The sequence below is a fragment of the Ammodytes marinus genome (genome assembly GCF_949987685.1).
Source record: "Ammodytes marinus genome assembly, chromosome: 19".
Classification (NCBI taxonomy): Eukaryota; Metazoa; Chordata; class Actinopteri; order Uranoscopiformes; family Ammodytidae; genus Ammodytes; species Ammodytes marinus.
The window spans coordinates 5,806,080-5,944,158 of record NC_137223.1 but is presented as its reverse complement, the minus strand read 5'-3'; the positions used below and the strand labels follow the sequence as shown (position 1 = coordinate 5,944,158).

Below are 138,079 nucleotides of genomic sequence, written 5' to 3'. Positions count from 1 at the left end.
GTAGACCTCCCTGGCTGGATGTATGTCCCAGTGCTTTGAGCACTTTGTGAAGGCCAAGTGGAAAGCGTCATGTAGACTTTCAAGGACCACATTCCTCTCTCGAACACCCATCTTCCTCAGGAGCTCATCGGTCTTGGCACCAAAGCCACATGTTTTTGCCGTTCCATTTACTAGGTAAGAGCCTAGATCTTCCATGATGTTGTAAGCAGACACTGCTGTGGGACGGTGGGTTCCCTCCAGGACTGTCAGAGCTGTCATAATTTTTGAGCAGCCCTCTGAGATGAAGGTGAGCTTCACAGTGAGGGCCTGCACCTTCTCCTCTGTATCCACCTGGCTGAGGATGTTTGTGACTGCCATGGATGAGGATTTTTCTGCCAACAAAAACTCTCTGTACAGATGAACATGCTCTGCATGGTACTTCACTGCCTCAAACCAGATGTTCCATCTGCTGCTCACTGCTTCAGGGGGAGCTTTTGTCTGCACATGCTCCCTGTTAATGAGGAAGCTCACCCATCTTCTCTTTCTGGCAGGCTTCTTGAAGAAGACAGATCTCATCCATGTCACCAGTGATGCAGCTTCAGAGAAGTATTTGTAGTGCTGCCAGGTCTCACCCACCAGATTGATGACGTGGCAGAGACAGGTTACATGGACACTGTTGGGCATCAATCCTTTCAGGACCTCCCTGTATGCCTTCAGACAGTATGCAGCATTATCTGTGACCACTGCCCAGGCATCATTCGGGTCCAGGTTGTTGCTGTGGAGGGAGGCTAGTATAGCTTGGGAAAATGTTGAAAAGTTGCATCTGTCCATGAAAACAACATCCACCAGAAAGTACTGGTTTTCAACACCTGCAATGAAAGATAACATAAAGAAAATTACTATTAGTAATAGTTATTCAAACCTAAATTTATATTCTACTCTTTCGACTAACACGGATAATCCTCCGGTGGGCAATGCAGGTCCGGTGGTGGAATTCCTCCTCACGAGGCAGCAAACAGCGTCCATCCAATACGGCACTTAAGTGAAGTCTTTATCTCCCGGTGGAGCACTTTACTTTACTAAGTCAACACTACACATTATACACAAAGTTTATCCGTAACAGATATTCGGGCCCAATACTTGGTATTGCGTCTACAAATAATCAATCTTCTCGTTTAACTGAGTTTAAGTCCTGCTGGTCCGCTTGCTGAAAGTCTCTCTCCCGAATGCGCACATGTTACCGTCTTCACTTCCTCATTAAACTTGTACTCTCCAATAAGATGAGCTGTGATTCGCTAAGAACTCTTCATACAGGAATCTTATTGGCTTATAGGTACTCAGCTTAAAACACATTGAAAATAATGTATGTTACCCAAAAAAACAATGGATTATGGAAAATGCAGTTTCCATTCAGTTTACCCACTTATAAAATAAACACTTTATTTATTGAGCAATAATTACCCATATATTAAATAAATCGCTTTGTATTTATTTAACTATTTTAGTAGGTCCCTACACTCAACTTGTCGTTTTTGGAGGAGAAAGAAAGCTGAGTTGCATCCAAAGAACACCATAACTACTGTGAAGCATGGGGGTGGAAACATCATGCTTTGGGGCTGTTTTTCTGCAAAGGGACCAGGACGACTGATCCGTGAAAAGGAAAGAATGAATGGCCATGTATCGGGAGATTTTGAGTGAAAACCTCCTTCCATCAGCAAGGGCATTGAAGATGAAACGTGGCTGGGTCTTTCAGCATGACAATGATCCCAAACACACCGCCAGGGAAACTAAGGAGTGGCTTCGTAAGAAGCATTTCAAGGTCCTGGAGTGGTCTAGTCAGTCTCCAGATCTCAACCCCACAGAAAATCTTTGGAGGGAGTTGAAAGTCCGTGCTGCCCAGCGTCAGCCCCAAAACATCACTGCTCTAGAGGAGATCTGCATGGAGGAATGGGCCAAATTACCAGCAACAGTGTGTGAAAACCTTGTGAAGACTTACAGAAAACATTTGACCTCTGTCATTGCAAACAAAGGGTATATAACAAAGTATTGAGATGAACTTTTGTTACTGACCAAATACTTATTTTCCACCATAATTTGCAAATAAATTCTTTAAAAATCAGACAATATGGTTGGCTAGTGAGCGAGCATGGAGTAGGCAGCAAAACGACATGCTCTGCTGAAACTTGAATTTAAAAGTTTTATTTGGCACTTTATACCCTCAAAAGGCGACGAAATACTATTATAAGTGTATTGTTCTCATTTTAGTTAAGTTAAAACTTGAAAGCGTTACGCCAATGGCCAACAGTTTGCGTTTGAAATTCGACAAATACAAATTCCCCGGAGAATCCCCAGCAGCTGGGCCTGAAGCCCCGAGTACGAGTGTTTCAACATCCGCTAGCATCAGCGCTAACTCGCCTCGGCCAGCTAGCCAAATGGAGTCCGCGGACATGAAAGCTGAAATCCTCACAGCACTTAAGAAGGACATCGCTATCCTGCTTAGGACGGAGTTAAAGTCCGTCCTGTCTGAGGAATTTGAATCCGTCAAATCCGAGCTACATGCAGTGAAGGCGGAGGTGGCTAACAACACTTCTGCAATTCGCTCCGAGGTGGACACGATGAAAACAACTATATCCGACATGGAACGCGGGCTGTCTTCATGCTCCGATGACGTGACTTCACTTCTAACTAGGGTGGGAAGACTCGAGACAGAGGTTACCAACACACGGGAGAAATGCCTCGACATGGAGGGGCGAATGAGACGGGACAACATTCGGATACTAAACGTCCCAGAGACCCCACTCTCCAGCACACCTGCGGCGGTCTCTAAACTGCTAAAAGAAGCTTTGAAATTGGATAAAGACGTCTTGATAGACAGATCGCACAGAGGACTGCAGGCAAGGAAACCTGACGGCAAACCCCGAGTCATCGTGGCAAAATTACACTACCACCAAGACTGTTTTGACATTCTGCGCCGTGCCAGGGAATCCGGACCACTCAAGTTTAAAGGGACCGCCATCTCCATTTTCCCGGACTACCCCCCGAGTGTCGCACAGGCCAGATCCGCTTTCAACGAAGTGAAGAGGCTGCTCCGTGGGCAAGATGGTATCAGGTATGGCCTTTCCTATCCAGCACGACTCCGGATCACACATAATGGAACTGAGAGACAGTTTCAAAGCCCAGAAGATGCCATGACCTACGTGAAAACCAAAATCCTTCATGGATCTACATAAGGCTGGTAAACCATGGCTTTATTGACGTGACTTTATCCTCCATCACAGTAAAAGGTTGGTGCTGTGTTATTATCTGAACACATCGTTTTGATTGAAAGACTGTATAGCTCCGAATAATAATTACTTAGGCCATATGAATGAATACGTGTGGAGAGCACAGAACAACCAACATCTGTTTAAAAAAGGTCCCATTTAGTCATGTCTTGTGTTTACAATTGACGAGAGATATCAGTATGCTGAACAGGATATTGCAGATATTGTGTTCTAGTAGACCTATTCCTACATTTATTTGTTTTTTTATTTCATCTCTGATTCTATGTTAGGACCTTCTAAAATCACTCAGCTGTTTGTCATGTAAAAAAGGAGACACAAGGTGATTGCTGATACTCCTTTACAGCCATATTTTGCTTTCTTATTTACTTTTTCTCTCATGGTATTTAATCTGCCATGCAACGCTGTCTTCCCTTATTTATTTTTATTTCAACATTTTATTATACATTTATGAACCTGAGATCCTGATACTGAGATGGTAGACAGTGAACTTTTTTAATTTATTTTATCTCTATTTTATTATTCTATTTTTTTTAAATAGATATTCTATTTTTATTTTATTTTTTCTCCCTTTTTTATTTTATTTATTTCAATGATTATTTTACTGTTTATTTACTCTACGCCTTTGGGTTGAGAACATTTTGATATATGTAATGTTCAATGTGCCTTATGCTAATCTAAGTTCTATATAAGTTTTAGCAGAGTTCTGCCTTTCAAGTAAACTAGCGCATCCTTCTACAAGCACTTAAATGTGTAGATGCTTCTGCGAGGGGGTTGGGAGTCACCTTGTTCGGATAGGTGAGGGGTGGGGATTCACTGTACCTGACTCAGTCAACTGTATGTTTTTTCTTTATCTTACTGTTATTCCTCAGGGATATTTTCAGCACTTTGGGAAATGCAAAACTTTCATTACACCAATCTTCTCTTCTCTCAAATTTGATCATGGCTAACACAGACACTAGAGGATCAGCTAGTTGTGATGTTACCTTTATAAGTTGGAATGTAAAGTCTTTAAATCATCCAGTCAAACGAAAGAAAGTAATGTCTCATTTGAATAAATTAAACGTGGGGATAGCATACCTACAGGAGACACATCTTAAAACTTTTGATCATTTTCGACTTAGGGGGGGATGGGTCGGTCAATCATACCATTCTAATTTTCACTCAAAGTCCAGAGGAGCGGCCATCCTTATTAATAAGAACATTCCATTTGTTATGTCAAAGGTTGAAACAGATTCCTCAGGGCGTTATATAATTGTAGTAGGCAGACTATATAATACACCAGTTATCCTGGCTAATGTTTATGCCCCACATTGGGAAGACAGCTCTTTTTTCAAAACCTTTTTTGCTCTACTCCCTAACATGGATACGCACAATCTTATACTTGGAGGGGATATGAATTGCGCGCTATCACCTGCCCTAGACCGCAGTTCATCCAGAATTACAACCACATCCAATACAGCTCTACAAATACAATTATTTCTTGACACAAACGGTATATCTGATGCCTGGCGCTTTCAAAATCCCACATCTAGAGGTTACTCTTTCTTCTCACCAGTGCACGGGACGTACTCGCGCATAGATTACTTCTTCTTGGATAAGAAGCTCCTTCCATTAATGACTAAATGTGAATATGAAGCAATAGTTATCTCTGACCACGCCCCCCTGTTGATGACTCTACACATACCGGTCTCTCATGCCAACTATCGTCCCTGGCGTCTCAATTCGTTATTACTTTCAGACGAAGATTTTATTAAATTTATCTCCTCTGAAATAACTATATTCCTCGAGCATAATCAGACTCCAGGAATATCTGCTTCATTATTGTGGGAAACAATGAAGGCATACATCAGGGGACAGATAATATCATACAGTGCACGGCAAAGAAAATGTCGCAATGCAAGACTTGAACAACTAACGAATGAAATTCTTGATCTGGACGCAACAATAGCTCTTACCCCAACTAATGATTTACTTAAATTACGATTGGCGCTTCAAACAGAGTTCAATTTATTGTCAACCAGACACATTGAAAACCTTATTAATAAAACACAAAGTAGAACATACGAATTTGGCGAAAAGGCTGGAAAAATCCTCGCCCATCAGCTCCGTCAAAAAACTGCAGATCGAACTATACCTGAGATAAATGATGAATTGAGCACTAGGCATACAGATCATTCAGAAATTAACTCATGTTTTCGTAAATTTTACTCAAAGTTATATGCTACAGAAACCCTTGGGAACCACACTCTGTTTGACTCATTTTTTGGGAAAATAAATGTCCCTACAATTAATGATGAGACTGCATTCGATCTAGATGAATCATTTTCCATAGAGGAACTTACTAGTGCAATCAAGTCCATGCAAGATGGAAAATCCCCAGGACCTGATGGATTCCCGAGTGAATTTTTTAAGAAGTTTACCAACAAACTTGCCCCGGTCTTGCTATCTGTATTTGAAGAGTCACTTGCCACAGGCTCCCTTCCTCATTCTATGCGCCAAGCAGTAATTTCCCTCATTCCTAAAAAAGATAAAAATCCACTAGAATGTGGCTCATTTCGCCCTATCTCACTCTTAAATGTGGATAGTAAAATTCTTTCCAAAATGCTGGCCCGTCGTTTAGAAACAATCTTGCCCTCAATTGTGTCTGATGATCAAACAGGCTTTATTAAAGGACGGAATTCTTTCTTTAATATTAGACGCCTGTTCAATATACTTTATGATCCCGCTTCACCTGACATTCCAGAAATACTGATATCACTCGACGCCGAGAAGGCTTTCGATCGGGTGGAGTGGGATTACCTTTTTTACACCCTCAAACGATTTGGGTTTGGTGAGAAATTTGTCTCTTGGATAAGGTTGCTTTACTCCTCTCCATTAGCTGCTGTCCGAACAAACAATAATCTCTCCTCCTATTTTCCTCTCCACCGTGGCACCCGACAGGGTTGCCCCTTGTCACCCCTTTTGTTCGCTCTTGCAGTCGAGCCATTAGCAATCGCCCTTCGCAATGAAGCTGATATAAAGGGAATACAGAGAAACGGCTCGGAGAGCAAGGTGTCTCTTTATGCTGATGATATGCTTTTATATCTGACCCACCCTTTAACTAGCCTTCCAATAACACTTGATCTCCTCAAAGAATTCGGCAAAATATCAGGTTACAAAATAAACTTACAAAAAAGTGAGATAATGCCAGTGAATACTGCAGCTAAGCAAATTAATTTAGACTCATTTCCACTAAAAATAAGTGTGCAAAAATTTAAATATTTAGGAATCTGGATAACACACACAGTTAAAGACATCTTTAAAGCTAATTTCTCACCATTACTTTCTAATCTTAAATTAGATCTGGAACGCTGGAGTCTACTACCTTTGTCATTGGGAGGCAGGATTAATACAATCAAAATGAATGTGCTACCCAAATTTTTGTATGCATTTCAGTGTATTCCTATATTTATATCTAAATCATATTTTTTGTCAATTGACAAATTGATATCTGCATTTATTTGGAACAAGAAAAACCCTCGAATAAGGAAAAGCATGTTACAACGGCATCGTCAGCAAGGGGGATTATCTCTTCCTAATTTTCAGTTTTATTATTGGGCTGCCAACATTAGGACATTGTTATATTGGAAGCAATCCCCATCTAATGATAATGCCCCTGCGTGGTTACAATTGGAGAACTTATCTTGTTCAACTTCCTTGTACTCCCTGCTCTGTTCAAGACTCCCCCTACCAGATCCTATATCCAGATTTTCCTCAAACCCAATTGTGAAACACTCTTTAAAGATCTGGAAACAGTTTAGGAGATTCTTTTCTCTCAAACACTTCTCGATTTGTGCCCCTATTGCGAGAAATCACCTTTTTGTGCCATCAGTTATAGACGGAGCTTTCCATGAATGGGAGAGAAGAGGAGTAAATACAATAGAGGATCTTTTTGTAGATAATACTTTCATATCCTTTGGTCAGTTAATGCTAAAATATAATATTCCCCGCTCACATTTTTTTAGATTTTTACAGCTCCGTAGCTTCATATCGGCATCATACTCTCTTTTTCCATCACAACCACCCAACTCTCTTTTAGAATCCATTCTGAAACTTGACCCATGTTCCAAAGGGACCATTGGGACAGTTTACTCTTTATTAAACTCACAAAATCTGGAACCCTTGACATCAGTAAGGAATCGGTGGGAGGGAGATTTGGGGACAGTGCTTTCTGATGAAGTTTGGAAGAAGGCCATAGATAGGATACATTCTTCTTCTATTTGTTTACGTCACACAGTCATCCAGTTCAAGGTCTTACATCGCCTTCACTGGTCAAAAGTAAAGCTGGCAAAGTTCACACCTATCGATCCCATATGTGACCGATGCAAGCAAGTGCCGGCTACGCTTTCACACATGTTCTGGTCCTGTCCGAAACTTAATAATTTTTGGCAATTGATATTTAAAACCCTCTCAGATGTTTTAGAAGTACATATAGAACCCTCTGCTATCATCGCAGTATTTGGAGTTACTCCACAGGATATACATCTTACGTCCCAAGCAAGAAAAGTTATAGCTTTTGCATCTCTCTTGGCCAGACGACTTATACTCCTCAAGTGGAAAGAGAAGTTCTCCCCAACCTTTAAAATGTGGATTAAAGATATGATGCATCACTTAGTGTTAGAGAAGATTCGTTACTCCACTAGAGGGTGTGCTCAGAAATTTTATGCTATATGGAAACCTTTTTTGACCTATGTGGAGAGGATAGATTATGCTAGTATGGGAGTTTAGTGCTGCTGACCACATTTCCTTCTCTATTGTAGCTGATTTACTGAGGTGTAATTTTAATTTCAATCTGTATTTATTTTTTGTATTTTCCCCTTAGACTGTTATTTAACCGTTTGCATATTTCTGGTTTTGTTTTGATTTTGTCTTTTTACTTATGTGCATTTCAAATGTGATCCCTGAATGCTATTGTTATAGAATGGTACAGTGTTACTGTTAAAGGGGTGGGGCTCTGTTGGAGCAAGTTGGGGTGGGGGTGGGGGGGGAGGGTTATAATTGTATGAATCTAATTGTATCTGCATTGCATTCTGTAAAACGTCAAAAATACCAATAAATAAACCTTGAGAAAAAAAAAAAAAAAAATCAGACAATATGATTTTCTGGATTTTTTTCTCATTTTGTCTCTCATAGTTGAGGTAAACCTTTGATGAAAATAACAGGCCTCTCTCATCTTTTTAAGTGGGACAACTTGCACAATTGGGGGCAGACTAAATACTTTTTTGCCCCACTGTATATATTCTCGTAAGAAAGACAAAACCTCACTTTCTTTCTTAAACATTCAGGTTGAGGTTCATTAACATTTTGGATTGACCGAGAGCACTGTAGTTGTTGAATAATAAAATTAATTCTCAAAAATACAACTTGTGCACACAGTGTACAGGTGAAACTCGAAAAATTAGAATATCGTGCAAAAGTTCATTTATTTCAGTAATTCAACTTTATAGGTGAAAATAATATCTTATACAGAGTCATTACATGCAAAGTGAGATATGTGAAGCCCTTATTTTTATAATTGTGATTATTATGGCTTACAGTTTATAAAAACCCCAAATTCAAAATCTCAGAAAATTAGAATATTACATAAAATCAATAAAAAAAGGATTTTAAATACAGAAATGTCGGCCCTCTATAAAGCATAATCATGCATATGTACAAAGTACTTGGTTTGGGCCCCTTTTGCATGAATTATTGCCTAAATGCGGCGTGGCATGGATGCTATCAGCCTGTGGCACTGCTGAGGTGTTATGGAAGCCCAGGTTGCTTTGATGTGGCCTTCAGCTCGTCTGTATTGTTGGGTCTGGTGTGTATCATCTTCCTCTTGACAATAGTCCATAGTTTCTCTATGGAGTTCGTCAGGAGAGTTGTCTGGCCATTCATGCAGAGTAATACCATGGTCAGTCAACCAGTTACCAGTGGTTTATGGTACTGTGGGCAGGTGTTGAAATGTGTCTGAATTTTATTAAAAATTTCAGGGTTGCTAGGCAGCACAGGAGCGGCGAGTCGTCACGCAAGGTAACGGTTTGTTACGCAAACCAGAAATGCTCGTAAACCGAGACCTGCGGAGACCGTCTCAATTAACAACGCTCGTTTGGCCTTCGAATCGGTCTTCACTGGCTATGGCCTTCATAGACCGCATAGACCGCGTCCTTAGAAGGATGCGGCCCCTCGAATGGGATACGGCTCACGTGGAACGTTTGACCGGTTCAAGATGGCGGCCCCACGGCTCGTCACCGCCAATAGACAGTAGCGTTCGATGCGGCGTCTATTCTTTATTATGTCTATGGCCTTCACGGTCTATGGCCTTCATAGACCGCGTCGACCGTGTCCTTAGAAGGATGCAACCCCTGAATTGAGACACAGCTTATATACAGTGGCTTGCAAAAGTATTCATACCCCTTGGAATTTTCCACATTTTGTCACATTAAAACCACACACGTACATTTATTTTATTGGGATTTCATGTGATAGAGTAGACCAACACACAGTGGTGCATCATTGTGAAGTGGAATGAAAATGAAACATGGTTTTAAATTCTTTTTATAAATTGAAAACTGAAAAGTGTGGCGTGCATAAATATTCAGCCCCCTGAGTCAATATGTTGTAGAATCACCTATCGCTGTAATAACAGCTGCAAGTCTATTGGGGTATGTCTCCGCCAGCTTTGCCCATCTAAAGACTGATATTTTTGCCCATTCCTCTTTGCAAAATAGCTCAAGCTTCAGGTTCAGCATCAGATTGGATGGACAGCATCTGTCAACAGCAATTTTCAAGTCTTTCCAGATATTCTCAATTGTATTGAGGTCTGGACTTTGACTGGGCCATTCTAACACATGACTATGCTTTGATTTAAACCATTCCATAGTAGATCTGGCTGTATGTTTAGGCTATTTAACCTTCTGGAAGGTGAACCTCCACCCCAGTCTCAAGTCTTTTGCAGACCCTAACAGGTTTTTCTGCCCTGTATTTGGCTCGATCCTTCTTTCCATCAACTCTGACCAGCTTCCCTGTCCCTGCTGAAGAACAGGACCCCAACAGCATGATGCACCTTCCTCTAACACTTGCCACAAGCCATGCGGGGGAAACAGCATATTCAGATGAGACCAAATTGGAAGTTTTTGGCCTGAATGCAAAACTCAATGTGTGGCGGAAACTAACACTGCACATCACCCTATACACACCATCCTCACCGTGAAACATGGTGGTGGCAGCATCATGCTGTGGGGGTCCTGTTCTTCAGCAGGGACCGGGAAGCTGGTTAGAGTTGATGAGAAGATGGATGGAGCCAAATACAGGACATAAAACCTGTTAGAGTCTGCAAAAGACTTGAGACTGGGGTGGAGGTTCACCTTCCGGAGGGACAACTAGCCTAAACATACAACCAGATCTACTATGGAATGGTTTAAATCAAAGCATAGTCATGTGTTAGAATGGTCCAGTCAAAGTCCAGACCTAAATACAATTGAGAATCTCTGGAAAGACTTGGAAATTGCTGTTCACAGACGCTCTCCATCCAATCTGATGCTAAATCTGAAGCTCAAGCAATTTTTTAAAGAAGAATGGGCAAAAATGTCATTCTGTAGATGGGCAAAGCTGGTGGAGACATACGTACCCCAAACAGATTTGCAGCTGTAATTGCAGCGATAGGTGGTTCTACAAAGCATTGACTCAGGGGGGCTGAATACTTTTGCAGGCCACACTTTTCAGTTTTTTATTTATAAAAAAAATTTAAAACCATGTTTAATTTTCATTCCACTTCACAATAATGCGCCACTGTGTGTTGGTCTATCACATAAAATCCCAATAAAATAAATGTACGTGTGTGGTTCTTATAATGTGATTAAATGTGGAAAATTTCAAGGGATATGAATACTTTTGCAAGGCACTGAATGGGTGAATCTCAATACAGGGGTTGCGGTCTACGAAGGCTGCATTTGAAGACCGATTGCGTCATAGCGGCGCACAAAGGTTGTTCCATTTGCAAGGCTCCTTGCAAGGCTCCTCATATGCGGCCGAGAAATGCAGCCTTCGTTTCACGGTTTTGAAGGCTGCATGAGATGTATCCTTCGCGGCCCAACATATCCCAAGATTCATTGCGTTTTTTTCAGAGATGGCATAAAATAAAATTTAAAATAACAAAAAAGCAACGTGTTGCTCCATCTTCTTAACTTTTATCTTCCTTTCTTTTTTTCTTGTACTTTTTTTTCTTTTCGTCTGGTAGGCAACTTCTTTTTCTTTTTTCCTCCGTTGACAAGGCTGTCTCCGTTGGCAGCAATCAAGGTTGCTAGGCAGCACAGGAGCGGCGAGTCGTCACGCAAGGTAACGGCTTGTTACGCAAATCGGAAATGCTCGTAAACAGAGCGAAACGGAGACCTGCGGAGACCGTCTCGTTTAACAACGCTCGTTGGCCTTGGAATCGGCCTTGGAATCGGCCTTCACAGGCTATGGCCTTCGATGGCTGTGTCTTGATTCAGGGGTTGCACCCTACGTAGGCTGCATTTGAAGAGCGATTGCGTCATAGCGGCGCGCAAAGGCTGTCCCGTTTGCAAGGCTCCTTGCAAGGCTCCTCATATGCGGCCGAGAAATGCAGCCTTCGTTTCACGGTTTTGAAGGCTGCATCAGATGTATCCTTCGTGGCCCAACATATCCCAAGATTCATTGCGTTTTTTTCAGAGATGACATAAAATAAAATAAAAAATAACAAAACAGCAACGTGTTGCTCCATCTTCTTAAAGGTCACATATTATGCTAAATGCACTTTTTAAATGTGTTCCAACATATCCATGGGTCCACGGTGTGCCTAGAGACTGCCAAAATATAAAAAAAAATAACAATCTCTCCTTTTCTCACTCTCCCTGTTTCTGAAACCCCCACCCCTTCCCCCCAATATACTCCAGTCAGAATTCTGGCCGTCTATTACGTAATAGACGGCACAGCCACCTCCCCATATTTTCTTTATATGTCCATGCTTCCCCGCCACATTAGTAAAGTCCACCGTGCAGTTGTCTAAAAAAAAAAAAAAAAAAAAAAAAATGTCTGATAACCCCACCCCCCCATTTCTTATTGGTCCACGGCTCCGAGATCCGATGGATGGCTGCCATGTTGTTTTCCCCGCTAAGCGACAAGATCCCCATAGTGCAGCAAACCATGCAGAGTGTTGCATAAACCAACACAGAAGCATTCTGCTCATAATCCACTCATTTATCTTAATCACAGCAGTCTTAATAATGCTGCGTTTATAACGAGACAAAGCTTAGGGAACTACTTGTGTAGTAATTCCATCGGTGAAACTAAAAGGAATCTCCTCAATGGTTGTTTGCCTGTTATTTACCTAGTGTAGCATGTAGCTTCGGGAGTAGCATCCAACGTTTGCGCCTATTACACTAACTTAGGTTTCACATTGCAGTTTAATAATGCCTCGTTTTTAACACCACAAAGGGTGGGAAGTTATTCCTGTATAAATCAAACTGTGAGCCTACTGTTTTCACTGATTTTGAGGGGTATTTTTAGCCGTTAGCGCGCATGTAGCTTCGGATTTAGCATCCAACGTTTGCGCCTATTGCACTAACTTAGCTTTCCCATTGGAGTTTAATAATGACTCGTTTTTAACACCACAAAGGATGGGAAGTTATTCCTGTATAAATCAAACTGTGAGGCTACTGCTTTCATTGGTTTTAATCATGTCAAACTGTTATGTCAAAGTATGGCTTCGCTTCGGCCGGGTAGTCACGCAGTGTCTCTCTAGTATCGCAAGAGCACGGCAGAGACGGTGGGAGAGCCCATATAAAGAAAGCCCGGCAGAGACGGTGGGAGGGGCCAGCGAGATCGCACAAATATAGGTCATCCGGAGACCAGAGGAACATCAGGGTATAGAGCAGGGGTGTCCAAACTTTTTTCACTGAGGGCCACATACAGAAAAATCTACGAAGGGCCGGGCCACTTTGCAAAAATAACACATTTATCAGGACATGTAGCTGCTCTGATGTTTCATAGTGTTTTCATAAATTGTAATCCTTCTTCACGGCAACACTTTACTTGCACATTAAACAGATACATTTCCCCTGTTGTTAAATGCCATTGATACACCCAGTGTTTTCTGCTTTTACGTCCAATGTCCAGCTGGGTGAAAATAGTAGCCAGCTGAGATCCCGACCCTCCTAGGGGGGTCTGGGGGTATGCCCCCCCGGGAGAATTTTTTTAAGTTTTTAAAGTGAAATGCATGAATCTGGTGCACTTTGAGAGGGAAATTAAGAGGCTAAAGCTGAAGAATTTTGTATGAAAAAAATGGAGACACTGTGTCAGATGAATTAGAAGCTATTGGAGAAGGACACATGGATTTTCCATAATAATATTAATTTAAAATAAAATGTTATGCAGGGTCCTCTGGGATGGGCTTGGAGCTATTTTTCTTTTTTGGGACATATTTCTCTGTAATATAATGAGTGCATTTAAATTATTTAAAAATTAAAAGGGCCATATTACATTATATTTTTAAAATGTGCCACGGGCCAATCAATCAGTTTTGACAACCCTGCACTAGTGGGTTAACAAAGAAATGCAAAAAAAAAAAAAAAATTTTTTTTTTTCAAAGGGCCATATTACATTATATCTTTAAAATCGGCCGCGGGCCAATAAAAAGCGGGCCGCGGGCCGCAGTTGGCCCGCGGGCCGTAGTTTGGACACCCCTGGTATAGAGGCTTGCTACAATAAATGATCTGAATGGGTTTTTCAGCAAACATTAAAAAAAATAAGTATTAGGGACTACTTAGACCATATAAAATTGACAGCAAAGTGCATAATATGTGAGCTTTAACTTTTATCTTCCTTTTTTTTTTCTTGTACTTTTTTTTCTTTTCGTCTGGTAGGCAACTTCTTTTTCTTTTTTCCTCCATTGACAGGGCTGTCTCCGTTGGCAGCAATCAGGGTTGCTAGGCAGCACAGGAGCGGCGAGTCGTCACGCAAGGTAACGGCTTGTTACGTAAACCGGAAATGCTCGTAAACGGAGACCTGCGGAGACTGTCTCGTTTAACGAGGCTCGTTGGCCTTGTAATCGGCCTTAAAATCGGCCTTCATAGGCTATAGCCTTCATAGACCGCGAGACCGCGTCCTACCAAGTGCGTGGTCTCTGTAATGGGATACAGCTATAGACCGGGAGACCGCGTCCTTCCAAGGATGTGGTCTCTGTAATGGGATACAGCTTATATCTATGGTTGGACCCTTTAGATCCATGAAATGAAGGCTGCATTTCTCGGCCGCATATGAAGGAGCTGTCACTACACGATCTGAGGAGCCTGCACGATATGAGGTGCGCGTGCGCAAAATGGCCGCCATCGTTGACAGCCCGCTTAGCTCAAAGTGTTTTGGAGAGCCACAGACTGCACTAAAAACAGACTGTAACTCGCTCAATTCTGAACCGATTTTCATGAAATTTAGTTTGTTATGAAGATAGAACAATTAATCATGCTACTGATTACGTGTTGGAATTAAACTCAGTTAAGGGGCCGCTGACCCATGGACTTTGTGTGTGTGTGTTTGTGCTCACGGGGAACTTTAGGAGGGGGGGGGGGTGAGGACGCTGACGTGCGTTGCCTAGGCGACTGCGGGCTTTCCAAGATGGCGGCCACTGACACCCCAGAGAAGGAAAGAATAGAGCAGGAAAAGGCAGCTAGCAAGCAAAAGAAAAAAGGGCAACAAAATCAAAACAACCCAGTGCATCCCAAACTAGGCCAGCTGCCAAGGCTACAGAACGTTATGTAGGCCTATTTGTCAACTTGACAATGCAATTAAACATTCAAATTTGGTTCTGCCTCCTTGCCTTCTTTTTAAGATTTTTCCCATTAAGATAACATTGTGACAAACAACCCCATAGTGTGTGACAACCGACCCCTTGATGGGGTTGGTTGTCACAATGTGTCAGAGTGTCTTTGATGGTAAATTACTTCTTCATTACAATAAGTTGGAAAAAAAGAGACACATTTCTAGCCAACACCTTAAGCTTCAATTTAATGTAGGAATGGCTATTGACAGATGTTTTGGTGATGAGCAATTCTCACTAGAGTAAAAAGTGTGCCTACTTACCCCGTTCTCCCCTACTGTGTGGACAGGGACATCTGCCTACAGGCGCATGAAAATAAGCTCCACCCCTTACCATGCAATACCAATGGGTTGGCCACATGTCCATGCTGGCTGCTCGGAGAAGGCAGCATCCTGGGGGCCTGAGTGACAGGAGCCTTCGAAATGGGACAAGCCTTGACGCCCCGCTATGACGCAATCGGTCTTCAAATGCAGCCTGAAGGCTGCGACCTTTTATTATAGCCTACTATCTAGGCCTATGGCTGTGATCCCTGAATTGAGACACAGCAACAGACAGACAGACAGACAGACGTTTCTTGCTTTATAGATAGATAGATAGATCTAGCAGTCGGGTTTATTTTGTAAGTTGCAACCGGAAGTTGTTTTCCCATGCGCGTGCCTCGTTGACGTAGGTGGTTGTGATGTAGTTGGAATTGTAAAGCATCATTGCTGCTATCGACTAACGATTGCATTTCTTGATATGGTGTTAAACAGATTATTTTACCTATAAAACGTGTCGTCGAAATATATGGACGAGGTCCCAAACGAACCTTTCAACATTGAGTCAAGCTTTATATTATTGGTCACCAGGTAACGCTACCATAGCAAGTGACTTGATATTAGGCTAACGTGCTAGTGGTACGAGTGCCCCGTGCCTACGTTATTTAAATTTTCGTCAAGAGGCTGAAGTCATGTCGCTAGCAGCCAGGGATTCACACCAGGCCGGCGTGGTTGTTGACATGTGAAAGGGGCATTAGTGGAGTAACTGACGTTGTTGACGCTAGTTCTAGGCGACGTGCGGAAAATGAACACGCCACTCGGGAGGAACGGGTTGATCGGGCTGGCTGTCGGAGCCACTACTGGTTTGGGCTTAATCGCCTTCATCATTTACAGAGAGATCAGTCGGAGGAGAGAGCAAACACTGTTGCTTGAGACCCGACCAGCTCCCCTACTGCTGCTCGATGGGGCCGATGGAGCAGCGCCACTGCTGGGGGAGACGCTCCTGGATGCACACGGTGAGTTAGCGCTGCTCTGCCTGGCACTGACAGCAGCCTGTCTGAACCATGTACAGTCAAAACCGAAATTATTCATACCCCTGGCAAATTTTGACTTAAAGTAACTTTTATGAAACCAGCAAGCTTTTTCTTGATTGGAAATGACACAGGCTTCTCCCAAAAGATAATAAGACGATGTACAAGAGGCATCAATGTGGGAAAAACATATTTATCAGCTTTTATTAACATTTGAACAAAAATTGGCATGTCCAACATTATTCATACCCTTCTCAATAGTCAATAGAAAAGCCTTTATTGGCTATTACAGCAATCAAACGCTTCCTAGAATTGCTGGACCGCTTTTTGCATCTCTCCACTGGTATTTTTGTCCATTCATCTTTGGCAATGAGCTCCAACTCTTTCAGTTTGGAGGGTCTTCTTGCCATCACCCTGATCTTTAGCTCCCTCCACAGATTCTCAATTGGATTCATGTCAGGACTCAGGCTGGGCCACTGTAAAACGTTAATGTGTTTGTCCGCTAACCATTTCTTCACCATTTTTGCTGTGTGTTTTGGGTCGTTGTCCTGCTGAAATGTCCAATGGTGCCCAAGGCCAAGTTTCTCTAAAGACTTCCTGATGTTGTTGTTGAGAATCTTGATATTGCTCTTTTTTTCCATGATACCGTTTACTGTGATTAGGTTCCCTGGGGCCTATTGCATAAAAGTGGAATAAAGACATCCAGGATGATTGATAAAGCCAGCCTTGACAAAGTCTAGCCTGGGCACTTTGGATTAGTCAGTTGCATAAACGCCAATTTCTTTAATGTGTTGCTGTAAGTTGTTCCAGGAGTCAGGGGCACTGAAGCTAAAAGCTGACTTTCCAAGCTCAGACCGGGCTTGTGGAACATAAAGCATAAGCATGTCAGTGGAGCGGGCCTGATAAAGCCCGTCTCAAATTTGCAGCATTGCAGTTAAATAATGTGGTAGCTTCCCGGTCAGGGCTTTAAACAGTATATGAAAATCTACCAATGTGAGTCACGTCTTTCTTTAACCACCCAGCCTTTCCATATAAAACACAATGGTGTGTGTCATAAGCATCTCCTGTGATGAACCTTAAAGCAGAGTGAAAAACAGAGTCCAGGAGTTTAAGACATGAATGTGATGCGTGCCGGTAAACCACATCACCGTAATCAAGGACAGACATGAAAACTGCCTCAATAATCCTTTTCCTACTAATAAAAATATCTAATTTTTTTGTCGCAGACGACATACAGGATTTTTTATATGAAAATTAAAAGTGAGTTTATCATCTATTCAGATGCCGAGATATTTATATTCAGTGACTCTTTCAATTAAAAATAAATTTTTTGTAAAAATATTGAAATCATTAAAATGTGTAGATCTTGCTCTGGAGAAACACATATATTTTGTTTTGTCTGTATTAAGAACAAGCCTGAGGTCCACTAGACAGTCCTGCAGGGTGTTAAAAGAGCTTTGTAGGTTCTTTATAGATTGGTGCACCGAATCAGAAGTGCAATACAGTACTGTGTCGTCAGCGTACAAATGGGCGTGACACAGTTTTGTAGCGATGAAACAATGTTATTGATATAAATTGTGAATAGAACTGGACCCATGATTGAGAATTATAGAGAGAATGGAGCCTTGGGTCAGCCTGCCAGTGCCCATGTCTAGGGCCCTATGATTTCCGCGATAACGAAAACGCGGACGGAATCACGGAATCGGGCAATAAAAACGGAATCTGCTTGTTAACACGGAATGTCACGGAATTCGCCATTATTTTGGTGAAATTCAATTTCCAAGGCAAAGGGAAACAACACGGTTGAAATTAAAGCAGAACTAGGGAGGAATTATGGTTTGGCGACATCTAAAGACCAAACTACTGCCGTGAAAAGTAGAGCCTGGCTGCAGTAACGGTAATGTAACACACGGCGCCAAACCCCTTTCACAAATATGTCTATTCAATGTTTACTTATTAATTTATCCATATACGTAACTCTGGCATGTACATAACTTAACCTATTGTTAATAATATGGTCTGTTTATACATTCGGCATATGATTTAAAGCATCTAAAAGGCACGTAATCATGTTAAACGTTTACTTTTATAAGTTATTAATACCACTGGCTCCCGCAGATACACAGCACAGGGAGGTCTTATATTCAGCCATTGCTAAAGGGAGTGTTGTATTATGGAACGGCCGCTTCGGTACGAAATTCCAGTCTCAACAATGTTTCCTACACGCAATTATAACTAGCGTCTACAGCCCGTTGTTTTCATGTAGTGTAACATACCTGTAGTGTTACATTATTCAGCTGTTGCCGTGATGTCGGCTAACGCTGATGCAAATGATAACTAGCTCTCTGTCGCACAATAGACTGTAGGTTGGTGTTGCAGCCCGCTGTTGGGTGAAGGGCTGTCCCACAGGTAAAAGCCATGGACTTATAAAGCCTGTCCAATATTCACTCTAGTCCAGCTTCTTGAAAAGTTTATAAGGACTTTATTATTTATGTAAAAAAAAATATTTAATGCTTCACTTGAAGCACACAATTAATGGCTTTATTTTCTTATATAGCCTAGCTACCCAACAAATCTGTTTTTTAGTTTTTTTTTAAGCACTAAAAACAGTGCAATGTTGTGATGTATTTTAAATTTAGCCTTATATCTGATTAAATTGTTAGAATATTATTTGTTCGCAATAATTAGACACTCGTTCTGATGACGAAATGAGTGTTAATTGTAAAAAAACGGAAATCATGAGATTAAAACGGAAAAAACGGAATTTGTGAAAAAATAAAACGGAATTTGGAAAAAAATAAAACGGATTTCATAGGGCCCTACATGTCTTTTCCTGGATAAACAGTGAGAAATAAATGGATGGATGTACATGAAATGTGAGTGACTTTAAAAACTATTGACCTTGTTTGAGGCAAGTAGTGTAAGTCAAAGTAGTGTAAGTCAAAGTAGTGTAAGTCAAAGTAGTTCATTCATTTATTTGAAAAGGTTACGCACTATGGCTTTAAGATTTTCACTTGCCAGTTTGTCATATAGGAACAATGTGAAGAACAAAGGGTTGGAGAAGAGTTAGTTACAACACTAACAAATGCCAAAGCCAAATATGTCCCACGTTGTGTGTCCCTGTCCAGAGGAGGAGATCCAGCAGCAGGCTGTAGCTGCAGTAGAGGCTGTGGTGCAGGGCCTGTCTCCATCACAGCAGCTGGAGCTCAGGAAGCAGCTGGACCAGGTGCTGAACTGTGTGTCCTGTCTGCGCTGTGAGATGGCTGAGCTGAGGGGAGGTCTGCAGGACATCGCCTCTCAGATCATCCAGGATGTCAAGTGAGTGAGACTGGAGTCATCCCTAAACAACAGCTTAGATATCAGACTGACAACTCCCATCTACTACTACCCATCCAAATTCCATGTTCATTATTTTTTTAATTATTCAAATAATTTGAACCGTATAGCACATATTAAATGTACAATATGTAAAGATTTAGCATTAAAACTTCACACAATGACATGACAACATAACAGGCTTTCACATAGCCCGTTAGCATTCATAGCTTAGTGCTGCACTTGTATTGTTGTTTTCTTCATTGCATTGTTTTGTTTGGTGATGGACTATGATTATGCCTTGCCCTCCACTGCTGTACCCGTGACAAAGTGATTACCTTCAGTTATATGTGAGTGCAAGGGTGAGCTGTCTGCTGTCAAATTCGGGCTGAACTAAACGTGGTCGCTGATGAATGTTCATATCCATATTCTATTCACACATGTCAACATAAGCAAAGATAATCCTAAATTGTTTACAGTGTTTCCCCCAGGAAATGTCTTAGTCAAGGTGGTCTTTTCCCAGTGGTACAGGAGGCGCGGCGCAACACGCCTCGGCGAAAGTTTTGTCGGTATTTTGCTCAAAGACGCCAATGCGCAGTAAAGAAATAGACAACTGTTTATTTGAATACAAAAATACAACAGACACTGACCTTACAGTTGTGCAATTTTGTTTGCTATGTGCAGGTACACATTTTGTGCAAACAAGCAGACAGTACAAAGCACAATTAAAGAAAACTTCTACTATTTTGGTGCAATACTATGCAGACACACTAAATACAAATAATGGACCATACACTTAACATGTGTATGCACATCAAAGTGCAAATTCAACTTTTTAAAGTTCCTTTTTAAATGGGGGGCTGTTGTGCGATTATTGTGGACAATAGGCCTACTGTGATGCGATAGCCTATAATTCATTAATGGTTATTTTGAGTCTACTCAAAATTTACAAATAAAAATTTCCGACATGTAAAAAAAAAATCAGTGACCAATATAGCCACCCTTCTTTTCAATAACTGTCACAAGCCTTCCATTCATGGAGTCTGTCAGTTTCTTGATCTGTTGACGATCAACTTTTTGTGCAGCAGCAACCACAGCCCCCCAGACACTGTTCCGAGAGGTGTACTGATTTCCTTCACTGTAAATATCCTGTTTAAGCAGGGCCCACAGGTTCTCAATAGGGTTTAGGTCAGGTGAGGAAGGGGGTCATGTCATTATTTTTTCATCCTTAAGGCCTTTACTGGCTAGCCATGCAGTTGAGTACTTCGATGCATGTGATGGAGCATTGTCCTGCATAAAAATCATGGTCTTCTTGAAAGATGCAGACTTTTTCCTGTACCACTGCTTGAAGAAAGTATCTTCTAGAAACTGGCAGTAGGTTTGGGAGTTGATTTTGAGGCCATCTTCAACCCGAAAAGGTCCAACCAGCTCATCTTTGAAGGCAACTATTAGTATCTTTAAAGATGAGCTAGTTGGACCTTTTCGGGTCCAACTTTTCGACCTCAAAATCAACTCCCAAACCTACTGCCAGTTTCTAGAAGTGTTCAATAATAAAATGAATCCTCAAAAATACAACTTGCCTAAAAATTTTGCACACAGTGTACTTTTACTTGAGTATATTTTTAGACTAGTATTTTACTTTGACTTCAGTAAAATGTCGTCAAAGTAACTGTACTTTTACTTGAGTAGAATCATTTAGTACTCTTTCCACCTCTGGGTGAAATGAAGTTTGACTGTTGTGTATGTGTGTTCTCTTTCAGGAAGGGAGTGGAGGACAGTCAGCGTGTGCGTCGGCGGCGCCATGTTGTCCACAGAGATCGCCCTGAGTCCACCAGCTCCAGCTCTGTCTACTTCACTGCCAGCCAGGGACTCACCAGTAACAATGAAGAGACCAGCGAGGGAGGGTAGGGCCAAGCTTGGTGTTGTTCCCCAGGAACTTAGACCAACCGATACACGGCATTGGGACGGGAAAAGCCAATGTTTATTACAATACTAATCAACGTTGTCTTTGCTTCGCCATCATCGTATAACCATTCTTAATTTTACAAGGTCACATAAATAAAATAAATGAATGTGCCGCCGTCTTTAAAACACTACCACTTTTGTCCAAAGGGGGCACTATATTCAACTAAAACGGAAGCTACTTTAACACATCTCTAATCATTTGAATGTGTGTTCCAGGTACTCGACGGCCTACGCTGAGTCGGACTACACAGACAGAGAGGAGGGGGACAAGGAGCCTGAGGGGGAGTCTTCAGAGGAGGACAGGAGCTGTGCTACGGTCCTCACCCTCAGACAGGAAGAGGAGGAAGTCCTGGAGGAGGAGGAGGAGCACCAGGACGGAGGCCTGCAGCTGCTCACGTCTCCTTCCAGTGGAGAGCTGGCTCTGCTGCTGGCTCAGACTGACATCCTCCACACAGGAGACGCCAGCCTCAAGACTGAGGGCTTCACACTGCTGCTGGACAACAGAGCACAGGTCAGGGACTTTAGAACAACACTAATACATTTATTTGATGTATAGGTAGTTACTCAAAGACACTTACAATACAATAAGAACAGGTGTAGCAATAAAAACACAAAAGCAAAGACAAGCATATTCAAACTGAGAGAAACATTCAAATCAGCATTTAAAAGCAGGTGTTCAGTAAATATGGAATGTGAACATGGAAAAATGTAATATGTCAAATTGGCTGAAGGCTTTTCTGAAGAGGTGAGTTTTGATGAGTGATTTTCAATCATCAAAATGATTCTCAATCACTGCTCACATAATGCTCAACTACTTGATAATAACAATAAGAATCATAGAAGAAAGTTTATTTATACAGCACTTTTAATCCAATTGTAGTTATTGATTTCCTCAAAACCCAAGCTGTCAAATTGGAAACGTCCACACAAATATACTACATCATTGTCAGCAGTAGATAAGTCAATAACAGGCTCATCTAGTGAGTTTCATGACTTATGTGCTGTGATCACCTAATATGGGCGGGGAAAGTAACCTGCTCTTCTCCTGATGCTATGCCTGCAGTATGGAGACAGCAAGGAGTTTCTATGGCGACTGGCTCGGGCTTATAGAGATATGTACGAGTCCACTGAGGACAAACAAGAGAAGAAGACCTACGCCCAGCAAGGTAATAGACAACACTTTGAAAAGAATTGCTTCACATTTAGATGGAAACCTACTGCCTCAGTCATGAGCACCACAAGATATTCTGGTTCATGTGTGAAAAACAAACAGTGAAATATGACTGGTTCCACCTTCCACAATGCTTGTTTGGTCTTCTAGTGTATTCTACATGGTAGCTTTGGTCATTAAACTGTGGGCTGGCTTTGCAGGCCGAGAGGAGGCGGAGTTGGCCCTGAAGAAGAACGGCCTGAATGCCGATTGTCACAAATGGTAAGCTGGTGAGCAGGACACACACTGTGTCATTGTTGATATTGTGTCTGATGTTGCTCCCACCAGTGAGCTTTTGGTTGTATTGTGATTTCACCGTTAAGCATTGTCTTTGGCTGCAGGTTTGCTGTGCTGACAGGACTGATCTCCCATCATGAGAGCATGCATAGCAAACTGAAGAGCAGCCACATATTAAAGGTAAAAGAGTCAGGCTCACTTACTGTATGTTAAGCTTTTGGGTTTATAGCTAATGTTGTGTTCCCAGATCAGTTTGGGTGTATTTTAATCTGTAGAGTTGTGTACAGTTTATGACTTATTCTATATGGCATATATTCTTCTCATTATTTTCTTCTCGTGCTGGTCTCAGGAGCATCTGGACCGTGCGCTGGCCCTTAGAGACGATGACCCTATGTGTTTCTACCTGCTGGGCAGATGGTGCTACCAGGTCAGACAGGACCGGCTGGGTGAAAGCTGGACAATGTTTGTTGTCAAGATCAGTAAATACCTCCTCACGATCCGCTGAAAAAAACAAGTGTTAATACACAGCCTAGGCTCTGTAAACTGGTATGTAAACAAAGGGGCCCACCGTGGCAAGCAACATGCCCATTTACAGAGCTTAGACTGTGTATTTACACTGGATTTTTATTCAGCACACACACACACACACACACACAGTATGGACAGGTAGCGGATCGTGGGGAAACATCACTGGTTCTGACAACAAGACTTTCTCCAGAATCTCTGACTCCACCTTATGCTGTTATCTTATTGATTCTGCTCTGGTCACATGCAGACTCTCATCCAAACAGTTGGATTTCTTCATTCAAGACACAACTTGGGGAAGCTTCTGTGCTGATTGTGTGTGTGTGTGTGTGTACGTGTGCGCAGGTAGCCACTCTGGACTGGCTGGAGAAGAAGTCGGCTGCTGCCCTCTACCAGAGCCCCCCATCCTCCACACTGCATGAGGCTCTGGAGAACTTCCTCAAGGTAGCAGTCTGCTGGAGATCTGCTCCATATACAAAGAGTTTCCACCACTGATGTACAGTATCTCACTAAAGTGAGTACACCCCTCACATTTCTTCAAATATTTCATTATATCTTTTCATAAAGAAATGACACTTTGATACAATGTAAAGTAGTCAGTGTACAGCTTGTATAACAGTGTAAATGTACTGTTCCCTCAAAATAACTGAACACACAGCCATTAATGTCTACATTAATGGCTGTGTTCAGTTATTTTGAGGGAACAGTAAATTTACACTGTTATTCAAGCTGTACACTGACTACTTTACATTGTATCAAAGTGTCATTTCTTCAGTGTTATGGAAAGATATAATGAAATATTTGAAGAAATGTGAGGGGTGTACTCACTTTTGTGAGATACTTCATTGCTGTGGAAGTGTAAAGTCTTCTGGTTAGCAAACATTATGCTAAAAAAACTTTATTTTTTAAACTTTTAAATTTTTCCAACAATTTAAGTGACTTTTTGCCAAACAGCCTTTCATTATAAATAACGTTGTTACATAAGAGGAAGCAATGCAACCGATGTAATGTATCCATGTTGTCAAGCTAATACTCACTACTTGTCACTAGCTGTGCCACAATGGGGTTAAAAAAACCTCTAGTATTCCAATATGAAATGATAAGTATTGAAGTATTTCACCCATTAACCTGGGTGCCATTTTCCTATAATGCTTTGAGAAAAATGAATAGTTGGCAACTTGGTATTGCATTCTGTGGGCATTCACCTTAGCCTGGAAATCCAGACCCATATCTACAACGATAGAGGGTCTGGCCACGATCAATAGTAATTCCCAACTCTCGGGGCGGCTCCTACTTTTGCATTTCAAATGCCACTGCACGCAATTAGATAGCACTACAACCAATCAGAGCAATGAACAAGGTGACGTATTAAGCCCCATTCGTTTAGCGAACAGCGGGATTAACTGTTAACGCCTGAGCACCATACAAAGGGCTCTGGTCCGCCCGTATCAGATAGAACGATTTGATTGGTAGCTCAGGATTTCTTGACATATTTAAAGAGCTTCAATGGAGAGTGTCCAGACCAACAGGCGCAGCTAATTTAATTTGCCAGCGCCTAGTGGCAGGTCTGGATTTCCAGGCTACATTCAACTTTCATTTTCTATTCAATTTCCACATCAACTATTTTTGCTTTGTGTTTGTTTAAACCTCTAGGCAGAAGAACTCAGTCCAGGTTTCTCCAAGACCCTGAGGCTTTACATTGCAAAGGTAAACATTCACATCCACTCATTCCACAGTGTATATATCATCACATGCTCCCTCAATCACCAACATCAGAACATTCAATCTTACATAAAACATTATCTGCCATGCACAATAATATGTCATTCACACTATGATTACTGTTGTTTAACTTGTAGTGTCACAAGGAGCTGGGAAACATCTCCGAGGCCACAAACTGGACTGAGCTGGCTCTGAACATGCCCACAAACTCTAGTGATGTAAGAGCACACTTCCCTCTCCCCATTTTAACACTGCAGTAGCTGCATACAAACTGTATTTCATTTTGTACATTAAGAGCTCAATGTACAATGAAAAGTGAACTACTGGTGAATATTGTGTCTTGGAGCTGCGTGATCCTTTTGTCACCATGTACATACTTTAGACTGAATACATGTAACTCAAGTCTTTTTCACTTTTCCCAGAATGAAGAAAGTTCTAAACTTGAGGCTCAACTTATGGTGTTGAAGGACATAAACATCTGAAAAGAATATTTTCTTATTCATCCAATCAGATGGGGCTCTACAAACCATTTACTGGTGGATATCTTTGTCCAACTGTCACTGAATTGATATGGAGGTAATTGATGTATATTTATTTTTTTGATGACTTTAATAATGGCTTAATGAGTCAGTGTCACGGAGTAATATACACTCACCGGCCACTTTATTAGGTACACCTGTTCAATGGCTTATAAAAACAAAAAGCTTATCAGCCAATCACATGGCAGAATTGTAATGCATTTATGCATTTAGACGTGGTCAAGACAATGTACTGAAGTCAAACCGAGCATCAGAATGGGGAAGAAAGGGGGTTAAGGGGACTTTGAACATGGCATGGTTGATGGTCCACAGCAGGATGGATCCATACTTTCATGTTGTTTACACCAAATTCTGAACCTGCCATCTGAATGTCGCAACTGAAATCGAGACTCATCAGACCAGGCATGATTTTTCTATCTTCTATTGTCCAATATTGGTGATGCTGTCAGAATTGTAGCCTCATTTTCCTGTTTTTAGCTGACAGGAGTGGCACCCGGTGGGGTCTTCTGTTGCTGTAGCCCATCTGCTTCAAGGTTGGTCATGTTTTGCGTTCAGAGATGGTATTCTGCATACCCTGGTTGTAACGAGTGGCTATTTGAGTTACTTTTGCCTTTCTATCATCTCGAACCAGTATGCCCATCCTCCAATGACCTCTGACTTCAACAAGGCATTTTACGTCCACACAAATGCCGCTCACTGGATATTTTAAATTTTTCGGACCATTCTCTGTAAACCCTAGAGATGGTTTAGAGTGAAAATCCCAGTAGATCAGCAGTTTCTGAGATACTCTTACCAGCCCTCCTGGCACCCTCAACATTGCCATGTTCAAAGTCACTTAAAACCCCTTTCTTGCCCATTCTGTTTCAACCTCAATAAGTTGTCCCGTCCACGTCTTTATGCCTAAATGAATTGAGTTGCAGACATGTGATTGGCTGATTAGTTATGTGTTAACAAGAAAATGAACCAATGAACCGCTGTACCTAATAAAGTGGCCGGTGAGTGTATATTGTAATTCGTCTTTTTTTTTTTTTGCTTTCTTAAGTGATCAAACAGCCTTTTCTTATCTTTAACACCATACTCTTAATTCAACAGGCAGTTAAAGTATCAGTTCACCCACACGTGTGCTTATGATCAGCATAGCTAGATAGCTTTTTATTCTTAATAATTTGGGGTGTTAACATTGTTTAACTGAGGTGAGATAACAGAGCAGTGTGTACTAACAGGACCAAAGCGTGTTTACACAGGGTGCAGAGGGAAATGGAAAGTAAAACTGGTGTGGAAACAGCTGGGGATCCATTTCACACAGGGATGTTTGAAGAGCTTTAAGGGAAGGAGGGACTTTGGGAATCACTTCTATTCTTGTTTGTATTGTGCACCCATCTCAGTGGCACTTTGTTTTGTGAAGAAGAAAGACATTTCATTTATGTAGATGTAATACTACTGTAGTATTTGTTTAAGTTATACTCTGACTTTAACTATATTAACGCCCCTTAGTGCAATGACTAAATGCATGGAGCCTTTGTTTTGGTTGTCACTGTGAAAAAAGTATCCTAATATTTTTGTACCCGCCCCATTTTCCTTTGAAGGGGTTTGCTGCCTTTGACATGGTTTTCTGAAGTGAGTTTGTGATCTAAAATGAATGACTTGTTTTTTTAATTTATTCTTGTTGAGTTCATATTGCAGTCACTGCGTTGAGATCATGTTAAAACCAACAAGAAAGAGTTCTTGGCTAACGCTGAATAAAATTCTCTTTTCTATGTCTGACTTGTTCATTTGTAGTTAAATGTACGTAACCATCCATAAGACATACAAGATATGAATACACACAGTATGGTGATGCAAACAAATGAGACAACTCAATGTAATGGTAAAACATATTTAATTTAGCTATGAAGCTTATGTACAGAAGGTTCTGGTAAAGGTAAACAGAAAGGACAGATGTAGCTGGAAAGAGCATAAAACATTGCTTTTTAGAAATGTTCTAAATCACACACCGGTACTTTCACTGCAAAAATAATGCATTCCAGAGCATCCACAGAAAATACTTTACTGTCAGACATCCAAATAATGAGACAACACTCAACAGAAACATTAACCAACATATAGTTCACAGAAGGGAAAAAAAGATTTTTTAAATAGTTACAAACGTTTTCTTTTTGACAACTCCTTACATTAAACTACAGAGGTGCATTGCATTCAACAAAGAAACTAACAAATTATGGCTTAGGATCTCATCATATCTTATAGTTTATGAGAGGGGTATTACAGTTATGTTTTGAGTGAGCTTTTAAGCAAGTATGAGGTACAGACCTTGTATTTCAGACAGAAATATATCTTATTTTGAAGGTTAGGTTATGATCCTGTAATTATGGCCAAACTAAGTCATCTTTATCAAATAACTACCTTGTGATTGTGAAGTTGTATCTCGTGGTAGCGTCACACTCTAATGATCAGATACACTGTCACAATGACAGCCAAAGTGTTGCTTCTTAGTTGAGTGCAATGTGCTTCACTGAGTAAGGGCCCTCTGCTCTGTTTACAGAAAAATAAAGGCTCCATCTTGCTTTTGCACCACTGAGCTCCAGAAGGCCAAATGTGCAGCGTGTTTCACCTCATCAACTAAATCATACAAAGTCTGACCTTCCTCTGTAGACTAGCTACTAGTCTGAGGCTCTGTGTGAAGGCAGTAGTATGGTTCTAGATATCTCTCTCACACACAAACACACTTCAGTCCTTGGCGTCTCCCACTCCATCTGGGTTAATGGCGAACATGGCTTCACTCTCCGGTAGGCAGGGCGAGTCGTAGATTTTACAGATCCTCGTCTCTCCTCTGCCTTTCCTCAGGTACAGGCTGCAAAGACACAACCATCAAACGTATTGCTGGGCAACTTTACCCCAAATCAATATACACCATTGCAGCTAATTGAACATTTTGCCTCGATTATGATTAATGAGACCATTAACTATTAAAGCTTGGGAATTTGTTTTAAAGAAAGAATGCATTCTCATCTAAAAACAATTCCAGGAAACAAACTTGAGCTGGTGGTTATTTATTCAATATTTCTGACTGAAATCAAAGTGTAAAAAAAAAAATCTCAAACAGTAGAAAATAAATAACTTGCAAACAGATAATCTGTAATATTGCCATGTTCAAATTAGAAATAACTTGAATCTCTTGTAAACAAATATTGCCATGTGAAAAGGTTAGATTCATTTTAAATGAATTGCCCAGCCCTAATCAAACTGCCTCCCAGGAGCTGTTATGCGTGTTGCAACCTTATAATCAGTCTATGGTTCCTACTGACCTTTCACTTTAACCCATCTCATCTCCACTGCCATCAAGATACATTCAAAGTATCACAATGCTGTACACCACACACACACACACACACACACACACACAACTCACCGTGTGGTGGAGGCATGAGCCATTATGTTGCCTCCAATTGGTTTCTTGGGATCTGCAGAAAACATGGCCGCCCCATCCACCTGTGCTACCACCTGGTTGGTTATCACCACGGCAACGCCAAACTGTTGTGCCACCCGATTGAGACGAGAAAAATATCAATGTTAGAAACACCTCAGAGTTAACATACATCATATCTCCACCAAGTTCTGAGACCAGAGTTACTTTAAAAGGTAACCTATAAACGCAAAATGGTCTTTTCCATGTTTTTTTCACATTAATATGGGTCCCCCTGGTGTGACTAGACTCCCAGAGTTTGAGAAAAATCATCCCCGTCTCTTCCTCCACCTTTCTGTAAACCTGTGTTCAAAATCCCCAGTCAGATTTCTCTCCCCTTATGATGTCATATGTGGAGAAGCCACGCCCCCATTACTAACCTAACTTAGCACTATCTCCACATGTGAGCCACATCCCCAGATCCCCCTGAATCCAACTGTCAGTTAGATTCAGGGCCAATCAGAGCAGACTGGGCTTTATAGAGGCGGGGAAATAAAAAGTTTTTTTTTTTTTTTTTAAATTAAGATACTTTTTGGGCATTTTTATGCTTTATTGATAGTGTAGAGACAGAGTTGAAATGGGGCAGAGACGGGAGTGACATGCAGAGAACGACCGCGGGCTGGAATCGAACCCGGATCCGCTGCTGGCCGAGGACCATGGGGGGGACGCCCTACCAACTGAGCGCCCCATTAAATATAACGTTTTTTTTGTGGACACTACAACATGAAGACAGGATCCAGTAGAAACACAAATTACAATTTTCAACCTGAAAATACAGTCCCCTCCAAAAGTATTGGAACAGTGAGGCCAATTCCTTTATTTTTGCTGTAGACTGGAAACATTTGGGTTTGACACCAAAATATGAATATGAGACAATAGACATTTCAGCTTTAATTCCAGGTATTTACATCTGGATCTGATACACAACTGAGAAGAAAGCATCATTTGTAAAGGAACACCACATTTTTAGGTGAGCAAAAGTATTGGAACAGATAGACTTAAAATAAATTAAAGTAAATAAGACTTAATGTTTTGTTGCAAATCCCTTCCTTGCAATAACTGCATCAAGCCTGTGACCCATTGACATCACACAACTTTTGCATTCTTCTTTTGTGATGCTTTTCCAGGCTTTCACTGCAGCCTCATTCAGTTGTTGTTTGTATACTCCCTTCGGTCTCCTCTTTAGCAGGTAAAATGCTTGCTCTATAGCGTTTAACTCTGGAGATAGACTTGGCCAGTCTGAAACCTTCCATTTCCTGCCCCTGATTAACTCCTTTGTTGTGTTTTGTGTCATTATCTTGCTGCACGATGAAGGATTTTCCAATCAGTTTGGTTGCATCATTCTTTAAATTAGCAGACAGAATGTTTCTGTAAACTTTTTTTGAGTTAATTTTGCTGTTCATCATGTGTTACTACATCATCAATGAAGATTAATGAGCCCGTCCCAGAAGAAGCCATGCAAGCCCAAGCCATGACATTGCCTCCACCGTGTTTCACAGATGAGCTTGTATGTTTGGGATCATAAGCAGATCCTTTCTTTCGCCAAACTTTAGCCTTTCCATCACTTTGGTAAAGGTTCATCTTGACAACAACACAGTAACACATGATGGCAGTAGTAGCAACATTAATTTAGAAGTCTACAGAAACATTTTGTCTGCCAATTTAAAAAATGGTGCAACCAAACTGATTGGAAGATCCTTCATCATGCAGCAAGATAATGATCCAAAAAAACTGCAAAAAGAACAAAGGAGTTCGTCAGGGGCAAGAAGTGGAAGGTTTTAGACTGGCCAAGTCACTCTCCAGACTTAAACCCTATAAAGCATGCATTTTACCTGCTAAAGAGGAGACTGAAGAGAGTAACCCCCAAAACAAACAGCAACTGAATGAGGCTGCAGTGAAAGCCTGGAAAAGCATCAAAAAAGAAGAATGCAAAAGTTTTGTGATGTCAATGGGTCACAGGCTTGATGCAGTTATTGCAAGCGAAGGAGTTGCAACAAAACATTAAAGGTCACATATTATGCTAAATGCACTTTTTAAATGTGTTCTAACATATCCATGGGTCCACGGTGTGCCTAGCGACTGCAAAAATAAAAAAAAAATAACAATCTCTCCTTTTCTCACTCTCCCCCTTTCTGAAACCCCACCCCTCCCCCCCAATATACTCCAGTCAGAATTATTGCCGACTATTACGTAATAGACGGCACAGCCACATCCCCATATTTTCTTTATATGTCCATGCTTCCCCCCCAGAAACGTCCACCGTGCACTAGTCTATGATAACCCCATCCCCCCATTTCTTATTGGTCCACGGCCCCGAGATCCGATGGAAAATTTTCAGAGCGACAGCCATGTTGTTTTCCCCATTAAGCGACAAGATGCCCTTAGTACAGCCTGAATGTTACATACACCAACACAGAATGCTTTTGCTCATACTCCACTAATTTAGCTTAACCACAGCAGTCTATTAATGCCTCGTTTTTAATAACACAACGGATAGGAAGCTACCTGTGCTTTTTTTTTAAACGGTGAAACTAAAATAATAGTTTTTATTGGTAGTTTTGCCTGACTGGTGTATAGCTATTAGCTTTGGGACAAGCAACCAGCTTTTGCTCATAACACGCTGTTTATATTCCCCACAGCAGTCTGAAAATGACTTGTTTTTAACATGACAAAGGATGGGAAGATATTCCTGTAGAAATCACACTTTGAAGCTACTGTTTTCACTGGTTTAAATCATCTGAGTCTTATTTTTAGCGTTAGCGCCCATGTAGCTTCGGTTGTAGCACCAAGTTTTGCTCCTAATACACTAACTTAGCTTTCCCATTGCAGTCTAATAATGCCTCGTTTTTAATAACACAACGGATAGGAAGCTACCTGTGCTTTTTTTTTAAACGGTGAAACTAAAATAATAGTTTTTATTGGTAGTTTTGCCTGACTAGTGTATAGCTATTAGCTTTAGGACAAGCAACCAGCTATGGCTTAGCTCCGGGTAAACACTGTGTTCGCAGTCACGCAGTGTCTCTCTAGTATCGCGAGAGCACGGCAGAGACGGTGGGAGAGCCCCATGGACATATAAAGAAAGCCCGCCAGAGAGGTGGGAGGGGCCAGCCAGATCGCACAAATATAGGTCATCCTGAGACCAGAGGACAATCAGGGTATAGAGGCTTGCAACAATAAATGATCTGAACGGGTTTTTCAGCAAACATCTAAAAAAATAAGTATTAGGGACTACTTAGACTATATAAAATTGACAGCAAAGTGCATAATATGTGAGCTTTAAGTCTTATTCACTTAAATTGATTTTAAGTCTATCTGTTCCAATACTTTTGCTCACCTAAAAATGTGGTGTTCCTTTACAAATGATGCTTTCTTCTCAGTTGTGTATCAGATCCAGATGTAAATACCTGGAAATGAAAGCTGAAATGTTGATCTATTGTCTCATATTCATATTTTTGTGTCAAACCCAAATGTTTCCAGTCTACAGCAAAAATAAAAGAATTGGCCTCACTGTTCCAATACTTATGGAGGGGACTGTACACTCGTGAACAAAATCTAAAGACTCTCGCAACGCGTAATCCCTACAGAGGTTAGACGCAGTAAGACAGTCATTTCACATTTCTTAAAAGATCCTGAGGGACAGCAAAGTCAAGTGGTAGACCAAAACAAATGTGACCTGCGCTGAGCCGGAGGATCCGAGGTGCAGTCTGTGAAGACAGGCCAATCCTCGACCCAAATGAAGGCCCTAACTGATGCTGAGTGAGGCCCAATAACCATCAGATAGCATCTGTGAGAGAAGGGCTTTAAAGATCTCCTATTATACTACTTTTCTGGTCTTAATTTCTCATTAATGACTACTATAGAGCAACCTGACACGAATCACAGCACAAAAAACTATGTAGATTTTCGGGAAACTCTTCCTCTCATCTGGGCGCTCTCAGCATTCTCTGTCAACACTGGGCTTCGTCCTCCTTCGCCCCCTCCCTGCAAACCCCACTCCGTTGTGATTGGTTACCTTCCGGAAGACTTTCAGCGGCGCACGGGCAGATTTGAGCAGGCAGGTGGGGGCATGATGGCAGGAGCGTTCCTGAGCACGTTGCAGTATTACCGTACATGGAAAATCCGGATTGATCTACGTAGATAAATCCCAGAAATTTGAACCAGTGAATCGTGACCGGCGTTCCTTGTGTTTAGGGCTCTGCACAGCCACCCCAGACGGTCAGCAGGGAATACGTCTTAATGCATGTAAGTCATTATTTGACACTTTAGTATGGTTCAACATGACTATAAATCATTATAGCAACGTTTATAGGTCATAAAAGTTGAAAAACATAATAGCTGCTCTTTAAGAGAAAAAATTCTCTTCAAAAGACCACGTCTCCTCCCACGCCACAAACTTGCCTGTTTGGACTTTGCAAGGGAGCACCAAACATTGAAAGGTGGGAGAAAGTTTTATTCTGAGAGAAAAAAATTTAACCTGGACGGTCTTGATGGCTTCCAACACTACTGGCATGACAAGGAGCTCCCACTGGAGATGTTTTCTACGCCACACAGTGGAGGAGGCTCCATCATGACCTGGGGTGCTTTTGCCTTCAATGCAACAATGGAGCTTCAGGTTGTGCAGGGGCGTCAAACGGCTGCTGGCTATGTGGAGATGTTGCAGCAGCATCCCTCTTGACTGAGGGCCCTCGTCTGTGTGGTGATGGCTGGGTCTTTCAACAGCTGCAGTTCTCAACGCCCGCCTGACCAAGGCCTTCTTCCAGCAGAATAACGTTGCTCTTTTGGACCATCCTGCGTGTTCTCCTGATCTAAACCCATTGAGAATGTTTGGGGATTTTGAGTGGAAGTCCCTAAAGCCTCCCCTGTTTTCTTCTTGGTTGAGCGATGTTATGTTTTTTGTTAAACTTTAGAAAATTAAATATTCTTTGAAAGGTTGTTAGTATAAATTTGATTGTAGATGGCTCACTTTTATTTAATTTTTCAATAAGTTAAGTTCACTCCCAGATTGCTAACAAATAACACTATTGCATTGTCTTCTACTTTAAAAAAATATATATGTTTTGTGTTTTATTTTTGTCTCTTCGGAATGTCCAAGGATTGTTTGGGGTGTGGGGTGGGTGGGGGTTATAAATCTTAGATGTTTGTATGAAAAAATAATAATAATTAAATAAAAATTGTTTATGAGAATGTTTGGGGATGGATGGCAAGGGAAGTCTACACAAACAGACTCCAGTTTCCAGACCATGGATGCCATCTTCACCACATGGAGCAACGTTCCCAGCAGCCTCCTGGAAACACTTGCATCAGGCCTAAACTAACCCCTGTTGAGTTCTTTTTTGAAACTTTTTGTTTGTGTTGTTTGAGTTTTAAAGGCTATGGTCTTAAACTTTTCAGATGCTGAACTGTCCGTTTGAGTTTAAATTCAGTTTTCAATAAATTGTTATATATTTTTTGTCTCTTGCTCCTGATTGCATTTTGAAGCTCTACTTGGTTACGATCCACCACAGCGAAATGCAAATCCTCTGGTCTTAAGAGTTTGTTCAGGAGTGTATGTGACCTTTAAGTTTGTTGTTTTGCCCTAATACATCGAGTCCAGTGTCCCACCTCGTCTGCCAGCCTTAGCAGCATGCGGAGGAAGCGTCCTAGGTGTCCCTGTCTGGCTGACAGCTCTCCTCTGCCTGAGTAATCTGTTCTGTACAGAGCCATGGCACTGTCCACTATCAGCAGAGCATACCTGACACACACACACAGACAGTGACAGAGACAGAGAGAGCCATTAGTCATGGATCAAGAAAGGCTCTGTTATCATTACAGTTGGAAGGAAGTATAAAAACATATTCATTGGTTAATGCGGAAATGCCTTCTCGTCTCTTCTTGGAAATGTTAATTTATTAAAAAGATGATTATATGAAAAGTACATCATTCAGTGAAACCAAATGAGTTTCAAATACTTGTATGATCTCGCTGACCCAAAAATCTATGTAAATAATTTTGTTATTGTGACAAGCAGTGAAATGACATCAACTTCGTAGAACTCAAACAAGATTAAATTGAAGAATCAAACAATTTACTATTGACTGCATTTGTTGAAGATCAGGATTTCTCTGCATATAGGGGAGAGTGGGGTGAGATGTGCCACCTTTTACTCAAAGTAACTTTAAAGTGAGGCCTTGACAGTAAAGTCTCCAACTCAAATATGTACATATATTTCAGGGTGTTGTGCATCCCCGGCAACAATAACTTTGGATCTGAAATAAACTGTTTAAGAAATATCGCTTTCGGAAAAAAAGTTGTCTTGTGGCACAATTTGCCCCCAGTGTGGTGTAAGTTGTTACATTCCATTGGGTAAATTGTGCCATTGATATATATCTCATAAAGTGTAATGCAAGACAAATCCATAACACAATTACTTATTTAAGGTTTATTTAGAGTAAATATTTTACAAAGATTGAAGGACAATTTTCTTAAACAAGGCCTAGCAGATCTAATGGTTTTACCTGCAAAGCTCACAATGAGAAAGTCACCATCATCATCTTTCTGGCCATCTGAACTCTCATAGTGGTGTTGTTAAGTGGAATGGAGATGTCAGTCTCTTCTGAGCTACTGTAGACAATCACTTTCTTTTGGTGACCAGCATATACAGCCATGCCTCTGGCACAACTCTCAGAAATGTACTTTGCACTAGCTGCTCCGCCCTTGTAGAACCAACTGCCACCTGGCATATGCGATTCCCCCTCCATTTCTGCCTTTAAATCAAGGTTCAAAACCCATCCGTACAACCTGGTTTTTCCTCCCCATTAACTATCTTACATCTGCACTACTATCTTTGTTTATATGTGGATGACTGGGCTTTATGTCTTTTATTTTTGTTATTGTTATTTTACCTTCATTGTTTTACATACTGAATGCACTATGTTCAGTAATTAAGACAGTGCAAACTGTTATAAATGTGCTTTTACAAATACATTTTACTTACTTACTTATAACTCACCCCAGGCCCTCTGGCACAAATCACCCCAACCCCAGAATTTTGGATAATAAGCATGATGCAGCAGTTTAGGGCTGACATCGTGCTAACTATATAGACACAAAGTGTAGCATACTAAAGCACTAAAACATGTGTCAAATGTTTTCAAACATGTCTATAATTGTTCAGAAACAATAATAAAAAACCTTGATCATGGAAATTTTACTTTGAAAGGCAAAAAACTGTTTTTTGAGCTCAAATGTGCTTGTATCTTATTCCATGTTTCTCCCTTATTTACAGGATGAGTCAAATGGATGGCTCTTCTTAAATATGTGGTCACATTTTCAATTACTTCTATGGTTTTCTACAGTCTGTCACAAATTATTATGCAAATTGGAATTAAGTGTCATAAACATTACATTTTGGATGGTATTGTGTCTCAGGGCGCTTTGGATCATTGAAATCAATCTCAGACACCTGTGATAATCAGTTTGCTAAGTAAGCCCAATCAAAGGAAATCTACTTAACAAGGACGTTCCACATGATTAAGCAGGCCACAGGTTTCAAGCAATATGGGAAAGAAAAGGATCTCTTTGCTGCCTAAAAGCGTCAAATAGTGCAATACCTTGGACAAGGTATGAAAACATTAGATATTTCACGAAAACTTAAGTGTGATCATCGTACTGTGAAGAGATTTGTGGCTCATTCAGAGCACAGACGGGTTCGTTCGGATAAAGGTAATATGAGGAAGGTTTCTGCCAGACAAATTAATCAGAATAGGAGAGCAGCTGCTAAAATGCCATCACAAAGCAGCAGACAGGTATTTGAAGCTTCTGGTGCCTCTGGAGTCCCGCAAACCTCAAGGTGTAGGATCCAGAAGTTTGCAGTTGTGCATAAACCTATTATTCGGCCACCCCTAAACAATGATCACAAGCTGAAACAGTTGCAGTGGGCTCAGGAATACATGAAGACTCATCTTCAAACAGTCTTGTATACTGATGAGTGCCGTGCAACCCTGGATGGTCGGATGAATGGAGTAGTGGATGGTTGGTGAATGGCCACAATGTCCCAACAAGGCTGCGACGGCAAACAGGAGGTGGCGGAGTCATGTTTTGGGCCGGAATCATGGGGAGAGAGCTGGTAGGCCCCTTTAGGGTCCCTGACGGTGTGAAAATGACCTCGGCAAAGTATGAAGAGTTTCTGACTCACCATTTTCTTCCGTGTTACAAAAAGAAGGACAGTGCCTTCCGTAGTAAAATCATCTTCATGCATGACAATGCACCATCTCATGCTGCAAAGAATACCTCTGTGTCACTGGCTGCTTTGGGCATAAACATGAGAGAAACTCATGGTGTGGCCCCCATCTTCCCCTGACCTCAACCCTATTGAGAACCTTTGGAGCATCCTCAGGCAAAACATCTATGAGGTTGGGAGGCAGTTCACATCAAAACAGCAGCTATGGGAGGCTAGTCTGGCATCCTGCAAAGATATTCAAGCAGAAACTCTCCAAAAACTCACAAGTTCAATGGATGCAAGAATTGTGAAGGTGATATCAAAAAAGGGGTCCTATGTTAACATGTAACTTGGCCTGTTAAGATGTTTTTGATTGAATAGCTTTTGATTTCACTAAATATGACCTCCACATCCTGCAAATTCAACAACTTTAGTTATTTACAACCTATAAAATGTTTTGAAACTCTGTTGTGCATAATGATTTGGAACAGTGCATTTGGAGTTTTTTTATTTTTGAAAAAAATACTTTTATTATTGGGAGGTTTGTTCAATAAAATTCTAAATATACTCCAACGGTTGATGACTTGAAAATTATACTGACTGTGATTTGCATCGACTATTTAGGAAAATCTGGGAAAATCTAATTTGCCTTATAATTTGGAATGCAGTGTAGAAACAAGGGGTGGCACAACTTCTCCACTGGCACAACTCACACCACTCTCCCCTACTATTTTTTCAAATCCATTAGTTTTGATAGTTTGCACTCTAGCAGCAGGAAGGTGAGGTTGTGACTGACCTGGACTCAGCCATCATGGCGGAGGCTTGGTAGAGCAGCTGTGTCTGATGGTCTGTGTTGAAGGCCCGGGCGTATGCTACGTTGTCCAGGACGTCAGCTCCAACCAGCCCGTACCTGATAGCACAGAGAGAGGACACTCACAATCCAACATCAGGACATGCACTCACACTGCATGACTAGTACTAAACACTTTTACGTGTCCCAATTTCAATATGCCTTTTCACGTACCTTTTAACCCCAAAACTCTCTAAACTCTGTCACTTTGAGGTGTCCTTTTTTTGCATAATAACAGTAATTTGCCTTCACTGAACCATTTCAACAACAAAAACATGTTCCAAACAGTACAGATGGCTGTGCTGCTGTGTTGAGTGCTAATCTCTCAGGGCTGAACTGGGTGAATAGGAAAGCATATAGGTGTGTGTGTTGTCACCTCTCAGCGACAGCCAGGAGTCTCTCCGGTCTGAAGGTTCCCTCTGTGTCGATGTACATGGCTTTACCTTCTCCACCGCCCTGGTCTATGGGCAGCTGTGGAGACAACACAGTACAATACTGAACAATCCACTGAGCATTGAACAGGACATAAGGAATGTTCAGCCCCCACTCATGACCACAACATATACAGTGACTTACTCTATCCCGTATATACAGTACTGTGCAAAAGTGCTTTAAACTAAGAATGCTTTGAAATATTTGGCTGTAGCAGAAGGTAGGTACATACAGTATCTCACAAAAGTGAGTACACCCCTAACATTTCTTCAAATATTTCATTATATCTTTCCATGCGACAACACTGAATAAATGACACTTTGATACAATGTAAAGTAGTCAGTGTACAGCTTGTACAACAGTGTTAATTTACTGTCCCCTCAAAATAACTCGACACACAGCCATTAATGTCTAAACTGTTGGCAACAAAAGTGAGTACACCCCTAAGAAAAAATTTCCAAATTGGGCCCAAAGTGTAAATTTTTTGTTTTGCCATCATTATTTTCTAGCGCTGCCTTAACCCTCTTGGGCATGTAGTTCGCTAGAGCTTCAGAGGTTGCAACTGGAACCCTCTTCCACCCATTCATGACGACATCAAGGAGCTGGTGGATATTAGAGTCCTTGCGCTCCTCCATCTCCCGTTTGAGGATGCCCCAAAGATGCTCAATAGGGTTTAAGACTGGTGACATGTTTGGCCAGTCCATAACCTTTACCCTCAGCTTCTTTAGCAAGCCAGTGGTCGTTTGGAGGGGTGTTTGGGGTCGTTATCATGTTGCAGTACTGCCCTGCGGCCCAGTTTATGAAGGGAGGGGATCATGCTCTGCTTCAGTATGTCACAGTACATGTTAGAATTCAATGAACTGTAGATCCCCAGTGCTGGCAGCACTCATGCAGCCCCAGACCATGACACTCCAACCACCATGCTTGACTCTAGGCAAGACACACTTGTCTTTGTACTCCTCACCTGGTTGCCGCCCCACACTCTTAACACCATCTGAACCAAATAAATGTATTTTGGTCTCATCAGACCACAGGACATGGTTGCAGTAATCCATGTCCGTAGTCTGTTTGTCTTCAGCAAACTTTTTGTGGGGTTTCTTGTGCATCATCTTTAGAATAGGCTTCCTTCTGGGATGACAGCCATGCAGACCAGTATGATGCAGAGTGCGGCGTATGGTCTGAGCACTGACAGGCTGACCCCCCACCCCTTCAAGCCCTTCAGCAATGCTGGCAGCACTCATACGTCTATTTTCCAAAGCCAACCTCTGTGTACGACGCTGACCATGTGCACTCAACCTTCGTAAACTGGGCCGCAGGGTGGTATTGCAACATGATAACGACCCCAAACACACCTCCAAGACGACCAGTGGCTTGCTAAAAAAGCTGAGGGTAAAGGTTATGGCCTGTCCAAGCATGTCTCCAGACCTAACCCCTATTGAGCATCTTTGGGGCATCCTCAAACAGAAGGTGGAGGAGCGCAAGGTCTTTAATATCCACCAGCTCTGTGATGCTGTCATAAATGGGTGGAAGAGGGTTCCAGTTGCAACCTGTGAAGCTCTAGTGAACTACATACCCAAGAGGGTTAAGGCAGTGCTGGAAAATAATGGTGGCCACACAAAATATTTACACTTTGGGCCCAATTTGTAAATTTTTTCTAAGGGGTGTACTCACTTTTGTTGCCAGCAGTTTAGACATTAATGGCTGTGTGTTGAGTTATTTTGAGGGGACAGTAAATTTACACTGTTATACAAGCTGTACACTGACTACTTTACATTGTATCAAAGTGTCATTTCTTCAGTGTTGTCCCATGGAAAGATATAAAGAAAAATGTGAAGAAATGTGAGGGGTGTACTCACTTTTGTGAGATACTGTACATATACACTCACCGGCCACTTTATTAGGTACAGCGGTTCATTTTCTTGTTAACACATAACTAATCAGCCGATCACATGGCAGCAACTCAATGCATTTAGGCATGTAGACCTGGACAACCTATTGAGGTTGAAACCGAACAACAGAATGGGGAAGAAAGGGGTTTTAAGTGACTTTGAACATGGCAATGTTGAGGGTGCCAGGAGGGCTGGTATGAGTATTTCAGAAACTGCTGATCTACTGGGATTTTCACTCTAAACCATCTCTAGGGTTTACAGAGAATGGTCCGAAAAATAAAAAATATCCAGTGAGCGGCATTTGTCTGGAAGTAAAATGCCTTGTTGAAGTCAGAGGTCAGTGGAGGATGGGCATACTGGTTCAAGATGATAGAAAGGGAACAGTAACTCAAATAACCACTCGTTACAACCAGGGTATGCAGAATACCATCTCTGAACGCAAAACACGACCAATCTTGAAGCAGATGGGCTACAGCAACAGAAGACCCCACCGGGTGCCACTCCTGTCGGCTAAAAACAGGAAAATTAGGCTACAATTCTCACAGGATCACCAATATTGGACAATAGAAGATAGAAAAATCATGCCTGGTCTGATGAGTCTTGATTTCAGTTGCGACATTCAGATGGCAGGTTCAGAATTTGGTGTAAACAACATGAAAGTATGGATCCATCCTGCCATGCACCATCAACCATGCCATGTTCAAAGTCACTTAAACCCCCTTTCTTCCCCATTCTGATGCTCGGTTTGACTTCAGTACATTGTCTTGACCACGTTTAAATGCATTTAAATTGCTGCCATGTGATTGGCTGATTAGCTTTTTGGTTTTATAAGCCATTGAACAGGTGTACCTAATAAAGTGGCCGGTGAGTGTATATACTGTATATATAAAGGCTGTCAAAATGAACGTGTTAATGCAGGCTGATTGATTTATGGAATTAATGCACTAATTTTCTGATGTGCAGTGGCCACGTCTATGGTGGGGCGGCAGTTGCTCCAGGAAGCAACAGGAGTAGCATGGTTGTCTTCTTTGTTCAATGTACGGGAGGACTCAAATGTCTGCAGTTTTCAGAGGTGTGTGTGATTAATACGGGACATCAACATAACACACCGTGGACTGCAATCAAGTTGTATGCAGGAATGCAACTTGACCAGAAATGATTGTATTTAATGTCATGAACACGTAATAGAACACTAGGGATGTCCATTTAGAATGTTCTCTCTAATCGGTTAAACACACCTTAACCGGATATTAACTGTTAACAGACAAGACTAAATGAGCCCTGGCACGGCATTTCCACATTACAGACTATGTACAAATGGTTCACTGTAATGTGAATTCACTGTTATATGAAGGGGGAGAAGAGGGAGAGGGAAAAAAGGCGATGTTTTTTTTTGGACTTTTTCATGTAAATATTTGTGTTTCTCCAGAGCAAGAGCTGCACATTTGAATGATTTCAATATATTTCGACAAAATGGATTTCTAATTGAAAGAGTCACTGAATATAAATATCTCGGCATCTGAATAGATATTTTTATAGGAACAAAACCCCCTTCCCTTTATTTAGCAGGAAAAGGATTGTTGAGGCAGTTTTCATGTCTGTCCTTGATTAGGGTGCTGTGGTCTACCGGCATGCATCACATTCATGTCTTAACCTATTAGTACAGCGGATAAGCACAACAATTGTGCACTTTTTGAGAAAAGCATGTGGTGGCAGATATTGAATGTTGGAATGCTTATTAATGTAATAGGAAACATTGTGTTTGTCTTGTGTTGCTCCTGTATGTCTAAAGTTAAATTCCTCAAATGTGTATTAAAGAGTACTCAGACTGTACCTCCCCAACCCCCCCTCCCTTGGATACCCCCCCCTGCAACAGTAAACAGTCTGTCACTGAGCCCTTCTCCACCCCCTTACCTGACTGCCAATTGAAACACACAACACGAGTTTTGTTGCGGCTTTTTTTTTAAAGAACGGGTGAGCGAACTGAGATTTTTATCAAAGCTAAAGAAATTGGGTTAAAGAGGAACGTTTTGACCGCATCTCTGCGGGAACAATGTTTGAGAGAAATGGTAATATTGTGTATCTGGAATGAATTTTAGATCTTTAAGTCCATCTCATGAAAAATGGGAGCAAAAACAAAAGTGTTGCGTTTATATTTTTTTTGAGTGTACATACATACATCAGGGCTCAACGCTAAGGTTTTTTTTCACTTGCCCTGTCGGGCAAGTGGGTCTGAATTCTACTTGCCCGAAGTCAATTTTTACTGGCCCCTATACAGTCGTGTTCAAATAATTGTTATATTTGCTCTTTATTGACAATGTATAAACAAATCATGGACAGTATTATAGATGAGTTAAGTGTCATACTGAAAGAGGCTATTATTCAAATATTATTTGAGTTGGAACATTTGTAATTTGTTTCTAAACCTACAATAACTGCAAACGAGACATGTTTTATGACAAAAATCATGTAAAGAACTCTAACAGCACTTATTTTTATTTGTTTTATCTTATTCCTTTTACAACAGCAATTCTTTAAAACTTATTTCTGCAAAACATTTGTTTAGGCCTACAACAATCTGTTCAATCAAGTTTTTAATTTTTTTACTATAGGCTATTATTTTAATGTGTGTATGAGTGATTTTGATTTGATTCAAAATCTCAAAATTTGGCTCAGGACTGGCTGTTTTGAACACTTTTCCAGTAGCTTACTTTTAAGCTTCCACTGCCTCATGGTATGTGAAGTCAGACACCTCTGGGCCATTTATTGAGATCTATGCAGGCTGTAAAGATGTTCCTCTGATAACTGTTGCTGATGTTTGTGTTGAACTGCACATTAACTGGTAGTAGGCTACTAGCAGCAGAGCTAAATTTAGCATCCTCGCTACTACTAGATTCACGTTGGGTCCATAATGCATTTAAAAAACGCGGATATTTTCGCTGCTTTTCAGACGGTCGGGGTCGACTTCACTCCATTTATAATTTACTCGTTGGCTTTTGGACTTTCTGTCACATGAACCTACTGCGTGTAGTTCTCTTCTCTACCTCTCTAACTGGGTGTGTGTGCTCACCGGTGTTGTGCCGAGTCTGCGACTCTGCGTGTGTATCGGCGGTGGAGCCCCGCCCCCCTTCACAAAACGGAGCAGACACTACACGCACACAAATGAGCGTTAATGTATTAATTAGCACCAGTTAAATATGAAAATAAACCATAGATAGATTACTTTTATTTGGCGATTCAAAAAAATAAAATAAGAAATATGATTTTTTTTTTTATTATTCAAGAATTTCAGCGGAACCTCCCAGTTGCCCGGTCGGGCATGCCAGTTGTCATAGTTACTGGCCCGACATGGCATTTTACTTGCCCCGGGACGTCGGGCAATCCTTATTGTCGAGCCCTGATACATACATACACACTGAGAGAGAGTGAGAGAGAGAGATATATATATATATATATATATATATCTCAGTGTATATATATATATATGATGAGTTTCGACAGAAATCAGTGTATCTAATATTTATATATATTTATTTATATATATATATATATATATATATATATTAGTGGTGGGCCGTTATCGGCGTTAACGTGCTGCGTTAATGCAAGACTCTTATCGGCGATAAAAAAAATATCGCCGTTAATCTCTTATTCCACCTCCTGTTCGGCTCAGGGGAGATAATAATAGCCGGGGGCCGTTGTTGACACTTGAGGAGCCTTTATTCTCTCACACACCCGCCGCTCTCTCTCTCCATCACTTGCCCACGACACAATCGGGTATTGGAACGCAGGGTGGGTGTGTGTGGCCACCGGTCGCCACGTGACTATAAGTTTCCAAGTTTTAAACACTTCTATCTCTTCAACGTCAACGTCAGCGTACCCGAATCCTAAATATCCCCATAGCAGACGCTATATTTCATCGGGGGGGAAACTTTGTTTTGCGCCACAGTTCGGCCGTAATGCTGCTGCACACATACACACACACACAGACACAGAAGCACACACACACGCTGCATGACAGAGACGAGGGGCGCTACCAAAAAGACGAGAGGAGCGGTTGGAGCAGTTGGAGCGTTTAGAGACACATGCGTGCACATTTATTTACATAAAATCGCAATCGCAGTCATTTGTGCAGTTATGTAAAATGTTTCACTAAGGAAAATTACAGAAAAAGTAACGCACAGTGACTTTGATGAGTAATTTTAATCTGATTACTGGTTTGGAGATAGTAACGCGTTAGATTACTTGTTACTGAAAAAAGAGGTCCGATGCCGGTTACTCGTTACTAAGTAACATCTTGTTGAACATTATTTATTTTCATCACCAATTATCATAGTAGAACAGCTTCCTCAAGCAGTTTGTGATGCATGTTGGAAACAGGAGATGAGCCCCTGGTCTGATGCGCCACCTGGCTTGAGAAACACGTTCTCAAAGACTTACTTTGAGTCATTATTTAGGAGCACACACATATTATGAATGAATTCAAATGAGCCATTTTAATCTAGATTAATCTAGATTAATTCCAAAATTAATCTAGATTAATCTAGATTAAAAAAATTAATCTATGCCCACCTCTAATATATATATATATATATATATATATATATATATATATATATATATATATATATATATATATATATATATATATATATATTAGATACACTGATTTCTGTCGAAACTCATCATTAATTAAATTAACATTTTTCATGAAATGAGGTGTGGCTTATTTAAAGCAACTTGTCCCTACATGACTGTGTTAACAGAGTGGACTGTACCTGACAGGTGACAGCCAGGGTGTGGCACAGCTGGGTCTTCCCTGTCCTGAACTCTCCAAACATCTCGGTGATTGAGCCCGTCTCAATGCCACCTGCAGGAGAAACAACAAGTCCACTTTGTAGCACTTGTATTCAGACGTGGCCTTACTTTGGGTGGGTCAGAGAAGTGAACATTTTCTAAGGTTTATTCTCATAACTGAATAAACAAACTTTCCTCACAGGAAAATGTGATCCCTGGAACACGGTTTGAAGTTTAAAAAAAAAAAAGATTCCTGAAAAGTTACTGTTTCAATGTTGTTTCAAAGCAGCATGGCCCACAGTTTGGTTTACAAACATATCCTAGTCTTACGTTTGGTTCCAGGTTCCTCAAAATAACTTCAGAATTTTAAAAGTATTCAAAACTAATTAGTATGTTCTGTGAATTAACTGCAGGCTCTGCACCATAATCTAATACTCTTATCAGTATTAGATTATGGTGACCTCATTTATATGCATTCTTCCTCATCGCTATTAAACAAACTAGATGTAATTTACCATTCAGCCCTGCGCTTCATCACAGGTGCCCCAGCTAGAACTCACCACTGCATTCTGTATGAGGCTGTACAATGGCCCTCCCTCTCCCTTAGAAGGAAACTACATGCACTGATTTTTATTGCGAAAGCACTAATGGGTAAACTACCCCTTTACATTTCAAATTTGCTTTCCTTCCATAACAGTGTTTACAAAACAAGGTCATCAGAATATATGTTATTAACCACACCACTAACAAGAACAGAACTGGGTACAACAGCTTTCTCATCATATGCACCAAAGGTCTGGAATGAACTTCAAGCCACTCTAAAGCTGGAATCACTCCCACCACTCAGTACCTTTAAAAACATGTTAGAATCAGCTCTAAAAGAACACTGCAACTGTTTTTAACCTGATGCCTTTTATTTATTTTTAGTTTTTTTTTTTTTTGCTGTATGTATTAGCTTGTTTTTATATAGCCTGTTATGAAGTGTAATTTTAGCATTATAGTGTCAATTGTGGTGTACTTTGTGTGTGTGTGTGTGTGTGTGGCCTTGTGCAAATTCTGCAACTTCTTTTCTGCTGCCTGTCTTGGCCAGGACTCCCTGTGAGAAGAGTTACTGTAACTCAATGGGACCTTCCTGGTGAAATAAAGGTTAAATAAAATAAATAAAATAAAAATAAAAAGTAAACAAATCCCCCTCCACTGAATCTGCATAGTGCACCTTTAATGTTTTATTAGTGTGCATTGTCCCTGCTCAATAAACTTGAAATCAATGAAATACAGGAGGATGCACCAACCCTGCAGCAGTTTGTCTAGCTCCTTGGAGCCTGTAGAGACCTGGATGATCTCTGCTCTTCTCTGGTGGAACTCAGTGGCTGTGGTGAAACCCATGGGCACTAGTTTGGCTGCTTCAGCCTGAGAGAGAAGGGGGAGAGACAGTTCCCATAGAATGACAAATACAACCAAGTCCATATGCCAGACACATTCTAACAAAGCATTAGATATGTCCAGCTGAACAAATAGACTGCTCCAGTGACTATACATCAACAGTTAAACACAACAGCACAAAAATAAAGTCCAAAATGACAAGGTTTCTTTATCAAAAACCTTTGATATGAAATGATGATCATCTGCTGAAAAGTCATCAGATGATGTGACTCAAATGTTGATTTCATCCTCAAACCTCCAGCAGCAACCCAGATTGCAGATATATTATTCTGTGCCATACACCTGCCCTGCTCCTGCTGTATCTACTGACCATGTGCTCTCAAGCCTGAAGAGAAACCATATAGTCTCAATATATATATATATATATATATATATATATATATATACACACGACTATTCCACAGCTTCCATTATCATTAAGAAGTTCATCAACTTCAAACATGTCAAATTGCTTCCCAGTGAAATAAAGTTGCAGCCAAAAAAAATTAAATTTGAATATCATGTAAAAGTAAATTTTCTTCAGATTATAGTACAAGTTAAACGTTTAATTTATCCTAGATCCATTACACATAGTGAACTAATTCAAGCCTTTTTTTGTTTTAATTTTGAAATTTAAACATTCTGAAAAGTATGTTAAATACTTGTTTGGTCAGGGCTCCTTTGGCAGAAATGATTGCCTCCATGCAACATGGCATGGAGGCACTGCTGAGGTGGTATGGCCACATTTCTGTTAAATAAATTCTTTTTTTGATTGGTCTTCAGTAATATGCTTATATTTTCAGATACTGGATTTCTGATCGTCATGTGCTGAAAGCCGCAATCATCATCATCATAAACGAAAAGAAAAAGTTAAATATTTTACTTTATGTAATGAATCAAAAATATATATAAACGTTAGCCCGTCAGCACCAGGCAGTTTGATCTGGACATTACAGGCACAACTGTCATTTTGGTTCGGATCAAACTGAAAATTTGAAAAGACATCCAGACCCTGTTGAAGGAGAGGGACGCCGCCTTCAGGTCTGGAGAAATTCCACAACTCATAACTTGTCACAGTTTATTACAATACGTTTTCATTAATATTTGGCTGCTCCACCAGTCCAGGCAGGTCTGGATAGTTAAGTTTCAGTTTCGTTTTTCATCTCCGTGTCTGACAGCTGTTCGCTCAGCTGATGGGCTCGAGCCTCATGGAGCAGACAGCCCGACTCAGTCTAAAGTCAGCGATGATCACTCTCACAAATCAAAAAGCTAAATTATAAAATAAAGCTATCTCTTCCTCCCTCTATATCTGTCTGCATATATTTATCTCTCCACTGCACGCAGTTGGATAGCACTACAACCAATCAGAGCGATGCACAAGGTGACGTAAGCCCCTTTCGTTTAGCGAACAGCTGTTAAACTGTTAAATTAAACGTTTGCCGTTGTCGGTCGGCAAAACAGAACATTCCACTTACTTGCTAATGAAAGAGTTGAGTGCCGTCTTCCAAATCGTTAAGGGTCGAGGCCAAAGCAGTCTCAAATTCACACAACATATCCGCAGCCATCTTTGATGTTTACTATCACGGCTTCGACGTCGCATACACGTCACTGTCGTCATCCGGTTACGTCCTCCCCAGAGTACCATATAAAGGGCTCTGGCGCGCCCATATTAGATAGAACCAATTGAAACCATAGCAAGATTTCTGGTCTTCTTGATAAAGCTTCAACGGAGCGTGTCCAGACCAACACGCACAGCAAATTTAATTTGCCAGCGCCTAGTGGCAGGTCTGGGAATGCCAGGCTAGTTATTTCTCTAAATAATGCAGAATTAAAAATTCTTGCAATATCATACCAATCTGACCTCTACAATTGGCTGACATATATATATATATATATACACATTTTTTTTTTTAATTTTTACACATTATATATAGCTATTAGGGGTGTGAACGTTTACAAAAATGTCTAACCGTGTACACGACGGAATTTTTTTCGTGTACACGGTTAACCGTGACGTCATTGTCTTCGCGCGCCCGCCGTCCTGTAGGCGCGCGCACACACACACACACACACACACGCGTTCGTTCGCCTGTAAACACAGTTGAAATGAACTACGCTCGTTTACACACCTCTTATAATAGGTCCATGGCACAAACACAAACACACGTTCGCCTGACATGTGCGCCGTCATTATCGCGCTTCATTCATTTCCTGATTAATATAGCCTATCGCTTTCTACATGTCCACGTTCATGCAGGTTGAACAGGTGTTATAAAGTTCGGGCTACTTACGAGCTTAGTTCACGTCAACCGAGTAACTTTAATCTTTAGGTTATCTTTCATCACTCTTCCGTGGCTGTGAGTCGAGCACCGGCACGGCGACTCCCCGTGTGTGTGTGTGTGCGCCGATACACACACTCGCCGAGGGACAGACCGATTCGGCAGACTAGCTTTTATCATCCCCAATTAGTTTAGGCCTACTAGTGATGTAAAATCAATAGATGTGTGTCTCCAGAACATATTTAAAAAAAAGAAAATTTTAAATTTGAAGATTTTTTTTTAACGGTTTTCGTTTATTGATTTTTCCTAAACAGTTATGATTTACTAAACGGTTACACGTGTACACGTGCACACCCCTAATAGCTATATATATTTTTTAAACCTATTCTTATTTTTTTCAAGAACACTTATTTTGAGAGCCTCTACCCCAACTTCATTGCACTTGGTGCAATGACAAAGAGATACAAGCCCCTTTTACACAGCCAGTGAAAGCCGGGAATATGTCGGAATTTCGGCCCTCCGCCCTGCTGTATAAATGCGACCGTTGTGGAACGAGGGAATTTTACTACCTCGGGGGGTAGTAAGATCGCCGACTAGGGCTGGCCCGAATTAGTCGAATATCCGAGTATTCGTTTGTTAAATTAGTATTCGGAATATTCGTTTGAATTTTTTCAAAAAGATTTTTTTTTTTTTGCAAAGGTAGCTCAAACTGCAGTATATTTTGTCAGCAAATAATATTTGGATACACAAGTTATAAAACAATTGTAAAATACAAATTAGACGTTCATTTAAAATATATTATCGAATTATCTGAACTTTAACCTAGTTGGCCGCTGTGAGCGCAACCAGTGATATCAGCTGTAGTAGGCTACGTGATGTTTCCAGAGTAAGGCAAACTAAAAGCGGCACCAAGCGCAGGAGAGAGAGATGGAGGAAGAATAGATTGTGTTCCTAATAACTCTATAGGCTACTATAGGCTACCACAACATTAGCGCGATTTCGGAAGGAAATGTAATGCTTGGCATAATGCTAACGTTAGCTTAGCTCAGCTGTTTGTTTACATTCAGCGCTGCTATTCAGCCATCAACCGTGACTTGCTTGCATCATGGGAATAGGCGGTCAATAATGGATATAATATGGACACAAAAGACTATCAATATTGGATCTTTGTATGGATTTATAAATCGCCGAAAAGATGCACGTTCCTGGATGAATTGATAAGCTCCTGTACGGGTTACGATGGCGCCGAGGACAGCTGATTTGGAACGGAAAAACAGCTGTTCGCCTCCAAGGGGAAAAAGTAAGGACTCCGACTTTACTACGTTCTAAAGTTATTAAAGCATCAACAAACTACGCAGCTTGCTGTCTCGGCTCACACACTCGGTTTCATTTTGTACATTGGCATTACAGTGTTTTTCTGGAACGAATATCCGAATATTCGCTCGGAAAAACCAACGAATACCCGAAGCCTGAAAAATGGCATTCGGGCCAGCCCTATTGCCGACACAATCAGTTCCGCCTCTCTGTATAAATGCGGCCAGCTTGTTGTTGCGGAACAGGGGGGCGTTTGACGTTCTATAGCCTACGTTCTAAACATGCGACCATGTTAGCAGTTGAAGGACGTGTGTAACCACGGCGGCCTGATGTCCTGTAAAAATCACCAAATAAAAAGGAACGGCGTATAATCTAGCTGGTCATAAGGTCCGCTGCTCAATACAAACCTCCACGCTTCATTTTGCAGAGTGTATGAGTCTATTTCTGCCCGGGAGAAGTTGTACAATAAAGTGGGAAAGCTAGGCTAAGGTAGGCTGCGACCGGATCGCCGCCGCTATTATTATCCTAAGTCTGAGCGTATATCCACACTATATTTCTGTCTACAGTAACGTGACTTCACACACTGTGAAGCAGTGAGAGGAGTGATTTTTGTCAGTTTGGTTAACTGTCCCAGAGATGGACTCAGCGTGTAGCGAGATCAACCGGCACATCACAGGGACAGTAAAATACGGCTCTCTTGGTGCAAGCCCCAGCACTTCTGCTCTCAATTCACCGGCCAGTGTTGTTGTTGTAAAGCAGCTGACCGGCGCGGCGCTAAATGTTTACGTCACACCTAACACTGCTCACAAGCACCTCTTTCATTCCGGAACGCTGTGTAAAATGGCACACTGATGCGCCAGCAGGCCGGCATGTGTAAATGACACAGAAGCAAGCAAACTGTTGTTCCGTCAATATGCCGCAATCTCTGTGTAAAAGGGGCTTATGATTCTGAAAAGTCCTCAAGTCCGGAGCATACAAGGAACAGTAGGTGTGAAAGCCCCCCCAGAAGAAGACTGCCATCTCTCACCAGAATCTTGTCTGCCTTGGCCTCACTGATGCCCTTGATGTTGAGCAGCTCTTTCTTTGGTGCGTAGGCCACGGCCTCAATGGTGTGGAACCCTGCCTCCTCCAGCTTCTTGATGTCACTGCCACTGATTCCACATTGCTGCGTGAGGAGACATTAAAGGAACAAGACACAACAGATTTAAAAAGGTACACTATGACCCCGTTTCCACCGGGGATTATGATGTGGTTTGAGTGATCCGATCACAAGTGGACAGCTGTCAGTCCGTGTGTTCACAACTGGCAGTACACATACAGGTGAAACTCGAAAAATTAGAATATCATGCAAAAGTTCATTTATTTCAGTAATTCAACTTTATAGGTGAAAATAATATCTTATCCAGACATCACATGCAAAGTGAGATATGGGAAGCCCTTATTTCTTATAATTGTGATTATTATGGCTTACAGTTTATAAAAACCCCAAATTCAAAATCTCAGAGAATTTGAATATTACATAAAATCAATAAAAAAAGGTTTTTAAATACAGAAATGTCGGCCCTCTAGAAAGTATAATCATACATATGTACCAAGTACTTGGTTTGGGCCCCTTTTGCATGAATTCTTGCGGCGTGGCATGGATGCCATGGTATCTGCCAATTTTTAAAGTTCAAATTTAAAGACATTTAAGACCTTTTTAATACCTCTAAAATGAAAAAATAATACCAATACCGCGGTAACAGAAATCGACAAACTACACTATACTCCGTAAAGGGTTACATTAAATCTGACTACCAAATATTCAATGCACTTTAGCTAACAACTGCTGTCTAATTACAGAAAATAAAAAACGAAAAGGTCCAACTAGCTGATCTTTTGAGGGAACTATTAGTATCTTTAAAGATGAGCTAGTTGGACCTTTTCGGGTTGAAGATGGCCTCAAAATCAACTCCCAAGCCTACTGCCAGTTTCTAGAAGATACTTTCTTCAAGCAGTGGTACAGTAAAAGGTCTGCATCTTTCAAGAAGACCATGATTTTTATGCAGGACAAGGCTCCATCACATGCATCGAAGTACTCAACTGCATGGCTAGCCAGTAAAGGCCTTAAGGATGAAAAAATAATGACATGACCCCCTTCCTCTCCTGACCTAAACCCCATTGAGAACCTGTGGGCCCTGCTTAAACAGGATATTTACAGTTAAGGAAATCAGTACACCTCTCGGAACAGTGTCTGGGAGGCTGTGGTTGCTGCTGCACAAAAAGTTGATCGTCAACAGATCAAGAAACTGACAGACTCCATGAATGGAAGGCTTGTGACAGTTATTGAAAAGAAGGGTGGCTATATTGGTCACTGATTTATTTTTTTTGACATGTCGGACATTTTTATTTGTAAATGTTGAGTTGTTTTATTATTCTCACTGTAACAGATGAAAATAAACAAGTGAGATGGGAACATTTTCGTTTTTTTATTTAGTTGCAGAATAATTCTGCACACTAATAGTTACCTAATAATAGAAAAACATATATATATTCTCGTAAGAAAGACAAAACCTCACCTTTACTTTCGTAAACATTCAGGTTTAGGTTCATTAACATTTTGGATTGACCGAGAGCACTGTAGTTGTTAAATAATAAAATGAATCCTCAAAAATACAACTTGCCTAAAAAATTTGCACACACAGTGTAAGAGATCACTGTAAAGGCAACCTGAAAACCCATCATTACCACCTTTTCAACCAATTACAGAACTGTATCAATTGGTTTACATTTTCTGATTAATCGAGTAACAAGAACAGTTTAATCAATTTAGAAAATATGTGCAGCATACAATATTTTAATTAGGCTAAATTAAAAATGGGATATTTTTGGGAGAAGAATAATCCGAATGTTCTTCATATTTTAATTCCTTATTCAATAAATAACAAACATAGTCCATTAACTTTATTTTTCAGAACTTATGGCAGAAACTATTTAAAAATTGGTGCCACAGGTCAAGGGAGGTTTTTGCAATTTCACACACATACACATACAGGGCTGTACAGGGCTGTACAGTGCCACAGTTTTAATCACATTTGCTGTTAAAATGTAGGCCTATTACGTAGGAAGATAAATACAAGGCTACTCGCACTTGTGTGACAGGTTGACAAGATACTGTCTTATTTAAACACAGAGGAGTGATGCACAACACTGCTTAGAGGGCTCTCCATTAACACTCGCCAAATGTGGGTAAATAATCTTAGGCGAGTAAGTTATTAAGCCACTTTGGCTGGTGAGAGATCTCTGTGCTCAGGCGGCTATTCTAACGTCTGCCTCTGATAAATCACCACCACCAGCACACAGCTTTCTAAATTAACGCAGACAAATTACTGCTTGTGCAAGAAAAGAACATTTCCTGTGCGCCCTCACATTAAAAGCCTGTTACTAGCCAAACGTGGGTTTAGCTTTATTTTGAAGCAGAAAAGAGCCGCAGGGCCCTCAGTTTGGGTTACAAACATGTCTAGTCTTACCTTTGGTTCAAGCATGTGGCTCAAAATAATTTTGATTTATGATGATAGAATGATTCAATTAAAAGATTGAAGATAAATTCGTTTTGTAAACTAACTGCAGGCTCTGAAAATGTCAACAAAACCCGTCCCTTGAAACCGCATGGTGCACCTTTAAATTCACAGGGAGAAGGAAAACTCCAAACTTTGTTGGGAACACAGCTGCTATTGGCCCTTAGCAGGAAAAGTGAGAACATTTAAAAACAGCCTGCCGGTTGAGAACAATGTGCATACCTCCAGTCTGCACAGAGGCTGTGGGCCGAAGCTTTCTTCCTCTTCAGCCTCTGCCTCCACACGGGTCTCACTCCTCATAGCCATGGTGTCTAGTGTTGAGTCCTAGAACACAGGAGGGGGAGGTAACAAAGATGGCTGACACTGGAAGAGCTGACTGATAGAGTGTCAATAAATTAGGTCAGGGATTTATTTTCTAGGAGGTATGATTCACGGGGTCTTCAACACTGGGTATCAGGACTGAAATATTTCCATTCCTTTCTTACGACATAAATGTATGATAATATTAGCATTGGCTAGCAGTAAGTGGTTATCCTCAAATTAGAAATGCCAAAGTAACTTTTTGTTGTTGTTGAACATTTAAGAATGTCAAAGTAATGTTATTAAGTCAGAAGTGGGCAATCGTGACATTGATTTCGTTACACAACAATCTGCAGAATCAGCCAACGTATAGCAACAACAACTACATAGCTAAGGTAACAAAAGAACATTTGCTACATTTCACATGAGAATATATTAGCCGATAACTTAGCGTAACTAAGGTGAAAACCTTCAAATAAGCCCAACCGTTAGCTTCACGCGCACTCTCACGTGTGTTTTAATCAGAACCAGCGTTATTTTAAGTCTGACAAGCATTTAAATCGCATTAAGCAAACTTTTAGGCAGCTCGTTAGCATTGGAGCTGTTTTCACATCACTTCGCTGTCTTTCAGCCTTGAGCTGGCGTTAGCTACGCGCGAGATAGCTGAGACTGCTGCCACATCGAAGTCACACGATCAATTCAAGCTAATACACAGGTTTAACCTGTGTATTCTACTTATTTGATATGAAAGGGATTATTCTCTCCACAACGCTGCAGGATTCACATACCTGCTGCCTTCTCGTTTCCCTCAAACTCGGTTGTTCGATAATCAAAGCTCCCGCGCGCAGCGTACGAACGCAATGACGTCGTAAATCCACGTCGCATCGAGACAGTGCGGAACGCGTCATAATCGGAGGCCACGCCCATCGTGGGGGAAAACCATGGGGGAAAACAATACACAGCGCTCCATCCACTTTCTATTGAATGACACCCGTATTCGGCAAACAAACTTAATAAAAACGTAATACGACATGCCTTTCACAAATACACGTTACTTTCTTTAAAGCCACGACTCTTGTCTGTCTATACGAGCTGTTTTTGTGAAAAATTATTGAGTAATCTTCAATATCGAGACAAAACTCTTAACTAATGTATGCTGTATGCTAGGCTAATGTTAGCCTTCTGCTGTAGGCTAACCCTCACGGACGGGAAAAAAACACCTCAATATTGAAAATTACTCAATTATTTTTCACAAAACAGCTCGTATGGACAGACAAGAGTCGTGGCTTTAAAGAAAGTAACGTTTTTTGTAAAATGGATGTTTGAATAAGTTTTAATTCAGTTTGTTTGCAGAAGACGGGTCTCCTTCAATACAAAGTGAATGTAACGGTGTTCAACAGTTTGCCCCACGATGGGGCCAACCGGACAAAAACACCGCAATATTGAAAATTACTCAATAATTTTTCACAAAAACAGCTCGTATAGACAGACAAGAGTCGTGGCTTTCAAGAAAGTAACGTTTTTTGTTAAATGGATGTTTGATTAAGTTTTAATTAAGTGTGTTTGCAGAAGACAGGTCTCCTTCAATACAAAGTGAATGGAACGCTGTTCAATGTTTTCCCCCACGATGGGCGTGGCCTATTTCATTCACTGTCTCTTTCTGAATGGCCACATCCGGTCACAACACAACTGAACTATCCTTCAAAGTAAAACTCACGGATTGGATATTTTTTTAAAGACGTTTACCCAAAATAGAATATCATGATATTACATTTGGAACGCTTATGCAGGACAAAAAATAGAAGTGATGTAAATAAGTCTAATTGTAATGGCAAAACAAGTATCCATATATGTAATTTTAATAATCCAAACCAATATTTTTATCAATCCACTGTTTAATTCTAATACAACTTTGAATAATGTCAAATTCAGACAAGCCTTCCATGTTTATTAAAGACTTAAAAATGTTGATTCCTGACTATATTTTAGTGTGTCTGTTTCCTATGTAACCTTCTTATGGTTAAAAAGGTATTTTTTAATGCTTTTCTGATTGTCAAATGTTTGAATTACTACATTTGTTAAAAAAGGGAAGTCTGTTTATTTCTCACACTTAACACAGGAATCAAAGCAACTGTTATGTAATTAAAGTAGGTATGGGTAGTGATAGAAAAAGCAATGAATGTTAAGTTCATGTCACACTGGCACTGGATACGTTAGTACCATCATTTCAAGTGATGTTTGATGATGGATGTATGGATATATGGCATGATGTCCTGTAGCTGTAACCGTGCTACTGGGCCTGGTGCTCTGATCCGAGCCTGTCACTTCCTGGAAGAATCCAGCCGTCTCTTGGGTGAAGTGTGTGCTCATATGAAGGCTCCTCATGGCAGTGCAGGGGGATAAAACCTTGTCCACCTCGGCAAAGCTCTTCCCATCTAGCTGGCTGTTACTTCTTTCTTTATTTATATATAACGGTGTGAATGTATATATATATATATATGGGTTGTATTGATATATATACTGATTGTATAGATATGTATGTAGATATGGATATATTGATTGTATATAAATATAGATATATGCATTGTATAAATACAGGTCCTTCTCATATAATTAGCATATTGTGATAAAGTTCAATATTTTCTGTAATGTACTGATAAACATTAGACTTTCATATATTTTAGATTCATTACACACAACTGAAGTAGTTCAAGCCTTTTATTGTTTTAATATTGATGATTTTGGCAAAAAAGTAAAGAAAAACCAAAAATCCCTATCTCAAAAAATTTGCATATTTCATCCGACCAATAAAAGAAAAGTGTTTTTAATACAAAAAAGTCAACCTTCAAATAATTATGTTCAGTTATGCACTCAATACTTGGTCGGGAATCCTTTCGCAGAAATGACTGCTTCAATGCGGCGTGGCATGGAGGCAATCAGCCTGTGGCACTGCTGAGGTGTTATGGAGGCCCAGGATGCTTCGATAGCGGCCTTAAGCTCATCCACAGTGTTGGGTCTGGTGTCTCTCAACTTCCTCTTCACAATATCCCACAGATTCTCTATGGGGTTCAGGTCAGGAGAGTTGGCAGGCCAATTGAGCACAGTAATACCATGGTCAGTAAACCATTTACCAGTGGTTTTGGCACTGTGAGCAAGTGCCAGGTCTTGTTGAAAAATGAAATCTTCATCTCCATAAAGCTTTTCAGCAGATGGAACCATGAAGTGCTCCAAAATCTCCTGATAGCTAGCTGCATTAACCCTGCCTTTGATAAAACACAGTGGACCAACACCAGCAGCTGACATGGCACCCCAGACCATCACTGACTGTGGGTACTTGACACTGGACTTAAGGCATTTTGGCATTTCCTTCTCCCCAGTCTTCCTCCAGACTCTGGCACCTTGATTTCCGAATGACATGCAAAATTTGCTTTCATCCGAAAAAAGTACTTTGGACCACTGAGCAACAGTCCAGTGCTGCTTCTCTGTAGCCCAGGTCAGACGCTTCTGCCGCTGTTTCTGGTTCAAAAGTGGCTTGAGGAATGCGGCACCTGTAGCCCATTTCCTGCACACGCCTGTGCACGGTGGCTCTGGATGTTTCTACTCCAGACTCAGTCCACTGCTTCCGCAGGTCCCCCAAGGTCTGGAATCGGCCCTTCTCCACAATCCTCCTCAGGGTCCGGTCACCTCTTCTGGTTGTGCAGCGTTTTCTGCCACACTTTTTCCTTCCCACAGACTTCCCACTGAGGTGCCTTGATACAGCACTCTGGGAACAGCCTATTCGCTCAGAAATTTCTTTCTGTGTCTTACCCTCTTGCTTGAGGGTGTCAATGATGGCCTTCTGGACAGCAGTCAGGTCGGCAGTCTTACCCATGATTGTGGTTTTGAGTAATGAACCAGGCTGGGAGTTTTTAAAAGCCTCAGGAATCTTTTGCAGGTGTTTAGAGTTAATTAGTTGATTCAGATGATTAGGTTAAGAGCTCGTTTAGAGTACCTTTTCATGATATGCTAATTTTTTGAGATAGGAATTTGGGGTTTTCATGAGCTGTATGCCAAAATCATCAGTATTAAAACAACAAAAGACCTGAAATATTTCAGTTGGTGTGCAATGAATCTAAAATATATGAAAGTTCAATTAGTATCATTACATTATGGAAAATAATCAACTTTATCACAATATGCTAATTATATGAGAAGGACCTGTATATAAAATATAATATATATAAATCATAGTATATTAAGTTGTATGTATAGATCGTAAATGTCAAATATAGTATCGCCAATTTTATAGATAGATAGTATAGAGATTATATGGAATACAAGAAGCGAATATAATAAATATTTAAATTTTTTTTTACTATGGAAAAGGGGTAGGATTAAATAAGTGTATACTTCTTCCTGCTCCTTTTCAGGCATATCATATCAATACAGATAATTTGTTTTCTTTTTGTGAAGTCATTTAAACATACATTTTGTTTATTGTATTTTTATGCTTTTCATTTAGTTTTGTATTGTTTTTGATATGTCTGAAATAAAATAAATTCAAATTCGATGTTATCTATTTTCTTATGTTTTTAATGTTTTGACTTCTTTAAGAAGTTGTAGGATGTGTCTTAGGGGTCACAGGCCACAGTTTTTTTTTTACTCAATAAGTAACTATCCGCTATCTCATTCAACCAAGTCTCCATATTGAAGAAAGAATATGCTCTCTCCTTTAGATAGAACTTTGGCTCAGTGTTTTTTCGAACACTGGTAAATTCTGACAGTCTATTTTGCTCCCATAACATGTCTTTTTTATACTATATATAAAAATGTAAACATGTACATTTAGGTGTTTATTGGACTTAACCTTCCTTATCCGTTTGCGTTGGTATATTTCTCCCATACAACCATCTTTAACGGACATTATCTCAACATTAGTTTTTCCATACTCTGAAGCAAAAGTCTAAACTTCTAAAGCACTTACATCAACTAAACTTCTAAAGCACTTACATCAACTAAACTTTCCATTATCATCAAACCTTATAACCGACTTATTTATCAAGTCGGACACATCTGCACATGATCAAAGTTAATAAAGTGGCTCCTAACATTCTCATTTATAGTTTCTACTCGGTTCATGGAAACAAAGGCTGAATTGTGAATGAGAAAACGGAGTCAGATGACTATCAGGAGAAATGTTATTTTATTAGAACTTAAGGTGGACATAATAAAAACATAAAAGATAGGATAGAACAAAAGCTAGATACATTACAAATACATTTCAAATATTGCACACTTGGAACATTTACTGGGTTGAACACATTTTCTCCTGTGTTGGCGTCAAAGGCCACAACTCCTCTCTTCTGTCGGCGTCTGCAACACAAAAGACTCTCATCACACACACAGGAAGATATGGACACAGTACTTACAACTAATCTCACCAGGATCTGTGAGGTTCATAAAGGGTCACATGTGAGTCACATCAACACATTCAAACTTGCCACCTCCTTTCATAATTCTTCCTTTTTTAAAAACACAGAGACTGTATAATATGGGTATAAGTCTGCAGGATTTCAAGCTAATACACAGTGTGTATAAAGGACTAACCATCGTGGCCGGAGTGGGATTCATTTTCAGACCTGGAGTGTTATGCCTCATACCGGCCCACTTTAGTTCACGACCGACATTATTAATATAATGTAAGGACAACCTTAATAAGTGTGTCTGCGAAAGTGCACTGTTCTCTGCACCCTTGTAATTATGTGTTTTTTTCTAAAATATTTCCAATTCAGTGCAAATAAGTGTTGCTTCACAACGTAGATTTGTTTCCTTTAGAAATAGGCTACAGTATAATTCACAGCAATTTACATTTTTTTTCTTGAAAACCTAACTATAAAACATACAGGCTAACATTTATAAAACAGATTAGTACTTAGTAGGAAGTATTTGTACATCTTCGGCAGTGTTGTAAAGAGTACCTGAAACAGACTTGAGTAAGAGTAGAGATACTTTACTAGGAAATGTACTCTGTTACAAGTTACAAATCTTCTTTTACACACCACTTGAGTTAAAGTGAGAAAGTATCTGATTTTAAAATAATTAAATGAAATGATCAAGAGTATTACTATTACTTGTGCATTAATGTAAAAGCAGGGTATGTAGCTGGAATTAAACTGCAGGCACAGTTTATTTAGCATTAAAATGACTACAATGTTTTATCAGTGCTTGTAGGCCTATAGTGGAGTAGAAAGTAGCATGACAATAAAATACTAAGTAAACTAGGCCTACAAGTGCCCCAGACTTGTAGGCTACTTAAAGTACTGAGTTAAAGTACTTTGTTACACAACACTCAAGGCTCCAAAACAATTGGTTGTTTATAATGTTTCTGAATAGTTCCACGTATAGTTCAGATTATATGTGGACTCAAATGCCTCTGTGTAGCCTACTCAGGTGGCTGCCATGGTGCTACTATGTGCAGTAGGGGTGTGCGGAGACGTCATTATCTGTATCTGTTCAACCAACAAAATTATCTGTAGCCTGTATATATCTGTATTAGGATATGAAACCGGAAGTGGGCTGGGATTATGTATTAATATTTTTTCACCAACATTATTGTCCCTTCAGAGCCTCAAATTGATTTAATATTGGCACATTATTAATAACGAGATGTATTTACCTCATTCTGTACTTCTCATCTGTTTCTTTCTCTAATTATAAGTTGTATGAACTGTCTAAGCCCCTACACCTTTGATTGTGGGACATTGAATATTCAGAATCAGAAACAGACCAGTAGGCCTATTACATCACAGTAAATCATAAACATTGCCCACTTTATTTTATTTTTTCATCTCTTTCTCCCTTATTATTTTGAACAAACTAAGTTTTATGATCTATTGATCTAGATAAGATTTATTTCGCCCGTTGTATTTCCCTCTTCTATCTATCTCTCCCTCTGTCGCGCTCTCCCTCTTGTTTTCTCTCTCTCCCTCTTTTTTAATTTCTAACTTGGTTCAATGCATAATCATTTTGGACTAGGAAACAGCGTTTTATAATCTAGTGATCTAAGTGATCAACGCATGAAAACGAAACTTTTTTTCATCAAATCTCTTAGTTATTTAAACAGATTGTATGAATTAAACAGGCAAAGTGTTTGCAGATCTAATATTTAAAGATCGATTTTATTAAATTAATTACACGGCCCGTTGCCCGCTATTAGAGAGACGTGGTTCACGTTCAGAGATTTGAAATAAATGAAAGGCAGGAGGGGCTGAAGGTGACTCCGGGTGCAGAAAATTCCAACGGAGTGGAGAGAGACCGCGGGACATGAAAGCATGCATAAACGCAGCCGTTTTTTCTCATTTCTGTTTCAAAATAAAAGTCATCTCACGTTACACCAGTTAAATGCTTTTAATGTGAAACTGAAGCTGTAGGAAATGGTCAGTTTGCATTAGCAGTAACTTAACTGCGCACTACTAATATGATTTCTAATGCGCCAATAGGTATAATTGACTGGGCCGGCCCTCGCAGCCCAAAAACCAGAGCGGCCCACCGGGAATGCTCCCGGTTCTCCCGATTAGCCACTCCGGGCCTGATAACCATCATTTAAACTGTAATCCCCAGCGTTAAAGTTTGTTGCTTTTTAATGATATTTAACAAAAGGATAATTTTGCCAAAAATTGGTGGGATTAAAAAAAGTGGATCTGTCCCGATTAAGGTTTTAAGGTTTAATTCCCATCACCCCATGCTTCTGTTAGTGACCCCTCAGTACCCCCACACACAGTGATTATACAGCCGTTACCATTATCTCCATCTGATGTATCAGGGACATTGGACACATCTGGCAAAACAAACAGCTCAGTTCTTTAAGACATCCAGACTGGCAGACAAACAATAGCACATGGAGTAGAACTTTGAATTGAAGTTTACCTGGAAGGGTTCCGAGGCTGGAGTTGTCAAAGAACTGCCTGGGACGGGCCCTGGACAGCAGATCAGAGCTTGCGCCCAGGTCAAAGAGGCTTCTTTTTGGGGAGTCGAGCCGAAAGGCATTTGGAGAGTCCAGAGGGTTCCTGGCAGAGTCCAGGACCTTCTTGGGGGTGATCAGGTACTTCTTTGGAGAGCCGATGAAATCGGAGCAGTTTGCGGCCACGGCAAAGCCTCTCTTGGTGGGAGTGCATGGGGATGAAGGCCTGTCCACCTCCGGCTTGCTCTTCCCCTTCAGCTTGATGGCTCTGCTCTTCCACTTGTTGATCTCATCGTGCTGATTGGACACCAGGCTGAAGGGATAGGGTGTCAGGAGTGGTACATTCAAATACAAAAGAATCAGAAAAGTGTCAGAGCAGATCCACTAACTCAAACTGGCTCATCTTACCTTTCCAGCTCACTTATTTTCAGTTGTAGCCGTTTGATCTCCTCCTCCAGTTTGGCTTTCTCCAGCAGAGCGCTGCTCTGGATTAACACTCCTCTGGGCTGAGTGAGTCTGGCATGAAGGGCCTTACCCTGAAAGACTGAAGCCAAAATGACACATTCAGTCTTCATCCTCTTTAAATAGGCAACACGTCAAACTTAAAAGCAGAAATAAGCAATATCATTTTGTTAACGAGTTACATCGCTCTTTATTCATACCGCAATCACTTCAGTGTGTACGCTTCATAACACAGGTCTCAGTCACTCCGTTCTGCAGTAACTACAGCAGAAACTTTTCTTGTGTCCCACAACCCTTCATCCAATCAGGAGAGTGAATGATACAAAGAGGCGGGTCGCTCTGCCAGTGAACTCAGAGAGCTGAACGTTATAATGGTGGTTCTTAACAAAGACCCCAATTCCGAAAAAGTTGGGAAGGTTAATCCTTTTGGACATTTGTTCAATATAAAACAATACAAACGCATCATATGTATTTGTTTAAACTGATAAACTTAGTTTTTTGTAAATAATATACACACTTTTTAATTGTTAATTGCCTGCAACACGTGTCAAAACATTTGGGACAGTGGCATTTTTACCGCTGTGTTACATCAGCCTTTCTTTTAACAACACTGAGGAAGTGTTTGGGAACTGAGGACATTAATTGTTGACAGTTTGAAAGGGAAATTATTTCCATTCTTGTTTGAAATACAACTTCAGAGGCTCAACATTCCGGGGTCTCCATTGTGATATTTTGTGCTTCATAATGCACCACATTTTTTCAATAGGAGACAGGTATGGACTGCAGAAAAGCCAGTCTAGTACCTGCCCTCTGTTCCTACGAAGCCAAGCTGTATTAAAGCTCCCATATTATACACTTTTCGGTTCTATTATACACCATATTATATGGTCTTAGTGGTCCCTAATAAGTTTTTCTTTAATTGTTTGCTGAAAAAAACTTTCAGATAATTTATTGTACTATGCTGATGTTCAGCTAATCTCACGATGGCCTATTTTTTAAAAAGAGTTGCAGCTCCCCTCGTAAATATCCAATCTTTGAGCTGCCCCCGCCCCCTGTCCGGAAGCGAAGCCAGATACGCCTCGCCCTCTGTCTGTTTGTAAACAATGATGACGTATAGCCTGTTAGCACAATTAGGTTTAGCCTACCCATGAGAAGAACCAAGTCTAGTGCTAGTAACGCACTTTGAACAGTTTGACATGACCGATCCTTGTCTACATGAAAGACTATGTTCATACAGATGCACTGACAGCCACACGCTAATGGAAACGGCATGTTCACAATAAAAATGCTGCAAAAGATGGTGGCTACTGCGAAGCTAGCTCGGGAGCTACCGGCTAAAAATACCACTAAAATCAGTGTAAAAATTATCTTCAAAGTTGACTAATACACTATTAACTTCCAAACCTTTGTCCTGTTAAAACGAGGCATTTCCAGACTGGTGTGGGGAATAGAAATATGTTTTTATGGGCAAAAGCTGAATGCTTGTCCCAAAGCTAATAGCTATACACCAGTCAGGCAAAAATACCAATAAAAACATTTCTTTCAGTTTCACTGTTTGAAAAAAACCACAAGTAGCTTCCTATCCGTTGTGTTATTAAAAACGAGGCATAGACTGCTGTGGTTAAGATAAATGAGTGGATTATGCAACATTCACCATGCTTTTCTGTACTACAGGCATCATGTCGCTTAGCAACAAGCAAACAACACGGGGGTGAAGGAATATTTTTCCAGAGGATCTCGGGGCCGTGGACCAATAAGAAATAGGGGGGTAGACTGCACAGTGGAAGCTTCTGGCTTTCCCGTTTTTGACGTCAGAAACGAGGAGAATTCTGACTGGAGTATATTGGGGGGGAGGGGTGGGGGTTTCAGAAAGGGGGAGAGTGAGAAAAGGAGAGATTGTTATTTTTTTTTATATTTTGGCAGTCTCTAGGCACACCGTGGACCCATGGATATGTTAGAACACATTTAAAAAGTGCATTTAGCATAATATGTGACCTTTAAGACATGCATAATGTGGCTCGGTATTATCTTGCTTAAGGGACGTCCCTGAAATAGACATTGTCTGGAGGCGGCATGTTGCACCAAAGCTTGTATGTACTTTTCAGCATTAATGGTGCCTTCATATATGTGCAGGTTACCCATGCTATGGGCACTAACCCACCCCCATACCATCACAAACGCTGGCTTTACAACTTTGTATTGGTAACAATCAGGATGGTCCTTTTCCTCTGGAGCCCGGAGGACACAACTTCCATGATTTACAACAACTATTTAAAATGTAGACTCCTCAGCCCACAGCACACTGTTCCACTTTGAGTCAGTCCATGTCAGATGAGCCCAGGCCCAGAGAAGTCTGCTGCATTTGTGGATGTTGTTGATGTATGGCTTTCACTTTGGACCTTGCCCCTTACGTGCAGATATTTCTCCAGATTATCTTAATCTTTTACTTATATTATGGATTGTAGATGGTGAAATCCTTAAATTCTTTGCAGGAATGTTGGACTGTTTTCCTCTGCAGTTCTTCACAAAGTGGTGAGCCTCACCCCATTATTGCTTGTGAAGACTGAACCTTTACAGGACGCCCCTTTATATCCATTCATGATAATATCACATGTTACCAGTTAACATGTTTATGTGAATAATGTTACAACAGGTATTTTTTTTTTTTTTTTTTAACATTCTACAGCTTTCCCAATCGTTTAATGCCCGTCACAACTTTTTTGAAATGTGTTGCTGGCATCAAATTCAGAATAAGCATATAAAACATAAAATACAAATGCCTTTTTTTGTTTTAAACTTGATTGTATGTGAAAAAGGATTGACAAATGATCACATTCGGTTGTATAAACGTTTTACATAACATCCCAACTTTTGGAATTGGGATTGTAGGTTTTATTGTTCTTATGGATCCGAGGTGACGCTAAATGACTCGCAGCGTGTTGATGTGTTGACATAGGGCCTGGTTATGTTTTCATCAAACAATGACGTGCAGCTCAGTTTATAGTGAATTTATATATTTGTGAGGAATATGGGAAACCAGAGAAACACTGTTCAAGGGAGAAACTCATTTCTAATCTACATGCTTAGTTTATATGTTATGATCCAGTGTAATGTAATATAAACAATTGATGGACATAACGGTTATGGCAGCGCACAGCAGCTTCTCAGTTACTGTCGACTGGCGTTTTTACTAACTTCTCTGTACACTGCTGGACCCAGGCAACAAAGTTCATGCCTTCCCATTTATTTTTTTTATTTTTTTAAGACTATTTTTGGCATTTTCAAGCTTTATTAGATAGTACAGAGTTGAAATGGGGAGACAGAGAGAGAGGGGATGACATGCAGTAAAGGTTCACGGGTCGGACTCGAACCCGCGACCACTGCAACGAAGGCCGGAGCCAATATGGTACACGCTCTATCCACTACGCCACCGGAGCGCCCCGCCTTCCCATTTTTTAACATGTTTGAACGACAAATGAACTGAACACTTGAGGAAAATGAAACTCCCGGTTAGGCGGTTACAGAGTTTCATTTTCGGTGTGCGCGCACACGCACACGCACACACACACACACACACACACACACACACTCACCGGGAGTTTCATTTTCCTCAAGTGTTCAGTTCATTTGTCGTTAAAACATGTTAAAAAATGGGAAGGAATGAACTTTGTTGCCCCCCCCACACACACACACGCACACACACACAGCTGACTTACAGGACTCATCTTCTTGCTGCTGTGACTTCCTCAAGTTTTCCTTCAGCTTCCTCACAGACTCTTCCTTTTCATTTAACAGTGTGGTCATCATCAGGATCCTGAGAACAGCAAACCTCCAGTCAGAACAGACACAATAAAGCTCCTAGTATTGTCTACTAACGGGGAGAAAGGGGCGAGGTGTGATGGTCAGCTTATGACCTTAATACATCTAGAGATACACAATACAACAGCTAGACCGCAACCAACCATTTCAAATGGCACACTTTTTTTCTTTTTACCATTTTCGGTCCCTACGCTTCCAAGGTTACTGGTACAAGGGTCTAAACAGTGTGCAGACCACTGATTGGTCAGAGCGTCATCAGCGGCCGGCACCCTATCCTGCACAACAAACAGCCACGCTACTGCAGCGGTTGCAGTGTTTTCACTAACGTGGATTTGACCACCAGCTACACAGATACAGCACTATTATGTGTTCCATCTTTTCATGGAAAACCCCCTACAGAGAAGGACCTGGCTGGTACCAAACTAGAGTAGGGGAGAGACAACACAACATCATGGAAAAGCACCATAACATGATGGGGAGCATCTATAACCACCTGCCCACACATTCTAAAGAGAGTGCAGGCACAGAAAGCTATGAGGCACAGTGGCTCAGAATGCATCTTTACTTTTGTTGGTGTTTATCAGAGACTGAATTCAGCTCCACCTCCGCTGTGAACAGTTTGTTCCGTAGTTGCTCCAGCTCAGCAGCATTGGCTGATTCATTTTTCTAAACAGGAAAAAGACAAAAACATTTGTTAGACAGATGCTCAGTGTAAGACAACAGGCCACACTTTTACCCACTTGAAAAAAAGGTAGTAAGTGATTTTAGAGAGCTTGTTGACAAAACTCTTTTTGTGATAATCAGTGAATATCTTCTCACAATCTGCAACCTGTCCACACTGTGTGGAGCACTGAAAAAAATATTATGTTCACACACATCCCAGGCTCTGTAATTTTGGTATGTAAACAATAGGGCTCAACGTAGGTCTAGGCTGCGTATTAACACTGGATTTTTTTAAACGCACACTGAGGAGATATTAAATATATCAACAAGAGATTTTTTTTAAAACAAGCATTCTCCAGAATCGCTGACTCAACCTTTAAACAAAAAAACTATCAATATAACACAAAGGTTTTCCAGTAAGGTTCAGTGGACTACAAGTCTATAGCTCACCTCAGGCTCTCTCAGTTTGCTCTTGAGGGTTTGGATGGTCCTCTCTCTCTCCTCCAGGTGTGCGCGGCTGTCCTGCAGCTCTGTCTGCAGCAGCTGGGTGGCCTGTTTGTGGTTAGACACTCTGTGGCTGGCTTTGACCTGAGCCTGCTCCAGACGCTCCACTTCACCACACAGAGCCTGAAACACAAGAGGGGTTTTCCCCATGACCTTTTAACCCATTGATGACGGCTGCTGCGCGATGCCACATTGTCTCTCCTGCCTGATGCTGCGTCGCGCAGCATTGTTACTTTATCTAATTTTCATGGCGTGCGCAACATAGAATGCACCGTCATTGGTTCAAATACACATGAGGTGGGTTTTGTTGATTTTTTAAGACCACGTGACCACCCAAAAAATGTGTGGTTTGCCGAAAATCACGCCAATCAAAATTAATAAATAAATAATAATAATAAAAATACGCCAGCTGTGTATTACAGAAAAGTTAGTGGCGTTCGGAGCGCAGAATCAAGGTCTACTATAGGCTACTGACAAATCACACAACACATTGCATCTATTTATTAATAATATTTATGAATTTAGGCTATATTTTGCTGCTCCAACTCAAATTCAGCCCAGCCAGGCGATAGTTAAGTTTCAGTTTGTGGTACAAGTTTGGACCAGCTGATCGGCTCCCGACAGCAGGAGTCAGTCTGCGTTCCAGTTGTACTGGGAAGTCGGATTTATGGTGCCAGTGATAACTGAACTAAATAATAAAATAAAGCTATCTTCTCCTTCCTATATCTGTCTATCTTTATCCCTCCACTGCACACTCAGTCACTACTATCCATGCTAAAAGGAAGCAGGGTTATAACCTCACTTAGCACATTATTTTTAAATATTTTATATTATTTATTCTTTTTTTTCTCCCCCATCTAATTTTGCGATTTTTAGAAAAATGTGTTGGTTTGTAAGCGCTAAGGGAGCATGTTTAAATAAAACCTGTGAACCTTAACTTTTAAATGTATTTTATTTCATGTTTCTATGTGCTACACAGGCTTAGATATTAAGGTTTTGGTAGACTTTACAATTCATACTATTTTTTCAGAAAACCCTCAGGCATTAAGGACATGCATCCTAGATTGCCATAGTCATCAATGGGTTAATTCAAGACATGTAATGAAACTTTGATGGAGAGTTATGGAGCAATTTAATTTAGCTGCACAAGCTATGCTAGATGGTCCCATTATAGTATTCAAACCTACAGTGTGTTAGTATGTCTCAATACTTCCCTGCCATAAGATCAATAACCTCATCTAGGTTTAGCTTACTGTTACTACATGATACGACTTGATGTTACATAAGCAAAAATAAAAGTAGGCCGTCCCGAATACCATTTTACAGGCTACTTGTTCAAAACAATTCTGAATACTGGATTTGGCTTCAAATAAACTAACAAACGTATAGCAGAATATTTAAATGACCTGAGGCGGTCCTAACATACTTTGACTTTTTCTTGCGTGTGCTGGAGCTGACGGAGCAGTAGCTGGTTGTGGTTGAGCAGGGACAGCTCTGTCTGCAGAGCGGCTCCCTCCAGGCCCTGCAGCAGACTGGACCTCTTGCTCCTCTCCTCTCTGAGCTCACAGTCAGCCTGGGCCGCCAGCAGCTTCAGCTCTTCTAACACAGCCCTCTGGTCAGTATTGATGCCCTGCAACAGTCCGGTGGATGATATGGAGTTAGAGAGACAAGCAATATCACTGGAATACACACACTGTGGAAAACCATTAGTGCCACTACCTTGACTTTTAAAGCCTCTGGAAATAAGATTTATAATAATAATAATAATAATAATAATAATAATTATTATTATTATTATTATTGTTAACATAACTACTTAAAATAAATGTTCCTAAATATATTATAAAACCTAGTTAAAAAAAGGATATATTTTACTGCAGACCGTTTGACCATGTGGGAGTGGCTTATCAAACGGTCTCCATGGCAAACTACAGTCATTGTTTTTATAGAACGTTCGGGCAGAAAACTGCTGTGATTGGTTCAAAATACTTATTGTACCAGAAGAAACAGAGCATAGCCTGTCTCTACTTCATCACATTTATGTAAACTTTATCAAACTTAAATGGCAATATCTTTTATTTAGATATACCTAACTCCTTACTGATGCTTACTATCATTCAACTAACTCCCCAAATGATATAGTAAGAAGGATTTTGTGGATTATTAAAGAAATCATCTAAAAACATTCAAGTCAATGATGAGCATCTTCAGTTAGAACTGCTGTTCCTGATTGGCATGACCACAAACATGGAACAATTGTAGGGATGCAACGACTGTACATGCATGCGGCCGCCATGCAATGGTGGAACAATTGGCAAGATATATGAAAAACTTCAAAAACCACATGCAGTTGGCTTTCGACCAACTGTTTTGGCCAAGCATCGTCATATGGGTGCATCCCTAAACAATTGTAGAAGTGAATGGTTACCTGCAGGATGCTGTTCCTGCTGGGTGCCACTGCAGTCCAGCGGTCCAGTACAGAGCTAAGGAAAGCGTCCGCCACACTTTCACTGCTGTACATTAGCTGCTCCTTGAGGTTCTCCCACTCTCTGATATCATCAGCCAGTTCTCCGGGTAAGATCCTAACGCTGGCCCACAGCTTCTCCAAAATGCTGGCCATTTTCTACAAAAGCAAATAGAGGACAAGAAGCTAGTAGGGGTGTAACGATATACGTATTTGTACCGTACCGTGACGGTACAGGCACCTCTGGGTGGTTACAGGGGTGGACCATCCGTTTGGGCGTACAAAGCATTAATATATGGCGAATGTACAGGCTTGTTTTGCGGTGTGGAACTTAAAACTTGTCGTCGGAGTTCCCCCCAGACCATTTAGGCTCCGGCACGGCTCGCACGTGCGCAGTAGCAGCCAGCGATTTAAAGTCTGTTATCTCTAGCGAAAATCTAGCTACTTTTTCTGGTGTTATTGGTGACTTTTGGAGACTGTCGGTAAATCGGCTGCCTCTGCGGCACCTCCCCCGTCCCGGAGCACTGACAGGCAGCCGGGTCCTCCCGCAGCAGTCCCTCCCAGCTGCGGTCAGCGCAAGAGATACACACCTCTCCGCTCTAGTGTTCCGTTTGCATCCTTATTAGCAGTTGTAGTAGCAGCGTTCCCCCCCTCTTTTACAGACTATGAGTAGTGCAAATGAAGATGTTATACACTGCTATCGAACAGAGAGCGAACTGCATGGCGAAAGACAACAGGAAACCGGAGCTTGCAGGCGTCCCCCTGTCATTCAAATCCCGTTTGAGGGATAACTTCGGATTCCAGTAGAATTATGAAAACAGTGATAAACGTGTGGAAAAATGTCGGCACATGTTATTGTTTCACCGCGAACGCCTATGTAGGAGCCAACCATGGACATATAAAGGGAGCCAACACGTCAAACATGTATACGCATTTGAAAAGGCACCATCCAGGTGTTACTATCACCCTTACTGTGAACAAAAAACGAGCTGTGTAAACCCAGACAGTATTTTATTTTTTATACTGAAAAAACATAAGCTGTCATTTAATTAATGCTGCAGTTGAACTTTTTATTTTTTTTAAATTTATTTATACAGGTATATCCCATTGAGTCCGAAGACTCTTTTGCAAGGGAGACCTGAATACCACTGCACGCAATTGGATAGCAGCACTACAACCAATCGTCGGTCTGCAAAACAGAACATTCCTCTTAATTGCTAATGAAAGATTTGAGTGCCGTCTTCCAAATCGTAAAGGGTCGAGGCCAAAGCTGTTTCAAACTCAAACAACATATCCGCAGCCATCTCTGTTTACTATCACGGCTTAGACGGTGCATGCACAGCACTGTCATCATCCGGTTACGTCCGCCCCAGAGCACCATACATAGGGCTTTGGCCCGCCCATATCAGATACAACCAATTGAAACTAAGCTCAGAATTTTCTGACATATTTAATGAGCTTCCATGGAGAGTGTCCAGACCAACAGGCGCAACACATTTAATTTGCCAGCAGCAGGTCTAGATTTCCAGGCTAGTCTATAGTACTTCTTCCCCCGAACGCCCATTATGTATTAAAATGCGTACTGTAGAAACATGGTGGTGCAACATAGCGGCCTCAGTGCCCCCGCTCTTGTGTTAGATATAAAAGGCTCATTTCTAAAAGGTCAATTAAATAAATAAACCTTTTATCATGAAGTGAATATACACCAATTAAAACATACTTAGGAATATTATATTCAATTTCTACCTAGTCCATTCTGAAATACACCAGGCCCCTTTACACAGTGGACCTTTCAGAGCTCACCTGCAGGTAGCGCTGCCTCTTGTCCAGCAGCTCAGTCAGTCTGTGTTCCCACAGTGTGGTGGAGTCCTGCTCTTTGACAGAGCAGCTGGGAGCCTGCACTCTGCACAGCAACATGTCCTGCAAGCTCCTCTCCTCAAACACAGCCAGGTCTTTCTCTAGCAGCTCCTCAAACACAGTCCTGTAGCTCTGTGCCCACTGCACCAGCTGCTTCTGTTGGACGCAGACAACAGGTGGAAGTGCCGTTGCATACATTAATTGTATTTCATGTTGCATACTTAATTTTTAATTTCATGTAATAAATAAAAATATGTAAATAATTCATCTTAAGTTAAAGTTAAAAATGTGTTTGTGCTGCTAACTCATGTTTTCTTCCTAGTTTCACTACATCAGTATTGTCAATTGAGTTGATGTGTAAAGTTTGACCAAGCGTGGATGAATGTCGCTCGTAAAGTGCAACGATATTGTATTACGTTTGCGTCTCAAGCCAAAACAGACGGCCAAGATAAAAGGACAGTATACAGGACTCTGGACCGAACCTTAATTCTCCATCATTTCTTGTATTATGCACGTAATATCACGTGCCACACAGTGTCCTTTTTCTGTATAATTTGATGCCCATGTGAATGCTGTATCATTTGCGGATGCCGTTTTGTATTAGGTTTCACAGCTTCAAAGACATAAAAGTGAGCTGTGATGGTGGGCAAGGAGTCACGGCGTGATCATTGTGTGGATGCAACGTGCCATTAAAGAACGGCCGTTTCAAACATAGCGACTTATGTCTCTGTGTTGTGAGCTACAACAGGGGTCATCACCTGATCAGACTGTTATGACCTTTCAAATGAAAACAATTAGAATTCTATCAACATTTACCAATATGTTTCCCAGGCTCTGCAAATTCTGGTATTTAAGCTGGTTGACGGCGCTGCGTTTAGGGAACGAGGGCTGGTCTGGCTGGTCTGGCAGGGACTTTTCCAGTTCTTTGTCATACTTGGAACAAAAGTCTATGACTTGGAGGAATTTTCCAAAAGAGCCCTGCAATAATAAAAAGAGTGTTCATCAGAGTTCTATTAAACTCTTATGTTGGAAAGGTGGGCTTTGAGCAGTTGGTTAACATACCTGAAGCTGCTCAGCAGACTCCTGCAGCCTTGATGACAGAGTCTCCTTCACTGCACTGCTGCTCTGATCCAAAGTGCTCCGCTGCTCTCTCACGGTGGCTTCACTGAGCAACTGAAAGGCCAGGAGAAAAACATAAAACCTAAAACCTATAGTAATCTTTTTTTCTTGGGAAGCTAGCCTACTGTCAAACTTGACAGTCTTGTTCCATTGGATACATTTATACTTTGAATTGGGGACCTTTTACATGTGTGCAGTGTGGTTCGTATGCGATACATTTATGAGTGTCATTATCTTAAACCCCCAGGTTACAGAAGTAATGATCTCAATAAGACTATCTGGATAAATAAAGGTGATAAAAACGGACGTGTTAAAACTAGGGCTGTCAAAATGAACGCGTTAACGCAGGGTGATTCATTTATAGAATTAACGCGTGTGGTGTGGTATGTATATATTTTAGTTTGATTTAAATTTATTTTCAGTATTAAAACCATTTGGATTTTCAATTAATAAAAATACTAATTTTAAATGTACATATCCACCTTCTGTCCTTTATCTTTCCGTTCATATAACAATATACAGAGAAAATTAACAATAATTGTTTGAGAGCCCTAGTTAAAACTAATGAATCCAGTAGGACTGTTGACAAACCTGCTGTTTGGTGTAAGCTTCAGCCTCAGCATGGGCTAATCTCCCTCTGCACTGGTGGAGCTGCTCCTCCAGCTGCTGCACCTGACAGCAACAATATGAATATTAGCAGAGGCATGGAGGCAACTAGCAATCAAAACCCCCCATTGGATGGTTTGAGAACTAGCTAACTCTGCTGGCATTTCTCCAATCTCTGTGGGGAGGAGTCCGGTCAAAAATTGTCAGAGCTAAACCGTGTTCAGACCTAATGTTCATGCTTTATAGTGGAAGACAGCTTCTGATTGGTTCATGTACTGGTCAATCTAGCCCCCCACTTAGATAGAGCCAAGCTGTCTGTTTCCCCATTTCCAGTCCTAGTGTCATGCTAAGCTAAGCAGCTGCAACTTCATATTTAGCCAACAGATGTGACTGTGGTAACTATGGCAGTAATGAGTGTGACCTACTTGTTGTTGCAGCTCGGACTCTTGCTGTTGTCTTTTAGCCTGCTGCTGCTCTTGTCTGCTCAACTTCTCTTGGATGGCCGAGGTCTTTAGGTGGAAGAGAATATAAATCAATTTACAAAATAAAAGTTGAATGTTTGTGCTTTCAGTTATTTGACTTCATCCAAACGTACCGTCTCCATGTGGTGGTCTAGCTGGTCTCTGAGCTGCTTCTTGTCCTCTCTCAGTCCCTCCAGTGTCTCCATCAGCTGATCTCTGTCCTCACTGAGAGACTTGACTCTGAGCAGCAGCTCATCCAGCTCCTGGCTGGACTGATGAATGCTAATATTCTTCTCAGAAAGCAGAGCCTCCCTCTCTGCTTCAATGCTTTCCAGTTTCTCAGTGAGACTCCTCACCTGTGAGGAAGAGAGCCGTTAAAAATGATAATTAGATTATTCATGTGTCTGTCTTTAACTGCAGCTCAAAGCAGTTTATGCTTCTGTGAAACTACTGCCACACTTGTTCTGAAGATGAGCGAGTTCGTCAAACAGTTATGGCAAATTAGCAGGTAAGCCTCGCCCTTGCGGATACATTTTAGCGGTCGATGATTCTTGACCTCGCAACGTTTGTACACGTGTTATGTCAGTCCCATAATAAAGGCTGTGAACCAAATTTGGTGATACAAGGTTAAATAGCAACAATAGAAATATTAGCAGAGGCATGGAGGCAACTAGCAATCAAAACCCCCATTGGATGGTTTGAGAACTAGCTAACTCTGCTGGCATTTCTCCAATCTCTGTGGGGAGGAGTCCGGTCAAAAATTGTCAGAGCTAAACCGTGTTCAGACCTAATATTCATGCTTTATAGTGGAAGACAGCTTCTGATTGGTTCATGTTAGTCGTCAATCTAGCCTGGTGAGACCAGCCATATCTCAGGAGCTTATTTGTCGACCCATGTTGACGACTACAAGAACCAATCAGGGGCTGCCTTTTACTAACGGATGGAAAGTGGGGAGGGTCCAGTCTGGCTGGAGGCTAGATTGACACCTACATGAACCAATCAGGGCTTCGTTCCACTAACAAACGGGGGATATAACATCACTGAGATTCGCCCCCCCCCCCCCCCCCACACACAAACACTTAGATAGAGCCAAGCTGGCTGTTTCCCCATTTGCAGTCCTATGCCTTGTTTCCACCGAGTAGAGCGGAGCGGAGCGGAGCGGTTCGGTCCGGGTAGTTTGGCTTTTCATTTGCCAAAAGTTGGGTAGGGTACGGTTTAAGAGCACCTAACCGCTCTGAGCCGCTCCTAATCTCAGTACTCCTCCGTAGGGGTACTAGCCGCCTGAAAGGGTGCCTAAAAGACGGAGCTACACACTGCCGTCATTTGATTGGTCGAAAGAATCATTTCCGCCATGTGTAATCATCTCGGCAAGAGTGAGCACAGCACTGTTTATTGTGTGGTGTTTTTCCTCATCAATAAATTAATCAGTTGGTTACACTGTGTCCCACTGCTAGTCACGTAGGCTAACTGCCGCAGCCAGCACTGTTCGCTGACTGTCTCTGTGAGTTGCACCGAGCCGTCTCTGTGTGTTTACGCCATAGATAGTAGTAAATACACGCTCACAACAACACGGGGGGACTAAATAAAGAAGCGGCTGGTTTGATCAAGCAGAAACGAGAGACCGCTGGCTTGACCACAGTTGGTCAAAATAATCATTTCCGCCGTGTGTAGTCACCTCGGCTAGAGTGAAGAGTCTTGTGTTATGGCGAAAATGTGAGCGCGGCAATGTTTATTGTGTGGTGTTTTTCCTCGTCATTAAATGAATCAGTTGGCTACACTTTGTCACACTGCTACGATGTCACGTAGCTGCCGCAGCCAGCGCTGTTCGCTCACTGTCTATCAGTTGCACCGAGCCGTCTCTGTGCTCACAACAACACGGGGGGAATAAATAAAGAAGCGGCTGGTTTGACTAAGCAAAAACAAGAGACCACTGGCTTGAACACAGTTGTTCCACAGCCCGATAGTTTGACCCACATTCTGGCGGCAGCTATCGCAGTCCAGCCTAAACCCCGCCCTACCAGTAAGGGTAGGGTCGGCGGTGGAAACACCACCGAGATTCTTAAAAGTGAGCTGTCCCGCTCTGAACCGCTCCGACCCGACCCGCTCTACTCGGTGGAAACGAGGCACTAGTGTCATGCTAAGCTAAGCAGCTGCAACTTCATATTTAGCCAACAGATGTGACTGTGGTAACTATGGCAGTAATGAGTGTGACCTACTTGTTGTTGGAGCTCGGACTCTTGCTGTTGTCTTTTAGCCTGCTGCTGCTCTTGTCTGCTCAACTTCTCTTGGATGGCCGAGGTCTTTAGGTGGAAGAGAACATAAATCAATTTACAAAATAAAAGTTGAATGTTTGTGCTTTCAGTTATTTGACTTCATCCAAAAGTACCGTCTCCATGTGGTGGTCTAGCTGGTCTCTGAGCTGCTTCTTGTCCTCTCTCAGTCCCTCCAGTGTCTCCATCAGCTGATCTCTGTCCTCACTGAGAGACTTGACTCTGAGCAGCAGCTCATCCAGCTCCTGGCTGGACTGATGAATGCTAATATTCTTCTCAGAAAGCAGAGCCTCCCTCTCTGCTTCAATGCTTTCCAGTTTCTCAGTGAGACTCCTCACCTGTGAGGAAGAGAGACGTTAAAAAGGATAATTAGATTATTCATGTGTCTGTCTTTAACTGCAGCTCAAAGCAGTTTATGCTTCTGTGAAACTACTGCCACACTTGTTCTGAAGATGAGCGAGTGCAGAGACATTTTGGCGGTCGATGATTCTTGACCTCGCAACGTTTGTACACGTGTTATGTCAGTCCCATAATAAAGGCTGTGAACCAAATTTGGTGATACAAGGTTAAATAGCAACAATAGAAATATTAGCAGAGGCATGGAGGCAACTAGCAATCAAAACCCCCATTGGATGGTTTGAGAACTAGCTAACTCTGCTGGCATTTCTCCAATCTCTGTGGGGAGGAGTCCGGTCAAAAATTGTCAGAGCTAAACCTTGTTCAGACCTAATGTTCATGCTTTATAGTGGAAAACAGCTTCTGATTGGTTCATGCGGTGGTCAATCTAGCCTGGTGAGACCAGCCATATCTCAGGAGCTTATTTGTCGATCCATGTTGACGACAACAAGAACCAATCAGGGGCTGCCTTTTACTAACGGATTGAAAGTGGGGAGGGTCCAGTCTGGCTGGAGGCTAGATTGACACCTACATGAACCAATCAGGGCTTCGTTCCACTAACAAACGGGGGATATAACATCACTGAGATTCTCCCCCCCCACACACACAAACACTTAGATAGAGCCAAGCTGTCTGTTTCCCCATTTCCAGTCCTAGTGTCATGCTAAGCTAAGTAGCTGCAACTTCATATTTAGCCAACAGATGTGACTGTGGTAACTATGGCAGTAATGAGTGTGACCTACTTGTTGTTGGAGCTCGGACTCTTGCTGTTGTCTTTTAGCCTGCTGCTGCTCTTGTCTGCTCAACTTCTCTTGGATGGCCGAGGTCTTTAGGTGGAAGAGAACATAAATCAATTTACAAAATAAAAGTTGAATGTTTGTGCTTTCAGTTATTTGACTTGATCCAAACGTACCGTCTCCATGTGGTGGTCTAGCTGGTCTGTGAGCTGCTTCTTGTCCTCTCTCAGTCCCTCCAGTGTCTCCATCAGCTGATCTCTGTCCTCACTGAGAGACTTGACTCTGAGCAGCAGCTCATCCAGCTCCTGGCTGGACTGATGAATGCTAATATTCTTCTCAGAAAGCAGAGCCTCCCTCTCTGCTTCAATGCTTTCCAGTTTCTCAGTGAGACTCCTCACCTGTGAGGAAGAGAGCCGTTAAAAATGATAATTAGATTATTCATGTGTCTGTCTTTAACTGCAGCTCAAAGCAGTTTATGCTTCTGTGAAACTACTGCCACACTTGTTCTGAAGATGAGCGAGTGCAAAGACATTTTGGCGGTCGATGATTCTTGACCTCGCAACGTTTGTACACATGTGTTATGTCAGTCCCATAATAAAGGCTGTGAACCAAATTTGGTGATACAAGGTTAAATAGCAACAATAGAAATATTAGCAGAGGCATGGAGGCAACTAGCAATCAAAACCCCCCATTGGATGGTTTGAGAACTAGCTAACTCTGCTGGCATTTCTCCAATCTCTGTGGGGAGGAGTCCGGTCAAAAATTGTCAGAGCTAAACCGTGTTCAGACCTAATGTTCATGCTTTATAGTGGAAGACAGCTTCTGATTGGTTCATGCAGTGGTCAATCTAGCCTGGTGAGACCAGCCATATCTCAGGAGCTTATTTGTCGACCCATGTTGACGACTACAAGAACCAATCAGGGGCTGCCTTTTACCAACGGATGGAAAGTGGGGAGGGTCCAGTCTGGCTGGAGGCTTGATTGACACCTACATGAACCAATCAGGGCTTCGTTCCACTAAAAAACGGGGGATAAAACATCACTGAGATTCTCCCCCCCCACACACACAAACACTTAGATAGAGCCAAGCTGGCTGTTTCCCCATTTCCAGTCCTAGTGTCATGCTAAGCTAAGCAGCTGCAACTTCATATTTAGCCAACAGATGTGACTGTGGTAACTATGGCAGTAATGAGTGTGACCTACTTGTTGTTGGAGCTCGGACTCTTGCTGTTGTCTTTTTGCCTGCTGCTGCTCTTGTCTGCTCAACTTCTCTTGGATGGCCGAGGTCTTTAGGTGGAAGAGAACATAAATCAATTTACAAAATAAAAGTTGAATGTTTGTGCTTTCAGTTATTTGACTTCATCCAAACGTACCGTCTCCATGTGGTGGTCTAGCTGGTCTCTGAGCTGCTTCTTGTCCTCTCTCAGTCCCTCCAGTGTCTCCATCAGCTGATCTCTGTCCTCACTGAGAGACTTGACTCTGAGCAGCAGCTCATCCAGCTCCTGGCTGGACTGATGAATGCTAATATTCTTCTCAGAAAGCAGAGCCTCCCTCTCTGCTTCAATGCTTTCCAGTTTCTCAGTGAGACTCCTCACCTGTGAGGAAGAGAGCCGTTAAAAATGATAATTAGATTATTCATGTGTCTGTCTTTAACTGCAGCTCAAAGCAGCTTATGCTTCTGTGAAACTACTGCCACACTTGTTCTGAAGATGAGCGAGTTCGTCAAACAGTTATGGCAAATTAGCAGGTAAGCCTTGCCCTTGCGGATACATTTTGGCGGTCCATGATTCTTGACCTCGCAACGTTTATACACATGTGTTATGTCAGTCCCATAATAAAGGCTGTGAACCAAATTTGGTGATACAAGGTTAAATAGCAACAATAGAAATATTAGCAGAGGCATGGAGGCAACTAGCAATCAAAACCCCCATTGGATGGTTTGAGAACTAGCTAACTCTGCTGGCATTTCTCCAATCTCTGTGGGGAGGAGTCCGGTCAAAAATTGTCAGAGCTAAACCGTGTTCAGACCTAATGTTCATGCTTTATAGTGGAAGACAGCTTCTGATTGGTTCATGTTAGTCGTCAATCTAGCCTGGTGAGACCAGCCATATCTCAGGAGCTTATTTGTCGACCCATGTTGACGACAACAAGAACCAATCAGGGGCTGCCTTTTACTAACGGATGGAAAGTGGGGAGGGTCCAGTCTGGCTGGAGGCTAGATTGACACCTACATGAACCAATCAGGGCTTCGTTCCACTAAAAAACGGGGGATATGAGATCACTGAGATTCTCCCCCCCCACACACAATCACATAGATAGAGCCAAGCTGGCTGTTTCCCCATTTCCAGTCCTAGTGTCATGCTAAGCTAAGCAGCTGCAACTTCATATTTAGCCAACAGATGTGACTGTGGTAACTATGGCAGTAATGAGTGTGACCTACTTGTTGTTGCAGCTCGGACTCTTGCTGTTGTCTTTCAGCCTGCTGCTGCTCTTGTCTGCTCAACTTCTCTTGGATGGCCGAGGTCTTTAGGTGGAAGAGAACATAAATCAATTTACAAAATAAAAATTGAATGTTTGTGCTTTCAGTTATTTGACTTCATCCAAACGTACCGTCTCCATGTGGTGGTCTAGCTGGTCTCTGAGCTGCTTCTTGTCCTCTCTCAGTCCCTCCAGTGTCTCCATCAGCTGATCTCTGTCCTCACTGAGAGACTTGACTCTGAGCAGCAGCTCCATGTCACTGTGAGTGTTGCTGCTCCTCTCACACAGACTGTCCCTCTCTGCCCGCACACTCTGCAGCTCCCCACTCAGCCTCTCAATCTGTCGGGAGGGAATTCCACTGTCAAATACTGGGAGTGATGTGGATATATTATTTGTATTCTAATAAGCGTATTGAATGCAGTTTTCAAAAGAATCAGACCAAAATTCATAATAACTTTAGATAGTCGGAAAGTTACAAAATAAAACTAGAACTGCAAGCAGTTATGATCGGGGGCCAAGCGTCCGACGCAACTCGGGACCCCTGCGTCATCGACCGCGGCGCCGGCCGCTCACTTCACAGAAACCGGGTATGTAAAGTTTTTGAACGTGGGATGTTTGGTTTGGGAGTTAAAGACCGAAAAGCAAAAAAATCAGAGAGAAATTGTGGGAGCTGAAATGAAAAGTCAGTTTTGCAGTTGCAATTTTGCGAATAATCCTTAACGGCTTAAATGAGCGTGGCCTATGCTAAAAGTAGCAGCAGAATTCAGTGAATCTGTGGATATAAAGTTTTTGAATGTGGGATGTTTGGTTGGGGAGTTATGAGCAAAAAGAGATTGTCAGCCTCTCCACTGTAAAGACACTTTTTTGAACCAACATATGTCTAAAATGTGGACTTGATCCGATTTATAATTTTGGATTTATGTTTTTTTACGTAAAACGTAGCTAATCAACAAATATTCAAAGCGCTACTGTTTCGCCATCGAAGGTCGCATAAAAATTATATTAAATAATTTTTTTCCATGTGCCTCGGTAGATGTTCTGTGCAAAGTTTGGTGTCAATTGTGCAAAAATTGTGGGAGCTGAAATGAAAAGTATTTTTTTAAGTTTTTGCCAAAAGATGCAGCTGACTCCAGTGAATCTGAATATAAATTTTTGACTGTGGGATGTGATGTCGGTGTGGGAGTTATGACCCCAAACACGGTTTCCTTCGTTGTGAGCGCCACCTAGTGGCCGGCATGTCTGAATCTTTTTGTCTGCGTACCCAGCCCGGTCCTGGATCTAGTCATCCTATGGCAGGGGTGTCCAAACGTTTTTCACTGAGGGCCACATACAGAAAAATCTACGAAGGGCCGGGCCACTTTGCAAAAATAACACATTTATCAGGGGCCGTATTCACAAAACATTTTAAGGCTAAGAGTAGGTCCTAACGTGCTGATTTAGGAGTAACTCTCAAAAATAAGGGGCGTTTCACTCCTAATTTTAGGACTCCTAACTTTTTAAGATAAGTGTAATTCACAAAGCATTTTAGCGCTAAAACTAGGAGTCCTCGAGAGGACTCCTAAGTCACTAAGAGTAAATCACAGACAACCATTTGATGGTGTTTTGGAGAGATTTAATGCTAGTGAGCTTTATAAAAGGTACCTTTAATAGCTGTAAGTGTTTAATGATCTTAGTAAAGCTATATTTAGAAAGTAGACACATTTATATTTATTATATTTATATAAAAAAATATTTATTAAGTTCCTTTTCCTGCAGTTGCTTTGGGTTTACGATGCAAAACAAATCGCAATATTATCCACTATTATCGCAATCAAAGGATTTCACCAAATTGTGCGGCACTATTGCGACCAGGCCTAACAACTTTTCAGAGGGAAACCCTGTTAGTTCAAATCTGAACTGTAAATGACATTCAATGCCTCCTCTCTGATTAAAAGCCCCAATGTGAACTAGTAGTTGAAATAAAAATAAAAGAGCTCACCAGTTCTACATGTTCTTGAAGGTCAGACTTCAGCTGGTTCACCTCCTCCTTAGTTTTCTCCAGCTGTTGGATCTGAAGCACCAGGGCAGGGATAGAGTAGAAGATATTCCAACAAGGTCTTTATTAGTTTAAGAAAATAGCTGAATGTGTTCTCACTGCGTGGCAAAGTAACAACATTTCCTGATGCAAAGAATAGAGCAACTTTTTCTTTCTTAACGAGAGTGTTATTCCATGTTATAAAAAATGTATTTGTTATGATGTAACAAATGAAACTAGAATGTGAAAGTGTCCCTTTGGTGGAACAATGGAAACAAGTGAGTGAGGTGATCCCACCTGTTCAAGTTGTTGTGTGTCCTGCTCTTCTCTCAGTGTCTGCGGCGCAGAGCCCAGCTGCTGCTGGAACTCACACTGCATCTGAACAACAGGAAAGAAGTTTGTAAACGCTTTGAAGCTTTTATACTGGGTTCAGAAAGTTAGTATTCAATACAGAACCGCAGCAAATTAATCATTAACGTGTTTATTCAAATGTTTTTAAAATTTGACTTTCATATTTGAATAGAATTACAGTATTATATTCTTGGAGTGTAATTGAGTATTATATTAATAAAAGGCGATATTCAAGACTTATCCTGTGGAAATGCTACTTTCTCTATTTATCACCAAACCAAAGACACTGCTTCTCTACTGCTTTTTTAAAGAATTGAATTACACCTATCTTATTGAAACCGAAATAGGAATGTTCAATTTATACTTAATATAGGCACTTGTCTGTAACTGCAGGGCTCCAGACTAACTTTTTCATTGGGTGCACCGGTGCGCCTAACTTTTTCATCTAGGTGCACCAGCATATATTTTGGGTGCACCAAATTAGTGCTGCACGTTTTGGAGAAATTGTGCGATTGCGATTATAGTGGCTAATCGTGCAGCACAGCACCCAATATTACATAATATGACGTGAGAAATTTCAGGTGCACTGGTGCGACCAGGGACAATATCTGGGCGCACTCACCAGATTTTTGGGCGCACTCTGGAGCCCTGAACTGTAAGACTAGGCATAAAATAAAAATAATTTAACAATAGTGTGATCACTTCCCATATATCTGTGTTTTAATTGTGTATCAACTCTATTTTTAATCTATTTTTTCAAGCCATATTTTTGCCTCTCAGCCTCTCAAACTGTCGGCAAAGAATTACACTGTCAAATACTGGGAGAGTGATGTGAATATTATATCTATCTTTTAATAAGCAACATTCAGTTGATAGCACCTCCTTTGGATAAAAGGGGTAGTGTTTTTAAAAACAATTTGAATACTAGTTTTTCTTACCGCTGTCTGCAGCTCCTCTACCTGTGCACTGGGATGAGCAGCAGGTGTTTGTGACGTCTCCAGCTCTTTGATCCGCTTCTTGTTTTTACAATTCTTCTCCAGGGCCGTCCTGAGCTCACCCTGAATCTCTATCATCTGTATGGGAGAAAAAAACATTTGGATTCTTTGGGGTGATAACAAAACAGCCGATCAAGGTGGATTGAAAGTAATAAAAAAAACATTTTTTACATTCTTTTATTGCTTTTTTAAAAAGAGTATACAGTAGTTAAATAGAGAAAGAGATAAAATATGTAAATAAAAGGAAATTAAAAAGGGATACAGTGCCTGTCAATCTGCATTAGACATAAACAATATTTTAAATTTCTGCCTCTTCTTTGGACATGTACATTAGCCATTTATCCCAGCTAGCAAATGAGCCATTGTTTGCAGTCAGCTGCATCAGAATGGAGCCACTTTTTGGAAAAACATTTTGAAGTTGACTGGCACAGCAGTCACATGATGACTCACCATCTCCACATTCTCGTGCAGGTCCATCTTGAGCTGGTCTCTCTCCTCCGTGAGAGAAGCCAATGTGGAGAGCAGCTTCTCGCTCTCCTCTGCAGCGGTCTGAACATGGGCCATTGTCTCTCTATCATCTCCCACACACTCCTGTGGTAGACTCTGGCTCTATTGGGGAGATGTACAAACAACAGTCATATCACTGGCAACAAATGATAAGTTTAAAACAAAGGGCTTCAGTAACGTTTCACTCACATGTTGCCCTGAATCAGACGGCTTCTGTTCATGGTGTGTTAGCAGATCTGAGCCTTCACACCTCTGCCCTTGGAGTTGGTCCTGAAGAGCCAGTAGGGGAACTTGTGTCTCTGCAGCCTAAACACAAGTTAAAGTTGTTGTGAGGGAGGACAAGACTGTAAATTGTTCATAAACGCCATTAAAAAGGTAACGTGTGCATTATAGGTGTATTTTTGCATCATCTAGTGTCAAAAATCTAGTTTAGCTCCTGCCAACCCTATCAGTTTGGAGAATGTACAAGAGCTACAGAGGCTTTCAAGGACAAGAAGCTAGTTACTATAGTTGGCATCTTCCACCACTGCCTCAAGCCTTTCCACGATATCAAGTGATGAGGTGAAGATGTATTTAGTTATTTATTCTATAGTACTTTTTCTTGGTCTTCCAACTGATGCATTTCCCCAGGACGCCCACTATATATACAAAAATGTAAGGCCGTTTTTCCATTCTGTGTAGAAACATGGCGGTGCAACATGGCGGTCTCAGTGCTATAAATAAATATTTCAACCCTGTTCTGAAAAACGTCAATTCCCTTTACACGCCGCACCTTTACAAATGTAAGAAATATTAATAGATTAGTGTTATTTGAACATTTAGAAAAAGCAATTCTTTGGCTTACTATGTCCACATTCTCCTGCAGGTCCCTCCTGGGCTGGTCTCTCTCTGTAGCGAGCAGCTCTGAAGAAGCTCTCTGCTCACACACCACAGAGTCTCTCTCAGCACGCACACACTCAAGCTCTTCAGTCAGCTTAGTCAGCTAAGTAATCACAAAAAACATCTTGATTACCTTTATGGCATTTCTACTAAAGGTTCATTATGAAGTTTCAGGGGATGGGGATTAGACTAGAATATGTTAGTAAACCAAACTGTGGGCCCTGCTGCTGTACACAACAACAGTGAAACAGTAACTTTTCAGGAAGCTTTCTAACTTCAAACTGTGTTCCAAGGAGCTAAAGTTTGTTTATTCACTTATGGAAACACTGCAAATCTTAGAAAGTGATATAGTGCACAATGAACTGGTTTACAGTTTTTCCACTGGAGGACACTCATGTTAAGAGGAGAAAAGAGGACATCCAGTAAAAGGCCAAGAAATATCCTGTCTTGAAGGAATCCAGCAATCAAGCCAGGTCAAATTTCATTTCAAAAAGCAAACTGTGGTACTTGTTCTTGAAGTTCTTTGCTGATCCCCTCTGTAGCTCTGGAGACTTCACTGTCCATCTGCAGCTGCTGCAGCTCGTCCAGCTTTTGGCTTAGTGAGGCTCTGTGTCGTTCACTCTCCTCCAGCTAAAATCAAGACATGACAATGACTATGTGGACACTTTACATTTGGATATCTGCCTTTACAGTAGGGCTGCAACAACGAATCGATAAAAATCGATTACTAAAAGCGTTGGCAACGAATTTGGTCATCGATTCGTTGAGTCGCGCGATTAATACGTCCCTCGTAGTCGCGGCACTGTTCACATCCAGCCGCCGACAGGTTCATGCACGCCCACAGCGAGCCTTCCGCACGTGAAGCGGTGCGGGAAAGCTATAGTGTGAGCGGCCACCGCTTGTATTTTGGTCATATCTAACACTGGACTGTAGGCCTATATAAAAGTGTTGTACCTTTGCTGTCTTTGGGTTATAAAAAAAAACTCCTTCAACTCAGTATCCGTCTAGTCCAAAAACACTCTGTCAGCTGCTGCTGCTGCAGACGGTGTGCAGACGGGCTCGGAGAGTCGGCATCGGCGCATCAACAGTCATTCAAAGCAGCGGCAGTAATCACACAACCGAACGCTGTAGAAAGTCCCGTCAGTTAAAAATAGTAATCCAGATTTTAAATCCATGTTAAAATCGGAAGGATATAGAGCTAGTTAGCTTAAAAAAAAGTAGCAAACATGTGAAATGTGATGTGTTCAGGCCGGCTCAGTAATATGATTGATGTGTTCAAATGCAACACAAAAAAAAAAATTTTTTAGATTTTGGCGAACCCAGCAATATAAAATAGTAAAGATGGAATTATGACCCGTTTAATGTCCTATCTTGAACTATGATCATATCAGCAATTAAAGCAATAATACAAGTTCTATTTCAACAAAATAATAGAAAAGTATCAATAGTGATGAATAAAGACTTGGATCGTTAAGGAGTCTCGAAAATGGTATCAATAAAAATGAACGATCTCCTGTCATCTGAGAGAAATTAAGATGATTTAATTTTTTTAACCGTTAGTATTTACCGGTTAAAAATCTTATCGGTTGACTGGTTTACCATGGACATCCCTTATATACTGTATAAATGTATATCATACATTGTACGTTTTTTTTGTGTTATCCCAGTTAAGTTTATTTTTTATAATTTAATATTACTTTTAATAGTTCCGGGACGTTGGAGCAATAACCTGGTGTTTTGACAATTTGAAGTAATGTTCAGTTTTTGAATAAAGATGCGGCAATTACAAATGTTTCTTTTTTTATCCGATTCATCGATGAATTGAAAAAATAATCGACCGATTAATCAATTATTAAAATAATCGTTAGTTGCAGCCCTACTTTACAGAGCCCATTTACATGAGTTAACAGTTATATGACCCACTTACTTTATTTATTTTATTCTGACACAAAATGAGAAGCTATCGGATTTCAGAACAGAATCAATCACTAGTGCGATTACATCATTTTCACATACTGGGCAAATACTAAGTGGCAGTGCCAATATGGCTGCTTTAGATTAATCTGACAACATTCCAATTTCAATTTGGCTTTCGTTTTTCAAACACAGAATTGTATAAAATGTCTCACTTAAAGACCTACTTCACCGATGGAAATATGAAGGTGTATTGAATAGGGCTGTCAAATTAACGCGTTAATTTCGATTAATTAATCACAGAAAAATTAACGCGATTAAAAAAATTAACGCAGATTAATCGCACTTCTATAATGCCTTTTGACCCGGTGCAAAAGTGGTGCGGAGCTGCACCTGTAGCTCGCCGGGCCGGGCGCGTGGGTTAAAGGGAGAAAGGTTAAGAGAGAAGCAAGGGAAAGGGGCCGACTCGAGGGCTCTATGGACGGTTTATGGGATGCATGAAGGTAGGAAGACATCTTACTTAATTCTCCGCAGTGTCCGTGCATTATTTATTTAGTGGGTGCAACAATGTAGGCTAGGTTCAAAACAGTAGTAGGCCATATCTCTCAATCTTCCTCCAATTTTGTTTGCTAGCTGTCTAGCACCCGCCCCGTGTGTGTGTGTGTGTGTGTGTGTGTGTGTATGTGTGTGTGTGTGTGTGTGTCAACATTTTTGCCTATGAGTAGGCTACGAAATGGTGGCAGTGCAGCACTGTCTGTTGTGGGAGATGGAAAGTCGTAATTTTGTCTGCTTGTTTTTTTGAGAAAATTCGGCGCTAGTTCATGTATAAAGCTGGCTGAGGGGAGGAGACAGAAGTTACGAGAGACGGAGAGCGAGCGCGCGCGAGAGAGAGAGAGAGACAGAGAGAGACAGAGAAACAAACTGTAGTAGGCTATAGAGCTGTTTACAAACAGGTATAAAAGTGTCATATAAGTATGCGATTAATTTAGATTAATTAATCACAGAGCCTGTGATTAATTAGATTAATTTTTTTAATCGCTTGACAGCCCTAGTATTGAACTCTGAGATCCTATGCAGGGTTTTTCCTGCATAGAGAATTTTTTGGCGCCCCCCAAAGAGGATTTACCCAGCGCCAAAGGAAAATCACCAGCGCCAAAATGATACAATTTGAGAATAAATATAGCCATTTAAAACCTCTCCAAATTCAGCCCAATTGGAAGTCATCCTCCTTGAGGGGCTGGGCAATAACTTGAATTTAAATTTCGATTAATATTACGGCTTCCCTCCATCATAAACAAAATAATCGTAATTAAACTATAATTTTTCCGCACGCTGGGGCATGCAGGCTTGTAAATGCAGCGAACCCTTCTGCTATGCGCTCTGCTCCTCCCTCACCTGATAGTTTAGCTATCGGCTGGTCCAGAGAGAAGGAGGGAGATGTTGCGCATTGCCGGGTGTTTTGAAAAACTTCGGAGGACGGCAGTAAGTCAGCCTTTGGTCGAGAGGAAAGGTAAAACTAATTGTGTTGTCTGAAAACACTTCAGACTCACAACAGACTAAAACAATGTGCAAGATATGTCACACGCGAGTCTCGTGACATACGCGACCGCCAGAGAGTGAGAGAAAAAAGGCATATGCAACCATCTCTGCACCTCTAAACATCCCGACCAATTTGTTTATTCACTTAAAGTCAAATCATAGTGGTCTATGACCAAGCAATAAATTAATTAAAAACACAGGAGTTTAAAGCTCCTTGACTCCTGCCACCACAACAGTCAACACTGTACAATGCAACAGCCTATCCAGCCAGCTCCTCGAGACATAAATAAATGATACCCTCACATTCCTGCTAGAAAAATATGGTCCCTATCAACACCATTTGCAACGTGTTATTTTTATTTTGACATTTATTTTATTCAATTATTAAAACATGTTTCACTTATTTAGCCTATTTCTATTTTCCTTGTTTTCAGTTCAATTAGGCCTTTGTTTGAAGTCCAAAGTCATTGTGTTAATAGAAACAACCTTGTTAAAAGTTAAATAAATGCATGATGTTCTTAAATCAATGATTAACTGTCTTTAATAATCGTGATTACACAATGTCAATCAAAATCATCATGATTTTTTCATAATCGAGCAGCCCTACCTTCTTGCAATTTCCATGGTTTTGATCAATTAGAAATAATTACATTATTAAATAGCTAGTCATAATTAGTATTTTGACTTCATATCTACAGGTTCTTTATTGTGATTTTATCAGTCAGTGAGCTCCATGGTAACACAGTGATCGACAGGCTGACTGAATACTCTTTAGCTGGACAGAAACTGCCCTCTCTCAACCCCACACCCCTCTTAAAATTAGGGATGGGCATTTTAAGAAATTCAATTTATCGATCATCATGAAAATTAACGAGCAATCATCGAGTAATCGTTATCTTTTTTTACATATTAAAAAATGCCAACAGAACATCCAAAATACTGCGTTTTTACCATAGACTGTATACAAGAGGTTTTTACTCAATTACATCTTTATTCCAAGATCTTCTAGGCAAACAACAATCTATTAAGACAAGGCAACTTTTTAAAATAAAATAATAATAAAATGCGGCGCTGGTTAAAGCCCGAGGCTATGAGCCAACAAGGAGCCAATGCTACGATACCTTTAAAGTTTAAACACATATGCACCTCCTAAGATGCTGCCAAAGACTGCATAAGGGCACGGCACGTTTCTCTGAGTGATAAAGGACCTAACGTTACTTCATCTAATCATCATCTAAAATGTGCAAATTAGTTCCCTGATGAAGGCGAAGTAGGAAAGCATAGACACTAAAGTTAGCCGCTAATGCTAGGCGAAGTAGGAAAGCATAGACACTAAAGTTAGCCGCTAATGCTAGCGGTGCTAACGTCACACGTTAAACAGGGTCGGATGTAGGCTTCAATGTACAAGTGGTACATAATTCGGTTTGTTTAAGTGTTGTACTTATACAAGGTTTCACAATGCTTAATGAACTTTCGGTTCTAAAGCTGTCCGGTCCGATGCCAAACTTCTCCTTAACTTCTTCCTGTTTATGTTTTGACATCTACGGCAGCTCGCAGGCTGCTGCCTGAGCCTGTTCTGTTGTCTTCTACTACTAGTTAAGTATCTCCCCCTGCTGGTAGGATGTTTAATTGCTGCCCATACAGTCTTTGGTGCTGCCACATAGTGAAACTCATTGCTGTGCTGCCGGACTCACACTGCGCAACACAACGGCTATATGATCGATAACAATTCCACGTGATCGACAATATTCTTAACGAGCAATGATCGATTAATCGATCAATTATGCCCATCCCTACTTAAAATACACAAACGTTTTGCCTTTACTGTTGCACATAGTCGCGACCCCAAAAAAGTCGGTCCGCGTACTGACCCCCCCAAAGGCCCATTCTGAGCCAGGAAAAACCCTGCTATGTAGTATAAATGTGCAACATTTTTAGAAATCGGTTCATCCTAGCCTGAGAAAAGGCAGCTAGACTTTTTATGGTCTCACTATCCAACCCTAAATTTTCCCATGTGTGACATCACACATGGTAAAATGCAGGGTTAGGATTAATAGGAAAGCTGGGCCAAGGGAAGACTAAGGAAAGAAAAACCTCATTCATTATATTATAATAGCGATTTTATAATGATAGAACGCCGGTTCTGTATGTGTGAAGTAATCCTTTTAGAAAGGCCAAGAGTAAGTATTAGAGCAGGACAGTGTTAATTTCGTAGACTAAGACTATGACGAAAAATATTCGTCTACGAACCTTTTTCACGGACGTAAACTAAATAAAAACTAAATAAAAAGGCAGATGTGATGACGAAGACTGAGACTAATTTAACTGACACTATAGTCTACGAATAGGAACTAGACGAAACTGTTAGGGCGGGACGAATGGAGAAGAGATCCAATCAGAACTACTCTTTTTGTGGGACAAGTTGGGAAGAAATCCAATCAGTGCAAAGCAGCGAATGCAACCCTGTGTCGGTGAAAATCGACGGGAGACCGCGCAGGTGTGAGCGGGTGGAGTGAGCCGCTGTGCTGAAAAACTCTGCGGTATGATGGACAAAAATGATAGTCAGGGATATCCTGCCCGTTAACGATGTCTAGGGGAACGGCTAAGTTCCGCGATCTGTTTGTAGTAGTAGGCTCTGTCTCGAGTTTGAATACACAGAGCCATGTGAAACTGCCGCCTCCGTCCTTTAGTTTCTGTTTTTAAGTTACAATCAACTCCGACGCATGGACAGCGTTCAATTAAAACCTCTAATTGTATTATCTAAAAGGCTTTGATGCAAAAGAAGTCCGAACACACACAGCGGCAGCAGTGTTGCTTAAAGGAAGGCGCAGTTGCTCAAATTTATCAGCACCTCAACTGCGTGCTGCTGCTGCTGCCCAGGGGCGGCATTAACAATCTCGGGGCCCGTTTCAAGACCTAGTGTGGGGCCCCCCAATTTTTTAAAATATTTTCTTTATTTTATTTTTTTTTATAAATAATGCTTGTGCATGCTCCCCGCAAAAAGAAAACAGATTGTGGAATCCAGTTGGTTCATAGACAGATCATGAGATAATGGACCCCCGGGCACAGGCTCTTAAAGCCCCCACTCCCCCCTATCCAGTCAGGTACACTGATTTTATGTGAGATTATTACTAATGAAATAGAATACATGTTTTGTATTACAACCATTAAATCTGTGTCTGTATTGCATATTCAAACCTTAATACCATTCAATGAAGAAAAACACTTAGTCGACGAAGTCCGCTGTAGATTTAGTCAAACTAAAATCTGCTTAGTAGACTAGACTAAGACTAAAATATTTTAGATGACTAGAATAGGACTAAGACTAAATGGTGTAATATTCAAAAGACTAAGACTAAGACTAAATCAGAATTTGCTGCCAAAATTAACACTGGAGCAGGACTGATATTCTGTCTAGCTGGATACTGATGGTTTAAACTACTGTTAACTTGGATGAGGTCCATGACATCAGGAGCTGAGGCCAATATTTCTTAAAATGCCTTAGAGGAAGGAGTAACATCTGGACAATTTTCTACTGTGAGGAAGTGATCAACTGAAGCCTAGATTGAAGACTTCACCATTCAATCTTTTCAGAGTGGCGCTTGATAGAGCAGTCATATTTGTTTTTGCATAGCTTACTTTCAAAGCCGTCTCCTCCATGTTGGCCATCAGTTGACTCTTCTCAGCATCAGAGAGCTCCACGGCAGAGCTCAGTGAATCCTGCTGCTGCCTTAGGAATGCACACTGCTCTCTCAGCTCTGTCTCCCTCTGCTCAGCAGCACTGAGCTCTGATTGGCTCGTCAGGATCTGCTCCTGGGCCAGGTGCAGAGCGTCTTTCAGCTGCCCAGACTCCTCTGAACACTGAGCCTGGGTCAGTAGCAGGCCGTCTCTGTGAGCTTCAACTGCACACAGCTGCTCCTTCAGCTCACACTCCTGTAAGGGACAACACAGAATGAAATCACACACATTGGGAAGTCCTAAATACCATTTTATAGGCTTCCGAGTAATTCTAATTCATAGACTGTATACAAGAGGTTTTTACTCAATTACATCTTTATTCCAAGATCTTCTAGGCAAACAACAATCTATTAAGACAAGGCAACTTTTTAAAATAAAATAATAATAAAAAGCGGCGCTGGTTAAAGCCCGAGGCTATGAGCCAACAAGGAGCCAATGCTACGATACCTTTAAAGTTTAAACACATATACACCTCCTAAGATGCTGCCAAAGACTGCATAAGGGCACGGCACGTTTCTCTGAGTGATAAAGGACCTAACGTTACTTCATCTAATCATCATCTAAAATGTGCAAATTAGTTCCCTGATGAAGGCGAAGTAGGAAAGCATAGACACTAAAGTTAGCCGCTAAAATTAGCCGCTAATGCTAGCGGTGCTAACGTCACACGTTAAACAGGGTCGGATGTAGGCTTCAAGTACAAGTGGTACATAATTCGGTTTGTTTAAGTGTTGTACTTATACAAGGTTTCACAATGCTTAATGAACTTTCGGTTCTAAAGCTGTCCGGTCCGATGCCAAACTTCTCCTTAACTTCTTCCTGTTTATGTTTTGACATCTACGGCAGCTCGCAGGCTGCTGCCTGAGCCTGTTCTGTTGTCGTCTTCTACTACTAGTTAAGTATCTCCCCCTGCTGGTAGGATGTTTAATTGCTGCCCATACAGTCTTTGGTGCTGCCACATAGTGAAACTCATTGCTGTGCTGCCGGACTCACACTGCGCAACACAACGGCTATATGATCGATAACAATTCCACGTGATCGACAATATTCTTAACGAGCAATGATCGATTAATCGATCAATTATGCCCATCCCTACTTAAAATACACAAACGTTTTGCCTTTACTGTTGCACATAGTCGCGACCCCAAAAAAGTCGGTCCGAATGCAGGGTTAGGATTAATAGGAAAGCTGGGCCAAGGGAAGACTGAGGAAAGAAAAACCTAATTCATTATATTATAATAGCGATTTTATAATGATAGAACGCCGGTTCTGTATGTGTGAAGTAATCCTTTTAGAAAGGCCAAGAGTAAGTATTAGAGCAGGACTGATATTCTGTCTAGCTGGATACTGATGGTTTAAACTACTGTTAACTTGGATGAGGTCCATGACATCAGGAGCTGAGGCCAATATTTCTTAAAATGCCTTAGAGGAAGGAGTAACATCTGGACAATTTTCTACTGTGAGGAAATGATCAACTGAAGCCTAGATTGAAGACTTCACCATTCAATCTTTTCAGAGTGGCGCTTGATAGAGCAGTCATATTTGTTTTTGCATAGCTTACTTTCAAAGCCGTCTCCTCGATGTTGGCCATCAGTTGACTCTTCTCAGCATCAGAGAGCTCCACGGCTGAGCTCAGTGAATCCTGCTGCTGCCTTAGGAATGCACACTGCTCTCTCAGCTCTGTCTCCCTCTGCTCAGCAGCACTGAGCTCTGATTGGCTCGTCAGGATCTGCTCCTGGGCCAGGTGCAGAGCGTCTCTCAGCTGCCCAGACTCCTCTGAACACTGAGCCTGGGTCAGTAGCAGGCCGTCTCTGTGAGCTTCAACTGCACACAGCTGCTCCTTCAGCTCACACTCCTGTAAGGGACAACACAGAATGAAATCACACACATTGGGAAGTCCTAAATACCATTTTATAGGCTTCCGAGTAATTATTTTGTAGTCTTGTATACGGAACTGAAAAATGAACCAGTCAACATCGGTGTTTCAAACAGGTTGAGAATGGACTTGCTATGGTGTGCAGAGTGTGACAGCATGGCGTGTGATGGGCAGGCTCAGTAACAAACTAGTCAAACAAAGGTTTATGAACTATTTATTGATAAACAATGAGTCAAATATATTTAATCATTCAGAAAGGAATACATATTTACATATTAAACCAATCAGACTATATGCTGGGGGGTATCCAATTTTTGATAACTTTTAATCGTCCTCAAGGTTTAGTCAGTTTCTCGCCTAACACTACATTTTACGAGATCACATTGAGCTAATCACGATGACATTACCTCTGCCAAATTCTCATTCTATCCAACAGCACTTGAACACATCACGTAATGTGCTGTTTTTTCTCCTCTAATCATCCCAGAGGCTGTCAGTGAACGCTGTATAACCTTCCGTCAGCTTCTTGCCCAGAACCGTAGTTGAGAGCGTGCTGCTCTCTACGCAAGTGTTCTTGTTTTGACTCCAAGCTGCAGGGCTGACTAGCTTTAGCTGCCCGATCAACTTTGCAGAGGAATGAAGTACTTTGCTGTGGCTTCACTGTACACTCAAACTGGGTGCACGAGGCACTTTAACACCAACTATCCCCACTATCCCTTTGACTGGGGGACATTGAACATTCAGAATCTGAAACAAAACAGTATTACATCAGAGAGATTCATTAACTTTTTCAGTTTTATTAGATTTTTTCATCTCCTTTTTATAAACAGATTGTATGACCTAACGGGTGAAGTGTTTGCAGATCTAATGCCTCGTTTCCACCGAGTAGAGCGGGTCGGGTCGGAGCGGTTCGGTCCGGGTAGTTTGGCTTTTCATTTGCCAAAAGTTGGGTAGGGTACGGTTTAAGCGCACCTAACCGCTCTGAGCCGCTCCCGATCTCAGTACTCCTCCGTAGGGGTACTAGCGGCCTGAAAGCGGGCCGAAAATGCATGAGAAGGCGGAGCTACACACTGCCGTCATTTGATTGGTCGAAAGAATCATTTCCGCCATGTGTAGATCTCGGCAAGAGTGAAGAGAGTCTTGTGTTTTGGCGAAAATGTGAGCACAGCTCTGTTTATTGTGTGGTGTTTTTCCTCGTCAATAAATTAATCAGTTGGTTACACTGTGTCCCATTGTCACGTAGCTGCTGCAGCCAGCACTGTTCGCTCACTGTCTCTATGAGTTGCGCCGAGCGGTCTCTGTGTTTACGCCATAGATAGTAGTAAAATACACGCTCACAACAACACGGGGGGAATACATAAAGAAGCGGCTGGTTTGAATCATCTCCGCCGTCTGTAGTCACCTCGGCTAGAGTGAAGAGAGTTTTGGCGAAAATGTGAGCGCGGCACTGTTTATTGTGTGGTGTTTTTCCTCGTCATTAAATGAATCAGTTGGCTACACTGTGTCCCACTGCTACGATGTCACGTAGCTGCCGCAGCCAGTGCTGTTCGCTCACTGTCTCTATCAGTTGCACCGAGCCGTCTCTGTGCTCACAACACGGGGGGAATAAATAAAGAAGCGGCTGGTTTGACCAAGCAAAAACAAGAGACCGCTGGCTTGACCACAGTTGTTCCCACAGCCCGATAGTTTGACCCACATTCTGGCGTCGGCTATCGCAGTCCAGCCTAAACCCCGCCCTACCAGTAAGGGTAGGGTCGGCGGTGGAAACAACACCGAGATTCTTAAAAGTGAGCTGTCCCGCTCTGAGCCGCTCCGATCCGACCCGCTCTACTCGGTGGAAACGAGGCATAATATTTAAAGATCGATATTGTCTATTTAATGCTATTACACAGCCCGCTGCCTGCTACTAGAGAGACGTGGTTCATGTTCAGAGGTTTGAATTAAATGAAAACATGAAGGGCTGAAGGGGACACACGGTGCAGAAAATTCCAGCGGTGTGGAGAGAGACCGGGTCAAGGAGCCATGCATAAACATGGCCGGTCTTTCTCTTCTCCGCCACGGCAGCGGAGATGAACAGCTGATCGGTGCCACTCTAGTGAAGGCGGAACGCGCCGAGTCAATTTAGCTCATAAAAAGAGGCTAAATAAATAAAGATTTTCCCCCCGAAAAATAACCAGACTATTCGGGAAGTAAAAATATTCGGATCGATCTCATTATCCGTAGGGCTGGCCCGAATACCATTTTACAGGCTTCGAATATTCGTTAGATTTTCCGAGCGAGTATTCGAATACTCGTTCTAAAAGCACACGCCATCAAACCAACATTTATCATCCAAATGTACACCCTGAAACCGAGCGTGAGCCGAGCGAACAGCTGTTGTTCCGTTCCAAATCAGCTGTCCTGTGCCATCGTCAACCTTACAGGAGCTTTTCAATTCATCCCGGAACATGCATCTTTTCGGGGATTTATAAATCCATACAAAGGTCCAATATTGATAGTCTTTTGTGTCCATATTATATCCATTATTGACCGCGTATCCCCATGATGCAAGCAAGTCACTGTTGATGATGGGCGATAGCAGCACTGCATTACGAACGTAAACAAACAGAGGTAAGCTAACGTTAGCATTACGCCAAGCATCTATTCTCTCTCCCTACTGCGCTTGGTGCCGCTTTAGTTTGCCTCGCTCTGGTAACATCATGTAGCCTACAGCTGATATCACCGGTTGTGCTTTGAAAGGTCAGCGGCCAACTAGGTCAACGTTCAAATAATTCGATAATATATTTTAAATGAAAGTCTAATGTGTATTTTACAATTTTTGTATAACTTGTGTATCTAATCATTATTTACTGACGAAATATGTTGCAGTTCGAGGTGCTTTTGCAAAAAAATAAAATAATAATAATAATATAAAAAAATAAATATATATTCCGAATACTGAATTGAGCTCCGAATACTAATTTATCAAACGAATACTCGGATATTCGAATAATTCGGGCCAGCCCTAATTATCCGTGCTTTTCTGAATACATAGCCTATTCGGATTCGGGCTCATCCCTAGTTGGCGTGCAACCGAACATTGTCCGGAGATTTAGTGCTGCTGTCCCGGTTGTTGATATGCCTATGGTGGGGGTGGAGGCACGGTAGAGACGAGAGTAGAACAGAACAGGGAAATACCTGGTGTTTGTTGACAGCTTGAATACATGCATACATGCTCCCCATGTCACTGCCCCTGCTCTTAGAGGGTGTTTGGAGTACTGACCTGCTTCAGTAGGCTGTCCACTTTATCAGGAAGAGTCTGCAGCAAGGCTAGTTCCTCCAGCTGAGGTCGGCGCAACTCCTCTTCTCCATGACACGCTGACAGCTCTTTGTTCAGGGTGGCCACTGTTCTCCCCAGCTCCATGCTGTCTATCAGATCTGGAGAAAATATCCAATATCTTACAACTCCAGTCTGACTTTACAGGCTGTCTGCATGGGCATAAACAACCTGGAATAGCAGAAGAACATTAAATATTAATCCTACTTTTTGGGACTTTTCCATCCAGCAGAGTGGTGAGTTTGGTGTTCTCTTCGAAGGCAACGTTCAGCTCTTTCTGGAGATCACTCTGCATCTTCCTGAAGCGCGTCTTCTCCGTCTCCAGCTGGAGGCGCAGGCTGTTCACCTCGGCGTCCATCTTCTCATGGTTGGCAGACAGAGTCGACTAGAGGGGAGGTTATGACAACAAACACTGAATACATATAATGCCAATGCCACGAAGGGCGTCTGAATCCTAGGCTGCAGCCTGTCTGTCTCACACAACAGAAGCACACCGGCACGCTTAGGCTCCATGCAGCTGTGTCTCACGGGTGTAAAGGCATTATGAATCAAGTTTATATTTTCAATAATATGCAAGTGAGCCCAGGTTGATGCCCAATAAAAAAGGCACTGATTAGGCTAATATAGGCTATTACCATAGAATGTATATAAAATGGATGTAGCATCCGGGCTGACCTCGGTTATTTCAACTGCATCCAATCGTCCTGACCTATGCGCCTCTCCATCTTGTCAGATTTTTACTCGTACCGAAAAAGGGCATTGATGTGACGTCGAGGGGAGGGAGATACGCCCATCTATCGTATACCTCCGAGGCGAAGTGAGGGCCAGTGGGCGGCTAGCTGTCACTCAAGAGGCCTCCAATAGAATAAAAACTCAGTGTTGTCATGGAGATATGACCTAAACATACAGACTAGAATGTTTTTTTGGACAAGGCCTTAATTAAATTAAATTAAGCTGTTAAAACGGACTATTTAACATGGGTGTCAATGAGAAATTGCTCTGTTTTGGTACCTGCCCTTAGTGGCCACTTGGTGAACTGCATTTTTGTTTTGTCACTTGTGCATAGGATGCTGGTAGATCTCGGTGTGGTTAGGCACTGGCCATTATCTGCATTTTGTAACATATTTCACACCAGTATTATATTGATTGAGAATCTCCAATGATACCAAGATGACATGCTAAAAAGGTAGTAATAGCTAAATGCAATAGTAAAAAACTAATTTATTATTTCTGGCTGGTAAAAAAATGTGACTGGCTGCCAAATGTTTTCATCTGCCAGCCACCTTGGCATAGTAAAATTGAGCCATGAGAGTGAAGGCCAAGCATGTTTCAGTAAGTCTACAGAAGTGCCAGACTGCTACTGTCTGGAGGAATGCATTTCTTTTCAAGAGGAAAACATTTTTTTTATTTAATTATTTTAACTGTTTGCGTCATGGTGATGGAGCACAAAGCCTTGCTCTATTCTCTCACATGAGTATCTGCAGATTTCAGCAAGTCTAATTTATGACTTTTTAACAGTGTTCGGAATAACGCCGTTTAAAGCCACATGGTCCGTTGGCGGCCCCTTTGGACAAAAGCGGTAGTATTTTTACGACGCCCGCTGTCGCAAAGCTGTTTTCTAGCTCGTGCCAGGCGTGCGAGTGTCAACTGAGAAGGGCGCAATATAGTGCATGTCCGTGTTTTTTTCGGCACACGGACATGCTTTCGGCTCCGTGAGAGTGGTTAGTGACACTGCATTAACTAATGCCAGTCAGTGCTACACACACACCTGATTGCAATGAATTGATGCAGCAGTGTCACCCAACTACTCTCTCTCACGGAGCTGAACGATTACGTGTCCTCACAGAAAGCGAATGAACGAGAGACGGCAGTTAGTATGGATCACGATGAGGTGATGTGTTTGTGTTGTTGATGTAAATAATGACTATTTCTGATGAATAATGGTCATCTGATGATGGTGAAGCAAAGCAAACTTTGTGTTAGTACCGCTCATTCATTTAGGAGTAAACACTGCAGTCTAGTTCGCTCCTGTGAAATTGTGTATATGTTGCTTGACAACACTCTCGTCCCGCCCGTAGCCTATATCACTCTCCCTTTTAGCTTTTATTCATTGCATTCTCTTTTGTTTCCTTTGATGGTTCAGTTCAGCCCCGTTATCGTTATCAGTCATTATGACGACAAATAACTGTCTCAAACAAGGCTCCCGCTCCCCTTCCCTCACCTGGAGGGATAGGCTTCTCAAATCGCGTTGCTGAGCCACACTGAAATCTGCGACCAATACGGATATGTGACCATAGAGCCTGCACGAGCGAACCAAAAATCGGACGGTGTGCGACCAGACCAAAAGCAGAAATAAAAACTATATAAAAACCTCTTTCTTTGCACTGATGGTCTCGTTTGCTGTTAAAGGTAATTTATGATTATCAGAGGAAACATGAGGCTGTTTAAAAGATATTTAAATGTTACTCGTAGCTGCTTTAAAATAACGTCGTTAGGTAACTCGTAGCTGCCTGAATCGCCAGACTCCATTTGCTGGCGACGGTCGGTAGTCGGACCGGTGTGTCCTGGCCTTTAGATGTGGCTCAAACATGCTGTACAACATAGGAGGGGTTAAAAAAGCTAACCCTAACCAGGGCTCGACAATAAGGATTGCTCGATGTCCCTGGCAAGTAAATCGCCACGTCGGGCCAGTAACTATGACAAACCACTTGCCCGAATGGGCAACCGGAGTCTCCGGTGAAATTATAGAATCATTTTTTTTAAATAATATATTTTTTTTTATAGAGCCAAATACAAGTCATCTATCTACGGCCTTTTTCCATATATAACTGGTGCTAATTATCAAATAAACGCTTATGTTATTTATCTAAATTATGTGCGCGTAGTGTCTGCTGCGTTGCATCTCTCCTCTGCTCCATTTTGTGAAGGGGGCGGGGCCCGACCGCCGACAAACAGATCTTGGCACAACACCGGTGCGCACAGCACACACAAAATAAAAAAAACCTTGGTGTGACCAATGCTTTTTTTTTTTTTTTACTGCGGTTGGAAGTTTTTTTCCATGATTTTTGTTAACATAAAACATGTCTAATTTGCAGTTATTCTAGGTTTAGTAACTAAAAAATTACAAATGTTCCAACTCAATAATATCCTCCACTTTCAGTATGACCCTTAACTCATCTATAACACTGTCCATGATGCGTTTATACATTGTAAATAAAGAGCAAATATAAAAATTATTTGAACACCACTAATAAAAAAAAATTGTATAGGGGCCATTAAAAATTGACTTTGGGCAAGTGAAAAAAAAAACCTTAGCGTTAAGCCCTGCCTAACCCATTTTGTACGAACATGGATGAAATGTTAACAGTGACACTTTAAAGTGCACACTACAGAAGTGTGCGTGTGTTAGTCCCTCTTACATTGGTCTCCTCCAGAGAGATTTTTGCACTGCGCAGTAAAGCCCATTCCTTCTTTGTGTCTCTGCTGAGCGCCTCAGCATCATCCAGAGAGCGCTGGAGCATAGCCACCTCCTGCACCAGGTCCTTACCGATCTGAAAGCACACAACATTACACAACATTACACTGTTAGCTCGCTGATAACCAACACATTTCAACTGTGTCCAGCTCTCACACTTCATACCCTTTCACAGCTTCAACATACAGTCTGTCACAAATTATTATGCAAATTGGAATTAAGTGTCATAAACATTAAATTTTTTATATTTCATTTAAACTCATGGATGGTATCGTGTCTCAGGCATAGATAGTAAATAATATGGATGTAGCATCCGGGCTGACCTCAGTTATTCACACGGCATCCAATAATCCTGGTTAGTGCGCGTCGCCATTTTGTGAGGGGGAGGGAGATAGCTGACATATACCTCCGAGGCAAAGTGAGGGACAACGGGCGGAGAGCTGTCACTCAAGAGATCGCGCCAATACATTTTAACCTCCGATAAAATAAAAACTAGCGTGGTCCGAAAAAATTCACCCCCCTCAGTGTTGTCATGGAGATATGACCTAAACATACAGACTAAAATGGTTTTGTGGACCAGGCTGTAAATAGGTTTAATAAGACTTTGAAAACAGCCTGTTTAACAAGTGAGTCAATGAAAGATGGCTGTCTTCTGCTTCCACCCCCCTAGTGGCACTTCCGATTACTACAGTTGTGGTCACTTCCTTATTGGATGCTGGTAAAAATCGCTGAGGTTGGGGCTTGGTCTCAGAGTGCTTTGGATCATTGAAATCAATCTCAGACACCTGTGATAATCAGTTTGCTAAGTAAGCCCAATCAAAGGAAATCTACTTAAAGCTCACATATTATGCACTTTGCTGTCAATTTTATATGGTCTAAGTAGTCCCTAATACTTATTTTTTTTAGATGTTTGCTGAAAAACCCATTCAGATCATTTATTGTAGCAAGCCTCTATACCCTGATTGTCCTCTGGTCTCAGGATGACCTATATTTGTGCGATCTGGCTGGTCCCTCCCACCTCTCTGCCGGGCTTTCTTTATATGTCCATGGGGCTCTCCCACCGTCTCTGCCGTGCTCTCCCGATACTAGAGAGACACTGCGTGACTGCGAACACAGTGTTTACCCGGAGCTAAGCCATAGCTGGTTGCTTGTCCTAAAGCTAATAGCTATACACCAGTCAGGCAAAACTACCAATAAAAACTATTATTTTAGTTTCACCGTTTAAAAAAAAGCACAGGTAGCTTTCTATCCGTTGTGTTATTAAAAACGAGGCATTAATAGACTGCTGTGGTTAAGATAAATTAGTGGAGTATGAGCAAAAGCATTCTGTGTTGGTGTATGTAACATTCAGGCTGTACTAAGGGCATCTTGACGCTTAGCGGGGAAAACAACATGGCTGTCGCTCGGAAAATTTTCCATCGGATCTCGGGGCCGTGGACCAATAAGAAATGGGGGGGTGGGGTTATCATAGACTAGTGCACGGTGGACGTTTCTGGGGGGGAAGCATGGACATATAAAGAAAATATGGGGATGTGGCTGTGCTGACTATTACGTAATAGTCGGCAATAATTCTGACTGGAGTATATTGGGGAGGAGGGGTGGGGGTTTCAGAAAGGGGGAGAGTGAGAAAAGGAGAGATTGTTATTTTTTTAAATATTTTGGCACTCTCTAGGCACACCGTGGACCCATGGATATGTTAGAACACATTTAAAAAGTGCATTTAGCATAATATGTGACCTTTAACAAGGACGTTCCACATGATTAAGCAGGCCACAGGTTTCAAGCAATATGGGAAAGAAAAAAGATCTCTCTGCTGCCTAAAAGCGTCAAATAGTGCAATACCTTGGACAAGGTATGAAAACATTAGATATTTCACGAAAACTTAAGTGTGATCATCGTACTGTGAAGAGATTTGTGGCTGATTCAGAGCACAGACGGGTTTGTTCGGATAAAGGTAATATGAGGAAGGTTTCTGCCAGACAAATTCATCGGAGTAGGAGAGCAGCTGCTAAAATGCCATCACAAAGCAGCAGACAGGTATTTGAAGCTTCTGGTGCCTGTGGAGTCCCGCAAACCTCAAGGTGTACGATCCAGAAGTTTGCAGTTGTGCATAAACCTATTATTCGGCCACCCCTAAACAATGATCACAAGCTGAAACAGTTGCAGTGGGCTCAGGAATACATGAAAACTCATCTTCAAACAGTCTTGTATACTGATGAGTGCCGTGCAACCCTGGATGGTCGGATGAATGGAGTAGTGGATGGTTGGTGAATGGCCACAATGTCCCAACAAGGCTGCGACGGCAGACAGGAGGTGGCGGAGTCATGTTTTGGGCCGGAATCATGGGGAGAGAGCTGGTAGGCCCCTTTAGGGTCCCTGACGGTGTGAAAATGACCTCGGCAAAGTATGTAGAGTTTCTGACTCACCACTTTCTTCCGTGGTAGAAAAAGAAGGACAGTGACTTCCGTAGTAAAATCATCTTCATGCATGACAATGCACCATCTCATGCTGCAAAGAATACCTCTGTGTCATTGGCTGCTTTGGGCATAAAAAGGAGAGAAACTCATGGTGTGGCCCTGATCTTCCCCTGACCTCAACCCTATTGAGAACCTTTGGAGCATCCTCAAGCAAAACATCTATGAGGTTGGGAGGCAGTTCACATCAAAACAGCAGCTATGGGAGGCTATTCTGGCATCCTGCAAAGATATTCAATCAGAAACTCTCCAAGAACTCACAAGTTCAATGGATGCAAGAATTGTGAAGGTGATATCAAAGAAGGGGTCCTATGTTAACATGTAACTTGGCCTGTTAAGATGTTTTTGATTGAAATAGCTTTTGATTGTTTACAACCTATAAAATGTTTTGAAACTCTGTTGTGCATAATAATTTGGAACGGTGAAATTTGAGTTTTTTATTTTTGAAAAAAATATTTTTATTATTGGGAGGTTTGTTCAATAAAATTCGAAATATACTCCAACGGTTGATGACTTGAAAATTATACTGACTGATTTGCATCGACTATCTAGGAAAATCTGGGAAAATTTAATTTGCCTTATAATTTGGAATGCAGTGTATAATATAACGTTTCAACATATTGTCAGATTTTCAGCATTACGGTCAATTGTTAAACTAGGTTTTATCGAAGTATATTCTTTATAGTAGTGAAACACTGTAGAAGTATCATGTATGGAGTCGTTTTTAGTGTGATAAAGAAAATTGTATTCTCTAATTTGGAATGGTTATACTGTACTTGCATTGTACAACCTGAATTGGAAATTCTAATTCATTCATTAACTTATTTAAATGCAAGTCTCGGGAATTAAAATTAGGTTCAACAGTACCCCAGATACTGTTTCAATGGCATCTGCCTATCTCCACTAAAATGAATAAGAAAAAAACAAAAACATACATACCATACTCTGAAGTTTCTCTGCAAAGTCACTTTTCTTCTCCAGCTCCTCAGACAGAGTTTTTAGTTTGTTCTTGAGAAAACAAAAGATAAATGAACATTTGATAAACCCGACACATTTTTATCAATATCTTAGCATTAATGAGGTGTCACAATGAAAGGGAAAACCACTCTACACCTCATAACCCAGAATTAAGTGCAAAATCATTTCAATTTAATGTAGACATTTTTTTATGATTCATATCGAGGACAGCTAGTGGGAAAAGTACTGTGAGCCAATGTGGTCTGGGGCTTAAAGATTTTATCTACCTATTTCTAGATCTATTTCATCTTACCTGAAACTCCAAGCATTGGAGTTCAGAGGACTCCACGGCCTTCTTTAAGCTGGAAATTTCAATTTTAAACTCGTTCTTGTTCTAGAAGATCAAGCAAACAAAATGAACAGTGTAAATAAACACCAACACCAGCAGATACGTCGTATTTCTATGTTAAGTTTTCCCTTTTTAAATATGACAGTCATAAAGGTTGTCAGGATAACCCCGGCCCTTAGTTCCTAGTTCCAGACAAGCAAACAGTTTGTGCCACTCTTGAACCTGTTTGGCCCTGAACCGGTTCTCTTGTTGTGGAAAAGTAGAGAGCTGCTTCCCGATTGGGCAACGACTCTGAACCGGCCCCCAAACTGCCTCTGTGAAGAAAGGGGTACAAGTGGACTAAGGGGCCACTCACACTAGGGCCGCGGCCCCGTGCCAAAGCTCATTTGCATACTAAAGTATAGAACGTTTGGCTAGTGTGACCACGCCAACTTGTATTCCAGCACGGAACAGCCCCTTGGCCACGGAACACCTGGGAGAGGTGTGCCGTGGCCAAAGTACAGATGCTAATGAGATGACACGCGCACAAGCAAGCGCACAGGCGGCGTTCCTGACGTGAATTTATTAAGGATGCATAGTCCGTTAACGTCCGCTGCCTTACTAGTCGGCACCAGAATTGCCCACCACTTGGACTTGTAGCTACATAAAATGTGTGAGAATTAACGTGTGTGTAGGCCTAGTGTGGGCTAATAAAAGAGGGAGAGAGCTAAATAGGTGAGCGCAAAAAGGTTTTCGTGTTTACTCACGTTCGTCAGATGATTTTTTTTCTTTTTCCTCCCGTCAGCTGTCATAACTGCCTTTACGCATGGCGGTGGAGACGCACCCAAAACAACACACCACGGCCCGGTTATAAGGAAACAGTAGCCTACACTAAGGTTTAACAAGAAACTTTATAAAGACACTTAAAAAAAACTATCTCTGCCCATACAAAAAGTTCTGACTTGGATTTGATGGAGCGATGTGTGTGTGTGTGTGTGTATAAAACCATCCGGTACGTGGTCTGATGACGGGCCGTTATATTAATAATAAACAGCGTGCTGCACAAATATGAGACTGTCCACCGCGACCTATTACGTCAAGGCTACATTTTAAAAAAAACAATAGCTTAAGGATTCTCGTTGCTCTAATGTGGAAGTGGAATATATGATGCAAATTTGGCCAGATGAAAATATTCACAAACAGTCGTATAGCCTACAAGACTACGCTCCAAATCCTAAACGCGCACGGTGACGTAGGCAAGGTGCAAACGTGCCCAGGCCACGAGCAGTGTGAGCACGGGCCAGTGGGGAGAGTGGGGAGGGGGGGGGGGGAATCGTGCTGAATCTTCCTGCAGCACGGAACAGGCAAACAGCCCTAGTGTGAGTGGGCCCTGAAGTGGTTCACCTCCTGCTCCTTCCTGCAACTCTCCTCCAAAGCCTCAAACTCCTCAGTATCCCTCTTCTCCTCCAGCTCCAGGGACAGGGCACTGTTCTCCTTCTGCAGACTGCTGGTCTGCTCCATCCACATGCCCAGCTCCTTCTTCAGGTAATCTCGCTCAGCAGACACCAGCTCCTGGACACACACAAGTTCATCCATGTTCAGCAGCGGTAAGCAAGGCTGGCCTAGGGATGGGTATTTTTAGGATTGTGTTGATAATGCTTACACTTACAACACATATAAGAAATTACATGAAGATTATTTAGGGGCTTTAAACTCAGATGAAGTTTGAATTGGCTTTCTCAGGCATAGTTTGGAATAGTCCTAAATTTAGCCTGGTCTTACCGATTGATTTCCTGGGTGAGTGATAGTTTCCCCACAAGTACATGAGTCTAGATAAAGATGTGTTCCTGGTATATTTCATACCTAGTCTGGGAAACGGACTGATGTGTTGTGAGATGAATCAACACACAGCAGATGTGCTGAAGGAAACATTACCTTCTCCGAAGCCAAACTTTCACACAGCTGGAGGGTCTCTGCAAAGGCTCTACTCATCTAGAAAACATAGTATGAATATTAGTGCTTAAACAAGCAACACAACCAAGCCAGATCATAAACTAATAAAAGTATCCAAAATGTGCCTTGTCTCAATTGTAACAGATTATTTGTGAGGTTCTACAGCAAAGCGCACCTGTTTATCAGCTCCACCCTGAGTGTTGTGGCTCTGCTCTTCCAGCTGCCTCTCCAGGTCTGCCACTCTGAGCTCCAACACGTGCGTCTTGTCCTGGGCCTCCTGTTTGTGCTGTTCCTCTGTCTGCAGCTGAGTGGCCCTCTGCTGGGTGCTCTCCATCTCCTCCACAGCCTGGTGCCTCTGCGTCAGCTGCTCCTCTAGCTCCGTCAGCCTCTCCTCCAGTCTTTCTACTTTGGTCAGAGCGTCCTCTTTCTGTTGACTCTCCACTTCCAGCTGATGCTCCAGGTTGGACACTTTCCCAGAAAGCTCACTCACCCTGCCCATTTCATCCAGCGGCCCGTCAGGAATCCCCCACGAAGAGTCAAAGTCCTCGTCCTCTGTTTAAATATGACATGAATGCATTTAACACATCAGGATTTGCGGTGTGCATGCATTTTTTTTCAATTAGGGCCCGACCGTTATGGATTTTTTGGGGGCTGATAAATTATATGATATATTGGCCGGTAAATAAATAAATAATATATATACACACACACACACACACAGAGTATATTAAAATAAACAACAGGTGTGACAAAGATATGAATGAAGTCAGAAAATTACTGTTTAAGAATACTTTTACTGTCAAATATTGGCACAGGAACTTTTCTTCAATGTAAAATGCTTTGGCTACAATAATATAAAGTTTAACAAATATGTCTGAAATTATGTGGGCCATTTTGAAACTTTTTCTTACTGCAAGACATGTCTACATGAATATAGCTTCAGACCTGCCAACCTTGGGATTTTTTTTTTTTTTTTTTTTTTGAGTACCACAATACCAAAACGTGGCTGCATCGACAGTTGACCAGATTGCTCACATTAAAACAAGGGACATTTTCAGTTTTATATTCAATGTTATTGACAATAAAAGAAAAAAAGTGGGGACAATTTTGTTTGTGTATTTTTTGACCATTGTAACTGTTGTGCTGTAATAAAATGATGTGCAGACACTGATAAAATAGGGTAATAACTAATTACCCAATTGTAGCAACAACAACCCCAATAAACAAGCAATATACAAAGTAAAGTCACTGGCACAACACATTATTTGAATGCACGTCTCGGATGCCCTCTAAAAATGAATTCACATTTTCTTTTCTCTATCATTCTGAACCATTTAGTAATAATAAACCAAACTCAGAAAGGCCTTTTCTTGTCATCTTTTGCCATATATCTTGTAAAATGGTCACAAACAGTCAGGATATAACTATTTATTAGCAGACCTGCAAACTCATAGGAGGTGAAAAAGGTGACAAACACCCGTCCCTTCTAGGGGGGTCGGGTGTTTTTCGCTGTCCAAACGATTGGCTATTGTTACCAACCAGAGTTCTCCACTATTGCCTCCAATGTCCAGCTGGGTGAAAATAATAGCCAGCTGAGATCCTGACCCTCCTAGGGGGGTCCGGGGGTATGCCCCCCCGGGAGATTTTTTTTAAACTTTTTAAAGTGAAATGCATGAATCTGGTGCACTTTGAGAGGGAAATTAAGAGGCTAAATCTGAGGAATTTTGTGTGAACCAATAATTTGGAGACACTGGGTCGGATGAATTAGAAGCTTCTTGGATTTTACATTAAAATGTTCATTTAAAATAAAATATTATGCAGGGTCCTCTGGGTTGGGCTTGGTGCTCTTTTTCTTTTATGGGACATATTTCTCTGTAATATAGCCTAATGAATACATTTAAATGCAGTGAGAGGAATGAAGCAGAAGAACTCTGTTGTCCAGCTATCTTTTTTTCCACAGACGAGGCTGAAATAGGTTATACAGTGCATGGACATCTGAGCCCCATTTCCAAATGTTTTTAAATAAACTCAATACACACTGGACGTGAACGTGACGTGATCAGTTAAACTTGGATTACCTCCCAGATGAACTGATTAAATTATTGGGCTATTAACTAGGCTATCTAGATCAAAACATTGTATTCATTTTTTTGTATGATATAATAATATGATGTTAATATCAAACACACAAACTAAAAAATAAAAATAAAAATAAATTGGGGGTCGGCTCTGATTGTGAGCGCACTGCTGACACTTCATTTCTGCAATGTGCGCTCATTAAACTGTCAGCTTCACTTAAGAGTCCTGTGTGGGTCAACAGCGCAGTGCAAACTATGCAGCATAAAGTTATAACATTCGTCTACGACCGTGATGTTAAATCACCTTCACACAAAGTCTCCGCCCCAGCAAAGCAGCGAGTCGATCGCTGTGACGGTGAAAATCACCGGGACCCGGGAGACCCAGTGAGCGAGTGAGACGCCGCTCAGAAAAAACTCTGTGGTTTGATGGATGAAATCAGTCGGGGATATCCTGCCCGTTAACTTTGTCTACGGGAACGGCTTCCGCGATCTTTTTCTATGTCTCGAGTCTAACAGAGAGCCATGTCGGCAAACTGACAGCGTGACTAAATAAAGGGATTGTACAGTGAGCTGCGTCCCTCCGTATAGTTTCTGTTTCAGTAGGCTGTTACATTAACCTCTGAAGCATTGACAGTGTTTAATCAAAGCCTCTAATTTTTTATTATCAAAAGGGCTTTGATTGAGACTTTTAGCGAATTCTAAAGTCTGAACACACAGCGGCAGCAGTGATGCTTTACTGTGCCCGATCTTTTAACGCTGATTGGACAATACTCATGACGTCTACCAAATATGTTTTATTGCCAAGATTACGATATTCCCTTGTCTCACACTACGGTAACTCGCCCACACAGTCCAGTCTGGGAAGCGCTGGCTGACTTCTCTGGCAGCTGCCGCTACCCCCCCCCCCCCCCCTCCCAAAAACAAAAACTCTTCCGATCTATACGATTCACGTGGGTCATATATTTTGATTCTAAACGGCGATTTTCGCCGAAAAGCGACGAGTTTGCAGGTATGATTAGTTAAATCAAAACAAGTTCCCTGCACTTTATCACTAGAAATAAAAGTGTTAACATTGGCATCTATCAGCAATGATGATTATTCTCAGATAGGCCACATATTATGAATGCGCTCCTCCTTACCTTCACCCAGCTCACTCAGATAGGAGCGCTCTGCTTTCCTTTTGCGAGTGACAGATTCTGCATAGCTGAGGTCAGAGGAGCCATCAGCAGAGGGGGCTTCCAGTCTGAGCATCTTTCCTCCCCACGTAACCCTGCGCTTTGGAATCTTTAAAACCAGAACAGTCATTACAACTAATGATAAAGAACAGAAGGCTATATTAAGGCTTTCAACACTTTCAAAATAAAAAAATCTAGTTTTTCAGTGACCCAAAAGCATTCAATATACTGTATATGTGAAATGAAAAAAATATGCTTATGATTTCCTACATTGATCCAACTGTAAAATCGAAGGGTGTTCATTTAATGTGTATTGGCAACCCCCTTAAAAAAAGTTTTAAGTAATTGAAAAAAACTTAACTAGGCAGTGCTTTATTGATGATCCACAAGTCAATAAGTAGAGAAATCCTGCATTTTTTCAAGCAGGGTTTCCCGCAGCGCTTTATGGCTAAGGCGGCCGCCTTAACAACAGCTCCCCGCCTCGACTACAGACCCGACGTTTAGCCTCATCATCTTTGTGCTGTACAATTTATCTACTAGCAAGCGCGATGTGTGCTTGTGCATGGACATAACCTCTCAAATGGCTGCAATTTGCGGTAAATAAATGTGTGCCTGTGTCTCCAAGTGTTTAAATCCTCTGATCAGACCATCAGCTGCTGTGTCTGTCTGTGCATGTGGACTATACGGCATGCAGGCGGGAGAGTTAACAAGCAGATGCTGGATTGGTGACAAAAATAAACGCAGCGCTGCTCCATGGAGATATTTAAGTTTCAGGTACAGAGACGGAAAGAAGTGCTGTGCAAAACTGAGACAATCTGAGACTCTACATCACCACGGCAACACAACTTATCTGTAGATCAGCTGAGACAGCATGATGAATGCATGTGTGAAAGCCCAGGATAGTTTCAGTAAGTTTACACAAGTGCCACACTGTTACTGTCTTTGACCTTTGGAGAAATGCATTTATTTATTTTCAAGGGAAAAAACAGTATTAATTACTTAAACTGTTAAGTTATTTTGAAAACAGCATGCTACTGTAAACAACCACCACCTTAACTAACATGTCCGGCGGGAAACACTCTCCAGTAATGTTTTCAGATATGAAGTACATTTCAAACCTTGAAAACACAAGATGTAAAAATCGAACATTTTTCAAAACGTTCCCGTCTCTCTATGAAGCCTGTATTCTCACTCCTATTCCAGCTCTATTTGGTGCGTGAGGTTTACCTTTGGAGCCATGATGACGTTGGAGCTGGTGACCATCAGCTTGGTGAGGTTTCTGATGCGGTCCTGTTGTTCTCTCTGGAGCTGGTCCTTCTCCTGAAGCATCTGGGAGAGAAACTGCTTCTCTGTGTCCGTGGTCTGAGTGGCTGAGGAAACCTGTTGGGGACGGGGTTATACACAGGTCAGTATTATACATGAGTCATGGGGGGAGACAGGGCCACAGACTGAAGGGCCACAGGGAAGCAGACTGAAGGGTAAAGAGAGCCCTGAACACTTGCCTCTTGAAGCCGGCGCTTGAGGTCAACGATCTCATTGCGATACCTTTTGAGCAGAGCCCCGTCGTCAGAACACTCCGTCACATGAGGGTCGTTCTTCATTTTCTTTGCGGTGCTGGCAAACTAAGGGAAATACATATGTTAAAACCTGGTCTAAAATCAGGCATGCAAACTCATAAGCCATGAAAAAGGTGACATGTCCGAAAACAGACCCCTGTAGTGGGGGACTGGGGGCATCCCCCCCCCCCCCCCCCTCAGAAGATTTTTTTTTGTGATTTGAACATGTAAGAGAAGCAATTTGGTAGGGCTGCCCAATAATGGCGGTAATGCGTCACGTCAAACGCCATAGAAGAAGAGTGTTTTTTTTTTGTTTTTTTTAACCTTTATTTATACAGGTAAATCCCATTGAGACCGGAGACTCTTTTGCAAGGGAGACCTGTTTTCCTTTCCCACGTTACCATTCACACACACATTCATACATCGATAGCAGGCTAACTATCGACATTCACACGAGGCAAGGTGGGTGAAGTGTATTGCCCAAGGACACAACAACCATGACACAGGTGGCAGGGCAGGGATCGAACCTCCAACCCTTTGATCATCGGCCGACCCGCTCTACCAACTGAGCCACAGTCGCCCCAATTTGCAATTTGCCCAATGGCAAAATAAAAAACCAAAGCAGATGTATACGTTTGCGTTGTGCAAATTGCGCACCATATATGGCTATTAATTCTGCTCTGCTATGTGCTGTAGTAAAGATAGGTCGCCTTGGAAACAATAATGCCCCTGTAGACCGCGAGCAACTCGTCTTTTTTACTTGCGCGAATCGCCATTCTCTGCAGCCGTCACCAGCTCTGTGTTGTTTCTCTCTCAACGGCTCGCCGAGGCTCGGGCACGCTCCTGGCACGCTCGCGCTTCAGCTGCGCTCCAACTCCCCGGTTCTGATTTTTTTTATATATCAAACCTGGAGGTTGTTTATTTTAAGCTCTGTTTTCGGTGGTCTTAAAGTCTGTTTTCGGGTTGACGGTTGGTCAAATATCTCACGCCAATGCACTTTTCCGATTGACAAATAGTATCACAAATAGTCGAATCTCTGGTTTGAACAGGCAGATCCGATTCGACAGAGAAAATTCCGAGTCGGGGACAGCCCTACAATTTGGTGTATTCTGATAAAGAGAGTTAAGGACAAAAAACTTTTATTTTTATCAGATGAATAGTAAAATGAGCAAAACAACTTCCCTTACAATAAACTAGGGCTGGGCGGTATGACGGTATCATACCGTGGACGGTATAAAAGTGTCTACCGGGAAAGATTTGGCCATGCGGAGAAAAAAAGTTCATGTGGCGGGAGGCAGCTGTCCCTCCGAGTCCCTACAGTTACACTACAGTTATACCGCCACGCCACACGGAGGCTCTGCAGCAGAGTTCTGGGCTGCAATACAGCTTCTCTACCCTCAACAGAAGAAGCCTCATCTGTTGCTATAGCTGTTTAGCACCGTCACTTGACATTTTACAAACAAACTCCGTGTCACGGTGGCAGAGCAGCTGGTTTTAACGGTCGACTATGTTAACGGGCAAAGGAAACTTGCTGCTGTGTGCAGCGCTTCAGCGTGCTGTTGCCGTGACGCAGAGTTGGCTTGTTTTAAGCAGCTAAAGATGTCATTGTTAGCTAGCTGGCTAACAATGACATCTCCAGCAAGGCTGGTTTTATGTAACTTTAAAACATGTCAAACTTGAAAATATTATTTGTGTTGAAAATGGAGTGAAAGTATTACCAGACATTTGCTCACTTGTTAATTTTGACAGCTTTTTCAAATGAAGATGAGCAAATACTGCAGGAAAATTCAATTCTTTCATTATTTTGATATAGGTTTCTATCAATTGGAAAATTTAGGCTACATATTTTGTTGATGCTGTCATTTTTATTTTGCGCTGACTGACTAAAGCCAGACTGGTGTGGTATTTTGCACCAGTTTCTCTTTAGGATGGAAGTTCCAAGCAAAAGATGAAAATAATCTAATATGATTAAAGTACAGTACAGTTATTTTAATCCATTGAAATTAAAAGGAAAAATACTATACCGTGATATATATCCATACCGTGATATACTGTAAAGTTACCTATACCGTGATTTGGTCCATACTGCCCAGCCCTACAATAAATTATTTATATTGTGGCAAACAGGATTTGCATTATCTTTGCTACACAACCATTAATCAAACACATAAAAATACACTCTGTAGTCACCCATAGTTTCTCTTGTGTTCACACACACCTCTCGATCGTGTGCTGGAACATAACGGTGCAAAATATGACGATAGTGGAGGAAACAGGTGAGTTTGTTGTTTCGGCTCTGATCTGCTATAATGACTACATTCACCTCAGGTGTGTCGGCCAGAACACCATGCACAATACAAAACCGTGAAAACAGCAATAGACAAAAGCACATTATTAATTTGAGGTGACACGTTAATCTGCAGTGACAATCCACAAATCCCGGTCGTTAATCAGCACACGCATAAATCAGTGCAAACAGCCGTAAAACAACGGTTGGCAAAATCCGTGAATATGGGCAGAGATATGTGTCAGTAGAACTTGAATTCGAATTGATCGACTTGAATATGAATTGATCAACCTGCATTTGAATTATTGATACTTGAGATTATTGAAAACTTGAATTTAGAACTTTTATTTGAATGTGTCATTTTGAATATTAACTGATTCAGATTCAAGTATAATTAATTCAAATTCAAATGGGTTAATTCATATTCAAGTGTATAAATTCAAATTCAAGTAGAGAAAATTCAGATTCAAATATAATTAATTCAAATGGATTAATTCATATTCAAGTGTATAAATTCGAATTCAAGTATCAATAATTCAAAAGCAGGTTGATCAATTCATATTCGAGTCGATCAAATCGAATTCAAGTTCTACTGACACATATCTCTGCCCATACGTGAATTTATTTATAAAAGTGATTCACATTAACTTAGCAGGCCCATTAACACTGTAAAATAATAATGCCTCGTTTCCACCGAGTAGAGCGGGTCGGATCGGAGCGGTTCGGTCCGGGTAGTTTGGCTTTTCATTTGCCAAAAGTTGGGTAGGCTACGGTTTAAGCGCACCTAACCGCTCTGAGCCGCTCCTAATCTCAGTACTCCTCCGTAGGGGTACTAGCCGCCTACACACTGCCGTCATTTGATTGGTCGAAAGAATCATTTCCGCCATGTGTAGTCATCTCGGCAAGAGTGAAGATAGTCTTGTGTTTTGGCGAAAATGTGAGCACAGCTATGTTTATTGTGTGGTGTTTTTCCTCGTCAATAAATTAATCAGTTGGTTACACTGTGTCCCATAGTCACGTAGCTGCCGCAGCCAGCACTGTTCGCTCACCGTCTCTATGAGTTGCGCCGAGCCGTCTTTGTGTGTTTACGCCATAGATAGTAGTAAATACACGCTCACAACAACACGGGGGGAATAAATAAAGAAGCGGCTGGTTTGAATAATTTCCGCCGTGTGTAGTCACCTCGGCTAGAGTGAAGAGAGTTTTGGCGAAAATGTGAGCGCGGCACTGTTTATTGTGTGGTGTTTATCCTCGTCATTAAATGAATCAGTTGGCTACACTGTGTCCCACTGCTACGATGTCACGTAGCTGCCGCAGCCAGCGCTGTTCGCTCACTGTCTATCAGTTGCACCGAGCCGTCTCTGTGCTCACAACAACACGGGGGGAATAAATAAAGAAGCGGCTGGTTTGACCAAGCAAAAACAAGAGACCGCTGGCTTGACCACAGTTGTTCCACAGTTCCATAGTTTGACCCACATTCTGGCGGCGGCTATCGCAGTCCAGCCTAAACCCCGCCCTACCAGTAAGGGTAGGGTCAGCGGTGGAAACAACACCGTGGTCAGAAATGTAAAGCGCTTTGGGGCTGAGAAAATCGGCTAAAAAGCGCTATATAAGTCCAGTCCATTTACCATTTACCGAGATTATTAAAAGTGAGCTGTCCCGCTCTGAGCCGCTCCGACCTGCTCTACTCGGTGGAAACGAGGCATAATACTGCGGCTACTTGCACGCTCCGATAACTGACAGGAAAAAAAAGTCAACTTCCCTGCAGACTGAGGTCACCGCCCCTAAATGACAAATACTGGATCTGATTGGCCAAATGACTGTCAAAACTCATATGATAGGAGTTACCATCCGTCAATCATAGTTAGTCACTGTGGTCACTCCACTTTCTTAATGGGTCCATGACACACACACACACACACGCACGCCAGGAAGTAAACAAAACAAAGTAATTTTTTTTTAAACACGTTACACAATATTAATTAATCTCCAAAATAACACATTCATTTTGACAGCCCTACTATTATTACTATATAAATTTGGAATTTTGCATATTGCACCAACCTGCAGAGTGCTGAGTGTCTCATCCAGAGCCACAGGAGTAATGGTACAGATGATGACTGTTTTAGCGTTCCCACCCAAAGAGTTCTGGAGGATGCGGGTTAGCTTACTATCTCTGTAGTTGGTGAAACCTCTGTAGAGAGACAAAACACACACGTACAGACAGGCTGTCGGTAACTAACTTTTGTTGCAAAGAAGAAAAATTAAAAACACCAACTTCTGAATTGAGCCTCAAATACATACACAACGAAAAAGTAGGTGTGTGTCTGTGTGTGCGTGCGTGCGTATATTTCCCTCTCTCTCTCTCAGGGTTCAATGCTTCGGTCAGGCAAGTGGGTCTGAATTCTACTTGCCCAAAGTACATTTTTACTGGCCCCTATACAAATTTTATTTTTTTGTAATGGTTATCAAATAATTGCTATATTTTCTCATTATTTACATAGATGAACGATAGAGCGTAATGTGTGTAGTTCTCTTTTTCTCTGACTGAGTGTGTGCACACCTGTGTTGTGCCAAGTTCTGTGTGTGGGTCGGTGGTGGAACCCTCCCCCCCCCCCTCCCCTGCACAAAACGGAGAGCTGCAATGCCCACTACTTGCATGTAAGCCGTAGATAAATTACTTGTTTTTATATGACGCTATAAAAAAATATTATAATTTTCTCTTTTCAAGAATTTCAGCGGGTTGACACACAATTTCGATGTATGTCAACACGACGTGGAGAAGCCATTTGGAAGGGGTGTTTACTCACTTCTGACTTTCATCAGTCAGTTTCTTGATCACTTGGCCAAGAGTGAACAGGCTGCGATTGATATTGCACCCTTCTTTGAAACGTGTGCCTAGGATATCAGAGGAGATGTGTCAACTTGGTATGCACTCAGTAAACATTAATATTTTATATCAGGCCTGGGTTGTATTTCATGATCAATAAGCTAAAACAGTCCAGGGATTTAACACCACCTCACCTTCTGCTCCTGTTTGACTGGCCCGCTCAGATCCAGCCAGGTCAACTAAATTCTAGAAGACGAAGAAAAATGGCTAGTGAGCAAATCATTCTTACAACCCAAACAATGTGTCTAGAGGCAAAAGATAGAGTGCAAAGTTAAAGGTGGAGGCAGCGATAATGGAGAATGCTTGTTGTGAGGGAGAGGGGTGGGGGTTGTGTGTGTATTGTATGTGTTTACTTATTCTGTTTTTTTTGTCCGTATGTAAAAAAAACAGTAAAACCACAAATAAAAGTTTCGAAAATGCTTGTTGTAAACATTTGTTTTTGTCTAGCTTACCAAGTGAGACACAATAATGGCCCCATCAGCGTTTTCTCCTGACGCTGGTTCGCTGCGCTCTCGGCTTTCCAGGATCTTAGGAAAAAACTCAAATCACGAACAATGCAGACTTCACAGAATACTACAGAAAAAAGGTGTATGTTGTGGTGTTGCTTACCATTCGGAAAATGGTGTGCGAGCGGCTACTGCGCTGGTTCATCTTTGTCTTTCCATAGTGACGGTTTTCTACAGAGGAAGATGGTGAGGGAAAGACATTGGTTATACAGTTTAGTACAGAGAGGACTGTCATGCTCAGTCATAACTTCAGATCTTACTTTCTCCTTTGCGAATCCAGGCCAAGGCTTGTGCAGGAGACGTGACCATCTCCTCAGTCAAGTCCGACACGAATATGGTTTTCTGTACAAGGAAAGGCCAAGAAATAATTTAATAGGAAGTCAACTTTTTATTGTTTTAAGGTTTTTTAGATTCAGTGTGACTACTCTTTGAAGTATGTTAACTTACATTGATTGTCTCTCTGACTTCCAATGGTTTTCTCTTCCAGTTGTCCACCAACAGATCAGTCACTGTCTCGTTGTAGATTTCCATGTAAGAAACCCTGAGAAGGAACTCCTTCTTTGGGCACTTTGAGGCAAAAGAGAAGTCATTGGTTAGAATAAACATTCATGTTCACATGAAAAATGACTGAAATAATGAGAAATGAAAAGTGTTGGTGGAAAAACAGGTGAAATGGAGAAGATTGAGAAAGAAAAAAAAAGATCTGCACTGGGTCATTTTGATTGTGTTGCCCTTTTTCTCTTTTGCATGCTAGCTGCTAGGGCTGTCGCGGTGAAGGAATACCCCCTGCAGTGAATCAGGGTGGCTCAACAATGCGGTATGCTATATAATTGCTCCACCCCTTTTTTAGGCATAATTATATAATTATTTAGACAATTTGTTTGTAAATGGTAAAAAACATTTATTAAATATGGAACACAACACACAAGGCGGCAATGGTGCGCAATATGTACAGACAGAATACATAGTATTTCTGCTTCATCAAAATAAAACTTAAGCAGACGCTATATATAAATTGTCATTTGTTGGAGAGAAAAAAAGAAGCAGATTGTTCAGGCTTAATCTTTAAAATCGCATATAATGATACATGAAATTAAAAAGTACCCATATATTTTTTACGAAAATAAAATATATATTTAATAACAAAATAAAATAACATGCGCTGGATAAATACATTCTGTAACACATACAGTGGAGGAAATAAGTATTTGATCCCCCACTGATTTTGTAAGTTTGCCCACTTACAATGAAATGAGCGGTCTATAACTTTAATGCTAGGTTTATTTTAACAGTCAAAGACAGAATATCAAAAAGAAAATCCAGAAAATCACATAAAAAAAAGATATAAATTATTTTGCATTTCATTGAGGGAAATAAGTATTTGATCCCCTACCAACAATAAAGGATGCTGGCTCCCACAGAACAGTCCTTTAACTTTAAGAAAGTTCTCCTGATCTCAACTCGTTACCTGTATAAAAGACACCTGTCGTTAACTCTATAAAAGACACCTGTCCACAGAATAAATCAGACTACAACCTCTCAATCATGGGCAAGACCAAAGAGCTGTCTAAGGACATCAAGGACAAGATTGTAGACCTGCACAAGGCCGGAATGGGCTACAAGACCATTGGTGAGAAGCTGGGTAAGAAGGAGACAACTGTTGGTGCGATTATTAGAAAATGGAAGAAGCACAAAATGACCATCAATCTCCTTCGGTCTGGGGCTCCAGGCAAGATCTCACCTCGTGGGGTCTCAATGATAATGAGAACGGTGAGGGATCAGCCCAGAACTACAAGGCAGGAGCTTGTTAATGATCTCAAGGCAGCTGGGACCACAGTCACCAAGAAAACCATTGGTAACACACTGCGCCGTAATGGATTAAGATCCTGCAACGCCCGTAAGGTCCCCCTGCTCAAGAAGGCACATCTGAAGTTTGCCAATGAACACCTGAACGACTCAGAGAATGCTTGGGAGAAGGTGATGTGGTCAGATGAAACAAAGATTGAGCTATTTGGTATTAATTAGTGGTGGGCCGATAACGGCGTTAACGCCAGACTCTTATCGGGCGATAAAAAAAATATCGCCGTTAATCTCTTAATTCCACCTCCTGTTCGGCTCAGGGGAGATGCTGTTCGCCGTCGGGGTGAACCCCCTTCCGAAAGCTATAGTGTGAGCGGCCACAGCTTGTATTTTGGTCATATCTAACACTGGACTGCAGGCCTATATAAAAGTGTTGTACCTTTGCTTTCTTTGGGTTAAAAAAAACTCCATCAACTCAGTATCCGTCTAGTCCAAAAAAACTCTGTCAGCTGCTGCTGCAGACGGTGTGCAGACGTGCTCGGAGAATCGGCATCGGCGCATCAACAGTCATTCAATGCAGCGGCAGTAATCATACAACCGAACGGTGTAGAAAGTCCCGTCAGTTAAAAATAGTGATCCAGATTTTAAATCCATGTTAAAATCGGAAGGATATAAAGCTAGTTAGCTTAAAAAAAGTAGCAAACATGTCAACTGTGATGTGTTCAGGCCGGCTCAGTAATATGATTGATGTGTTCAAATGCAACACAAAAAAAAAGAAATTTGAGATTTTGGCGAAACTTGTTTTCCCAGCAAGATAAAATAGATAGTAAAGATGGAATGGAATTATGACCTGTTTAATGTCCTGTATTGAGCTATGATCATATCAGCAATTAAAGCAATAATACAAGTTCTATTTCAACAAAATAATAGAAAATTATCAATTTTGATATCAATAAAGACTTGGATCGTTAAGGAGTCTTGAAAATGGTATCAATATCAATACAAATTAACTCTCCTGTCATCTGAGAGAAATTAAGATGATTTAATTTTTTTAACCGTTAGTATTTACCGGTTAAAAATATTATCGGTTGACTGGTTTACCATGGACATCCCTTATACTGTATAAATGTATATCATACATTGTATGTTTTTTTTTGTGTTATCCCAGTTAAGTTTATTATTAATTTTTTATCATTTAATATTACTTTTAATAGTTCCGGGACGTTGGAGCAATAACCTGGTGTTTTGACACTTCAGTGTGCACTGTGAATTTGAAGTAATGTTCAGTTTTTGAATAAAGATGCAGCATTTACAAATGTTTATTTTTTTTATCCGATTCATCGATTAATCGAAAAAATAATCAACCGATTAATCGATTATTGAAATAATCGTTAGTTGCAGCCCTAAACAATTCATCGTTACCTCTTATGGCCTACAGTTCAAAGTTCATGTTTAACTGAATAAACAGTTTGTAAACACAAGTACATCTTGTTGAACATTATTTATTTTCATCACCAATTATCATAGTAGAACAGCTTCCTCAAGCAGTTTGTGATGCATGTTGGAAACAGGAGATGAGCCCCTGGTCTGATGCGCCACCTGGCTTGAGAAACACGTTCTCAAAGACTTACTTTGAGTCATTATTTAGGGAGCACACACATATTATGAATGAATTCAAATGAGCCATTTTAATCTAGATTAATCTAGATTAATTTCAAAATTAATCTAGATTAATCTAGATTAAAAAAATTAATCTATGCCCACCTCTAGTATTAATTCAACACGCTGTGTTTGGAGGAAGAGGAATGCTGAGTACAACCCCAAGAACACCATCCCCACCGTCAAGCATGGAGGAGGAAGCATTATGCTTTGGGGGTGTTTCTGTGCTAAGGGGACAGGTCGACTTCACCGCATCGAGGGAAAGATGGATGGGGCCATGTACCATGAAATCCTGGCTGACAACCTCCTTCCCTCAGCCAGGTCACTGGATCATGGATGGGTCTTCCAGCATGACAATGACCCAAAACATACAGCAAAGGCAACAAAGGAGTGGCTCAAGAAGAAGCACATTAAGGTCATGGAGTGGCCTAGCCAGTCTCCAGACCTAAATCCCATCAAAAATCTGTGGAGGGAACTGAAGCTTGGAGTTGCCAAGCGACAGCCTCAAAACCTCAAAGATTTGGAGAGGATCTGCAAAGAGGAGTGGTCCAAAATTCCTCCTGAGATGTGTGCAAACCTGGTCATCAACTACAAGAAACGTCTGACCTCTGTACTTGCCAACAAGGGTTTCTCCACCAAGTACTAAGCAATGTTTTGATAGGGGATCAAATACTTATTTCCCTCAATGAAATGCAAAATAATTTATATCTTTTTTTTTACGTGATTTTCTGGATTTTCTTTTTGATATTCTGTCTTGCACTGTTAAAATAAACCTAGCATTACAATTATAGACTGCTCATTTCATTGTAAGTGGGCAAACTTACAAAATCAGTGGGGGATCAAATACTTATTTCCTCCACTGTATACGTGGTTATGTCCACGAAGCCTCGGCTGCAGCAGCACCATGGCAACCACCTGCACGCAGGCATAGTGTGTCCACTCCACACAGTCTGAAATAAGCCGTGGAGGAAAGACTTCCAAAACATTTAGGCATACAACAACCAGTTTAATTTAGCCTTAATACTAATTTGTTTTATATACCCCATGTTGTTTTATGGTTTGGTTTTTGAATAGAAAAAATTAGTTCCAATATTTTTGTTAATGCTGTTCAAGGGGTTGGGTGCAGGGGGGGGGGGGGGGAGGGGTCTATATTGTTATTTGCACTGAATTGCAAATTATGATATTTTAGAAGAAATACTCTGAACTACAATGGTGTAGACATCATTGTAATTCAGTGTATTTCTTCTTAAATATCATAATTAGAATGGGTGTGATAAGTAGCCTAGCATTCCCAGACCTGCCACTAGGCGCTGGCAAATTAAATTTGCTGCGCGTGTTGGTCTGGACACGCTCCGTTGAAGCTTTATCAAGAAGACCAGAAATCTGGCTATGGTTTCAATTGGTTCTATCTAATATGGGCGCGCCAGAGCCCTTTATATGGTGCTCTGGGGAGGACGTAACCGGATGACGACAGTGACGTGCATGCGACGTCGAAGCCGTGATAGTAAACATCAAAGATGGCTGCGGATATGTTGTGTGAGTTTGAGACTGCTTTGGCCTCGACCCTTAACGATTTGGAAGACGGCACTCAAATCTTTCATTAGCAAGTAAGTGGAATGTTCTGTTTTGCCGACCGACAACGGCAAACGTTTAATTTAACAGTTTAACAGCTGTTCGCTAAACGAAAGGGGCTTAGGTCACCTTGTGCATCGCTCTGATTGGTTGTAGTGCTATCCAACTGCGTGCAGTGGCATTTGAAATGCACAAGTAGGAGCCGCCCCTTGAGTTGGAAATTACTATTAATCGTGGCCAGACCCTCTATCGTTCAAGATACCTAGGAGGTTCGGGGACCACGCCACCGCTACTGAAAAAAAATCCTGGGGGAAACACTGAAGATATAACGGATGTGACAACCAACCCGTGTGACAACTAACCCCGTTCTCCCCTACAGCTCTTACATTTTTAATGGTCTGGAAAACATCTTCCACAGCCAGCGGCAAGACTCCAGGACTGCGCTTACTCCCCATCATGGTGAAAGTCTTTCCAGAGGAAGTCTGCCCATAAGCAAAGATGGTTCCTGTGGATCAAACACACCACAGATGTACAAAAACTTTTCCACAATATACACTATGGTCCAGTTTCACAGACATGGATTACGCCAATATTTCACTCACTAAAATTACTGAATAATTGTGGTAATAATCAGAATCAGAAAAAGCTTTATTTATCCCAAGAAGGGCAATTTAGTTTACAGTTCCAGTTCGCAGTAAAAAAAATATTTAAATAAATACTATAAAAAGCAATACGAGGTAGAAAATAACATAAATAGACAACAGCAGTCCAACACACAAATTCAACTCGCATTCATTTCAACTCAACCTGTCAGAACAACCACCCATCTACACTGGTGCTCTCCACCTACTCCTGACCCTTGTGATCATTCAGTAACCTGATGGCTGCAGGAATAAATGGCCGTGTCCGGACTGCCATACTACTAACGTCCTACTCATACTCATTTTGACTTCAATTTGAGTATGTGACGGTTGGGTATGCGAGTTTGGGTATGTGAGAAATTCCCGGATGAGTACTAACTTCCGGGAAGATTTTGGGTGAATCGATTGTATACTTTTCCTACTCAACCGCCCCACAATGCATTGGGTCAATTCTATTCGCCCAGGAAAATGAAATATTTTCGAGCAAGTTGCTAGGCAACAACATTGTTTGGGGTTCCGCGATCTGACAACTGTACGTGCAGTCATTCATAAACTCTTACAATAGATAAGAGATGAAGATAAATACCTAACAACATTAGAGTTACTAAGTGAAATGAGTGAAGTGAGTCTGATAGTGGAGAGAGATTAGAACAGATTGCTGTTCCACACACCGCGGCTCGTCCAGCTCAACTCACAGACAGCTGAGTGCTGATGAGCCGGACAGAGATCGTCGGAGGGATCCTCCGCCTCAAAACATAATTATAAAACAAGAGGTCTAAAACACAGATGATGAACACAGGACTGTAAAAATCTAGTTCAATATCTAACCTGTAGAGGGTGGTTATAAGCTTAACAGTGTCTAAACTGCCTGAATCTTATAAGAAGAAGAAATTCTTCATTGCTTGAGTATACTTCAACTGAAAACGTTTCGACGCAGCTCGCATACACAATCGATCTTTGAGTAGAGAGTATGCAGTATATAGATGGTGAGTATGTAGGATGTAGGACGCTAGTATGGCAGTCCGGACACGGCCAATGAGTGCGAGTACCTCACTGTTCTTGCCCTGATTGAAAGATAGCGCCGCCCGCAGGGCAATAGTGTGAATTCCTCACTGAGGACATGGTCAGGCTGACTCATAATGCATTTGGCTTTCTGGACGGCATGTTTGTTCCACAATGAACGTATGCTCTTCAGCTGGATTCCAGTGATCTTTGAACAGATCTTTACAATGTTATTTAAACTGTTCTGGTCCTTTACTGACAGACAGTTAAACCAGCATGTAAATGAAAAAGTTAAAAGACTCAATGAAAGACTGATAAAAAGTTCTCAAAATAACTTTGGAGACACTGAAAGAGTTGAGCATTCTCAACAAGTGAACTCTTTGTTGTCCCTTTTTCACAATGACCTCAGTATTTGCATGAAATTTAAGATGGTTATCAAATACTGTGCCTAGATATTTGTAGGTGTCTACAAGTTGGACTTCCTCCCCATGGATAACACTCGGTTCAGGCTCTCCCTTCACTTTCCTAACATCTATGACTAATTCCTTTGTTTTTTCTACATTCAGATCTAGGATTTTGTCATCACACCATTTAACTTTTAGCTCTTTCGGATTTTTTGATTTTGCTACTGGAATGATAGTGGACCTTTTCCATATCTGAGGCATCTGGCCTATCTTAGCACGCATATTAAAAAGTGAAGTGAATACCACACTAAGCTGGTCAGCACAGTAATGCAGCGTGCGACCACATTAGCATCAGGGCCAGCAGCTTTGCTAATATTCACTTTCCTTAACAGAGTTGTTACTAGTTCCTGGGCTATCACAATGACATTGTGAGGGACAAGAGATTCCCTCAACATAGAAATATTCTCAGAGAAATCAGATGATTCAAAACATGAGTAAAACACATTAAAAACATTTGGCAAATCAGAGACATCAACACCTTTAACAGCTGTCAGCTGCCTGGATTCACAAGAATTCTGATTTATGGATGCCATTGACTTAATTCCCTTCCAAGCAGCTCTGAGATCGCCCCCACTATACAGTTTTTCAACCTTCTCTCTATATTTCATTTTGGCCTTCCTAATCTCCTTTTTCACTTCCTTGAAATACATCGTGATATCAATCAATATTGACCAAAATAATCGTGATAATCATTTTGGCCATAATTGTGCAGCCCTAAACCTTTGTCATGGGTCCCTCACCCAAGAACAACAGCTGGCATAGTAAACACTAACACTTTTGTCCAAAGGGGGTGCAAGATTTAACAAACTAAAAGTTCCTCGTGCACCTTTAAATTAAATAAATGGACATTTCCATGACTTACCATTGTATCCTTCGACAGAGGAAACCACCAGAGGCTTAGCAATGTCCTGGTACAGCTGATCTGTGGATTCTTCTGCTGTGAAGACTCGGTCTGAGAAGGAAAGATAAGATGATTTCTAATGATATGCTACCATTCTGTACTCAAACATCTCAAAGATTTACAAAAAGCCAGTCAAAAACAAAACCATACCGAAATTAAAGTTCTTGGTGGAATTCCCATCATCAATCTGATGGATTGATTTCTGATCGGCTTCCCAGAACAGCTGGACAGGCTCCCCACTCTCTGCTGTTTCACTTTCCTCCCTGCAACAAGGAGACACATTCAAGAATGAATTTATTGTATGTTACTTATTTTATTCGTCATGCCCGGACCATTGGCCCGGACACATCGGTCAAGAGGGGCACCGAAGTGAAACTGACAGCGCTTCCAGAGGCGATTGTCGAGGTGACGTCACCTTTATAAATGTCAATATCATGATCAACACAAATGTGCTTATTCACGCCAGCTTAATCCAAAGTCGTCTTCATGAAACAATGTAAATATAATAGTATTCAAGGGGTATATATCTAAAGAGTGTTTATTTGAATCTATAACCTTGGAAACCTACAACTGGACACCAAAAATCGGTTTCTATGACCAGAGATATGAAGGTTTTTAGGTGAAAGAGAGCAAATTAGCGGGCGTTAGGAGTCGCATCCAGCTGGGCACATTAGCTTATAGTTTAATTGACAACAATCCAGCAACATGCAAAGTTCCATGCTTTTATCGCAAAGCGCACCATTTGTCACCATCTGCTGAAATAATAGATATGGCGCCACAACGTTGCCTGGGCTTACACTACACGACTTTTCACGCGATTTGACAGTCGCAGACAATCTTCTAATGTCGGACTGAAATCACAGAAGTCTTGCTGGAGCCTTTATTAACCGGTTTAACAAAGACGTTCCATTAATCAGACATTTAGCTAACGACAAACGACTGCCTAACGGAAAGAGTTAGCATAATAGCTCTTAGCCGTCGGCTCCAAACGTACCTCTCAATAAGCGGACGAATTCGAACGCAGACTTTCACAGCCGACTCCTCCGACATTTTTCTTTTGATTTTAAACTACCAAACATTTACATTAACTGGTAAACTAATGCATATTTCGCCTTCAACTGCAGTGAGCCATGGACATATATAGAAAGCGCTCTATAAGTGACTTCCCTGCCTTGCTACGTTTAAAATTCTCCCACTTTGTTTTGATTGGTCAACGTCATCAGGTGGACTGGTCCATTTGGGATGGGGTGGGGGGGAATAAAATAGTCGCGTTGAGTTCTAATTGAAACTGTGATTTTATATATTTGTGTATTTCAAATTCAACTTTATTTTAAAGGTCTTTTATGGAAATGTGGTTCGGAATGATAGCATCGAAACATCTAATTAATGTGGCTGCGCCGGACGGGTGACGGAGAAAATAGGCTCGTTCGACCCAAGTTTCGGCTCATCTGGAAAGTAGACGAGAGTAGCCGAGTGCAGTCGGGGGAGTGACGAAAAAGCCTGACTGAAGCCGGACAGCTCCGAGTCGGCTCGACATGTGCCGAAGTAGCGTCCCTGTTGCGGATGCAGTTCGTTTTCTAGTATTATTTTGAAGGCCTATTAGAAACATACCCTGCGTTCCGAATCGCATAGGCTACTCTTTCTTTTTTCTATTCTACATAGGCCCTACTAGGCTACATCCGACGATAAAAAATAATCTAGTTAGGATGCAGTAGGCATACTATTGGGACATACTTTTACTCTTTTATTTCATCATAACATTACGCCTTGATCTTGCCTCTTGCTTTTATATCCGTCGCATCCATGGACCTATAAAGAAGGTCGCATCCCCGTTTGTTTTCATATGGAGGCTTCGTCGATGTGACGTCACTTCACGTGCGCACCGGATTGTGGGTCAGAATCATAGTATAATAAAAGGTCAGAATCGCCCAAATGGGATCCAGTTTTCAGCATTAACAATCTTGGCCGGATGAAGTAGGACATCCGGGTACTTCTAACCATCCTAAATCTGGCCACAAGAATCGGGACATCCTAAATCTTTTTTCTAGGCTATAGTAGGAAGTATATGCGATTCGGAACGCAGGGATATTCATAGAAGAGCTACACGTGCTACAACCGATTAGAAGCAGAACAAAAAACAAAGAGGAGTAAACACTTCAAAAGCGAGGGACATTTTCAAAACAAGAAACGAGATATATCCTCATTCCCCATACATCTTTATCTTTCTTGTTATTTTACTAGAAACCCTAACATGTAACATACAATTCTCAGACCATTTAGATCACTGGAAATAAGGCTGATTTAGTATTTTTTTTTATTTTTTATTTTTTTTGGCATTTTTATGCTTTTATTGATATTGTAGAGACAGAGTTGAAATGGGGCAGAGAGGGGAGTGCAGATAGATAGATAGATAGATAGATAGATAGATAGATAGATAGATAGATAGATAGATAGATAGATAGATAGATAGATAGATAGATAGATAGATAGATAGATAGATATTTTTATTACAGACTCTAAGTCCAGATAATACAAAAGAACATAAAACAATACAAACAGCGACGACGACGACGACAACAACAACAACATACAAGGTTGTCTAGCAACCCCCTATTAAAAGACACTTATACCAGTGTTTCCAGAGCAGTGATGTGTAACGTGTGGCACTAAATGCAATGTTCGTCAGTTCCAAAACAATCAGAAACAAGTTATTCAGACGGCAGATGAACTTAAACATGATTTTTCTTAAGACAGATTGGAGAGTGTTAACTCGAGCAGTCACAAACATTTCGGTGGCGCTGGTCCATCTGGGCCGTTTTAACAAACTTCTCAGAGAGTCATTGTATGCCACTTGCAACCTCCGAAAGCTCGCTTTTTTATAATTTGACCACAGATGTGCAGTGTATAACGGTGTGCAATAAGCTTTAAATAGAGTCAGCTTCACATCATCAGAGCAGCAGCCAAACTTCCGTATCAGTACATATGCTTGCACATATAACATGCGAGACTGACGCAGAATGTCCTCATCGTCACTCAGTGTGTCAGTGATCACATGACCAAGATATTTCACCTGACTGCAGGTTTTTAAAACATGACCCGACAGCTTAAGGCCAGGACACACCAGCCCGATAATCGCCGTCGTCAAAAAAAATGGAGTCGGCCGTTTCAGGAAGCTCCAGCTTCCCGTCGCTGCTAAAGAACACACCGAGACGACTGTTTATTTTCCGTACGCTCGCGGGACGTAATGTCTCCACAACAGCAGGCGGCGCTAATCTGTATTGTGGCCCGAAAAAATACGAAAGCCGGAAATGATTGGACATCTCTCTAGAGCATAAACATAGATAGAAATACGTATTTATATTTATGGACCATAAGAGCACAATTTTTAGCAGAGAGTGTCGAGCATGGTGTCGAGCAGTCAACAAGGGTTGATGCATGTGAGTACTCGCAAAACGAAACGAACAAACACATTAAAACGATGGCTAGCTGTTGTTAGCTGTTTGTGCTACCCGCCTCACTTCCGGGCTTCACTGATTCGCTAGCCCTCCACCAATCAAATTGCTCCAAATGAAAGACGGTCGGCCGCCGATTGAACATGTCCAATCGGCGGCCGACAGGCTCAAAACAAGCCCGACGACCTCTACGTCGGCCGACGTCACGGCACACACCAAACAGATTTGTCTTTTTTTTTGACGACGGCGATTATCGGGCTGGTGTGTCCTGGCCTTTAAAGTCAGGGAAAACCATATGTTTATCCTCATTTGTTCTGGAGATCATAATAACACTCTTTACATCATTATATTTGATGTCATGTTGCTCTCCATACAAGGAACATGACATCAAGGAGCTGCTGCAGACCAGCTGAACTTGGACTAAGTAGAGTACAACCGCGGGCTGGAATCGAACCCGGGTCCGCTGCTGGCCGAGGCCCAGGGGGGGGGAACACCCTACCAACTGAGCTAAGGGCGCCCCCTATGATTTAATCTTAATGGTATAAAGATACAGTGTTGGGAAAGTTCTTTTTCTACGTGAACTAGTTCAAAGTTCAGTTCACACCCTTTAAAATGAACTAGTTCAGTTCATAGTTCATAATTCAAAATTATGAACTAAGTTCACAGTTTAAAAATGAACTAGTTCATAGTTATTTATTTTTTAATATGTTGCTGCAGGCTATTATTTTTCTAAATAATTGCCACATACCATATAGAACCACAGACAGAAATTATTTCAATAACATTCAGTCCACACTAGAAGCCAGCTGCAGCTTTTACCCCTACAGTATATTCTCAAAAACATGAGGGAAAAGTTGCTGTTTGAATAATCTTTTTAATGAAGAATTATTCAAACAAAAACGGTTAAGGTGCAAATGTTTTTCCATTTTTATAATTTTCCAAACCTGGAATCAATTCACATGAAATGGCATTCAAAGAAAGCAATACTGGAAAAATATACCAGGCAGGTTCTACAAACAAATTAGCCTACAATTTAAACTAGGAAAACTCTCAAGGAGACCACTTCTTAACTGCAGTGTAGGGCCTACTGTTAACAACAAAGTCCAGAAGATGTGTTGACATACTTATTAACACAAACACAATCTGAGGTAGGTAACAATCATACGAAGAAGAGGGTAGAGCCTGAGGCTAGGTCCATGGTCTGAGTAAGTGCTGCTGCATTCATTTGTTTTTGTTTTTTTCCGCGGTGTTTCGCATTTTGATGACGCATCGGCGGTGCGACGCTGTGGTGGCATGTGTTGCCAGATTGGGTGTTTTTCAGCTACATATTAAGGGCTGTTTGACGCTGTCTTTTAGCGGGGGTTTTCTATGGAAATCTGGCACTCGATGAACGATTAAACGACTGTAAGAGCGCCGTTCACAAACGCCAGAATGAACGCGTTCGCAAAAACGTTCATACAGAAATACATACGTTCAGTTCACGTTCGCCCCCAATATGAACGATCGTTCATTGAACCCGTTCAGGCACAACACTGTAAAGATATCACTTCACCACGAATGAATGTGACTCAAGAATGAATGTAACTAAATATTACTGTGATGTCACAGTAAAAGACATCACAGTAATATTTACAAAGTAAGTTTTTTTTTAACCCTATATTTCTCTTTCTGTGATGTCACGAGAAGGAGAAATATAGGGTTAAAAAAACACTCTTTCTGCCTTTTCTCAGGCTAGGATGAACCGATTTTAATTTTTTTTTGCACATTTATACTACATAGGATCTCAGAATTCAATACACCTTCATATTCAAACCGGTGAAGTAGGCCTTTAATAAATCTATACAGGAGAGTTAACCCTGCATGCTAATTATTGCTTTCCAAATTATTTCTCTGTCAAGGGTTCAGAGCAGTGGAGGTTTAACTCTGATTAAGTAGCCTATATTTCTGCTTAAATGCATACACTGTGGAGTAGGCCTAATGATTAAACATACATTAAAATACTATACATCCAAAAACAATGGATCGTAATTTTATTTTGAGCGGTGATGTCAGAGTTTTGCGTAACCAATTGGGGAAACGCAAAGGCACAGGGTTTAAACTCCCAATTAGCGCTCAGCTACGCCTGTCAGCAAGACGTTTCCCATCAAACATTTAGCTCCCGCAGCCCGTGGGGAGAAACTGCAGCGACTTGCTCCAGTGTCTGTGTCCGTCTTGATCCCGTGGGACTTCAAAGTCTCATGCAGCCGAGCCGCAGCCAGCCACAGGTGCAAGTCAGACAAAAAAGCTGTGTCTCAATTCAGGGGTCGCATCCTTCTAAGGACGGGGTCGACACGGTCTATGAAGGCCATAGACCATGAAGGCCGAACCGAAGGCCGAACGAGCGTTGTTAAATGAGATGGTCTCCGCAGGTCTCCGTATACGAGCATTTCCGGTTTGCGTAACAAGCCGTTTACCTTGCGTGACGACTCGCCGCTCCTGTGCTGCCTAGCAACCCTGATTGCTGCCAACAGAAACAGCCTTGTCAACGGAGGAAAAAATAAGTTGCCTACCAGACGAAAAGAAAAAAAAGTACAAGATAAAGAAGGACAAGAAAAAAAGAAAGGAAGATAAAAGTTGATGGAGCAACACGTTGCTGTTTTGTTATTTCTTATTTTATTTTATGCCATCTCTGAAAAAAACGCAATGAATCTTGGGATATGTTGGGCCGCGAAAGGATACATCTGTTGCAGCCTTCAAAACCGTGAAACAAAGGCTGCATTTCTCGGCCGCATATGAAGGAGCCTTCGAAATGGGACAAGCCTTGACGCGCCGCTATGACGCAATCGGTCTTCAAATGCAGCCTTCGAAGTCTGCGACCCCTGAATTGAGACACAGCAAAAGTCTAACCATAATGCTGTGCGCTCAGCAAGACGAGCGTCATAATCGCGCAGGTCTTAGCAAGACGGCTCCTTCTCAAACGAGGCTAATGTGACTGCGCTGAGTGATGTCATCAAACAAGTGAAAATAGGAGATGTTTGGAAAATGCTGAAAAAAATTAGTGGTAAAAAAATATTTACTAAAATATCTGTGTTGGAGGACGATGAAATACTGGCAATTACAGATAGGCCTAAAGACAAAGCAGACTTGTTGAAAGGCATTCGCTAGTGTGCATAGTGGTGATCACTTAGACGATAAACACAAACAGGAAAAATTAAATCTTAAAGGAAAATAGAGATGTGTATATAAAGAAAGATAGTGAGGACAGTGCAATGGATGCTGAGATTACCATGAACTAATTGGCTATAGTATTAGGTGGAGCTGGGAATACTGCTACTGGAGAGGACCAACTAAGCTATATGATGTTCAAAAAACTGCCAGAAAAAGTACTTAAATGAATAATTTTGCATTAATTTAATAAGATATGGAAAGTAGGGACGATGCCAAAAAGTTGGAAAAGTGCATTAATACTGCCATTTAATAAACCTGGAAAGGATGCAAGCAGTGCTGGTAATTATAGACCTATTGCCCTAACCAGGGCCGACGGACTGCGGGGGAAAGTGCGACAGTCACGGGGGGGCCCAAGGCAGAAGATTTTTTTATTTTTATTTTTTTTTTTAAAGCTGAATGTGGGGCCCTGATCTTCGAAGGTCCTGAACAATGCCATTCCAAAAAAAGAAATAATTGACTGGCTCATGATAGGCCCCTGACCCTTGCAAGGAGATCAGGGGCCTGCGCATGACTAAGGCATGTGTGCGGGAGAGTAAGCAGGAGCAAGCCAACATTGAATTGAACTGGTGGCGAAAATAAACGCAGCGATGTTTCTATGGGGATATTTAGCTGTACAGAAATAAGTGCTGGCAAAGCTAGAACAGTTTAAGACTCCACATCACTGTGGCAACACAACCTATCTATCAGCTCAGAAAGCGCAGAGAAAAGTCTGATAAATACATGAGAGTGATGGCCCCTGCAAGTTTCAGTAAGTTTAAAGAAGTGCCACACTGTTACTGTCTTTGAAATGCATTTAGACATTTTAAGGGGAAAACACATTGTATTTATTATTTCAACTATTGAGTTATTTGTAGAACAGCATGCAAGTGTAGGCCAACAAGATTTATTTTCTGAATTTTCAATACTGCTTTATTTTTCTGTTTTAAATTGGGAAAGACATGTTCCAAAACGACCAATAACCTCTGTATTTAAAAAGAAATCAAGCAAGTAGGCTAATAATAACCATTAAAGAGGACCTATTATACTACTTTTCTGGTCTTAATTTCTTGTTTTACACTGCTATAGAGCAACCTGACACGAATCACATCACAAAAAACTATGTAGATTTTCGGGAAGCTCTTTCTCTTATTTTGGCGATCCAGCATGCCTGTGCTTCGGCCATCTCCGCTCCCCCCCGCCCCCTCCTGCAAACCCCACTCCGTTGTGATTGGTTACCTTCCTTCCGGAACACTTTCAGTGGCGGGAAGCGCGAGCATGGACCTATAAGGGCGCGAGGCAGACCCGAGCAAGGAAGTGACAGCATTACTATACATGGAAACATCTGCGTGGTGACGACACCAAGTTACATGCGAAGTCACGATGTTACAAAGCGTTAAGCCGCTTTGAACACGTGACTTCTCGACTGGCTAGAATAGTGTCTAGTGCTCTGCACAGACACCCCAGACGGTCAGCAGGGAATACGTTGAAATGCATGTAAGTCATTATTTGATAATTTAGTATGGTTAAGCAAGCACTATAAATCATCATAAAAACGTTTATAGGTCATAAAAGTCAAAAAGCATCATAGGTCCTCTTTAATGAATTATAGGCTATCACATCACATTAGGCCTGTCCACAATAATCACAGCCCCCCATCCATAAAGGAACTTTAAAAAGTTGAATTTGCATTTGATGTGCATACACAAGTGTATGGTCTATTATTTGTATTTCTGCATATATTGCACCAAAACAGTAGAAGTTTTCTTTAATTGTGTTTTGTACTGTCCGTAAAATTTTACCTGCACATAGCAAACAAAATTGCACAACTGTAAGGTCAGTGTCTGTTGTATTTTTGTATTCAAATAAACTGTTGTTTATTTCTATAGTGCGCATTGGCATCTTTGAACAAAATACCCCCAAATCTTCCGCTGCGGTGCGTCGCGCCGCGCCTCCTGTGACCCTGGCCAGTGACCACCTTGACTAAGACATTTTCTGGGGGAAACACTGGTAAAAGTAATGATTTCGCCATTCCTCAAATAAATGTATTGTGGAGTTGTCTGGCTCAGAGAGCCATGTGTATTGTAAGACCGCCTTTCAGGGGGCCCATCAGGACTTTTTGTATAGGGGCGCCAGAATTTGGTGCTACGCCCCTGGCCCTAACTTCCCACCCATAGATGGAGAAGATTCATTATTTTATCGAACATAGAGGACTTTTTGCTCCGTATCAAAATGGTTTTAGGAAGGGGCGATCAACTATGGAGGCTGTAGAGTTAGTAACGAGATGGAGTAAACTTTTAAAATTAAGTTAATACTTTGATATTGAAAAATCTTACGATTCTATGTGGAGGGAGGGATTATTAATAAAACTGAACAGGATGGGGATTAGAGGAAGATTTTATAACTGGGTCCTAGATTTTCTATCTGAGTGAAGATTTAAAGGTCACATATTATGCTAAATGCACTTTTTAAATGTGTTCTAACATATCCATGGGTCCACGGTGTGCCTAGAGACTGCCAAAATATTTAAAAAAATAACAATCTCTTCTGTTCTCACTCTCCCCCTTTCTGAAACCCCCACCCCTCCCCCCCAATATACTCCAGTCAGAATTTTCCCCTTTTCTGACCTCACAAACTGGAAAGCCAGAAGCTTCCACTGTGCAGCCCACACCCCTATTTCTTATTGGTCCACGGCCCTGACAGACAGAGGGCGAGGCGTATCTGGCTTCGCTTCCGGACAGGGGGCGGGGGCAGCTCAAAGACTGTATATTTACGAGGTGAGCTGCAGCTCTTTTTAAAAAATAGGCCATTGTGAGATTAGCTGAACATCAGCATAGTACAATAAATTATCTGAAAGTTTTTTTCAGCAAACAATTAAAGAAAAACGTATTAGGGACCACTAAGACCATATAATATGGTGTATAATAGTACCGAAAAGTGTATAATACGGGAGCTTTAATGTTAAAGTGGGATCAGAAGTATCTGGAATTCCACAAGGGAGCGCTATTAGTCCAGTTTTATTTAACATCATGATCAATGATATATTCATGAATTTGGGCAGAAGAATTGGATCGGCTTTGTACGCAGATGATGGGGCAATTTGGACAAGGGGAAGATATACTACAACAGTGATGAACACAATTAAGCAAGCAAGTTAGAAATGTAGAAGATTGGTCATACAACTGGGGTTTTAAGCTTTCTTTAAGCAAATCATGTTTTATGATAACCAATAAAAAAAGGATAGACGCGCATAATATTAAACTATATGGGGAAAGCATGGAAAAAGTTGAAAAATTCAAATATCTTGGGATTTGGCTAGACCAAAAGGGCACATGGAGAACGCAGGTGGAAAATATAGAACTAAAGTGCAAGAAAGTTATTAATTTAATGAGGGCAATAGCTGGGAAAGAGTGGGGAGCGGACAAACAGTCATTAATATATATATATATATATATATATATATATATATATATATATATATATATATATATAGGGCTTTAATGAGATCAACAATAGACTATGGATGCATGGTGTATGGAGCAGCAGCAAAAATGCACTTAAATAAAATAGATAGAGTAATAAATAAAGCATTGAGGATTTGTGCTGGGGTAATGAGGTCATCACCCATTTAAGCTATACATGTAGAAGTAGGAGAAATCCCGATAGAACTCAGAAGGGATAAAATGTTGCTTGAATACTGGAACCGACTACATGGAGGTGGATATGAAAACCCTGCCAAAACTGTAATCCAGGAATGTTGAGAATATGGAACATGTCAAAGTAATGGGTTTGGATGGATAGCAAAAGATAAAGCAGAAAAATATAGAGTAAGTAATATAAGAGTGACTACTAATCCTATAAGTAAGTATCGTATAATAAGTCCTCAGAAATCACTGAACTCATTCGGAAATCCAAGCCATCCACCTGTCAACTTGACCCCCTACCCACACATCTGGTTAAGGCCTCCCTCCCCTCCCTAGTTCCTCTCATTTCTGCAATCATCCACTCCTCTCTTACTACTGGAACTGTCCCTACATCCTTCAAAACTGCTGCCATCACCCCAATTCTGAAAAAACCTGGTGCAGACCCCTCCAACTTCAACAACTTCCGTCCTATATCAAATCTGCCCTTCATCTCCAAAATCCTGGAAAAGACAGTTGCCTCCCAACTCCATTTTCACATATCTGACAATTACCTTTACGAACAGTTCCAGTCCGGATTCCGCCTACTCCATAGCACTGAAACAGCACTTATAAAGATCACCAACGACCTCCTTATGGCAGCTGATTCTGGACTACTCACCATCCTCATCCTCCTGGACCTGAGTGCAGCCTTTGATACCATCTGTCACACCACGCTCCTCAACAGACTATCCTCCATTGGCATCACCGACACTCCGTTTGACTGGTTCTCTTCTTATCTTTCTTGCCGTACTCAATTTGTCCAACTAAAGTCTTTTAAATCCATCCCCTCTCCCGTCACCTCAGGGTTCTGTCCTGGGGCCCCTACTCGTCATCATTTACCTCCTTCCCCTCGGCAATATCTTCCGCAAATTTGACATTCATTTCCACTGCTATGCTGATGACACCCAGCTCTACCTCTCCACCAAGCCCTCATCCACTCTCCCGCCCACTTCCCTTACTGATTGCATCTCTGAAATAAAAACCTGGCTCACCTGCAACTTTCTCAAACTCAACAGCAATAAAACAGAAGTTCTCCTCATCGGCACCAAATTAACACAGACAAAACCTGACAGCTTTTCCATCACTATTGATAACACTTCAGTCTCCCACTCCCCTCAGGTTAAGAGTCTGGGTGTCATCCTCGACAGCACTTTATCATTCCAAGCTCACATTAATAACATCACCAGGTCTGCCTATTACCATCTACGCAACATCAACCACCTCCGCCCATCCCTTACACCCCATAGCACAGCCATCCTTGTTCACACCCTGGTCACTTCCCGCATCGATTACTGTAACTACCTCCTCTTTGGTCTCCCCCTCAAGTCCATCCGTAAGCTTCAACTGGTCCAGAACTCTGCCGCGCGCATCATCACCAGAACCCCATCCATTAATCACATCACTCCTGTCCTTCAGCAGCTTCACTGGCTCCCGGTCAAAACCCGCATCCACTACAAGATTCTGCTCCTCACCTTCAAGGCCCTCCACAACCTCGCCCCTCCATACATCTGTGAACTTCTGCACACCAACACACCCACCCGCACTCTCCGGTCCTCCTCTTCCATTCAACTAACTGTACCACCCGCCCGCCTGGTCACCATGGGGTCCAGGGCATTCAGCCGATCTGCCCCCCACCTCTGGAACACCCTCCCATCTGACATCCGTAACTCTGACACTCTCTCCACTTTTAAGTCCCGTCTAAAAACACATCTTTTTAAACTGACATATTCCATCTAGTTCCTTGTCTCCCACCCATTTCACCCCACTTGTGTAAATTGTTTCACTGTATCTTGTTCTTGTGTTTTTTATGATTGTTGATTTTGTTTTTTAAACACTGCCCTGTAAGGTGACCTTGAGGGCTATGAAAGGCGCCCTCAAATAAAATGAATTATTATTATTATTATTATTATTAAGTAACATTACTTTTAATAATTCAATTTGATTTTTTCCTGTAACAGAGATAGATTTAAATTTAATAGAAATGAAAAAAGAATGGGAAGAGGGTGAGACAGCGTATAAGGCAAGTAATTATATAAGAAACAACCACTACAGTTACTTAGATATTTATACAGATGGCTCCAAAGATGAACCTTGACAAAGTAGGTATAGGTGTATATATTCCATCAATGCACATCAATATTGATAAAAGGTTGCCAGATCAAATTTCAGTTTATTCAGCAGAAATGATGGCAATCATTATTGGCTTAGTGGGTGGAGGAATTTCGACCAGATAGAGTAGTAATATGCGTAGATACATTAGCAGCCCTTCAAAGTATCCAGAGTTCTTTTAGAAATTCAACAAAGCTTATATAGATTACACAGAACAGGAATATATGTCAAATATTGCTGGGTTCCTGCCCATGTAGGAATCAAAGGGAATGAGGGAGCAGATAAAGCTGACAAAACAGCAACAAAACTGGATAACATAATAGATATGCCTTTTGGGAAAGCAGAAGTTAAAGCAATATTAAAAAAATAAGTAAGTAAAAAGTGGCAAAACATGTGGGACAGTGAAACAACTGGAAGAAGTTATTATAATATACAAAAAAATGTGAGTGAAAAATAGAAGGGAGGAAACAGTACTCACAAGAATGAGAATAGGGCATACAGCACTAAATAAAACTAGCTCTTTAATTGGGAAAAGTGGAACGGATGGCTCAAATGGATGGTAAAATAGAAACTGTGAAGCATGTGTTGATGGAGTGACCCCGTTTCCACTTGGCAT

The 138,079-nt window shown here is 41.4% G+C and overlaps 3 protein-coding genes across 3 annotated transcripts; 1 reads left to right on the top strand and 2 right to left on the bottom strand.

The window, feature by feature from the left end:
• The first annotated feature begins 15,540 nt into the window (after positions 1-15,540).
• On the top strand, positions 15,541-27,660 carry rmdn3 (regulator of microtubule dynamics 3). Its single transcript, XM_080047749.1, has 12 exons — positions 15,541-16,390; positions 19,534-19,723; positions 21,481-21,624; positions 21,902-22,196; positions 22,749-22,851; positions 23,057-23,117; positions 23,237-23,312; positions 23,482-23,559; positions 24,003-24,101; positions 25,311-25,364; positions 25,517-25,597; positions 25,802-27,660. The coding sequence occupies exons 1-12, from the start codon at positions 16,180-16,182 to the stop codon at positions 25,859-25,861; spliced, it is 1,452 nt and encodes a 483-aa protein (XP_079903875.1). The 5' UTR covers positions 15,541-16,179; the 3' UTR covers positions 25,862-27,660.
• A 169-nt stretch (positions 27,661-27,829) lies between these two features.
• Positions 27,830-55,318, bottom strand: rad51 (RAD51 recombinase). Its single transcript, XM_080048316.1, has 10 exons — positions 55,207-55,318; positions 54,341-54,442; positions 51,589-51,726; positions 46,839-46,956; positions 45,528-45,619; positions 38,805-38,899; positions 38,375-38,488; positions 34,983-35,112; positions 29,328-29,449; positions 27,830-28,769 (listed from the first exon to the last, which is right to left on the bottom strand). The coding sequence occupies exons 2-10, from the start codon at positions 54,422-54,424 to the stop codon at positions 28,646-28,648; spliced, it is 1,017 nt and encodes a 338-aa protein (XP_079904442.1). The 5' UTR covers positions 54,425-54,442; positions 55,207-55,318; the 3' UTR covers positions 27,830-28,645.
• Positions 55,319-61,976: 6,658 nt separating this feature from the next.
• Positions 61,977-126,152, bottom strand: cenpe (centromere protein E). The gene is made up of 53 exons (XM_080048221.1): positions 126,031-126,152; positions 125,187-125,299; positions 124,998-125,087; positions 122,415-122,533; positions 117,445-117,564; positions 117,258-117,339; positions 117,101-117,168; positions 116,944-117,018; positions 116,626-116,677; positions 116,412-116,499; positions 115,666-115,795; positions 111,261-111,380; positions 110,986-111,138; positions 109,723-109,867; positions 106,681-107,057; positions 106,488-106,544; positions 105,957-106,124; positions 104,538-104,618; positions 104,207-104,275; positions 100,738-100,869; positions 97,526-97,703; positions 97,265-97,419; positions 93,688-93,981; positions 92,031-92,324; positions 85,446-85,568; positions 84,904-85,041; positions 84,249-84,365; positions 84,003-84,161; positions 83,496-83,630; positions 82,504-82,584; positions 82,171-82,242; positions 80,325-80,531; positions 80,155-80,238; positions 79,088-79,309; positions 78,918-79,001; positions 77,892-78,113; positions 77,722-77,805; positions 76,699-76,920; positions 76,529-76,612; positions 74,447-74,668; positions 74,277-74,360; positions 73,837-73,917; positions 73,189-73,299; positions 72,943-73,104; positions 72,073-72,282; positions 70,234-70,428; positions 69,232-69,435; positions 67,752-67,928; positions 67,204-67,304; positions 66,536-66,633; positions 62,766-62,901; positions 62,324-62,670; positions 61,977-62,234 (listed from the first exon to the last, which is right to left on the bottom strand). Exons 1-53 carry the CDS (start codon positions 126,084-126,086, stop codon positions 62,122-62,124), a joined length of 7,491 nt encoding a protein of 2,496 aa, XP_079904347.1. The 5' UTR covers positions 126,087-126,152; the 3' UTR covers positions 61,977-62,121.
• Between the last annotated feature and the right edge of the window lie 11,927 nt (positions 126,153-138,079).

What these genes read in the sequence shown, in the direction of transcription:
- rad51 (XM_080048316.1), bottom strand. Translation starts at nt 54,424, where the DNA reads ATGGCTATGAGGAGTGAGACCCGTGTGGAGGCAGAGGCTGAAGAGGAA. An exon ending in AGCCTCTGTGCAGACTGGAG is followed by an intron (nt 51,727 to 54,340) that starts GTATGCACATTG and finishes CTCCTCACGCAG; the next exon opens with CAATGTGGAATCAGTGGCAG. An exon ending in GCCATGATGGCTGAGTCCAG is followed by an intron (nt 35,113 to 38,374) that starts GTCAGTCACAAC and finishes TGTGTGTGTCAG; the next exon opens with GTATGCTCTGCTGATAGTGG.
- rmdn3 (XM_080047749.1), top strand. Translation starts at nt 16,180, where the DNA reads ATGAACACGCCACTCGGGAGGAACGGGTTGATCGGGCTGGCTGTCGGA. An exon ending in GAAGACCTACGCCCAGCAAG is followed by an intron (nt 22,852 to 23,056) that starts GTAATAGACAAC and finishes CTGGCTTTGCAG; the next exon opens with GCCGAGAGGAGGCGGAGTTG. An exon ending in AGAGCAGCCACATATTAAAG is followed by an intron (nt 23,313 to 23,481) that starts GTAAAAGAGTCA and finishes TGCTGGTCTCAG; the next exon opens with GAGCATCTGGACCGTGCGCT.
- cenpe (XM_080048221.1), bottom strand. Translation starts at nt 126,086, where the DNA reads ATGTCGGAGGAGTCGGCTGTGAAAGTCTGCGTTCGAATTCGTCCGCTT. An exon ending in AGAGCCTGGGAAACATATTG is followed by an intron (nt 72,283 to 72,942) that starts GTAAATGTTGAT and finishes TGCGTCCAACAG; the next exon opens with AAGCAGCTGGTGCAGTGGGC. An exon ending in GCAGGAACAGCATCCTGCAG is followed by an intron (nt 69,436 to 70,233) that starts GTAACCATTCAC and finishes GGACTGTTGCAG; the next exon opens with GGCATCAATACTGACCAGAG.